This window comes from Corythoichthys intestinalis, chromosome 16, assembly GCF_030265065.1.
Source record: "Corythoichthys intestinalis isolate RoL2023-P3 chromosome 16, ASM3026506v1, whole genome shotgun sequence".
Lineage (NCBI taxonomy): Eukaryota > Metazoa > Chordata > Actinopteri > Syngnathiformes > Syngnathidae > Corythoichthys > Corythoichthys intestinalis.
In genome coordinates, this window is record NC_080410.1 from 2,256,724 (window position 1) to 2,400,902 (window position 144,179).

At 39.4% G+C, this 144,179-nt stretch overlaps 5 protein-coding genes across 7 annotated transcripts; all 5 read left to right on the forward strand.

The window, feature by feature from the left end:
* Positions 1-1,241: 1,241 nt before the first annotated feature.
* Positions 1,242-4,404, forward strand: hoxb6a (homeobox B6a). Its single transcript, XM_057860747.1, has 2 exons — positions 1,242-1,815; positions 3,166-4,404. Exons 1-2 carry the CDS (start codon positions 1,260-1,262, stop codon positions 3,438-3,440), a joined length of 831 nt encoding a protein of 276 aa, XP_057716730.1. The 5' UTR covers positions 1,242-1,259; the 3' UTR covers positions 3,441-4,404.
* A 4,061-nt stretch (positions 4,405-8,465) lies between these two features.
* Positions 8,466-10,966, forward strand: hoxb5a (homeobox B5a). Its single transcript, XM_057860746.1, has 2 exons — positions 8,466-9,191; positions 9,961-10,966. The coding sequence occupies exons 1-2, from the start codon at positions 8,546-8,548 to the stop codon at positions 10,206-10,208; spliced, it is 894 nt and encodes a 297-aa protein (XP_057716729.1). The 5' UTR covers positions 8,466-8,545; the 3' UTR covers positions 10,209-10,966.
* Positions 10,967-20,283: 9,317 nt separating this feature from the next.
* On the forward strand, positions 20,284-114,639 carry hoxb3a (homeobox B3a). Of its 3 annotated transcripts, none has more exons than XM_057860742.1 (4): positions 20,284-20,337; positions 35,800-36,079; positions 88,234-88,928; positions 111,759-114,639. In XM_057860742.1, exons 3-4 carry the CDS (start codon positions 88,355-88,357, stop codon positions 112,634-112,636), a joined length of 1,452 nt encoding a protein of 483 aa, XP_057716725.1. In that variant the 5' UTR covers positions 20,284-20,337; positions 35,800-36,079; positions 88,234-88,354; the 3' UTR covers positions 112,637-114,639. The 3 variants fall into 3 exon arrangements, with proteins under 3 accessions (XP_057716725.1, XP_057716727.1, XP_057716726.1); XM_057860744.1 differs by having other exon boundaries at positions 111,762-114,639; XM_057860743.1 differs by lacking the exon at positions 20,284-20,337 and having other exon boundaries at positions 35,673-36,079.
* Positions 28,725-34,296, forward strand: hoxb4a (homeobox B4a). Its single transcript, XM_057860752.1, has 2 exons — positions 28,725-29,371; positions 31,452-34,296. Exons 1-2 carry the CDS (start codon positions 28,924-28,926, stop codon positions 31,727-31,729), a joined length of 726 nt encoding a protein of 241 aa, XP_057716735.1. The 5' UTR covers positions 28,725-28,923; the 3' UTR covers positions 31,730-34,296.
* A 17,024-nt stretch (positions 114,640-131,663) lies between the features above and the next one.
* hoxb2a (homeobox B2a) lies at positions 131,664-134,599 on the forward strand. The gene is made up of 2 exons (XM_057817047.1): positions 131,664-132,210; positions 133,372-134,599. Exons 1-2 carry the CDS (start codon positions 131,724-131,726, stop codon positions 134,190-134,192), a joined length of 1,308 nt encoding a protein of 435 aa, XP_057673030.1. The 5' UTR covers positions 131,664-131,723; the 3' UTR covers positions 134,193-134,599.
* The last annotated feature ends 9,580 nt before the right edge of the window (positions 134,600-144,179 follow it).

The window sequence follows — 144,179 nt, forward strand, 5'->3', positions numbered from 1 at the left end:
GTTGTTGTTTATGGCAATCGCTGAAGTATATGTATGTTTTTCTGAACCAAATGTTACTTGTTTTTCACATTGTTGCATTTCCTTGCAGACCCTTGTCTGCGGTCTTCTTTGCATCCGTTCGGTGTTACAAATCGACACAATAATTCAAAGTACACATAAATAAAATTGAGCAGCGACATTTCTGTGGTGTGTTCCAAATGAGAGGTTCACGCGACAATGTTTCTTTTTGTGATGTTAAAGAAAACCAAAAGAAGGATGCTTAATTCTTCTTTCTTGGTCGCTACAAGGCGCCAATACTTAAATGTTCATGCTGCATTTTGCATATCACCAACATGCACACAAAGTCACACGCGAACGCTTGCGTGATATATTTTCACTGAAATCATTTTAATGTGCTATATTTGCGGAGTGCAAGGAATATGTTTTATTATTCCCATTTAGTATTCACTCACACACACGCAAGCGCGCACACACACACACACACACACCTCGGGGCGGCAGTTCGCTTTCGCTGTGCATAAGTGGGTTTGTGAGCCGCCGGTTGTTATGGGGCCCACAACAGACGGAGACACTGGGAGAAAGAGAATCAATTTAACGCGCGAAAGACTCCGAGCTGATTGCGCAATGTCACCGGGAACCAGATGACGATTGTAAAAGTAGATTGGAAAAGAATTAGCAAGAGAGGGAAAGGGAGATTGGAAAAGTGGAAATAGGAAAGACACAAACACACACATGCACGCGCGTTGTAGCGCATGCAATCACGACACATACACCGTTCTCTCCTCGTGGTTATGAGGAAAACGGGTGAACGAATGCAGGCAAAACCCCTTCCCATTGGTCAGGGTGTGGTCAGATGGTGCTGCTTGCCTCCACCTCTCCTCACCCACACCGTTTCACATGCACACGCACACATCACGCACAACGCGATGCCCCCTCTCCGTCTCACACCACCCAGACTCCCGTGTCCCCTCTAACCCTCATCAAACTCACTCCTCCTCCCAATCTGCGATAAACTAAGTGATAGCAGCAGCCCGTCGAACTGTCGGCTATAAAACACAACAAATCATAAAGTGCAGGCTGGGGAAGCAGATGAAGGACTGGAGGGAGAAGTGTTAGCAGTTAGCCGATAGCCCCCTTTCTTCTCCTCCTCCTTTTTTTTTTTCTCCAACCGCGTGCACATTGTTGTTGTTTCGCGCCCTCCAGTCCTGCCCTCTGTTCCTTTCCTGTGTTATTATCCACTTTCTTAGCATACTGTCCTCATGAGTTCCTATTTTGTCAACTCCTCTTTTCCCGTTGCACTATCGGGAACGGGCGGAGGCGGTCAGGCAGCGGAGTCGTTCTTAGGTCAAATCCCTCTCTATTCCCCAGGATACGCCTCTGATCACCCGCTCAGACATTACCCGGGAGCCGCGGCCGTCACCGCTGCAGCGGCGGCGGCGGCGGCGGCGGCGTACAGCGCGAACGGCGGTGGCGTTCTGGAGAAAACCTACCCGGCTTCTTCTTATTACCAACACACTACTAACGGAGCGTACGGGGGGCATCGGGCGGCGGCAGGGGTTGGCGTCGGTGCCGCAACCGCAGCAAGTGCGTGCGATTACGCGACGCCCGCGGCGGCGGCAGCCTCGAACTTCTACCGGGATAAGGACTACGCTTGCAGCCTGGAGGAACATCCGCTCGCCCTGCAGGATGGCGTGCGTCACAAGACGGACTGCGCGAGTTTGAGTGGCAAGGGGGTCTTTGGTGACACCATGGATGACAAGCAAACGGGGTCAACCCACATTTATCCGTGGATGCAGCGAATGAACGCGTGCAGCGGTGAGATATACATTTTCTCTATATCCAAAGCATCTTCCTTGCATATTTTATGATCCCTGTCATAAAACTGACGTTTGTTTCCTCTTTAAGTTTCTCTCTTTCCTCTTCTACCCCCGCCTTCTTCTCCTCCTCCTCTTCCTCTCCCACGACTTGTTTTATGATCCCCGTTTGTTGGCCCGTCAGTCACTGCTCACTATTTTACTGTCCATCGTAAAACTGGTATGTTGGGGCTGAAACTGTTAGCGCAGGCTGAAGCTACTACCGAGAAGACAACAAGAAAGAAATCAGAGTGATAAAAGTGGCAGTGCTATTTCTTTAATCGTGCGATAAATGTTCCCTTTTTGTTTTTCTACTACAGTGCTAACAATAATAATAATGATAATAACAATAATAATAACAATGATTATACGTTAGAACAAACATTTAAAAAATAAAGTTTACTAGACTCAATAAACTGTACCTGCGTGCCCCCTTTTAATATACTGACTGTTAATTCAGTGGGTAAACTCGAGTTTTACAGAAGCATGTACATCACCCTCAAAATATACAAAACGTTGTGACATTTGACATGATGCAATAACGCTGAGCTTCTGAGGTCGTCCACAGCACATATCCGTGAGATGTGTGAACGATGGCCAAAAAAAAATTTGGTTTAATAAAATTGACAATTTAAAAAAACAAAAGGACAAAGAAAAACAATAGAAGGTGAATCAGAAATAACGCATCGTGATCTTTGATGTGCGAGGACAGTATGTACCATGGCCCTAAAAGCAATTTGGTTTAAAAAAAAAAACAAAAAAAAGTATTTAAAAAAAGTAAAAAAAAAAAAAAAAAAAAACGACAGGAAAAAAAGAAGAGAAGATGAATCAGAAACAACACACCCTGTAATTCTTTTAAAGCACGCATTTAAAGCAATTCGCCACCTTGACTCATGGCAGAGCATTACAAAAACAATGTTGTATATTTAATTAATCATCTGACGTGCCCTATAGTAAATTTGACCTATTTTTTCATCCTGCCCAAGCAATCAGTGCGTGATCTGCTATTAAAACGTTTTGCAATTGTTTATTTGACACATGCAAAATTGAAATACATAGATCCCACACAGAAAAAAATAACCGGTGGATATACTTCATAAAATCAATGTAACAATTTGCACTTATTTTTATGAAGTACATTTTACTTATTGCAATATTAAGTTCAATTCACAAGCAGTAAAATTTACTTAATTGAAGTAAGTGCAAATTATTACAATGATTTTATCAAGTAAACCCAACAGTTATTCATTTCAGTGCAGGCCAACAATCTTAAGTTCTAATAACCGTTTCTTCATTTCTCCTTCTATCTCAGGGGCATTTGGCAGTCCCGGTAGACGTGGGCGACAAACCTATACCCGCTACCAGACACTCGAACTGGAGAAGGAGTTCCACTTCAATCGCTACCTCACACGCAGGCGGCGGATCGAGATCGCGCACGCGCTTTGCCTCACGGAGCGCCAGATTAAAATCTGGTTTCAGAATCGGAGAATGAAGTGGAAGAAGGAGAACAAACTGATGAGCTCGTCTCCCACCTCTTCTTCGTCCACAGTGAACGGGGTTGATGACGAGGACAAACGGACGGAGTGAGAAAGACAAGAACAAAAGACGTTGATGAACGAGAAGGAAGATGATGGAAAAGACATTAATGAATTCATGCATCTTCGTTCTCAAAACCCATTCATTCCTCCAATGCTCTTGAACTTGAAACCCTGGGATTGCAACCTTTGTTAAATTGTAATGTATTGTTTTAAAATGGAAGAAGAAAGGAGGAGCCCTCATCTTTTTTATCATATAAATACAAGGGAAGATGCCTGAGATGGTACTGTAGTTGTCTACGGGCGTTATTTTCCTGGCATAGCGCGTTTTGATGGTTTAAAAAAATAATAAACACGTAAGCGGATGTGGCGAAAATGTGTTGTTTCAAAAATACATTGTATACAGTATTACATTCCAAGAAATTGTGTGTCATTTTAATTCTGATAGGCACTTGATTTTTAATTATAGAACCTTATTGTTGATTTCTTTATGCCTAGACGTATACTCAAATTTTAGAACCATATACAATGAGGAAACAGAAAATCTAAAAAAAAAAAAAAATGTTGTTTGATGTAAGGTGTGGTGTATATAACAAAAATAAGATGGGTCAAAATCCCAATCCACAATGAGCATAAGCATTCTTTTGTGTAAACTGTCAGGGGGCGTCATGGCAAAACTTCAGTTTTACTTTTTCAAACGGGGGTGCAGAGGTGAGGGCATAACATATTGTTGATATTCCTTAAACTACCTAAAATATTCGGGAATACAGTATGTACATTTAAAAGTTGTACATTTTATTGTCTTTTACTTTATTTGCATATTACAAATGTTTGTCAAGTACTTACTAATACTACCTATATGTCCAATAAAGCGTAAGGGAAGGTAAATCGAGTGTGAAGTGAGGTTGCTTTTGTATAAATACAATCAATGATAATAAAAAGTTATTCATATACCACATATACATACATTAAATATATAGTATATAAATATTCATTTTGAGGCCCTGGGCAGATGACACGTGAGGTGCTATGTTTCTGCTGCTGGTGGTCTGAACTAATTGATGAACTATAGCCGATGGGGGAAAGTTGACCTGGCTTCGAGGCGAGCAGCCAGACACGTCACCCATAAACGCACACTTCACCCAGACAAAGTGGACAATGTCCTTTTGAACCTTTGAACCCTACTTGTCCTCTGCTTGACCGGCGTACGTTACATCCCGAATGAGAGGAGACTGGAGTTTAATCAATGCTCGGCCGCCCTCCGCTTTTTTTTGGTTTTTGGTTTCATGTCAATATTAACGCAACAAAATGAAAATAAAACTTATAACTGAGGATTATAATCAATTTGTAGCCCATCCCAGTCACATTTTAAAGGATATTTTCGTTAGAATTAAGGATTAACAGCAGTATACAAGGTTAAATATTTTCTACCAAAGAACGCGTGTGTAATTTGTGGTGTAACTTGGGCATAAGGATCATTTAAGGCCTCCGCCTATCAAGAATGATGTAGGAATAATTTGCAATACCTGCTAAACATTACAAATTTACAAAGGGAATAACATATGTCTGAATCTAGCACATTAGTCATAAGCGTTTGCAACAACAACCTCCCCCCCAAATAAGATTCAATTTACTCCGGGATTATTTTCGTTTTGATGTAGATTGTGATTGATTGAATCCCAGAATAGATACGATTTGTTGGGTTCATCTGATCAACGGCTCTCGTAATACCCTCCAAAATACCATTTTCAACCGCTGGAAATAATTAAATTCGGTGCAAGTATTTTAGGAGCATATTATAAATTTAACAGGACGTGTGTTCACCGTGCATAAGATTAGAAAGAAAATCGACATTTTCTGGAAACATTTGGTTAAATTTGATTCGACATTTAGTTTTCTTTTCATTGGTTTGGTCTGGGCTGTTGGAATTTTGCTGCTAAGAGAAAGCCGTACGACTTTTGAATTGTCTTTTATTTTAGTTGGCTGTTTCATTACGTAAGTCTGCAACTTTGTCTCTATTTAAAATAGTATATTTCATAGTGAACTTCTAGCATATGTTATTTTTTCTCCATACACACACATTTTGTATATTCATTAAACCTATCAATATTTGTATGGTAGATTTAATGGTCAGGAAACATAAATATGGGTGCAAATAGAGATTTAGTTAAGATATACACCTCATATGTTGGAATTGCCTCGCACATTGGAAATCAATCACATATCAATATATTGCATCCAATGTCGGTGTTGCACATTAAGTTAAACATTCTCTCCTTCCTTCTGACTGAGGGGAGGCATCCGATTAAATTGACTTAAGCGACTCCCAGTAGTAAATAAAAATTGTTGAGTATATAAACATTGAAACAATTAAATATAAGCTAACAATTTCTTTAATCTTTGTGTACACAACGGCAAAACATTATGCTGTCATCGTGTTTTGATTGTGTGTTTGTATATATACATACTATATACACACAAATACTTGTTCTCCCCACTGCATATATAAGTGTATATATATATATGTATACACACACATACATACATACATAAATACATACATACATACATACATACATACATACATACATACATACATACATACAGTATATTACATATATAATAACTACAACTGTACATAACTATACTATAACGATTTTTAAGTCGTTCGTTTTACCCTGGAGACCCCCGTTTACAGACCGCACAACCTCTTTTCAACCCAGCCATAAAAAGAAAGAAGGTAAGTAATTATATTTATTATTCGAAATGTTTTTCATTTTTACCTTAGAATTATTAATTGATGTCTAATATTCTAATATTTAGTAAAACGACGTTATAAAGTTATTCATTCACATATTTTAAACTTTTAAACAAATTAAGTCACAATGAAAAAAATAGTGTCTGTAAATAAGTCACGGATATCTACCTCGTAACTATCGCTTAATTGTATTTTTTTTGTTACTGTCGCATTTTCCCCGATATTTTAAATGATAAATAATCTATCCAAAAAAAGAAATAAAAAATTGGAAAAAAAAAAAAAAAAGTTGAAATGGGTAAATATTTGAAAACGAAAATCTCGAATACTCCTTGATGTCTGTGATTTTTGCATTGCAACCCTTAATATATTACCATGTTTCACCCATAAAATCCCCCCCAAATCCGGCTGTGGCCATTCACAGCTGTCTTGACACTCGGTGATACATGCTATAGACCCTACTCACGTGACGTCACAGCCATGCCCCCGCGCCATGTTGTCCGTATACCCGTCATGTTAATGCATTAGCGCTTCGTAAATTCCTCCTATTATGGCGTGTTTTTCTGCTCGTTAACATTAATAATCAAAATGGTGAAGTCGTGTGTGGCGGCCGGTTGCAAAAACAGAGAAGATAGACGGAGAGACTTGAAGTTTTACCGTATTCCGAGAGACCCGGAGAGGAGACCGAGATTGACTGCTGCAATTCGACGAGAAAACTGGGCTCCAAACGACTACCACAGATTATGTAGTAGTCATTTTATATCTGGTAAGATGCATTTAATATATATTTAGAGGGTTTTGGGCTGACAACCGCAATCAAGATCATTGCTAGGCTTATCGCCGACAACATACACTCAGACGTTGTGAATGAACTACCTGAAAATATATAATTATAAGGGGATAATCAGACAGTTGTCATACAATTAATTTACAATTTCACTATTGAGGTCAAAAGCCAAAAAATAATTTCAACTAGGGACAATCTGGAGTAGTGCTATCGCACTTCATATTTATTACATATTATATATGTATGTAGTGAGAGTGCTATCGCTAAACCATATAAACATTAAAAGCCCTAGCTCCATTGACAAATGACATGAAATACATTAGACTTGACAGTGGATGTTAGCAAGAACAAAAGATTTTGAGTTGAAAATTTCGTAACTCACCTTCCGAGCACAAGATTCCTGCCGAATTTTCGTGTACGAGGACCTGTTTCACCCAACCAGCAACGTAGCATTTATAAGCCTCCAAGCTCTTTAAGTTTTTCGAACTTTCGTGAGAATAGGCTGATTATGTGTGGACAAGATAGTTGTAAATATCAGGGTCAGGCAAAGATGGCGAAGACAACGGGTCGAAAAACATCGATTTAGGCATCAAATACGGATCTGGCGAATAGATAAACTGAAGCTTTTCCATGTAACGCCTTTTATGCAACGCATCCAATGAGTTGACAGCGTCAGATAACACCGGGGCTTCCATGAATTGCTCTATAACTTGCACGACTAATTGAAAACAATGAGAATAGGTCTAAAAAATAGGTAAAATATGGCGGCCGGATACAGCGACTCGTCATTTTGTGACGTAGGTGAGTGGGGTCTATACGGAGTGTTGAGATCGAAACAAGGTAAGTATGCAATAATTTGTCGTTAAAATCATGGCGTCTTTAATTATGCGCTCTCATGCTCTTACCTCGAGTTAGGGTTTAGTTTTTTTTTTTTTTTTTTTAATGCCTTCCTGTTAAATTTTTTTCTTCATCTTGAGATTTTAAGCTTTCCAATGATGTATCACACATGCAAATAGGACAATTTTGAAAATTGGCCAAATTGGGGGTCTCAGAGTCACCTGAGTGTTTTCCGCCGTTTATTTATTCATATACATACATACATAAATACATACATACGGTACATACATACTGTACGTACGTACACACACTAATGATTCCTTTCATTTAATCCCTGCAATATATTGTAATAGCGGTAGGTGGTGCTCCGAGCACATCAGCAGTAGCCTAGATATGTGTGCAAGCGTGTGTGAGACCGGAGAGGGCGAGAGAGCAATCGTCCCCGCCTACGCCTTTATCATTAGAACCCTCACAACATGAATTACCTATCCAAAGTCATCGGCGAGAATTTACGACGGGTCAACAAAACCACGTGACTGCTCCCTTCAGCTCTCTGCCCCCCATCCCGCCCTACCCAACCCACTCTTTCAAACATACACTCACCACCCCACCCCATATTTGGACTCCATGTACATAGCTAAAAAGCAAGTACAGTGCATCGCCATAATTCACCAATACTGTACGTCATAAATCGTTGAAAGTACTCGCGCTGGAATCCAACAAAATTAAGATCCCCTAACATTTAACTACAAGCGTGCAGCTCTCTGAAACAACCAAAATGAGCTCTTACTTCGTGAATTCGTTTTCAAATGACCCCGACTATCAACTAAATTATGGACCGGACAGTGGTACACTGAACGACGCGGCGTATAGGGCTTCTTCCGCGGCCGCGATGCACCACGCGACTGACGCTTACGGCTATGGCTACAATGGTATGGACCTGACAGTCACAAACCGGGGAGAGGGGAAGACCAACAACTCAAGCGACAACGGACACTTCGTAGACGGCTCGGTCGTCGAGGACTCCCGGAGCTTTAGCCCCTTGGACAGTGAGAGGGGTTTCAGGCAGTCGTCTAGCTGTTCTGTCGCCTCTGTGAGAGCCTCCCTCTTGTCAACTAATTGCAGAGGCAGTCAGCAGAGGAGCCGGAGCTCGTCTCCCCACTCGGCACAACCAGGAAGCGTTCTTCTTAGGTCCCTCAACCCGACCTCGCGCACTTCAACGCGCGGAGACACCCAGCGATTCGCGAAGATGAACGAAAACTCAACAGGAGTGGATGAAAAACAACACGATAGCCGGACCGTGGGCGATCACGTCACACTACCGGTGCACGAGAAGCAAGTGGATGGCCAGGCGGGGAGCTCAAACCTGGCTAGTGAGCCTCCACAGATATTTCCCTGGATGAGAAAACTGCACATTAGCCATGGTACAACTTGTCTTTTATTCAAGCAAAACGATTATGGGTACAGCTTGTCTATTTTTCCATGCTGCAAAATTATTTGTGGGTTTAGCTGGACACTTGGGACCTGAGCAGGATTTAGTATTTTATTTAGGGGAAACCTCGCCTTAGATGTATCGAATATTGCTTGTGGAAAAAAAAAATCAAACTGTGGCGTTTTTATCATATTTAGTGGCGCCTTAATTGTTTCTGATTCGAATGGGGCTCGTTTTTTGTTAATTTTTTTTTTTAATTTACAGATACTTAAATCATTACACTAATCCTGAAGTTGTTGTTTTGTGCCTTCGGGAGGCCAACAATGCCCCTTCATTCTGGTTTAGAAAATTCCACGAAAGTGCCATAAATCTGTCAAGGTATCCAGGCGGTAAAACCAATTGAGAAGTGCAGACAAGAAGAAGCCGCGGGTGGACAAAAAGATTCAAGCGAGCAAGTCTTTTGAGGTTTTTGCTTTCAATTGAAAGAGCGTGGGTAATATAGGAAAATGACTCCACCACCACATACACACGCGCAACGAAGTGGGGTGACGTTGAAACACATTACAAAAGGCCTTATCTTTTAATGCAAAGCATATGCAATTCATTATTATGTATAGTTTTAAGTTTCTTAATTGTGTCAATCTATTCAATTGTTTATTTCAATAATATGTATTTATTTATTTATTTATTTATTTATTGCGACACGCACAGCGTGTTGCTTCTCCTACGGCGCTCATGTTTTGTCCGCTCCAAACCCTCAGATATGACGGGCCCGGACGGGAAACGTGCACGGACGGCGTATACCCGCTACCAGACACTCGAGCTGGAGAAGGAGTTTCACTTCAACCGCTATCTCACACGCAGGCGGCGGATTGAGATCGCGCACACGCTTTGCCTCACCGAACGCCAAATTAAGATATGGTTCCAAAATCGAAGGATGAAGTGGAAGAAGGACAACAAACCGAAAAACATAAACATCGTCACTACCAGTGCACCCTTCCAACCTTAAGAATTAGCATTATTATTACAAATCAATTCATCCGCTCATAAAAAGTGAAGATTTTTAAAAAAATATATATATATATATAAACTCCGAATTCAGAGAAGACTAAAGATCCCAAGAGAGCAAGGAGACCAAGGAAGCCCCAAAATCAATACTGTAATCAGAAATACAGTATACTCTAACTGCTGAAGTTTTTTTTTTTTTTTTTGGTCAAACTGAGCTTTCTGCATAATGTTACTCCAACAAATAATCAGAACGGATCAAAAATATTCTCTACCTTATAGTCATCAAACTATCAATATGTTTGCGAAAAAGAAATCTTTCCATTTTTCTGAAAATGCTAAAATATGACTTGTTTTACCCAGTACTGTATACCACGCAGCACTTTAATTTCGTCTACATTGTGTGTTTTTAGTATGTATGTATTCGTGAATGTGGTACGTGCAGTGTTCTTGTGTCTTATAAACGAATTCGTCTTTAAGGGGGGCATAACATAAAAAGGAAAAAGAAACTCATTCTTATATATACGAGTTGCTTGAACTTGCCTAGTGCAAATTTTAAGCATGTTATTTTATTTAATTTTTTTTTTAGCTGTAGCCATAACGAGTGTACTTCCCTAAACTCACATTTGCACGCCTTTGAATTCTGCTCTAGAGTTTTTGTCATTGCAAGCGTGGGTGTACTATGTGCAAGTATGTTTTCATGTAATGTCGTCTGTACCAATTCAAATCTTATGTGTTTCTTATTGTCCTTATTAGCTAAATTGTGGGACCTGTATGTTTGATTAAAATGTATTTTCAATATAGGACTGTTTTACATTATTAGCACGCTATGATTTTTATGTGCACAAACATTAAACATGCAGTTTAGCCAAATTTTTGTAGTGTATAATTGCGCTTCATACTCAGCTGCTTATATTATTTCATTCTTATTATGATGCAGTCTAAAAGAACAAAATTAAACATTTGGGATCTGTCTAGTTTTTTTCCCCATACAATATCGATATAACTGGCAATAGACAAAAATAATTGATGTACAGAAATTGCATTTGATTTCATAGAAGGTTCTTGATTCATCAAGAAGAACATCTGGAAGGCTGAGGATTGTACAAAATCTGTCAGCATCATCTTTGCACCAAAACAGCTGCTATATTTTTGTTTAGCATGATGTAGTTTCACACATTTATATGGTGTGTGCGATAACGGTACCTATTCCCTTCAAGTTACATCACATTTTCCATCCACAAATAACATATAAGGTGATGTGATGATAAGCAGAGTTGCAAATAACACGTGATATTCACTTGTAAAATGGATGCATGGTACAAATTTTGAATTGCTTGACCCCAAAGGCATTTCTTCATAGTAGCTCTAAGCCCATATCAGCATACAAATCCCATCAGCCCGAACAAAATGCATTAGATAAGTTTTTCAAAAATCTTCCATGGCATAACACTGCTAAATTCATCTAATCTGCTGTATGGTAGTAAAAAGTAAAGCCTTAAACTCACCGACTGATGCATTATATTATATTAAGTCTCCTTTTCTTTCGGGTCAGGATTGTTGTACAAACTGGTTGTTACTTTTCACCCCATCCGTACACAACTTCCATTCCTGCCTGCGTTCTATATGCGCTCACGAATAGAGACAATATCTTCTTTAGGTCACCACAAATATGAACGCATACTTTGATATTTACATGGCAAACAGATGAGTGCTTTTTATCTTCCAGTTGCATCGTTAAAGTTCAGGCCTGCGTGGCCTCAGACTGATACCGCTCACTGGCTGTCCTCTAGTCACGTGGGGTCCATAAAGCTAGTTTTATGGTTTTGGGGAGTTGACATTGTACAATATATTTCACATTCTAGAAAACAAGTGACGGTTTAACTGCTTCTCCGGGATCCTAAAGGGGTCAGTAAAGCAGAGACCGAATAGCAGAGGGAGGGACAGCGGAAAGCGAGCACAGCGCAGGATAGCCACTGCTCCTGGTCGAGTCCGCACACAGGTTCAGCGGTTCGCTCACGGTTGCTGTGGATGCTGGGAAAAATCCGAGAGAGATGGCGCAAAGTGAGTACACTGACAATGTGTTAATCGCTTGGCTATATAATACAGAGGTGTCTTATTACAAAGTATCTGTGTTACATGTTGCACATAATCTATATCAGTTGTTGAGACTCCTGCGATCATGTGCCCGCGCGATTTTATGTGGAGCAAATTGACTGCAAATATATGCGTCATATACGTGCAGGTGATGATTAAATTTGAACGAAACGGAGTAATATTGGGCCTGCAGTATGTTTTGTGTGCGTGAGTGAACTTGTACTTACATACAAGGCTATAGTTGACTACAATTGTGTAGCCTGCATGTGCTATGGAGTTGTAAACGCATTCCATGTAACGTTAAGGTAAGTTGAACATGGTAGATCATGTCTCAGAATATTAGAATTTCGCGTGTTCACATTTTGCAGCGAAAAAGACTATTTGTTATACAGTAAAGAAAAAAATAAATGTCAATTATTTGATATATGAAAGACGAAAAAAATACGACAGGAAATTCACCCCCCCCCCACACACACACACACACACACAAAAATCAATGGAAGCAATCATAAAATTGATTTTTATTTTTTTCATTGAATGAAAGTACATTATCTTCCTTAGACTATGTGTAAATTGATTATGTGTTTCAACCAATGTCTGACGACGGAAGACCTCCCTGTCTATACCTGTCGCGTGGCACTGCCACACAGCGTTACCCGAGGCTCGACTATAGTACAGCATGAATTCCCATATAGACAGACATAAAATATAAAGGAGAGCTGCGGTTGTGTCAGGAATTGCAGTCTCAGTCTGACAGGAAATCTCGCTTCGGTAAACAGGATGGTAAAATTCCCCCTTTTCACCTTTCAATTTGTGCAAACTTCCTCTTTTCGATGATGATGACGATGCAGGAAAAATCTACAACAGGTAACCCCCACCCCTCCCAAAAGCCCCACACACATATGCACATGAACCCTTGACACTTTTTGAAGCGAAAATGGCCGTGACATGCATGGGAAACTGTTTGAGCAGCTCTTGGCTCTTTTGTCTTCACTGTGTGCGTGTGTGTTTGTTTCAGTGTATGTACACAGGCAGCTCCACCCAGCAGAGCTGATTTTCCTCATTATGTGTGTTATGTGCATAGCCTGTCTTGCTCCTTTGAGCCTGTCCACACTGCCACAAGGCAACAAACATGGGCTTCACATTGGTGATGACGATTAGGGTGAGTAAAAAATAGAACTTGCCCCCTTTTTTTCTTTGCATTGCAGAGGTGTGTGTTTGTCTGGGAGTTGGACACTGAAAAGCTTTTGTTGAGATTTCAAGAAGTGTATTGTTTCTTTTGAGAGACGTGCATAAATGATCTACAAGGATTCAACGGTTTTAATGTCGGTCGAGTGTTGCAGTTGTTTTTCTTGAGGGTCAGTCATCTTGCATGTTTATGCTGGTGTTTGAAATCCATTGTCACTTTTTTTTTTTTTTTTGCACATTAATTACCTGTAGAACGAATTTTAAGTACGTTAAGTAATATCACGCAATCACACACACTAAGCTTTAAAATATTCCATTCCTTATCCTGGAATTACTTTCATTTTCAACAACGTCTTCTGCATACTGATTACAGCTCATGAATAATGTACCAAGAGAAGTCACTGCGAGGTCATCAGACAGGCTGCAGCCACACTGCTCATGCGCGGGCGTGGGAGGAAAAGCCTATCAACCCCCTCCCGTGTGTTTGTTTGTCACTTATACACGGAGGAAAGAAAATACCCTAACAACTGGCTGCTTTTGTTTGTGCATGAATGTTCCCAATTTCCAGGTCACAGGGAAAGGAAGTTTACCAGACAAACAAATGACGCCCCTTTGCCAGTTGGATACATATCACACAGATTTGATAAACAAAAGGAGGGCACACATTGGACGACAATTGTGAATGGGATATTTTTGACGGGAGTGTGTGTCCGTATTAATTTCTGGTGATAGAACAATAATGCAGTACTTTATATTCTCATTTACAAACCAGATGTATCAATTACAAAAAAAAAAAAAAAAAGTTTCATTGAAAGCTAATGTAAGGAATGACTTTTTTTTAAAAAGCACAACAGGAGATGATTATTACGTTCTGCCATAGAAGAGAACTTACTGTCAATTCACACGTCCACATGTATTGGTAATTAAAATTTTCGGGAAATGAAGAAAAATTGAATCATTGCTCGCAGCACCCCAAATAATCTCTCAGGGCACAATTGTGCCACTTCACATCCTGTTTAGAATCACTGCAGTCATGTGCATTGCAATGAATTGCAAAATCATCATTCACGCTTTGGAGTATATAAAATATTTTATGGGCCCTTGGCAAGGGCATAAGTTTGGTCTCAACATTGGTAGAGGTGATTTAGCATAACCTGCATATATATATATATATATATATATATATATATATATATATATATATATTGGGGGGGCATTAATACAAGGGCGTATAGGTTTGGTCTAAACATTGGTAAGGACGATCTAACAGCATAACCTGCATATGCACTTTTTGTTGGGGACGGGACATTAATAAGACGAAACAGATTGGGTGAACGGGGGTCGGGGCTACATTCCTCACAAATATGAACCTTATTATTTGACAGGCTAAATGATCAATGCAAAAAAAAAAAAAAAAAAAATTGACTTATGCTAACTTTCATATGTATTGGTTCAGATGATACACTGTTCGATTCAAACTTTTATTTTCAAAAACTACTAAAGAAACATTTTTAAAACTTACAGAATAAATGAATGGATTTTATTGGCAAATATAAATTGCAATAATTGAACATAATTTATATCATGAACATACACAATAAATAATAATCTCTTAACTATTCAGGAATGCAAAAACTAATTCCATCGCAGATTTTTTTTCAGTAAAGAAAAATGAATAAAGTAAGTAATTTATTTAAAATGTTTAAGATATATTCATGTATACATGTACAAATCATTGCTTTCCTTTATATATAGCTCTTTTGTATAATAATTATTACATTTGCAGTGCTTAAAAAAACACTTATAAAAATATAGTTTTGGTTGTTCTTGTTTTGGGTTCATAATTATTATTATTTTTTTTAATTATACTTTGGCAAAAGCATGTCTTATATGTATCTCTTTCCCCCCCAAACTAACAAACACCCCCTTTAAAAAAAAAAATGTAAATAAGTTCCGCCTCTACTTCGCAGATTTTTTTTAGTTCCGCGGGGCGTTCCCAATTAACTGCGAAAGACGAGGGATCACTGCACTTTCCATTTTTTGGTTGTCTTTCATCTCTGAGGTGGATCACTGCATTGAGTAATTATGGGGACAAAATCAAAATCGGGATTAATCAAACTTTTTACCTCGATTATGATTCATAACTGAACAAGAAATGTCTGCATAGGCTGCAAATGAAATCATTGGCCAATTAAACATGCGTTTGAGGGGTGTTGGGGGTGGACCAGCACATTCATTCATGACCTATATAACTGAACTCATTATATAATGCAAATAATGTTGCTTAAAAGTTGGTGGGGTCAATTATAGCTGAAAAGATGGTAGTGTTATGGCCCTATACCGTCCCTTCGCAAACCTACGTCTTGAACCTTGGGTTGTAAAAAACTATTTTTTTCTCCATCATATATCTATCATCTACCGCTTAGTATGAAATGAAATTAAATTAAATGAAATGGAATAAATGACAATAGTTATTTTATTATGCGCTGCAAACAATGCAGCTCCCTCTGCCGCCACCAGAGACCGCTTGAGACCGGGAGGACACAATGAGCCAATCCCGAAACCCCGTAAAATAGTATATATTTGGTTTAGTTCTGTTTTCAAATGTGAGGCACGGGGACTCTTGTTTAAATCGACATCAGTCTGCCCGTACCGCGATTGTATTTAATGTAAAACCTTGTGCAAGTAATGATTTCTCTCTGCTTGCCTTCCTGCTCGCGAGGAAAAGAACTATATCAGAGGAGCCTTCTTGGGTGTCAGCTACAACCCACAGCAGAAGGTTCAAGGAGTTGAAGGGTCAAAAGTTTACTGTTGTGCGTGGGTTCCGCCCTCGGCTCGCCTCACACTCTCATCCAAGCCTTATGTCAAACACAAAAATGTGAAGGCGGCAGAGAGCCATGCATGCAGGAGATGAGAGAAATGATGACGGGAGGCAAAGGAGAGGTGAACACATGACCTTCCTTTCCTGTAGCAAAAGCATTGAACTGCTATATGTACAGCCTGTGGGGGTGAGATAAAACAAGAGTGGTAAAATTGATTAGTTGGATGTGGAGAGGTATTGGATTACATGGCGGGGGTTTATTGTTGGAGTTGGAAATTTTGCTGACATCTGCTTTCATCTGAAATACATCCAGTATACTGTAAGCCAAAATATGATAGATTATTATTGTTATTAGTATTATTTTCTTTTAATACTATTAGTATTAGTAGTACTAGTCCATCTTTACTTAGAGTAAGGGTTTTTTTTTCCACAGATGCTGTATATGTTAATGTTTGGGGTGATCTGTCTGGGACTACTTGGCTGGTATCATATCGTATCGTATCATATATCATATCGTATTGTATCATATCATACCTACATATACAATTCCATTCTAAAACATCACGAGCATGAATTGTTTTGATCAAATGTTGCATATTTTAAACTATCAGTATATATGTTTATGTATATGGCTGAAAACACTCAGGTGACTTGAAGTTCTGCTCTGAGACCCCCAATTTGGCCAAATTTCAAAATTGTCCTTGCATGTGTGATACATCATTGGAAAGCTTAAAATCTCAATTTTCTGGGGGAAGAAAAATTTTGAACAGCAGGGCATTAAAAAAATCATTTAAACAGCAAAACCCTAACTGGAGGTGAGACGAGCGAGAGCATAATTAAAGACGCCACGATTTTAACGAGATGTTATCGCGTACTTACCTCTTTTCCATCCAAAAACTCCATGTAGCATGTATCACAGAGTGTCAAGACACAGCTGTGAATGGCCACAGCTGGATTTTAGTGGGATTTTATGAGTGAAACGTGGTAATATAACAAGGGTCGCGATGCAGAAATCGCAGACATCAAAGAGTAATCGAGATTTTCATTTGCATATATTTAACTTTTTAAACTTTTTTTTTTTCTTCCGGGTTTTCTTTGTTTGATTATTTATCATCTAAAATATTGGGGAAAATGCAACAGTAACGAAAAAAATACAAGTAAGCCATAGTTATGAGATAGATATCCGTGACTTTTTTTACAGACGCCAATTAATTTACTGTAACGTCATTTGTTTAAAAGTTTAAAATATGCCAGTGAATAATTTTGTTAAACTTGTTTTTTGTTTTTTTAAACTAAATATTAGACATTAATTAATGATTCTAAGCTAAAACTGACAGACATTTCGAATATTAATATGATTACTTACCTTCTTTTTATGGCTAGGTTGAAACAAAAGAGGTTGCGTGACATCTGTAAACGAGGGTTTCCAGGGTAAAACGGACAAATTAAAAATAGTCCGGGGGCTTCTTGCGCCATGAATCTGCTATGGCCGCATATAGACACATTGTTCTATCAAACACAACAGTTGTTTTGGCTTAAAATACAGCAGTTTATTTTAAAGACGGTTGCAAGTGCAGAAACTGCTTTTTCAGCCTTGTGTGTGTTTTCCGCCATATATATACAGTATCCAATAGGGGGTATTGTCCCCTCAAACCTTATGGTAACAGTGGCTGTGCACTCAAACAAGGTCCAGCTCCGGACAAGAGTTATGTAGAATGAACAGGTGAGTTTATGATGTACATCACCAATCACCATACATGCTATATGGACTGTTTGAAGTTTAAACGTAATTAAAGAGCAAAGAATGTTGGTCAATTGAATTGTTGTCAACTATGTCTTTATTTAAATATTCATAAATAAAAATATCATATTACATATGCGAGATAGTGTAAAGCGCTTTGAGCGCCTTGAAAGGTGGAAAAGCGCTATATAAGTATAACACCATTTACCATTTACCATTATGCTCAATAAAGTACAATTGGACCACAAGTGCATTATCAGTACACCGTTGTAGCCATATATTCAAAGTTGTTAACTACAGGTGTTTATATGCACATTTTTTAAGATTATTGTCACTGTAAAAGAGTTAACACCACCTTCTCAAACTCTCCACCTTCTCTTCAGTAAAATGACTGCAACTTCACGCATCCTCCAGCTATTCAATTTTTATGTTGCAATTTATGGTTGGCAATTTGCATGCAGTAAGTGAAAAAAGATGAATCATGAATACGCTTTTTGTCATTTGCCCACCCGAGCCAGCTTTTCCATTTATATGTTTAAAAATATGCATGTAACTAAAAACTATACTGTACATTACAGATGCATGCATCTTTCCATTTGGTTCATCCTGAGTTCATCACTGATTGGATTTAGCACTCGCCTGACAGTCTGTAACCTAAGTGATTATGCATTTATAATATCCTTCTAAAACATCACAAGCATGCATAATTTTGATCAAATGTTGCATAATTCAAACTATCGGTATACATGTATATACAGTATATATATACACATATACATATACATACATATAAATATATATACATATGTACATACACTGTATTGAGGGCGGGAGTTAATTATGATTATTTAATTACAATAACCAAAACGTGTTTAAAAAACACATTTTTAATGGCAATTTGACTAAGCAATGTGAAACCTTTGCCATTGGTGCAGCTCCTGGCTGCTGGACATCTAAACACTGGCAAGTTTTGTATACAGATACTGTAATACTGTATGAGTGTCATGTATCTCAAACAGTGTGTACTGTATTTTTATTTTATTTTTATTTTTTTGTATGAAAGAAGAAAAATATATTGTGAATGAGTAATATATTCTCGATTAAAAATAAAGTATTTTCAAATGACTAAAAAAAAAAAAAAAAGTTAAATGTGCTAAAGCATTTTTTAAAATGAGCTTTTATTCAAAATATTTATTCGAAGTATTTGTAATAAAAATGCACTGAATCGGGATGGATTTGCAGCCGGCATGTATAAATATCTGAAATATGGTCAGGTGAAAGTGTGAATGAAAGCAAAAAATGTCCTCATATATTAAATTTGTGGTATATTTAATGCGACACATTTTGCAATAAATGTTTACACTCATTGTTATAAAGCGTCATGGTGCGTCATTAATTGTTTCACAGCAAAAGGAAATGACAAATGATATTCGTAGAAAAGAAAAATCTGTTTTAGAGTGCGGTATAAAGACCAACCAACCTCCACCACTGCCATCGGCCATTTTTCTCCAAATTAATTACTCTCATGTCAATTTGCTATGACGGTTAGAGCGAAAATCACAATGCCAGAGCGCGGGATAGAGATGGGATAAATGGCAGAAAGAAAGGCTGCGGAAGAGGGAATGGGGGTGGCTGCAGAGAGGTGGGGCAGTGGAAGGGCTTTTGCTTGGGGTGAACGGGAGGTCAGTTGTCACACTAGGACGTTGAGAACAGGGGACGCGCCTCGTCCGTTTAACAAAGCGTGTACCATACTGCGAGATTAATTTGAAATTTTGAGTCTGCGCGCGCACAAACACACGCGCACGCACAATGACACTCAATGCCTTGGAGAGCACAGTCCTCCCAGCAGCCCTGAGCACCAAACAGCTTGCATTATGGAAATACTGCAAGGGACCTGCCATAATTTTGTCGGGTGTTTAATGGTGATCGCATCGCTGATACAATGGAGAGTGCTGTCGCAATGTTCCAGGATACTTTCAAGGTTGTTTTTACAGCAACAGTCTGCAGTGTCGGCCATACTGAATACCGGTAGTCTTTTTCTTGTGCGTTTGAGGGGCTGAGTCTATGGAAAATTACAACGACTTTCCATCTTCTTTTCTCGTTCATAGACACCTCCAGCGAGATTCCGAATAACCAGTGGCGCCCCAAAACGCGATGAGAATAATGGAATTGCCTTTACGGATCACCAAAACGAAAAGGATGCTGATTTTTAAAGTGCTTCGCATGAAGAAGATGGAAATTGGCAAAAAAAAAGCGGAGCTGGAGGCGGATAATAGCCACATAAGAGTGAGTACAAACAATCTTGTAAGGGAAGGTGGGGAGTGGGGGTATCCCTCCTGTCATCAGCGTGCATGCGCGTGCGTGAAGGGTATCAGGTGCAGGTGGTGAGAAAGGATACCACGTGCTTCATAACCGCATCAACTGTTCCCTTTGTTTTGAATTAATTCGCTCGGTATTCAACCGAGTTAGATGCATGCACAGCGACTATTTTCTTTTTGTAATATGTTAATATAGGTACTATAAACGTGCATATTCGTTTAACTCAGTAGTTGCAGCTACTGTAAATGAGCTGAATATTTCTTTCCCCCTACTACTCCAATTCTTGGTCAGACCTGAGAATTTGTCATTTTTCTTATTAGCCGCGCATTCTGCCGAAGAATAGAACTGGGAATGGCAAAACGGTTTATTTTTCAAACTTTTCACAAAGATGCAAAACTGCATTCCTCTTAGTTGCCCTTCTTTTTCAGCTGGATAATATTTCATGTCACTGTCAAGACGAGACAAATAATAAGACCCATCCACGCGACCTTCTCTGTAATATATTCAGTTAAACTTTTTACTCCGTTTATGACTTGAAAATAAAATAACGTTTTAGATGTTTTTTTAAAAAAAAGGAGGGAGGGCAAAAGCCTTTGTAGCTAAATGCAAATATAATTATATGCAATATATCTAGAACAAAACATGCTCCCACGCTTGTATAAATTAATAATCAGGGCGAGCCCCTACAAAAAACAAAAACAAAAAAAACACGCCCCAAATTTGGAGAGGTGTCATTTCTTGATTTTTTTTTTTTTTTTGTCTGAATAAAAATAACTGCAGCTCAATTTAAAACTAGTTTTAGCTGCTGTCTCTTTTTATTCTTGGGAGAGGGTGGACAAAAAATGACGCTTTGTGGCCTTCTACTTCTACTATTACATATAATAACAATAATACAATAATAAACATAATAATTATAAAATCCCGTTTAAAATGCCAAAATAGTAATACAGGGAAATATTTAATGCTTTTAGTTATACATAATATAGACATATTTTTCAACTTCATAGCATTTATGGAAAACCAAATAAATGAAATTCTAGTCCACCGTACCACACTACTACTTTCATACATTTAAATGACTTAATGATGGTATTGGTATAAGGTGCTTATATACCTTTTCTTTGTTTTCATATAATATTTGGATAGGCAATAGTTCAGCTCGTCAAGTATGCCTCTTTTTACTGACTGCATTGAATCGCAACTTGACCTCCAAGTGAACTACGCAGCCTAAACAAAAGACAACTGCTGACAAACTTGAAATAGGCATGGGAAGTGTCCCACCCACACTCAACACACCTTGATAGATACCTGTGGTGATGGCAGGGCGGTAGGTCAAGGTGAATGCACCCACAGGACAGGACATGGCAGGACAAAACAGATCACAGCAGAACGGAACAGTTTAGAATAGAATAGAATAGAATAGAATAGAATAGAATAGAATAGAATAGAATAGAATAGAATAGAATAGAATAGAATAGAATACAATCAAGGGCGTAGGTTTGGTCTCAACGTTGGTAGCGACGAAATGGCATAACCTGCAGGTACACTTTTTGCTGGGGATGGGACTTTCATAATGATCAATGCAAAATAAATCTGTATTGACTTCTACTAACTTTTATGTGTATTGGTTCAGCCTACACCAGACATGTCCAAAGTCCGGCCCGGGGGCCAAATGCGGCCCTTGGTCGAATTTCATCCGGCCCCCAGCCCAGTCATAAAATCAATAACGTCTGGCCAGCACACAGACTTGCTACATTGGTCAGCAGTACTGCAACCAGCATATGAAGTAGCTTACACACAAAATGCTCTCCTCATTTACCCACTAAAAGGCAGCAGCACTTTAGCCCTCTATCGCCATATGTATCACATTTGATACACCTAAATATTCATGATTTTGAGACTAATTTAGAAGTTTGATTTTTTTTTTTTTTTTGAAAAAAAAAAAAAAAAAAAAAAAGATGGATGCAAGTCAACACATGCATCTGCAGGTTCCATGAGAAAAAAACATGATTTAGCATGGGTTATAGATATTAGAGTACGTATTACACATATTCATTTTGACTTTTCTTTTCACAAATTTGAAAAAAAGGTTTCATTAGGACCTTATTTTTCAAATTTTGGGATTCTCTGAGAATTGCTTCACATTGCAGGTATTTAAGGGGTAAGCAACATTACTCCGTTTTACCCATTACTTCCATTTTCTAAAATGGCGACAATCAACAAAAAAAAGAAAGCTGACTGTGACGGCTGACGTTTCAAGGATAGTTGGAAATTGGACTATTTCTTCACTAAAATACGCAACAACTGTGTCTGCCTCATTTGCAGAGACAGTCGCTGTTTTTAATGATTTCAATGTGAGGCGATATTACCAGACAAGACACGCTGACATGTACGAGAAGATTACAGGGAAGATGCGCAGCAAGAAATTGAAGCAACTTGAAGTTAGTTTAATTTCACATCAGTAGTATTTCGCAAGAGCCCGAGAGTCGAAAGAGAATGCCTCAAAGGCTAGTTGCAAGATTGTTGAAATTATTCATTAAAAAAATTAATGAAGCAGATGTAACACACTGAATGGCTTGCTAAATTTTGCTTAAACATATTGTTCTACATAAAGGACGTCAGCCAAGGTCGGCCCCCCACATTTTTACCGGGCCAAATCTGGCCCCCTTTGCAAAAAGTTTGGACACCCCTGGCCTACACCATTCAATTCAAACCTTTGTTTTCAAAAACTACTAAAGAAACATTTTGAAAACTTCCAGAAAATTTTATGAGCAAATTTAAATTGCATTATTTGAACATAATTTAAATTATACCAACATACACAATGAATATAATAATCTCTTAACTACCCAGGAATAAAAAAAAAAAAAAACATTTGTTTTTAAATTATTCAACATTGTCTAAATATAGAAATTCAATCTAACTGAAAAAAAAAAAAGATCTTTGTCAGGGAATGACAAAAAAAAACTAAAAATGGAGCTGTCCTTCAGGTAAAAACTCAACAAAAATATGAAAGTTCCTTTGTAAGCTGCTTTAAGACCACATAAATTAAAAAACAAAAACAAAAAAAACTCAAATTGGAGAGAAGGGGGAAAACCTCGGTTCACTACAATTTTAACAGTTTAACGTTAACAGTAGAAAACATATACAGGTGGACACTTCTCTCTAAGCAGCTTCCTACTTGAGTTTCGCAGGTTAGCAAGTTCAAACAGTTTAATGTTAAGCTAACACAGATGTAGGTCGGAATTTTAGTAGCAAAATTAGTGCTGTGTTCCCCACTTCCACAACATTGACGTCTTTTTACATTTTTCAAAGAGGCTTCTGCTGGCTGAAAAAAAACTTTTGTTATCCCTAATATCTCTAATATATAATGTGTGTGTGTCTGTAGGGGAGTCATCAGCCAATCAAATGTGTGTTTCGGAGGGGGAAAGAAATGAACCGGCACATTCATCAAGTGAAAAGAGGTACATGTAAGTCTGAACATAATGAAAATAATTCACTTAATAATGGTTGGGTCAATTACAACAATTACAACATATGGGAAGACAGTGCCAATGAACTATATAACTGAAGTCATTATGTAACGCAAATAAGGTTGCTTAAAAGTTGGTAGGGACAATTTGAGCATCCTGAAAAGTTGGAAGTGTTTTATAGTGCATATATTCGTTGCGCTTAGTTAGGTGGATTAGTGGTTGTTCTGTTCTGGGGAAAATTTATCATAATACTGGTAAGCAACTACTTGTAAATAATAAAACTATGCATATACTTTCACCCGAGGATCTGCTTGATAGAGGCTGTCATGGGCAGAATCGATGAAGGTTCTTGACTGTTCAGTACAGTACAAAAAAAAGTGCACACTATAGTGTCGTAAAACTGAACCCATGGGCAATAATTATCGCCTGACGCTGCATAAATCTGAGAGACACTGTCTTCTATATCTACCCTGTAGATCCGGATTTGTGTCAAAATCTTCAAAGCAATCACAAATTCGCTTCTAGGGGAGTATATAGTAGATCTATACACTACGGCACCGATGGACAACACTGTGGGATCTAACTTTTTGGGTTTGAGATGATTCCCCAAAGGAGGCCTTTAGGCACAGATAATTAGGCCTCAAGTGAAAGTAATCAATGTTTGTCCTGGGGGAAAAAAAATTCTCCCATGCCCCCTCCCGTTAGACACCACTTTACTCTATCAAAGGCTATGTACAGTAAAATTGAACACTGTCTCTATAATGACAGTTGGAAAATGATGCAGTCAGTCCACTGTCTGTTCATCTGGGGAATTTGTTGTGTATGTGTGTGTGTGGGGGGGGGGGGGGGGGGGGCGGTGTTGGGTGGGTGTGTGGGGTCGTTATGTTCCAACATAAAATAACATTTGCAGTCATTGGAACAGTTTGCATGCCCTCAATATGTATTAGAATACTTTGTATGCATGTGTTTTTATTAATTACTGATCATTTACTGTACACTCAGATTGGACTCGTTTGTGAAATTGAAGTTATTATAATTAATGAGAGAGCGTGTGTGTGGGTGGGGCATGCGTGTGCGCGTGTGCGTGCGTGCGTTTATGTTAAATTAAACCATCCCTGTATTGTATAGTTCAATATAGAAGGAACGAAGGTCTGCAAATGAAATTAGCAGATTGTGTGGGATTTTGTATGAATCACAAACAGTGTAGATTTTCTTTTTGTCAACTATCATTTTCCCTATGGCTCATTAGAAATTACTAACATAGACTGAATTAATGTGGGAAGAGTTAAAAGAATATTTTGATGCAATGAATAAAAGAATTATCCGTGGCCAACAATTATTCTCTGCTTTCGTCAAGTCATGCTGTGGTGGGAGGTACAGTTCAAGCAAGGGCGTATGTTTGCATATGGATTGTATAGAACACAATTAACTTTTCAAGACGCTCAAATTGTATCCACCAACTTTCCAGCAACATTATTAGCATTACATAATGAGTTCAGTTCTGTAGGTCAAGTAGATTGTCTTTCCATAGGTTGTAAGGATAGAATTGACTCTCCCCTTATAAAGTGAATTATTTTCATTATGTTCAGATCTTACATTTACCCTTTTGCACTTGCTGAATGTGCAGGTCCATTTTCCCCCCTCAAATGCATATTTGATTGGCTGATTACTTGCATTTATTTAAAATTTAATGAATTTAAAATGAAAATGTATTTTCTACATTATTTATTTAAAAATATTATTTCGAGCCTATGCAGACACCCCCCCTAGATAATCATACATTAATTATTGTCAACGTATAAAGTTATCGTTTTTTGTTGTGTTGAGCTGTGCTTGTGGACAAAAGCAGTCGTGTTTTACCGGAAAGTAGGCTATATTTTTCTTTATTTTTGTTATACCCTGAGAAGTTTTTTTTTTTTCAGTTATATATGTTTATTTAGACCGGGGGTCAGAAACCCGCGGCTCTAGAGCCACATGCGGCTCCTTAGCGCTGCCTTAGTGGCTTACTGGAGCGTTGTCAAAAATGTTTGAAAATGGAAAAATATGCGGCAGGGAAATATATCTTTAGTTTTAATAAGGTTAATGTAGAAGGAAAAGTATGACACAAACATTCTTCTAATTCATTAAAATTGTAATGAAGTTAAAATTGAGGCAGCTATACAACAGAGTAGTCACGCAGGGCGTCATTCTCTATAGCACAGGTGTCAAACCGATTCCAGAAAGGGCCTAGTGGGTGCTGGATTTTGTTCCAACCGATAACGCGCAGAGAGTTTAACCATGAACTTCCTGCTGAAACAAGCAGCACCTGACAAAGTTTAACTGATTACACATGTAAAAGATCTAATTGGTGAAAAGGTGTCCTTTTCATTGGTTAGAAAGCAAACCTGCACCCACTAGGCCCTTTCTGGAATCGGTTTGACACCTGTGCTCTATAGGATTCACTGCAGGGAAAAATAAACATTCACCGTATTTTACGCGCGCATCTTCAGTGAATGGTCTATTTTAAATTTGGTTTCATGTGTAGGTCGCACTGTATTATTAGGCGCAGTAGTAGCACTAGTAGTAGTGGTTGGTGTTGAGTTATGCGTCACAAGATGGAGCTGAGCTAAACGCAATGCCGTGCCATGATTAACTAATATTGATCCATATATAAGGTACATTGGGTGAGGTACAGGGGTCGCGTTAACCGGATATTTTCCGTCGTTGACCGGTTTTTTAAAACGGTGACGGAAAAAACTGAAATCCGTCCGTCATTTTGACAGGTTGCAATTCACACCCCAGACCACAGGGTGGCGAGTCAGCATATTAGCTATTGTCTCTCTTAATGCATGACGTCGTTGGCTCTTCTGTCAGAATATTGTAGCGTCACCGGGGTCTGGCAGCGGCACCGTGATTGACACATCAACGCGAGGTTCTTATTGGTGCACCCGGTGTGCCAGCGCGTCATCCAATCACCCAATCACATGACGTCACAACTCCGCCCCCCTGACCGGAGCCGCCATATTGTGTGTCAGCTCGTCATATTTACACATTACCGCTACGTACATGCCTCCTATTACGGCGTGTTTTTCTGCTCGTTAATATTAATAATCAAAATGGTGAAGATGAGAGCGAGATGGACTGCTGTAATTCGACAAGAAGTCTGGGCACCAAACGATCACCACAGACTATGTAGTAGTCTTTTTATATCTGGTAAGATGCATTTAATATATATTTAGAAGATTTTGGGCTGACAACCACAATTAAGATCATTGTGTGACGTTGGTGATTGGGGTCTATATCGTTGCCTCTTTTTCTTTGGGGGCGGAGTTGTTGGTAAGCAGAGTAAAAAGGGAGAAAAATACCACGACTTCCGTGTCTAATTTTTCGCCGCCAAGCAAGTGTTACAATATTAATTAAAAATGAATGAAAACTAAATACTATTGAATATGTCATCATTATCATTTAAAAAATTTAAGTGACGGGTAAAAATAGACTATGACCGGATTTTTATGACCCTGTCAGTCAAAATGACAGACAACGAAAATGTCTAGCGCAACCTCTGGTGAGGTATATAAGGTAAGGCACATTGGCGGATTTTGAGAAAATTAAAGGCTTTCAGGTGCGCCTTATAGTGCGGAAAGCACGGTAATCATGAAGGTTGTATTTGTAGCCAATTTAGTCATTTTGATATTAGGTTAATATAGCTAATATTGATACATACATACATACATGTTGCCTGCATTATAAGTGTAGTGGACCAAACATACACAAGGACACTGCATGGTGTTTCAACTTAGGTGAAATTCCAATTTAATAAAAGTCACAAAAGAAACGGTTTAACAAAATATCTTGGGCTCAACATAACAAAAGGTTTCAACCAAACTGACCTCCAGACACATCTATGTGGCCGCTGAAATCAGGGTGGACTCTACTAATGACCACCTGAAGGACAAATTAACCAAAAATTGTCAACTTAAAACAACAACAGATGGAAAATATACATATATTCAAACAATAATTAACTAATGTGCATTTAAACAAACAGTGAAAACTTTACTCCAAACAATCATAATTAAATCAGCTTAAATAACCCCCCTTCAGAATGGTAGGTGCCAGATCTTACACAGCTGCGGTCGTTACCTCAAATTGGCAAATAAAATCTAATAAGCTTTCAGACAAAATATTAACTAAAGTGTGCCCCCCTAGAAAATACATGTCCAAAAAATATCACATAAATAATTAACTAAATCGTGAAACACTAAATTGTGGTGGTAGTGGTAGCCACCACAATAAGGCTTATATAAGGCTTTCATTTTTTTTGCTGCTCCAGACAAATTTTGTTTTTTTGCTCCAATTTGGCTCTTTCAACACTGTGGGATGCCGACCACTGATTTAGACAGACAATATTGAGTGGTTTTACGACAAATGTTTATTTTTTGCATTCCTGGATAGTTAAGAGATTATCAACAACTGTGTATTTTTGTGTGTATGTTAATAAAATTTATTCATTCTGGAAGTTTTAAAAAAAAAATGTTTCTTTAGCAGTTTTTTTGGGGGGAAAAGTATGAATCGAACAGTTTATCCCCTGAACCAATACACGTAAAAGTTAGTACAAATCAATACAGATTTATTTTGCATTGATCATTTAGCCTATCAATTAATTAGGTTCATATTCGTGAGAAATGGAGCCCCGTCCACCAGATTGGTTTGGTCTTATTAATGTCCCGACCCCAGCAAAAAGTATGCATGCAGGTTATCTTCCCCAAAAAAGTTGAGACCAAACCTATGCCCTTGCAGGGCAAAACGTGAGTGGTGGGAAGCGGGAGGGAGAGATAAAAGTATTTGGAAGACCTGTTTTTGACTTCACAAAACGAGACCTTACAACTGTGCGCTTGCTGTGGCCCGCATGCACTGCATCTCATTTCCTGGTGACGAACGATTGGCTGTTTTGGCTCCCTGTAGTCACGTGGCCACTGAACTTTCTTCAGTTGACAGAAAAGTAGGAGGGTTCTGCTGGACGGGATTGACCGACGAGTAAAGGGATGAGATATAAATTTTAGTCATATATTTGTGCAAATGCACATAAAGTGCGTCATTAATGGTCATGAGCTCCTATTTGATCAACTCCAACTATGTGGACCCCAAATTCCCACCCTGCGAGGAATACTCACACAGCGACTATCTACACAGCAACTCTCCGGAATATCACCGCTCCCAAAAGCATGAGCCTTCCGCATTCCAACTAGACTCTACTACCTACCACCACACGCACCCTAACCAGGAGCGTGCGGAGCCACAGTACACCCAATGTCAGCGGGCTGGGAAGCAAGCCTCGGTGGTGATGCCCCCTCGCGGCCTCGTTATTCCCCAAACAGGAGTAAAAATCGACCAAATCCCGGAGCACGACCGGGACTCAGTGACACCCAGCCCATCTCCGCCTCGGTCGCGCGAGGCGCCGTCTCACGCCCAACACACTTCTCCCCCTACATACACTAAAAAAGGCCCCGCAGTGTATCCGTGGATGAAGAAAGTCCATGTAAACATTGGTAAGTGTTGCATTCAAACTTCCTCCTTGTGCTCTTGTCGAGGTCCGTGCCGTATATAGTCTTAGTGTCTGCGGTCACAATCTACTGCTTCCTCTCGGTTATATTTCGACTACTAGTCCTTCGAGATTTACGAGCGTCTGTTTGCACGGCCAACATAATTACACCCTCCATAAATTTTTATTACACCTCTAGGCCGAGGTGCCTTTTCGATGTCCGATCTCAGGCTCGAGTCTTTGCTTTATGACAACCCAGACTGAACTCATAAGTTAGGTTTTATGCTGTGGTAATTTGATTTTAAGTGGTAGTTTTGTATAAACTGTGCGCTCCACACTGTCGAGCCTTCTTTCCCCACTTCATGTTATAGGGGAGGGGAAGTTTTATGGCAGCTGAAATATTCCTGTTTATGGAGCCCGTCGTAAAACACTAATGCTAACGCAAATACCTCCATCTATTATATCCTTTAGTGTTTCCGTTGCTCGGCTGCCTGTACACGGCCTATCGAAGACCGTTTTATAATGTCGCCACATGGACGATTCCAGGGCAGTCTTTATAATTGTTGAAGTACATATATGCGAATTGTACATGCGTTGATTTAGGTGTTTTGATTTTAAATTGTTCTCGTTTAGCTTTTTGGTCAATCATGATCGCACCCTGCAGACAGGCATCGGAACCTATAGAAATCAATTGTTCCATAAATGAGTAACTAATCGCTTTTTTGTCCTATTGAAATATTAATCATTATGTCTGCGGACATTTTGACAATTCTCAACCTCAAAATATTTGGCCGGATATCAAATTACAACATTTTTAGTCACTGCATGTGTCAGTGAAGATTCTGCTTGCTGGGGAGCATTAAAGAGCAACGTGACCACGTGCGCATTATTAAAAAAAAAAAAAAAAAAAATCTATATATATATATAGGGTGGAAAACAGACGAGGCTGAAAAAGCAGTTTCTGCTCTTGCACCCCTCTATAGAAAAAGCAGTTTCTGCTCTTGCACCCCTCTATAAAGTAAACTGCTGTATTTTAAGCCAAAAGAACTGTTGTGTTTGATAGAACAATATGTCTATATGCTGCCATGGCAGATTCATAGCGCATTAAGCCCCCGAACTATTTTTAATGTGTCCGTTTTACCCTGGAACCCCCCGTTTACAGACATCGTGCAACCACTTTTGTTTCAACCTAGCCATAAAAATAAGGTAAGTAATCGTATTTATAATTGGAAACGTCCGTCATTTTTAGCTTAGAATCATTAACTGATATAATATCTAATATTTTGTTTAAAAAATAAAGAACGGCTTTAAAAAATTATTCGTTTACATATTTTAAACTTTTAAACAAATTACGTCACAATGAAAAAATTGGCGTCTGTAAATAAGTCATAGACATCTACCTAATAACTATCTCTTAATTATATTTTTTTCGTTACTGTTGCATTTTCCCCAATATTTTAGATGATAAATAATCGTTCCAAACAAAGAAAAAATGAAAAAAAAAAGTTTTAAAGGGTAAATATAGGAAAATGAACATCTCCACCACTTCTTGATGTCTGCGATTTCTGCATCGCGACCATTGTTATATTACCATGTTTCACCCATAAAATCCCTCCAAAATTCGGCTGTGGCCATTCACAGTTTTGTCTTGACACTCAATGATTCATGTTAAATTGAGTTTTCGTGTTGAAAAGAGGTACGCGATAATATTTCGTTAAAATCATGGCGTCTTTATATGCTCTCGCGTGCTTTTACCTCCAGTTAGGGTTTTGCAGTTTTTTTTTTTAATGCCCTCCTGCTTAATTTTTTTATTCCCCAAGAAAATTTAGATTTTAAGCTTTCCAATGATGACACATGCATACAGGACAATTTTGAAATCTGGCCAGATTGGGGGTCTCAGAGCGGAACTTCAAGTCACCTGAGTGTTTTCCAAAACTAAAATTGAAACTATATAGTCCTAATTATCAATATAATTGTTGACCTAAATCTCACGTATATCGCACATGTTTGCATGCTTCCCTTCGTTGTTTTTAACCATTTAAATTGTTATTGATTTAACAATATAAACAATACATTGTCCTTCACAGAGAGTTCAGACTACAAAGGCGGAGAGCCAAAGCGCTATCGGACAGCGTACACTTGCCAGCAAGTTCTGGAGCTTGAGAAGGAGTTCCACTACAACCGATACCTGACGCGCAGGCGCAGGGTGGAGATAGCGCACACATTGTGTCTGTCAGAGCGCCAGATCAAAATCTGGTTTCAGAACCGGCGAATGAAATGGAAGAAGGATCATAAATTGCCCAACACCAAGGTCCGGTCTGGGAATCACTCAAACGCCCAATGTTACACTGCAACCTCCACCTGACCAAAAATCGAGCCAACTCCTGCATTTCTGCCTTTCAAAGCAACGACAATGTATAGTTAAAAACGGCATGTGAACTGGTATAACCTTTCCTGACAGTGAAGCCTGTTTAAGTCCACATCGACGGTGGAGCTACACATGAGACATAAAATATAATAAAAACACTGATTTCGATTGGGTTTAAAATACAAAACAATCATGTCCCACATTAAATTCCCAGTTTTTTTATATGCTTATGTTTGAAATCCACAACAGCAAAACAACAAATTTGACTATTATTCCCCTTTTTATAACGCGACAGAAATGTATTTTTGTAAGGCAGCTGGATCAATTGATAAATGGATTGAACAAGGTACTGTTATGTCTGTCATTTTGCCAAACCACTCGCACGGTCCTGTTGCCGAACCGCAACTGAACTGAACTGAATCTTTCCATCAAGCTATGTAAATATATATATAATAAAATATATAAAGAAGCTTTGTCCTTCCTCATTACAAAATACTTGCTGTTCGTAAAACAATCACATGTAGCTCTCTCTTCAGAGGTTTTTGAATGTTCATTTGAATGTTAAATATCTGTAGACTGACTGCAAAATTATGATGCATGCTTTGATACCGAGAATGAGGGAGCACTTTTGCTTATCCTTCACGAATAAATTAAATATCTATTTTCGGTAAAACGATGCTTAAAATCAAAATACTATATCACTCATGCAACAATAAGCACTCCAAATTTAGCTTTTTAAAAAAATTTTTACCTCAGCTGCGCTTTACAAGTTTTATTTATGTCGTTCAATAAAGAGGCACAATTTCATGCATTCTTATTATGTAATGAAAAGCTTTCTTTTGTGATTTTTAAATACACAGTGGTACCTCAACATCCAAATTAAATTCGTTCCAAGACTTGGTTTGTAAATCCAAATGATCGTATTTCGAGCAGGATTTTCCCATAAGAACACATTATAATTTGATTAATTCATTCCACAGCCCAAAAACCTATACTAAATACTGCAGGTACAATGACTAATACCAATTACACATTTCAAAAACAAATGAATTATAAATACAAATCGCAATAATAATAATAAATGGAAATTTTAAAAATCGCATTTATTGTCACCTTTACTTATACAAACTGGCGAACAGAGGTGGGAGGAAACGTGGGTGCATGTGGACTAATTTAACAAATGCAATAAGACACATGTAAAACAAAGAAACTTTGGGGAAAAAAAAAAAAAAACGGTGAGCCGTGTTGTCTCGCCAGTTCACTCACAAGCACACCACGCTCATATTTTTCTAACATTTCCTTCTTAACTTCAAAGTTAAGATTCAGCTTTTTTCTTTTTCACTACATGCACTAACCTTTTTGGGACCAATGTTGATTTCACCCACAAGAAAATCCACCGTGTGTTCGCGTAGCGGGAAAACAATGAACTTGCGACCATGTCATACATCGTCGTATTTCAATAATTTCGTCATATGACGAGACAAATGACAAGTCAGATTTTACGTTGGATGTATAAGGATAGTATGTGTGTTGATCGTATGTCGAGGTACTACTGTAATTTCAACTTGTTTAGTCCTAAAACGTTACAAGAAGACCATTATTGTATGACTGAATAATTTGTTACATGCAGTAAAAATTGCAGCAGGGCTGAGAACCAAAGTGATATTTGCTATGTTGCAAAATGGATTTTGCCATATAGCATTTTTAAGTGGCATTTGCCATGTGGCAGAATGTATTTTACCATGAGACATTTTTTTGCTTTGTGGCAAAATGTATTTTGCCACGTGGCATTTTTTTCCAGGTGGAAAAATGCCATATGGCAAAATAAATGTTGGTATTTTGCCACAGTTTTTTTTTTTTTTTTTTTTTTTTTTGCATGTGGCCAAATGTATTTTAACACGTGGCATTTTTTGTGCAATGTGTCAAAATTGATTTTGCCAAGTGGCAAAATGTATTTTGACATGTGGCATTGATTTTGGTATGTGGCAAAGTGGATTTTGGTTTGTTTGTTTTTCTGCCATTTAAAAAGAACTGAAAATTTGGACGTGCATAGCCGTCAATGGCATGGACGTGCATGGCCTGCAAAAATGCCACATACCCCAAAAACATGCCACACACACAAAAAAATGCCACGGACCAAAATCTCTTTTGTAACATACCAAGAAAATGCCATATGTCAAAATACATTTTACCACATGGCAAAAAAAATGTCACATGGCAAAATCAATTTTAGCACATGGCAAAAATTGCCACATGTCAAAATCAATTTTGCCACATGGCAAAAAAAGTTAGATGGCAAAAAATATGCCACATGGCAAAATCCATTTTGCCACATGGCAAATACCACTTTTTTTCTCGCTGTCTCTCAAAAATCGTACACCCCTTGTTTTTCCTTTTACTTATATTATATGGTTTGTCCAAAAGTGTTATTTTTAATAAACGTTATTTTATTGAAATTCCAAACATATCATTCTATTGTTGATGTTCATAATATTATTATTCATAACAACAATAAAAACAACAACAATAATAAGGGTGAATAGCTCGCGAAAATTTTGCTCATTTTTTATTTGTATCTTGTTGTACCTTGCTATCTTGTAAAAAAAAAAATGCATACAAAATAAATACATTATTGAAACATATTGTTTTCCCAAGACATTTTCTTTTCAGACGTGTATTTGGGTCTTTGCTCCCTGATCATTTCCTTTTCGTTTTAAAATGAACATCTGCCTTTCAGCAAATGTTTTGCTTGAAGATGTGTATATGATGTATTTTCCCGCATGATTTCAGCATTACCAGCAAACACAAAATGCGAGTTGTCTCGAGAAATCAGGGGCTCACAATGATTAATTTGGCCTTGCCGCTAGTGATCTTGGTACATTATGTCCCGTAATCTCGTTTTAAATCACAAACCATATCACTGTTTCACCCCTTTTCCCCCGTTAATTTAACGGCATGCAGTGTCCAACACACGGACACGAGGAATGGGAAAGACCCACTCCTTCAATTTCGCTCAGGATAATAAAAACGGATTTGGTGGTTTTTGAATGCTTTAATGGGGAATTTCTGCATAACAGTTTTTTTTTTTCGTTTACCCACCATACGCGTACGCATGAGTGTTTTACACTCCCCTCCCCTTTTTTCTATAATGTAGAAAAGGAGAGGGTCGGCTCCATAGCTCAAACCCTGACAAGCAAATAGATAATCAACAAGACGAATGACTTCTTTTGTAAGGCTCGGCTCTCGTATTAATTTTCATTTTCTTCTTTAAAGCAGGTATTGAAAAATAAAGAACACGAGAGGGTGTGGGGCGAGAAAATAGCGTTCTCTCGGTGAACTTTAAACTAAAAAAATGTGCCCCCCAAATTGGTCCAGTCGTATTCCTCGGCCCAGAGAAGATTCTCCATTACATGTTGGCTGATTTCTCCCCAGACCCCTTGCCAAAGAGACTTGCGTAACCCATTCATCTATTATCCATTTTTCTTCCATGAAAGCCTATTGCACCGTAAAAAAAAAAAAAAAAAAAAAAAAGGCCAAAATCAAACTACACGCATATGTTCAGAGAGAGAATGTTCAACCAAATTAGGTTGGGGTATGTATACTTGGGGTTCCTCTTGCATCTACACACCTTTGTTATGTGACAACTGGACAATAGTACTTTGCTAAAAGATATTTTTCATGTTGCTTGGCTACAAGCTGCTCAGGGCAGCTTATAATTGTAGTTTTACCTTTTAAAATACATGGTATCCCATATTGTGAAAATATTTTTTCACAATCTTGCCCTATATGCAGTCTTAATATAGATCAGTGTTACGGTTACTATCGCATAATTAAAAGCTTTTAGCTTTTCAATCGACCTCCTATATCAGCCGGACCTTCTGTTGCTTTTTTAAATGAGGCCATATTTGAATGAGGATGCCCTCACCCAGTGAAAAGTTCACCACCTTTATTGTGGAAACGGGAGCAAGGGGACGGCTCCTACAAGAAAAATGTGAGAATTATACAGGAAATAATCATTAATCACTTCTTCTTCTTAAACCCTCTTCTTTTCTATTGTCATCTCGCAGCCTCCAACAGGCCCCTTCTGTCAGGCGATGCAAGTGGCAAAAGAACCGCTGAGGAACAGAAGAAAAAAAGAAAGAAAACGTCTTAGACGACAACCCCCTCCTCCAACACACACTTAAGACTGAAAAAAGAGAACCTTTTCCCAACCACTCATTCCCAGACTATTTTTACACCCTTCGAGAGTATGAGAAAGGAAAACAGTTTTCCTCTACATTTGAAAGTTGACAAAGATAGGAAAGCTTGAAGATGGCCAAGAGTTTTCTGGACAAGGTGCTTTGTGAGGTAAGTCCTGCGGATTCCGTTTTAACACTTCAGCTCTTGCTTTTAACATCTGCTGTTTGCTCAGTGACCGCCCAGAGGTGTTTGATGGCTTTATTGCCCTTTGAGAATTTGGTGGGATCAGAGGAATGGCCAAGGGGGCTTTAGTTTTTCACTAATGGAACTTTTGGTGTGAGGGTGCGCGTGTGTGTGTGTTCGGGTGTGAGTGGTAAATATGACAGCCTGTGATGCCGCTTAATGTATTTCCTTCTGTCTGTCATGTGTCTGCTTCCTTAACTTCTAAATATCTCCTTCTTACTCTCTCTCTCTCTCTGTATATATATTTATTAAGGATGTGAGGAGGATCACGGTACGGTATCAAAATATATATATATTTTTTAAATACAGGTAGTCCACAGGTTATGAACAAGTTCCGTTCCTACGCTGGCGGCGTTGTCCGAATTACCATGTAAATTAGAATTAACCCCATAAGTACCCCTAAATACCACCTAAATCCCAAAATGTCTATTCAAAACCATGAATTATACGTCATTGTACTGTCCTCGCAAAGACCTTGGAGCTAAGTCCTAGCTAGACAGAGTGCTTAAACTGTAATCTTTCTCCTGTTTCTCTCTCAGTCGGGTGTGCAACTTCTTTTTGGGAGCAAATGCGCTCTTCTTCGTGTACGCAAAAAGGTTCTTCTTCGTGGACAGTGGTATGAAAAAGTATCTGAACCATTTAGAATTTCTCACATTTCTGCATAAAGTCACCATCAAATGTGATCTGATCTTTATCAAAATTACACAGATGAAAATACAGTGTCTGCTTTAACTAAAACCACCCAAACATTCATAGGTTTTCATATTTTAATGTGGATAGCATGCAAACTATGACAAGAGGGAGGGGAATAAATAAGTGAACCCTCTGCCCATTGAGACTTAAAGAGCAATTGAAACCAATTTTTACAAACAATTTGAGTCGGGTTTGTGCCCAATCACTGATGAGCGGTTTAAAGCTGCCGTGCCGACTATAAAACACACACCTGGTAAGAATTATCTTGATGTTCATCAACCGACAGTCAGAGAAGTTGTCTACAAATGGAGCGTTTGGCACTGTTGTTTCTCTCCCTTGGAGTGGCCGTCCACCAAAGATGACGTCAAGAGTTTAGCGCAGAATACTCAGAGAAGTAAAAAAAAGAACCCTGGAGTGTCTGCTAAAGACTTGCAGAAATCACTGACACGCTCCAATATTTACATGCCCACATCAACTATATGTAAAACTATGGCCAAGAATGGTGTTCATGGGAGGACTCCACTGAGGAAGCCACTGCTGTCTAAAAAAAAAAAAAAACATTGCTGCTCGTTTAATGTTCGCAAAAAGGCACTTGGACACTCCACAGAAGTTTTGGCAAAATATTTTGTGGACTAATGAAACCAAAGTTCAATTGTTTGGGAGTAACACACAATGTCATGTGTGGAGGAAAAATGGAACAGCTCACCAACATCAACACCTTATCCACACCGTAAAGCATGGTGGAGGGAGCATCATGATTTGGGGCTGTTCAGCAGCCTCAGGGCCTGGACAACTTGCAATCATTAATGGAATAATAAATTCAAACATTTATCAGGATGTTTTGCAGGAAAACCTGAGGCCCTCTGTCAGACAGATGAAGCTAAAAAGAGGATCAATGCTTCATCAAGACAATGATCCAAAACACAGAAGTCAATCAATTTCAGAATAGTTTCAGAAGAATAAAATACACATTCAGGAGTGGCCAAGTCAAAGTCCAGACTTGAACCCCATTGAGATGCTGTGGCATTACCTAAAGACAGAGATTCATGCCAGACATCCTAGGAATCTGACTGAACTACAGTAGTTTTGTTGGGAAGAGGGGGTCAAGATTAGTCCTGATTGATGTGCCAGACTGATCTGCAGCTACAGGAAGCGTCTGGTTGAAGTTATTGCTGCCAAAGGGGGGGGGGGGGGGGGGGCACAAAATATTAAATGTGATGGTTCACATACTTATGTTCCCCCCTTCTTTCATTGTTTGCATACTATCCTCATTAAAATATGAAAACCTATAAATGTTTGGGTGGTTTTAGTAAAAGCAGACACTGCTTCATCTGTGTGAGTGTGACAAAGATCAAATCACATTTGATGGTGATTTTACGCAGAAATGTGAGAATTTCCAAAAGGTTCCGATATATACACGTAAATGTATACTACATTTTTGCATCGGTAGAATTTAGTTTTACATTTTACTTGTAAATTTTCTAGCAAATACTTTTGTACTTTTACTTCAGTAATTTTTTTCTTAGATACTTGTACTTTTACTTAGGTAAGCATTTTTTTTGCACCTGTATCTGTACTTTTACTGAAGTAAAAAAAAAAAAAAAGGAGTACTTCATCCATCACTGCATGGTGGTAGATCAGTAAAGTATCACTTCACCTCCTTTTTTGCATCTGCTGAGGCATTCCTTAACCTCCTGGTATCAGAAGCATCTCTGTCCAGAGAATCGATACTGAACGTTAATTTTGTTATCTATGTAACTTTTTAAAATGACATTACTTATGTTACGTGTTTATAGACAGCACACATACCTTATCAGGAGTGATCAGATTATAGTGTTCCCACATTTCTCTTTCTAGCTTGCTCGTTAATGATCAAACAAAAATAATTTCTCAGCAAGTCAACTGCAAAAACGCACACGAACCACGACGACAACGACCCACAAATTTTACATTTGTGAGTGCAGTTACAAAGTAATGAGATGCTATAATTCAAATCGCTTCAGCCAGTCAGCTGTCAGAATCGAGACAGCCAGTGTCTGTGACCCACCTGATTGGATTATGAACCGATAGGGGCGTTTCATTGAAGAAACGAAATAGTTTCTGTTTCATACGTCACATGTCACACGTCATTTAAATATACGTTCTTTGTTCGGAGCATGTTTGAAGATTCAGTTTCAAGTTGCCATCACTAGTTACTACCCACCTCACCTAATCCTAAATAAGAGTTATCATTTTTGTTCTCATACAAGTGAAAGAAAAGTTGCTTTGTTTATCATTTCATAGGACTGCCATGAAATTACTGTATTTTTCTTTTGACAGTATTAACTAAGAAAAATATGTATGCAATACTTCGATGAGTTTGAGTTTTTATTGATAAATAATAGGGAGGAACCAGCAGCTTAGTCAAGTCGTCAAATACTATAGTTGCAGACTCGCTTTCTGGCAGAACCCGTTAGCAAACAGACCAAAGTTAGCTCGTCAGCTCCATCTGCTTTGCACAGTTGTTGATACTACTGTATAAACAAATTTTTTTGCCTATGATGCCAAAAATGATTTTTTAGAAATAAAAAAAAATTCAGTAAATTAGCATGATCGCCAAGTCAGCTCTACCCTGGTGGTCCTATTTGTTTTCATTTATCTTTTTACTATTGTTTAATTTCTTATTTTTTTAAACACTTTTGTATAATTGTCCTATTTTTTCATTTTTAATTTGTAGTGATGCACAGCCTCTTGTTTAAGCTGCTGTTATTTCTGCAAAATGCCCTTTCATTTTTTATCAGCTGCATATCTGTGCCACTGGATATATATCAATCCATTCGTTTAACTGTGACCTGAATCTGACCCTTCCAAAGGTGATTGGGTTCCACGGCAATTTGTCTCTGACTGCCATGGTTTACAGTGTCCTAAACTCAGCATGTTATGACTAAGGGGCCAGTGGGCTCAGGAGGTCTGGGAATGTCTGAATGAGCTGAGGGTGCAGAACCCTTGCGAGGTCAAGGCGGGTAACATAGGGAGGGGGATCACCACAAGTCAGCCTCTTGCTTTAGAGTCACTCGACCTCATCGGTCAGAAAAACGTGTCCTCTGTTTGAACCCATTCTGGCCGCTGTTCCTACACGGCCATCAATCCACAACTAACAGTGCTGCCTCTGGGTCGGAACTAGGGTTGGGAATGAGGCCGATTCAAAATGCATCTAGATACACGGGTTTCGATTCCATGCTAAAACGATGACTTGAGGTAAATAACAGTTTGGTTATTATTCAGTTTAATTTGGATGCGTCACGATTTGATTCGAAAAAAAGAAAAAGGAAACAAAGCAATAAAATTCAATGCCACAATTCAATGCCACTTTATCAAGACAATTAAAAAAGAAGCCAATAAAAAGACATTCTTAAATATTTTCCTATCAGAGCAATGGTAATCTATTGTTTCTTCATGGTCCTCTAAGAAACATCAGACTCTTAAAAAATAAATAAGGTCATCACTGTCACCCACCCCTCCAAAAACTTGAAAAAGACTGGCCTGCTGTTTTTTTTTAATTTATTTTTTTATTTAATAAATAAAATACAGTACATATGGTCATATTTGGTCGGTATCAAAAGTGCAAAATTTTAACCTATCCTTTGCATGTGTTGGGGGGTTGGGTGGTGGGTATTGGTAACAAATGTGCAATATCGTTAGCCTATACAGCATAATTGCCGAACTCATATTTTTGCCTAATTGACATTTATGTATAATGCTATTCTCCTATCACTGCTGCATCATCCTGCCTCACTGCTTTTCACCAAAGCCAGGGGTCGGCAACCCAAAATGCTGAAAGAGCCGTATTGGAGCAAAAAAAAAAAAAAAAATGTCTGGAGCCTCAAAAAATTAACAGCCTCGTATTAATCTTATAATGAAAGCTACACATGTTTTGTGTATCTATCTCATCTGTATTAGCCTACTATCAAAATGACTACGTTGCCTACCAATACATATTGAGCTTTAATGATTACTGTATTTACCGCACGATAAGGTGCACCTGAAAGCCTTCAATTTTTCTCAAAAGCCGGCAGATCAGATGTGCTTTATATATGGATCAGTATTGGTTAATCATGGAATGACATTCCATTTAGCTCAGCTCCATCTTGTGGATGCATAACACAATGCCAACCACTACTACTACTACTACTGCGCCTTATAATTTAGTGTGCCCTATAAAGGAAAACAGTTATGAAATAGGCCATTCATTGCAGGTGTGCCTTATAGTGCGGAAAATACTGAAAATGTTTATTATCCTTGCAGTGTATCCTATAGAGAATGTGACTACTCTGTTGTAGGATGCCGCCTCAAGTTTAACTTCATTGCAATATTAATGATTTCGAGGGTTTGTGTCATGTTAGTCCTCCAACAAAAACATATTAGAAATAAAAATATACATATTTGCCTCCTGCATCATTTTCCGTTTTCAAACATTTTTCAAAAAGCTCTAGGGAGCCACTAGGGCAGCGCTTAAGAGCCGCATGTGACTCTAGAGCCGTGGGTTGCTGACCCCTGTCCTAAGCCAATCAGAACTTTTCAAAAACACTCTCTGCCTTAGGGGCAAAACACATGGGGGCGACGTCGCTCGCATTCAACACATTCTCAGTGGATCAAGTGTGACGAAATTTTGCATGTATTGAGCATGAGTGAGGTCACCTCCCGTGTGTTTTGCCCCTTAGTCATAAAAATATCAGCGTGTTTGAAAAAAAACCCCAAAAACAAATGCCCCCAGTTTTTTCTGAAAATGTTAAAATTTGATTCAGGCAATTATGCTATTAGGATGAAGGTCTGAATATTGGCTATACAGTGGTACCTCTACTTACGAAAGGAATTGGTTCTGGAAGTAATTTCGTCACGTGATATTTCTGTGTGTAGAAACGCGTTTTCCATTTGAATGCCCTAACCCATTGTAAGCCCACCCAAAATTCAGACATAAATCTTTATTAATGCATAAAAATGCATCGAAACCATATGCGGAGTTTAGCCTACCCGGTGGCCGAAATCTGTCATTACATGTAATTGACTTCCCTATATATGATTTTATATTTAAGAATTTTCAGGTTAAATATCATAAACGTTAGAAAGCAGTAAAACAGAAAAAAAATGAATGAAATGAACAAAAAATTATAGTTTTTATAATGGGTCAAAATTACATTTCAAACAGATCATGTGACTCGCACCTTAGACAGTCATTTGCTTTGCTTAGCCAAAACCACCCCAGGCAAGATGGCATACACGTAATTTTTTTCAAACCTAAGCTTTCAAAAGTGACAACAACTACTGAGCAAGAACTAAGGATTGAAAATGTGGACTGTGAAACGCCAGAGAACACCGCCAAAATGGTGAGCGAAGTTTCAATTTGCCCCACTAAAGATGCTAATTGTTCAACAGAGCCATCAACGGTGTCTTGCCAATGTAGTTACCCCCATCAAAAATGGTATCCCCTCGACGTGGGAGCGCACACACACATATTAGTTATGAGTTATGTCAACTTAAACAATTAACTGAAGCCAGAAAAGAACCATAGTTATATATTTTGGACATTGACATTTATTAAACTGGGGAAACTCCATAGAGGACTTGAATAATAGTAATAACAGTACTAGGACATCCTACAAGTAAAACAGTAAAACACTGCCTTATTTTACGTTAAGTATGCACGTTATGTTATACGACAGACAAAAGAGTTGTTGTTTTTTTTCGAAGGATGGGCCATGTTTTAAAACTTCGTAGATAACTACATCACCAAAACAAAGAAATCAAGCAAATCAGAGAGTGTGCAGTTTCAGCAGCAAGTAAGCATGCTACAGTAACGATCCAAGATACACACTGGCTAGCTGAAAGCTCAGTAATTCATGGGCAAGATGATGCCGTATTTCATAAGGCTTTTATTTTGAAGTTGGTCCAAGACTGGAGTAAGGCCGCTATACTCCCTCCTGGCGAATGCCTGTTTTTTGAGTGGACACATTGTTTTTGAAAATACTATTATGTGTGTTTTAAAAGAGAATAAAACGCAAAGCCTCAGAAACCAATTACAAGACTTGAGATAGCCGATTCACTGCTTTACAATCATCTAGCTCTGCATTTTGCATCGATTGAGGAGCTTGCTATTGATACGCACATATTTCTTGTCTCTTGTCCTAATGAATGGATATCGGTCGAATTGTTTTTTGGCACAATTCTAGTAGGTAATGCAATTTTCCTCTCAGCAATGAAACCAAGTCCTAGCTTCTGTTTCATTGACACAGACCAGAGCTTGTTCTCTTTTCTTTTTATTTGTAGTCGGATTGATTTCTTTCTGGGTCAAGTAGCACCTCAGCTCCATCGATAACAGAGGCTTAAGGAAGGTGGAAAATCGCCTTCAGTCAAATAGATAAATAAATAAATAAATTAGAATAACAATGTAGCATCACTTAATTATGTTTTTTTTTTTTTTCATTTTCACATTGCCCAATGCTTTTCATTTAAAATTCTATTTTAACCACAGATGCTCATGGTCATCAATAACATTTTGGCAGCAGAGAAGCACTTTAAAGGTTATGAAACTGGAAAACATTCTGGGCTTCTTCTGACTGGTCTTGAAAATATAAATTAATCAATTAAAAAAACAATAGCATTTAGCCTATTTAAATAATATTAAACCTCAGTGGAAAAATAACTAGATTAGAATGCAGGCTTGACATATGAATTTCGAATGATGACATGACTCGTAGCCTCCCATTTACTGCAACCTGGACCCAAAGGGGCGCCATTTGTTTGTGCTACATTTGCACAAGTTGTTAGGACACCCTTCTGTTATTGAGAGAGTTGGTATGCTCCATCAGCCGCGACGCAGGGACTGCGATTGACGTCATCATTCGAAATTATTATCTCAATATCTATAAAACGGTGGCAGCAATCACGAAAAATTTCAAAGCACAAACATAGCATAAACAAATGGTAGCAATTGGGGTCGATTTTGCAATAAATGGGGGACTGCTTGACGTCATCACTCGAAATTAATATCTGAATACAGGTAGTCCCCGGATTACGACATACTCGACTTACGCAATCTTGAATTTACGACGCCGGAGTCTTGTCCGCCATTTTGTCTGCATTCTTTTTTTTTCTTCTTCTTCACATAAACAGTACCATATTGTACCTCACAGTATCTTATTTTTAATTTACTTTATTAATATGATGTGTTCTGTCCTCACTAAATGTGAAGTTGTTCAGATTTACAGACATCAAACAAGCCAATTGTGCTATTTTGATGAGGATAGCATGCAAACAATGACAGAAGGAGGAAACATAAGTAAGTGAACCCTCTATTGAAACCAAAATTTACTAAACAATTTAAGTCAGGTGTGTGCCCCATCATTGATGAGTGGTTTAAAGCTGCCGTGCCCACTATAAAACAAACACCTGGTAAGAATTGTCTTGTCTTGTGGGTTCGATTCTCTGCCCTGATGAACTGGCCTAAGTATCCTTGAGCAAGATACTGAACCCCACATTGCTCCTGGTGCTGCGTCACCAGTAGGTGGTGATGTAGTGTAAAGCGCTTTGAGCACCTTGAAAGGTGGAAAAGCGCTATACAAGTATAACACCATTTACCATTAGTCCTGATCGATGTGCCAGACTGATCAGCAACTACAAAAAGCGTCTGGTTGAAGTATTTGCTGCCAAAGGAGGGGCCATAGATTATTAAATGTAATCATTCACTTACTTGCCCCCCCCCTTCTGTCATTGTTTGCATACAATCCTCATTAAAATATGAAAACCCATAAATGTTTGGGTGGTTTTCGTTAAAGCAGACACTGTTTTTTCATCTGTTTGATTTTGACAAAGATCAGATCACATTTCATGGTAATTTTATGCTGAAATATTAGAAATTCCAAAAGGTTAAAATACTTTTTCATACCTTTGTATGTACAATTACGTTCAAAACGACACGCATTTTAACAATAAAACACTTGACAGAAAACAATTGTTGTTCAAACGTCCATCTAATCTGATCAATATGCAAATTTAGTACATTAAATTAACTTAATTTGCCTAAATAAAGTCCACTAGCTTAAATGCTATGAATGCTAACGTATTTACAATTCTCGTAAAAATCGCTCACACATAACTTCACAAACTGTAGCTGTAAACTTTATGATAAATGCATACACAAACATATATTAGCTGAAACAATTTACAGGTTAATGTGGGCCAAACCAGAGCGCAGCTGTACATTATCCATGTAAGACTAGAGTCATATGTCACAAAGCTGCCACCTGAGGGCAATGTATCCTCCATCATTTAACGAAATACAATACTTTTGGACTTTTTGGATGGTTATTCTGGGGTACTTAAAGGGTTAATTCTGATTCATGCGGAAATTCGGTTTACGTCGCCAGCGTAGGACCGGAAGTCGTTCATAACCCGGGGTCTACCTGTATCTAAAAAATGATAGCAGCACAAACGAAAGTGTTTACTGCAGAAACGAAACATACATTTTTGACACCCTTTTCAGCCATTTTTAATCAAAATGGGGTGCTGGCTGACCTCAGATTGAGCTATAAAAAAAAGAATTGTAAATATCTTAAACGGAACCACGGATACAAAGAGATGTAATTCTTAAAAGATAAATGGTAGTACGAGTTATACTAATTTGATATTAAAACCCTCTTAATTTGTAAACTTATTTTAACTCGTAGGTCGCCATTGTTGTTGACGTCGCAAGGCGGTCACGTCACATGGGTGCGCTGCCGGACTTCCACGGGGTCACTCTTTAACTACATAAACATGTTGTCGGTTCTGCACTTTCAATTCGAACCCGAGCGGAATATTAAAGAGAAGTACAGTCCTGTCGATGTTTCACAAAATGAGCAGCAAAAGCAAAATAAACAGGAAAGACGGGATGAGTTGAGTAGCCGACATGTGTCAAGTTCGTTAGTGACAGCAATTACACTCCTGCTCTAGTGACGGAGCAGAAGAGTGATGTCAAAAAATGTTTGCATATCACCACGGTAAATTAGTGTGTGATCCAACTTATCCCAATATTATAATGGAGATAGTTAGCATCCAGAGATGCCGTGTGCTTTACATGTGTTAAGGGTATACAGTGAAACACAGCGGTGTGATTATTTTTTGCATCACACGAAAACATTGATGCAGTTTGTCTCCACTGAGATGTCTAATGACGGCATACCTTATTTTTGTCACGTAAAAGCGCTGTCCACATTGATCATCATCCTGCTGGTGTTTTCAATCTATCAGGTGTTGCTGCCGAAGCTTGCTTCCCGGTGAATAAGCAACACGGAAAACGAATGAACACATTTTTTAAACACAGATTGTAATGACGCCATATTTTGCACAATGAGATATAAGAGGACTGTCGTGTACTGATAGAAGCACAAACGAAACTTTTTACTGCTCAAATGAGCACTAACGTACCACAAACATTTGACATCATTTTTATATAAATTTGCTTGTGATGTGGGGCCAACTTCACGGAGGTTAGAGTGCTTGGTCATCATAGACTAATCTCAAACACACCCTGTACATTGGCCAAGAATTCGGACCACGGTACGCTAATTGGATAATTGCTATAGACAAATCACCAGCACCATTTAGCCCAACAAACCCATTGCCGCTGTGTTGGCCAACACATTTATTCTTATGATGAGGGCTAGGAGCATACAGGGGGTCATGGAAAGTGCTGCAGATGCTGCAGAAGATGGTCATGATCGCTGCTGTTGCTTTTTCTGTTAGGACAGAAGAGCAATTTGGAAAAACAACCACAATTCTTTGATCCATTCAAATGGAAAGTTTAATTGATTTGTTTCTATGCCTGTTATATTATTAGTTATTGAAATTCTATATTCTCCTTGTGCAACAAACTAATCTTTCGATAATCGATTAATTGGTTGATGGTTTCCCCAAATTAATCAAATTTTTTTTTTTTTTTTTAATCCAATACTTTATTTAAAAGTGCTCAAGAACACCCAAGAGCTCTCACAGTGATGAATTGTGATTAGAGTGCCTGTGACAGCATAAAAAAATCTTAAATAGCATTATTGTGAATAGTACATTAGAATCATATTTTTGACGATTCGACTATATACAACAATTTGGCAAAGCGCAGATGACGAGAAATTAGTCTTTCAATCTGCCTGTCTTTATAGCACTCTAGCATCCCCAGCTGGAGGATGACGTCAGCAGCGTCACAATTTCATCTGATTTAGAGTTCAGCCCATTGAAGGGGAATTATTCAGAACGAGAAAAATGTGGAGAGAGCAGCAAAATGTCATTATTTCAGTCTCTCTACTCCAATATTTTAACAGGATATCCTTTTAAGTATTTTTCCCCATTTGCTAAATAAATGGGATGATCATGAAAATAATGATCTTGTGCTAAATGGAATATGAAATATTCAAAATGCATTTATTCACTACGACATGGCAAAATTACTCCATAATGGTCAAAACTGTCAACTTCTGACTCCTCCCGAACGATATTTTATGCCACCAGAGTTAGTCCGGCTTTTGTCATTTCCCTGCCCCGGCTTCAAATAGCATCAACAAACCAGGAGGCATGACAGCTAGCCGACATGTTAACTCGAAACGAGCGGCATTTCAAAGTCTTATTGTATCGCCTTTCTAAGTGAAAAATCATACAAAACTACTCCGGATCATATCACACAGCGGGGTTGTCAATCGTCTTCACCGATCGGCAACCCCTCTGGCGGCGAGCAAGCTACAGCTCGTCGTTCCCCTGCTGCAGGCAGGAGAGCTCGTTTGCAGGGGAAGCAGCTAGAGAATGACCGCCGGAGAAACGGGCCACTTCGGTGGAGCACGTAGCTGGCTGGGCCCAACCCGAGGATAGTGGTGTATTGCCGGGCACATGAAGAGGGCATAGGGGGCTGGAAGTCTGGACGATATGGAGAACCGCACAAGCATCCTGTAAATTGAGTATAGCGCTCTCCCGGCGGACACGCGAAGAGGACCGAGCGGGGTTTGCGACAAGCCGCCGGTCGTCGACCGAGTGGCATTCTTGGTGGACAAGGAGCATTGTCAGCCACAAAATGCAAGCCACCTCTGTACTAAAATGTGTGCCATGATCCCAGTATTTGACTAAATACAAACACGATGTTTACTCACTTCCTCGTAAGTCCAATGGTCCCACAGTTGTCGGAATTGTTTTGGTCAATCTCTGGGTGAACGGGAACTCTTTGAAACCCAAAAAGGCTCACACGCCTCTCCCTGGTGCAGCAACAAAACCCTGCAGCACATTTGGCTGGCGTGATGCAAAAATTGAATGAATTAATCCACAAAATCAGCTGAATCCGCAGTCCATTTGAATGCTATAAAGCAATGCTGTATTGTGAGATGCTGACCAGGGTGACGTCACATTCGCATTCGTACACAATCCGAGACTGGAGCCTAAAGTCACTCAATTTCAAATCATTTTCAAAACATTGAATAAATAAAACGATCACTTCCACACACATCCAAGCGGTCCATTTCACTCAGAAGCATAAAATACAGAGTATTATATTAAATTAACATGCTTTTTGCTGTCACAGGCACTTTATTAATGGCATTGATGTGTTATTTGCATGCATGCACCACATTGCCCCTAGGCCAAAGCGTGCACAGCCAAAACATCATCCTCAACAGGGCACATAGGGATAGCACACGCAGGTGTCTAATGTAAAAATTGCTCAAAACAACAAATTAATTTTGTTGCAGTCCTACTTTATGTTGTAGCCAGTCAAATTACTCCGATGTATTGTTTAACCCTTTTCAAACAAGCGCAGGCAATGCATACATACAATCCCATTCATATGGTGGGAGGAAGTAAAAGAGCGTTGCTGGGTGTTTTGGGTGGTGCTTACTAACTGCAAGAACTACTATTAACTACTACAACTACCCGTTCTTATTTGGGTATGCGAAATGAAAATGCCCCCCCACATCTTAACTGGCCCTAACCCAGCAGACACACATACACTTTTTTTTAGGCATCTTTGCTGCTTTTTTAGTATGTTACTGATAGGGCTGAAACTAACAATTATTTTTATAATCAATTAATCAGACGATCAGTTAAATAACTTATCGTATAAATTAGTGCTGTCAAATTTATCGCGTTAACGGGCGGTAATTAATGTTTTTAAATAATCACGTTAAAATATATAATGACCCGCTCATGCATTGCCTCAAACAGATTAAAATGATGCCGTTTTTTGCACATTGAGAGCTAAGAGGCAGAGAAAGGCGAGTGGACACAGGCATTCATTGGACTACGCAGTTTGTTTGCATAAGCTTCGGCAACTCCTTCACAACAAACATAAGAATCATTTAGGGAAAACACAACAACAATAATATTCCTATCTCTCAAAAAAAAATAATGTTCACAAAAAGAAAAGCGCTTCAATCTGTACTAATGAGGCCCTATTCTCACACAGTTAAACAAGAATGCAAAATATTTTGTCACAATATACAAACAATCAGAGGTCTCCTACGTTGTGAAGCCAGCACTCAAATGACCGTGAAGTACAATGGAATAGATGGACCCAGTAAACGGGGAACTATGGTGTCAGTCGAGGAACAAAACACACTCATTGGCTTAATTTCTAAGTAATTTAAAACTCGCCATTGACACCTTGCGGTGTATTTCAATCACTACCTTACGTAGTTAAAGACACTGTGGAAGAACAGCAGGGAGCCCATGTGACGTCACCGCTCGATGATATCAACAATGGCGAGCTACAAGTTTATTTTTTGTTTGAAAATTTCACAAATTTTATTAAAACGAAAACATTAAGAGGGGTTTTAATATAAAATGACTATAAATTGGATTAACATTTATCTTTTAAGAACTACAAGTCTCTCTATTCCTGGATTCCTTTAACAGAAAGAATGTTAATAATGTTAATGCCATCTTGTGAATTTATTTTTAAAATAAACAAATACTGTACAGTACTTATGTACAGTATATGTTGAATGTATATATCCGTCTTTTGCCTTATCTTTCCATTCCAACAATAATTTACAGAAAAATATGGCATATTTTAGAGATGGTTTGAATTGCAATTAATTACAATTAATTCATTTTTAAGCTGTGATTAACTCGATTAAAAATTTGAATCGTTTGGCAGTCCTAGTATAAATATCACGAGTGCTAATATGTTTCTCCAAAACACAATAAAAACAGACACTTAAGACACAGATTAGCATCATCGCTAAATAGTTTAGCGCTCTGTGCTAAGTCGTAACAAAAGAATACAAACAATACAGTTGGCTTCGTTGGCTTCATTTACTTACCTCTGACAGAGGCACACTGTACCTAACAACACATAAGACAATCTAACTCTCAACACTTCGTAATATTATTGATTCAGCAACCCAACAGTGAATAGTTGCAGTGAACTCTCTCTCTGTTGCTCCAATCACTGGCCGGCGCGCATCCTCACATTACACACAAACATAAAACAAAAATAAAACATAAAAACATAAAAATGAAATTCAAAACAAACAAACAAACAAACAAACAAACCAACAAACAAACGGGGGGGGGGGGGGGTTATTAATTTTGACTGAGACCGGGAGTGATTCCTCATGAGGGCGCACCCTGTCGGCTCGCGTTCATGTGAGGAAAATTCCTGCTCAAAATGTAGTTGCACCACTGGGTGGGGCAATAGTAAATTTAAGTGAAGTGGAGGGTCCACGAATACAAGCATGGTCTATTTGAGAGCAGCAATACTGTGATGTCAGAAAGTGTGTCCAATAAAAGAGAGCCTGAATAGGGAATTCAGGGAATCACTGGCACAGTCCAATATTGCTGTGCACAGATCAACTAGATGTAAAACTATGGCCAAGAATAGTGTTCATGGGAGGAAACGACGGAGCAAGCCACTGCTGTCTAAAAAAAACATTGTTGCTTGTTCAATGTTCGCAATTAGGCACTTGGACACTCCACAGAAGTTTTGGCAAAAATATTTTGTGGACTGATAAAACCTAAGTTGAATTGTTTGGAAGTAACACACAATGTCATGTGTGGAGGAAAAATGGAACAGCTCTCAAAAATCAACACCTCATTGCCGCCGAGAAGCATGGTGGAGGAAGCATCATGATTCGGGGCTGTTTTGCTGCCTCAGGGCCTGAACAACTTGCAATCATTAATGCAAGAATGAATTCAAAAGTTTATCAGGATGTTTTGCAGAAAAACCTGAGGCTGTCTGTCATATAGTTGAAGCTAAAAAGAGGGTGGATGCTGCAACAAGGCAATGATCCAAAACACAGAAGTAAATCAACTTCTCAATGGTTCCAGAGGAACAAAATACACGTTCTGGAGTGGCCAAGTGAAAGTCCACACTTGAACCCCAGTGAGATGCTGTGGCATGACCGAAAGACAACGATTCATGCCAGACATCCCAGCAATCTGACTTAACTACAGCCCTTTTTTAGAGAAGAATGGGGCAAGAACAGTCCTGCTCGATGCGCCAGACTGCTCTATAGCTACAGGAAGCGTTTGGTTGAAGTTATTGCTGACAAAGGGGGGGGGGGGGGGGCACAAAATATTAAATGTGATTGTTCACTTACTTATTTTCGCCCTTCTGTCATTGTTTGCATACTATCCATATTAAAATATTAAAACATATAAATGTGTGGGTGGTTTTAGTTAAAGAAGACACTATTTTTTCATCTGTGTGATTTTGACAAAGATCAGATCACATTTGATTGTGCTTTTATGCAGAAATGTGAGAAATTCCAAAAGGTTCAGATATTTTTTCATACCACTTTATTCATAATGCTTAAGGGAAATGAAGAAAGCCATGTGATAAATACACTATAGTTCGAAAAAGCCATTGTTTTGAGCAGTATAGGCTATGACACATTTTTCAAATGTTTTTATATCGGATTGTTGTTTAGTATATTGTTTCCTTGAGGTGTTACAATGTGACAACAAATTCAGTGTTAAATTGTGTGTTGTGCCTTCTGATGCTTGCAAAAGTGTTCTCCAATTTTTTTCACTATCATTGTTTGTCTGAATGGTTTATGAGTTATATGTGTGTGTGCCACTGGGTAATTATTCTTGGTGGTAATCAAGACCATTTTGACAAAATAAATACACACATAAATAAAATAATGATAACGTTATGATTTGCATTTGTACACAACTAATCAGTTCTTTTTTTTTTTTTTCAAATGAATACAAATAATTGAACAGGCCCAGATGATTCTTAGCATTGCTAATCAAATGGAAATTAATTGCAACTGTAACTGAGGCACTGTATTGAATTAGAGTCTTTATTTGTTGTGATTAGTCATGGTTTTGATCCACATCTTTATGTAGAAATATATTAACAACGAGCTACCATCAGTCATATATGTGCCAATAACTATAACCAGAATACTAGCAGCACAATTTTTAAAAAAGTGTGTGAATTTAAAATATAGTTATTATTTTCTGAATGAAAAAGTGTGATAAAATATTCTCCATTCCTCAGAGTTCTGAAGTTCTCAGTTTGAGTCCCAGATCCAGTCTTCTTATGTTGGAATTATCGATGTTCTTTTTAGATTACAAACAATTTGTGAAGGAAAAGGGAAAAAATGTATGTGCATGGTTAGTTGAAGACTTAAGAGTCCACGTAAAGTGCATAATTGTGTGTATATGTGCCCTGCGATAAAAAGTGACCAGGCGATAGTGTACCTAACCACCAGCTCTAAATCAGAGTTACAACGAGCAGTTTAGAGAAAATAGTGGACTTCATTGCAAGTACTGGGATGAATGCTAAATTCGATGTGAACTGATCAATGTGTGTTCATATTGTAATCCAGTCATCACGGATACTTTAAGTCATTCACAAGGGCCCTATAAAATTTCATTAAATCAGCAGCGATGGAACAATTTGGTTAACAGTTGAATTTGTATTTCATTAGAAAATGAACATTTACATCTGCCTGTTAAAGTGAGCTAAATAATTACAACGTATCGTGACTCTCAATTTGACAACGATCATTGTGGGGAAACAATTGGTCTCTCCCTCATTTTTTCCCATCTTGTTCTTTGCAGTTGCACCATATATAAAAAACTGGCCAGGGGAAGAGCTCATGGGTGGCACTCTGTAATATATAGTTCAGAAAGATGTGATTTAAGTCAGATTTACAGGCGGCAGTTTTAAAAAAAAATCAAGATGTCAGAGTAAATCAATTGTAATTGATTGTAAATCAATCCGCCTGTCTCAGTTAGCACTGTCTCTTGCTTTATGATATATGTCTGTGTATGTAATAATAATAATAATAATAATAATAATAATATATACGCGCGTACTATTGTACGGAATTATGTATTGTTGCGTTCTCTTTCTATTGAAGAGTATATGTACTACAAATACTACTACTGCTACTGCTACTCCTAACAATGACCATGATCATCATCATAATACAACATTGGTTATTTCAATATATATCCAATAAGCGTTTTATGTGACAATTCACTTTATAGTCCTACGTCATTAGAATAAAAAGACATTTTCAGTTTTTCACTATCCTAAAATACAGATTAATGGTTAATGAGAAGGAAGACTGAGCCTGTCCTAATCCTTCACGTAAAGGCCGCATGATTCTGATGGCTTCTATGACTGACGCTTGTTCTTCTTTAGTGGTTAACACGTGACATGTATCAAAACCAAATACATGTTACTCTTATTGTCAACCAACAAAACTCTAATAAAAAACGTGAAAAAGCAACCGACAATATTTTAATATTTTTTAATTGAATACAAAACGAATGAGTATGCATTTGGAAAAGCGACTAAATTAACATTATGTAAAATAACATTATGAATAGACAAAGAACAACGCTATATTGTTACTTTTTGGCATTCTTTAAGAAAATCAGCATGGTTTTAGGAGATTCTGTTTTTTAAGGATTGATGTTGTGTGGTTTCGATTTTTGATTGCGGATGCGTCGCACATTTGCAGAGCTAATTCGTATAAACGTTGTCAGTCCGCCCAGGTTCCTCTTCTGCATTCTTATCTTAGCTGTTTTTCAAGCTCTGAGAGCTGTAATTTATAGCCATAATTACAGACGGCATCATCATCATTGCAAATGTTTGATTTGAATCTTGATGTGGGCAGAGCAGAATAGTGCCACATTGCTTTTTCTACGTATTTTAATTAAATGATCAATATGAAAGATACCTAGATTTTTTTTTTTAACAGCACATTTTATTATAAAATGAATTCAAATATTTCTTCTCCTCAATGAAAATTTGTTCTAACTGTACTCTACACATTTATTATTTAACACTGTGACATTTTTGGTCGCTCTTTTTTGTTTCGTTTATGGTGGGCTCGGTAGCCCCTCTTGTTGGACCTTGACAATTTTCTTCCTTAGTTGCAAGATTTGCTTGTTTTTCCAAGTTCTTTTTTTGCATGCATTAGAACTGTGGAACCAGCCGGACACAAGAGGGCAAACTTATTCCCCCCTCTTTTGTTGCGGCCATGCATGGCCACGCGACGGGATTTTTTTTTTTTTTTTTTTTTAAATCTCCCTGTTGTTTCTTTGTCATTCTCCATTATTTTGTTGAACACCCATTGCCCGTACACTGCTGATTTACGAGTGAAATATACCTGCGTTTGATTGCATCTGAACTGTTAATGGCGTCTTTTATAGCAACTGTGACATACAGTACATACATGCATATATATATATAACAGAAGGGGATTTAAAAAAATAAACAACAAAACCCTAACTGGAGGTGAGAGCATAATAGAGCATAATTAAAGAAGCCATGATTTTAACTAGCTGTTATTTACCATGTTTTGATCCAAGAACTCCATGTAGCATGTATCACTGAGTGCCAAGACACAGCTGTGAATGGCCACAGCAGGATTTTTGGGGGATTTTATGGGTGAACCATGGTAATATAACAAGGGTCGTGATGCAGAAATCGCAGACATCAAGGAGTGGTCGAGATTTTCTATTTCATATTTACCTTTTTAAACTTTATTTATTTTTTATTTTTTTTCCCCTCCAATTTTTCTTTGTTTGGATAGATTATTTATCATCTGAACATATCGGCGAAAATGTGACAGTAAATACAGTTAATCAATAGTTATGAGGTAGATATCCGTGACTTTTTTACAGATACTATGCATTTTTTTCCATTGTGACGTCATGTGTTCAAAAGTTTGAAATATGCTAGTGAATAATTTTTAAAGTCGTTTTTTTAAACGAAATATTAGACATCAATTAATGATTCTAAGCTAAAAATGACAGATATTTTGAATAATGAATATACTTAATTACCATCGTTTTATGGCTGGTTGAAACAAAAGCGGTTGCGCAACGTCTGTAAACGGGGGTTTCCAGGGTAAAACAGACAAATTAGAAATAGTTCGGGGGATTAATGCGCCATGAATCTGCTATGGCAGCATATAGATATATTGTTCTATCAAACACAACAGTTCTTTTGGCTTAAAATACAGCAGTTTCTTTTAAAGAGGAGTGCAAGAGCAGAAACTGCTTTTTCAGTCTTGTCTGTTTTCCGCCATATATACATTTATGTGTGTATATATATATATATATATATATATATATATATATATATATATATATATATATATATATATATATATATATATATATATATATATATATATATATATATATATATATCGGTAAATAGGTTTAAATAATGAATATCGAAAAATATATCGTTTTTTGATACATATATTTTCATAAAACATATTTTCGTTTTACTTAAATGAAAAGACACGTATTTAAATATATATATATATATTCGACATTTCCGCATTAAGCAGTGCTGATGAAAAAGAAATGTTTTGTTACATCACAATGTGTAAAACAGACAAAACTGAACAAAGCAACCTCCAAAACAAATAATATTATACTAAACAGGTATTTTGAAATTGTACTGAAAGCAATTCAAGAATTCCTCTTCCTGACTCATGCGGACTGCAAATGAAAGAATGGTGAAGTAAGAACAAAGCGTGTGGTCATTTTTAAGAGCAGTGAATAAGAGTTACCCCCTTTGGCTGCCCGTTTCTTTGCCCAACGGTGATATAGGATCACAAGTGTTCCCATTATTTCTTGTATATTCATTTTCATGCAAAGTAGCTTAAAAGTATCGACTGGTCGCCAGAAACTCAAGCGTATGCACCTCAACTCCCTTACCCAGTACATTACATTTGGTGAGGTTTTAGAATCTATATTTATCTGTCAGATATAGCACGAGAAAAAGTGTCCCGCAATAATGTCATGGAAAATTAAATATCCTTTGAAACAAAAAAAAAAGGGGGGGAACACCCCCACTCCCACAAGAAAAGATGGGGAGAGCGGGAAAGGAGAGTAGAGAGAGAGAGAGAGAGAGAGAGAGAGAGGGAGAGAGCGAGAGAGAGAGCAAGAGAGAGAGAGAGAGAGAGAGAGAGAGAGAGCTGAGTTGGGGGAAAGATAGAGAAAAGCGAGATGGGGGCTGCAATATAACAAATTTAGACGGGTGTGCGTCTTGCGGGTTGTTGTGGACACAACGTGAGTATTGTGGAAGAAAGAGGACTTGCGTGGGGGAGAAACCACGATCCTTCGACGCTGCATTGCCCTCGCCTGCCTCCAACTCAGTGGCTCTTAGGCTTTTTAAAAACACTTTGGTAAATATCCCCCCATAACAATAGTATGCTGTTTTTTTGTCATCGTGCATGTTACTGTCGTGTTGGTCACATATTTCCCCTCACCCATAATCATCAAATCACAAGCCATTTAATCTTTTAAATTGAGTATGCAATCAATGCTAGCCGATTGCTGTTTATATCTTAAGAAACACTTGAATATTCTTCTTCATCTTCTTCCCTTCACTTCCTGTATACCTCTGCATTCCTCCCTCTGTCAATCCCCCTCTCTCCCTTGCAGCCTATCGCTCTCTCTCTCTTCCTCTGTTTTTTTCTCGCTGTCAGCCAGAAGCCAGCTACTTCTCTTGATTTATAGTGAAGCTGGGTGTCAGCGTGCGGCCGCGCCTGCCATTGTGCGTTTGTGAGGGAGTGATGTTGTTTATGGCATTGCACGCGATACATCGTGAAAAGACGGTGTGGAGGGATATGATGGCAGATGGAGCGATGGTACGCTGGAGACGAGGAGGAGAATGACTCTTCTCTGGGATCACATTCTCCCCCTCGTTGTGCATATACTTTAATTTTCCTCCATGCCTTCAGATACAAACAAACACACACCACACGCATTTCCACAAAATCTCCACCTTTTACCGCAAATGTTTTTTTTTCTTTACCTTAAGAGCAGAAGCTTCTGCTGTTGAATTTCGTCGGTGAGCAATTAACTAAAAAATAGGTTAAATTTGACAAACAGTGGAATCCCCGGATGGCATACATCGCCATGAGTATTTCAGTGGGAGCTGTGAGTGAGTGAGTCAAGGTTACTACACGCTTTGAGTTTTTATAAATCATACACGCATAAAAAATAACGTTAGATTTATTCGAGACATACAGTAGGTAGCGTTGTTTTTAGTCCAAACCCAACACTGGAGTCTTTTATAAGGGTTTTCTTCACGTCCGCTCTTAAATTGTTTACTCTCGGACTGCTTTTTTTTTTTTTTTTTTTTTTTTTTTTTTGTAAAAAAGGCTGCACAGTGATGAGGCTGCATCCATTATTCATGTCGGTATTCAGTGTCTCTGCTTTTGCTCAAGCATTCCACCCTCACTCAAACTCTTCTTAAACGTCCGTAGCAAAACACATGATCGTATTTATTCTTATTAATTCTCCCCATGGCTGCAGAATAAAAAAGACAGCAGGCTGCATCACTTTGTTTTATTATTAGGATTTTACAGCAATTAATGAATGCATAATAATGACAAAATTAATTAGGCACATTAAGCACAAAATACAATAATAATAATGCATTATACACGAACAACAATGCTTTACGAAAGTATATATTGCATTCCGTTCAGCTCCATTAATCAATGGAAAGTTGACCCGCAATTTCCTGTCACATATTGCATATTGATGTAAATGAGGATGTGTTTGCATGCCAATGATCTATTTTTAAGAGAGAAAATTTCGTTCTATATGTTATCCTATATGTAATTTGGCTTAAGGTTGGTTGTTGTGTAATACGAAATTTGAATCAGTTCAAGCAACAAAAACAACCAAAAATATCACAATCATACATTCTAAAAATCAAGCGTGCATGCATGACAAATTTCACTCTGCACATATTTGGCTGCAGCTCTTTTGTCTTATCTTATCCGTAAGCATGTGCCTCCCATTAAGTGTGCTGGTCTGGAAAGATAGCCCCAAATCCACATGAAATAGTTTAAATATTTGAAGAAACTACATCGCGACATGCCTGACACCCATTATAACCAAACAACTAAGGGGTTATCAAATCTCGCACGCCTTATCACCTTTCACAACTCCCCGTATCCACAAATCATTTCTGTAGTTGCTGCTTATTCGTGGCAGGCTGCCGTGAAAATATGAATAACGAAAACGGCATGAGATGAAATCGCAAAATGCTGTGGTTAAATGGTCTGATATTTTGTAATTCTCTAAACCTCATTAAAAAAATGGCCAAACTTACCTTTATACTTATACATTTTGATAGAAAATATTGTATTATTGCACGTCATCTGCCCAAACTATAAAATAATGTGTATTGTTTGTCGGCTCCGTTAAACTGTCTGGAAATTAAAGCATATTTTAACCCTCAAAACACATGATTTTAAATGATATATTGAAATACATAATAACATTATTTAAACAGTAATAATATAAATAATAACAAAATAATGTTCATCTGTTCAATAAAATGCAGCAGGGTGAGGAACAAAAAGTGGTTATCGCCATGTGGCAACTTTTTTTTTGCCATGTGACAAAATGGATTTTGACATGAGTCATTTTTTTCCAGGTGGCAAAATGGATTTTGCTATGTGCCGTTTTTTTTTGCCATGTGGCAAAACTGATTTAGCCAAAATGTGTTTTTCTGCCATTTAAAATGAATGGAAAATGTGGAGGATGATAGCCGTCAATGGCATAGCCTTACTTGGGTGGCAGTTGAATGTCAATGCGCTGTAATGGTAAGTGTATAGTCAAAAATCACAGCCACGCGTTTTTCTGCCATTTAAAATGAATGAAAAATTTGGACGTGCATAGCCTGCAAAAATGCCATCTACCCCCCAAAAAAATGCCACATAAAAAAAAAATGCCACATGGCAAAATCCATTTTGCCCCATGGCAAAAAAATGCCACATGGGAAAATCAATTTTGCCACATGGGAAAAAATGCCACATGGCAAAATTAAATCTGCCACATGGCAAAAAATGTCACATGGCAAAAATCCATTTTGCCACATGGCCAAACAAATGCCACATGGCAAAATCCATTTTGACACATGGCATAAAATGCCACGTGGCAAAATTAATTATGCCACATGGGAAAAATGTCCCATGGCAAAAATAAAGTGCCACATGGCCCAAAAAATGCCACATGGCATAATCAATTTTGCCACATGGCAAATACCACTTAGGCTCTCGCTGTTTCTCTAAATACGAGTCCTGCTGATATAAGCGAAGCTATAACATATGAAAATGGTTGTTGAACATGAAAAAAAATACAATGGTATTAAAGAACGTAATTAAAAGCCATGAGGGAAGGGGGGGGGGCTCTCTTTAAAACAGACATACTAGTAGATAAGTCAGATTACAATAAGGCTTCGTAAATATTCTTTTGAGCGTCAAGTAATCTAACAGTTTGTAATATTTGTTAAAAATTTGTATTATTTGTAGTTTTTTTAGGCGTGTATGTCTGCCTTTGGCTGTGTCTTTTTTTGTTTTTGTTTTTGTTTTTTTGCCACCCTCTCCTTTTTTTCTATAGCCGTCGGGGCGAGTCTGAGCGCGTGGGAAGATAACACGCACACGACATGCAGTGACAGACGACCAACAAAACCAAGCGTATGCATGTTTCCGTTTTGATTTCACCCTTTGTATTTTACCAGTGGATTCAGTCACTGCGCCTGCAGCGTTCAAAATTATACTTTAAAAAACATGAATAGAATAACTCATTCAGGTGTGTAGTTTTCTTTACGGTTGTGTTAAAGTAGTATGTATACGCAAGGTTGTTGTTAACGTTGGGTTGTATAGTTTTATTTAGGAGTCCATGTAAGATTGTTTTTGCCATGAATTTCAGATTGTTTTTTCCTCCCTCTAATATATATATTTTTGCCTCGCCTTAGTTGCATGTTTTTTTGTATAAACTTAATTATTGTTATTTAAGAAACACGTTAAAATAAAAGTGTAGACATCCCTGCTAACTCCCTCTCCACCTCCTTCGCTATACTGATTGCTCACAGTTTGACGCCATGTAATAACCAACATCTGGGCCGGGTGCAGGCGAGATAGACAGGCAGGTCAAAACGAACCTCACTGACCCCCTTGGCCCACCTCAACCAGACTGCCCCATTGGACAGGGACAAGAACCAGAACCCCCTCCCCTCCTTCTTCCTGATTGCTTTGGCATCTCTTGGCTCCTGCAGCAGCTTAGTTCAGGAAAGCTTCACGCAAAGTTTGAACAAAGGTCCAAACCAAGAGAAATGTAAAGGGACAGACGAAGGTTAGTAGGAACTTTATGACATGCAATGGTCAGTAAGATGACGATATTGACAAAAGAACATGTTGCAGACCAGAATTATGGGGTAGTTGCGATCGTGAACTCTTTTTTCCCCCCTGATCGGCCTTGTATATTAGATAAATGTAAGACTATAAGGACGAAGAACGTAAATAATTTTCCTGTTTAAAAATTTATTCAAGTTTTTAAATTACGCTGGATGTAATTGTTTTATTTGGCAGACTCGGGATATATATTGGTGTAAACATTGTTCTAAGAATATTAAAAGCGACGTATAGGCTATATGCTGCAACGCAGTGCAGGAAGATTGCACAGACAGAGCGCCTGCGCTTTTTTTAAGGGAACAGAAAAAGGGGATCAGATTTAGCAGACCACATGTGCCTGTGCAAGATCGAGATTAATAGCAATGCCAGCGATCGTCGTTCACCTTGAAATGCGCACTGACAATCCACCCAAGCTAGAGATCACTTTGCCCCTTTTTCCCAAAACGTGTTTGGGCTTTGATCCCTGGAAATGTTCACCTCACCAAAAGGAGATCCAAAATAAGACAGTGTCGGTAAGTTGTACCGCGCGAGTGCGTATTTGGTCAGTCAATGTTCTGCTCGCATGTGTATTTCCGATGTATCCCAGTCCGTCCTACGCGCTGACAATATATGTGCTGCGCGACAGCGTGCTCTCATCGACGTCCGTGGGGCGTCCCCAGGTCCAAAACTTGGTTCCATCTAAGGACTAGATAGGTAAAGTGCAACCTCGTCGCCATTTCTCTCTCTGTCTCTCTCTCTTTCTCTCTTTCTCTCTCTCTGTCTCTCTGTCTCTGTCTCTCTCTCTGTCTCTCTCTCTCTCTCTCTCTCTCTCTCTCTCTCTCTCTCTCTCTCTCTCTCTCTCTCTCTTGATTCAACAAAAAAAGAGGTTGAGAGAGAGACAAAGCGAGGCGATTGTAAGAGAGAACAACAGAGAGTGCAAAGGAATGGAACATGGTAGCCAGGTAAATAGAAGAGGAAAGATCTATATCATGCACGATTTAGCACCGTGTATAAAAGATTGTTTACTCTCCATTTGCACCTCACTCTTTTTCTCCTTCTCCCCACGCTAAAAAAAGGCGCATGCACTATTTCAAATTTTAAATAGGTGTTTTTCATTGTATATACACATTAATTTTGTGTTTTTACACATTACTGAATCCATCGTTGATTTATATTATGTAAGAGAGTATATTAAAACACTTATGAAAAAGACTTGCCTTACATATATGTAACGTGATTAAATGAAATCAAATTAAATTTTAAATAGTTTTTTACACTGTATATGCATATTAGCTTTGTTTTTACAAATGACTGAACCAATTGTTGTATTTATCATGTAAGAGAGTCAATTAAAACACTTATGAAAAAGCATTGATTAATATATATGTAACGTGACTCCACAAATTATATGATTTTTATCCCTCTGCTGTTGAAGTATACAGCACATAGACTTCATAATGTGTTGACGGGACACAAGGCGTGGAGCCAATAAATAGGGGGCCTACATTGTTGGCAATGCTGTCAAAGCTGACCGAGTGGAATCACAGACAAAGAGCTTTTTTTGTTGAAAATTCTTGTGAATAAATGCTTAAATCCCCGAATTCTTTATAGATATGGGCATAAAACAGTCTCGATTCTTGGTTAAAAGCAAAAAAAAAAAACCTGTGTCGTTAGCATTTATTTTACGTTAATATGTCGAAGCATAATGATAGTCTGTTAGTGAATGTAGCTAGCAGCCGCTTTATGTAAACAGAGCTTTTCCAGTGAAAATTCTTGTGAATAAATGCTTAACCCTTTAACACCGAACGTGTCGGCAGCGACGTGTTTAAGCATGTCGTCTTTGAAGCTTCGTCACGCTGTAATTACGTCACCCATGTGCCACTGGTTGGTCTCATTTGAAAGTGCGGAAGTTGATGTCCACACCAGTTTTTATTTGAAGTCAATCGACCAAGAAAAACGGGACATAATGCCATTTGAGTTTTATAGTTTTATTGCACTCATAAATATGCATTAAAACGCTGCATGGACCATGTATCTATCGCCATATTTCCATCATTTCTTGTCCTTTTTCAAAACCGAAAGCAGCACAAAAGACTACATATCCCAAGAGCCGTTGTGATGTCAAGAAGGGCGAACCGAATGTGGACATTTTAAATAAATTTCCGAGCGAGGCGCCAACTAAGGAAAAGGAGGCATTCGAAGAGAGCAACGGCCGGTTGGTTTGTGCGAGCGACTTTGAAACGTGCAGAATGAATCTAAAATTAAATTTAGCGCAAGCTAATGCATTATTTCATTAACTCAAGGAAGAAGATGAGCCATATTTGTCGTTGTTTTCCTGGGATGAGTCGGCGCCTCGGCGTGTAGACGTGTCAACAGCGCACAAACGGCGAAAGAGTAGGCTGTGTGACGTTGTGTGTGACACAGCTCCGCCTCCGTGACCTGTTCATGCAGAAGCTTTATTGAGTGCGCAAAAAAAAAAAAAAACTTTATTGGGTCGTATGCCAGAAAATTTTGAATTGAACTGAACTTCTTGTCAATATTTTTGATAATACTTTTTTTCATTGTTATATATATTTTTTCTTCACTATAATCTTTTCCATTTTTATAAAGATGAGTGTTCGAGAAGCTTGATTGCATGTACGTATATATTTTAGATAAGGTGATGGGTATAATATCTAACTCCACAAAGAGATATCCTCCATACCCTTTGGTGTTAGATGATATACGGTATATTATTTTTTTTCTCACTATTTTGCACTATATATAACCTGTTTTGACCATAGTATGTGTAAAGGCCAAAAACGCTTCTGACCATACTTGCTGTTTGTGTTGAATTGTCAAACATAAAACTATTCAATCTTATTTTTTTCTATTGAATGTTTATCCTAACAAGTTGTATAAATATTATCTAGCTCCAAAATGGTTGGTCGAGCATGTTTGGTTGTCAATGGCACATCAACATTACAAATTTTGAAAAATTATTTTGGGATTTTATTGTCTTTTTGAGTCCAAAATGTGGATTACAATTGGTCAGTGAATAAAACAACAGTTTGGACATGAAGTTCAAGGTGTCCTTAAAAAAGGGACCCAACTTGGCCATAGTGAACAATTTTTTCTTTTAAATATAAAGGCAACATTAAATGCATGCAAATTCGGCCAAAATAGGCTTGGGTGTTAAAGGGTTAAATTCCTGAATTCTTTAGAGATATGGACGTAAAACAGTCCCAATTATTGGTTAAAAGAAAAAAAAAAAAAAACGTGCAGTTAGCATTTATTTTACGTAAATATTGGAAACTATGATGCCAATGCAGTAACGACTAATTTCTCCCATTGATTTTTTTCATGTTTCAAAATGCATGGGTGGGACGAAAAATATAATAATTACCTTGAATCCTCGAACACATCGCTCCTGAGACAATCCTTCCTGTTTGTATGTGGTACAGCTTTCGTACTTTTTTTTCTTTTTTAATCAGAAATCAGGTGTTTCATCGCTGCTTGCTTGTGTTTGTGAATAACTACTCTTGATGTGGGCAGCCCCCTACTTGAATGCGAGGCACAGTGCATAACCGATCTGATCTGTCAATACCATTATGAAGTCTATGCACAGCAAAATTTGTGGGGTTGATTTTTTGGTGCAAACTACTTTTGAGTCGATGGTGTTGATTTGGGTGTTGTTTTAACAGTAGCGGTGTTGATTGCTTTTGGCACCGTGTCAATTAAGTGAGTTGAACATAGACACCCCTGGCAGACTTAAATGTACATTGTATCACAAAAGTGAGTACACCCCTCACATTTCTGCAGATATTTAAATATATCTTTTCATGGGACAGCACTGACAGAATGACACTCTGACACAATGAAAAGTAGTCTGTGTGCACCTAATATAATAGAGTTAATTTATTTTCCCCTCACTATAACTCAAAATATAGCCATTAATATCTAAACCCCTGGTAACAAACGTGAGTACACCCCTTAGAAACTACTGTACGTACATCCCTAAATGTCCAAATTGAGTACTGCTTGTCATTTTCCCTCCAAAATATCATGTGACATGTGACAGGAGTGCTGTCCGCATTGCTGCAGAGATTGAAGAGGTGGTGGTGGTGGGGGGGGGTGACTTCTGTGCTTATTTAAGGAATGCAAAGTCCGTTTGCTACTTCTCACGAGCGCAACAGTAGGGTACAATTGCCAGTTAATTCTGAACTCCCCGACTCATCCAGAATATTAACAACATCACAATGACTATTTAAAATTAACACTCCTATTGTAAGAAAACAACAGGTGGTTACACATTTTGCATGTACAAGGTTTGAATACGATTTGCTTAACTTGTTAAAGTAGTTTACTAAGTACAGTATTACTTCAATCATTTAGGCATTTTTCATTTAACTACATAACTTAAGAGTTACTTAAAGCAGTTGTGTGAAACCACTTGAAATAAGGCTCTTGCATTAATACTATTTCATTTTTTTTTTAGTGCATCTTCAAATTTCAGCAGTGTGCCTCCACATGTTAAGAGCTCACAGGTTTGACCAAAGTTTGCAAGTGTGACACAGTGTTACAATATACAGTGCCTTACAAAAGTATTCGGCCCCCTTGAATCTTGCAACCTTTCGCCACATTTCAGGCTTCAAACATAAAGATATGAAATTTAATTTTTTTGTCAAGAATCAACAACAAGTGGGACACAATCGTGAAGTGGAACAACATTTACTGGATAATTTAAACTTTTTTAACAAATAAAAAACTGAAAAGTGGGGCGTGCAATATTATTCGGCCCCTTTACTTTCAGTGCAGCAAACTCACTCAAGTTCAGTGAGGATCTCTGAATGATCCAATGTTGTCCTAAATGACTGATGATGATATATAGAATCCACCTGTGTGTAATCAAGTCTCCGTATAAATGCACCTGCTCTGTGATAGTCTCAGGGTTCTGTTTAAAGTGCAGAGAGCATTATGAAAACCAAGGAACACACCAGGCAGGTCCGAGATACTGTTGTGGAGAAGTTTAAAGCTGGATTTGGATACAAAAAGATTTCCCAAGCTTTAAACATCTCAAGGAGCACTGTGCAAGCCATCATATTGAAATGGAAGGAGCATCAGACCACTGCAAATCTACCAAGACCCGGCCGTCCTTCCAAACTTTCTTCTCAAACAAGGAGAAAACTGATCAGAGATGCAGCCAAGAGGCCCATGATCACTCTGGATGAACTGCAGAGATCTACAGCTGAGGTGGGAGAGTCTGTCCATAGGACAACAATCAGTCGTACACTGCACAAATCTGGCCTTTATGGAAGAGTGGCAAGAAGAAAGCCATTTCTCAAAGATATCCATAAAAAGTCTCGTTTAAAGTTTGCCACAAGCCACCTGGGAGACACACCAAACATGTGGAAGAAGGTGCTCTGGTCAGATGAAACCAAAATTTAACTTTTTGGCCACAATGCAAAACGATATGTTTGGCGTAAAAGCAACACATCTCATCACCCTGAACACACCATCCCCACTGTCAAACATGGTGGTGGCAGCATCATGGTTTGGGCCTGCTTTTCTTCAGCAGGGACAGGGAAGATGGTTAAAATTGACGGGAAGATGGATGCAGCCAAATACAGGAACATTCTGGAAGAAAACCTGTTGGTATCTGCACAAGACCTGAGACTGGGACGGAGATTTATCTTCCAACAGGACAATGATCCAAAACATAAAGCCAATTCTACAATGGAATGGTTCAAAAATAAACGTATCCAGGTGTTAGAATGGCCAGGTCAAAGTCCAGACCTGAATCCAATCGAGAATCTGTGGAAAGAGCTGAAGACTGCTGTTCACAAACACTCTCCATCCAACCTCACTGAGCTCGAGCTGTTTTGCAAGGAAGAATGGGCAAGAATGTCAGTCTCTCGATGTGCAAAACTGATAGAAACATACCCCAAGCGACTTGCAGCTGTAATTGGAGCAAAAGGTGGCGCTACAAAGTATTAACGTAAGGGGGCCGAATAATATTGCACGCCCCACTTTTCAGTTTTTTATTTGTTAAAAAAGTTTAAATTATCCAATAAATTTTGTTCCACTTCACGATTGTGTCCCACTTGTTGTTGATTCTTGAAAAAAAATTAAAATTTTATATCTTTATGTTTGAAGCCTGAAATGTGGCGAAAGGTTGCAAGGTTCAAGGGGGCCGAATACTTTTGCAAGGCACTGTACTTTAATTCTGTAGTCGAAGACTTACATTATGTCTACACATTATGATCTATAGTACATACAAGCCAATCTTTCGCCAGCTGTTACTCTCTTGATAGGTGGGTCCATTTTTTTCGTATGTGTGTGTTTGTGACTGTTTGTGTTGTTTTTGTGTGGGTGTATTTTTTTTGTCATATAAGTAATTATATAAATAATTTAGAGCGCTTTTCGAAACGTGTTGAAAATCATATTGTATTAATATTAATTATAGCGAGTGCATGGTAGATGTGTTTCCTCAGAAGAAAGATCAGTGAGTGGGTTGATTTCATTGACATTATATTATACAGCTGTACTTAACAGTGTCCCCCCCCCCCCCCCCCCCCCCACACACACACACACACAATGCATCAAACTATGCGGTAACTCGTTAGTGGTAAGTTTGTGGTATGAAAAAGTATTTGAACCTTTTGGAATTTCTCACATTTCTGCAAAAGAACACCATCAAATGTGATCTGATCTTAGTCAAAATCACAAAGATAAAAAAAAGTGTCTGCTTTAACTAAAACCACTCAAGCATTTATAGGTTTCCATATTTTAATGAGGATAGTATGATGGTTGACTTATTTATTTTCCCCCCTTCTGTCATTGTTTGCATGCTATCCTCATTAAAAAATGAAAACCTATAAATGTTTGAGTGGTTTTCGTCAAAGCAAATGCTGTATTTTCATCTGTGTGATTTTGACAAAGATCAGATCACATTTGATGGTGATTTTTACCGAAATGTGAAAAATTCCAAAAGGTTCAGATACTTTTTCATACCACTGTAGTTGTGTCTGTTGGCATAGCTCTGAAGTGTGCTGAATTTCGAAAGATGTTTTCCACAAACCCTACGTGTTTTTACTTTTTGTAAATTACACAGCATTAATTTTCTCTCACATCTCAATATTGCCAGTCTGTTGGTGGCATGATTTGTGAATCGGACTTAACAAATCCTGGAAGTATGAATGCTATTCAACTCCCACAGCCAACCTTCTTAAATCATCAACACGCACATTCTGTTTCTATCTTTCAACATCTCTTTGCCTCTGTCACCAGTGATGTCAGGGCTTTCTTTGAGTTTGAGGTTAAAGATTAGCATCTCTGATGAAGATTAACTCCCCATCAATGGAAGGCGCTGATGGCATGAATATCCGGCCCAGGGTTGTTGGTGACCAAGGGGTGAGCACTCTGGGGTTGTGTCCTGCCTTAAGGACAAAGAGTTTGACATGGCGGTAAACTGATGGCTTCGTCTAAGTTGTTGTGTAAGATACTTAATAGTGTACCGCAAAACCATTAGGCCTCACTCGAGAGTTGTAGATGTGTTTTACTGAATCCCAAATGAGCCTAAATGATTCAGTATGCATTATATTTGTATTACTGAAAAGTAATAGATATAAAATTCAGAACTTCTGAGTCATAATATGTTGATGACACAGATTAAGTGTTTAGTGTTACAATTGAACATTATATTTGTTGGTGATGAAAACTGAAGGTATTATAACAAAAAAAATCATGTTGGCATCTTCATAATTGTGAGATGTCACGATATTACATTTCTTCAATGGTGGAATGTTACTGTACTTAAGTACAATTTTGTGTGTATCTGTACTTTTTGAGTACAAATATGAAGTGGTACTTTTTACTTTTACTTCACTACATTTTACAGCAGGTATCTGTTTTTTTACTCTACTTCTTTCCAAATTGTCACCTGCGTTACACATTATTTTTCTTAGTTTTCTTTTTTTCACATTGTGAATTGATACTTACATTTTCGTGCCTCCCGCGCAATTGACAAGCCCCGTGCTACCGTAACGGAGCAATAGAGGATGCGACACGAGTACAAGCAAGATTAGGCAGGTGAACAAGATATATACCAATAAAAACCACAACACCCTTGTATAATATGGCAGTATGCACCAAACAGTTGATTGCAATCTGCCATTAAACTAAGTTTTTGAGGTTTTGAGCTTGTTAAGCTTTTGTTTACAGTGCAGTCAATTTTATTGCTTGCTTTTTCCATTCTGCACAGATTTGAATCAAACTGAGCATTTAACAAATTTTGTGGTTCTTTTTTGATATTGACTCAGATCTCTCTAATGGTGTTTTCTCCCAATGCAAAAATGTAATATAAATATAAATATATATATAAAGTGAGAGTGAAAGTGAGTGTAAATGAGACACTTCCGGCCATAGTCTCGGATTGAAGAAGAAGGTGGATATGACATTAACGAGTGAAATCATCTTCACTATACAGCCATACTGTTGTATGAGAAGGACTGCGGATTCATCTGATTTTGCAGATTAATTCTTTTATTTTTCGCTTCACACTAGCCCAATGTGCTGCAGGCTTTTGTTGCTACACCAGGGAGTGGGGTGTGAGCCTTTCTGGGTTTCAGAAAGATCCTGTTCACTGCAAAGAATGGGCAAAACAAGTATGACAATGAAGCTAAAATTGGACGGACGAGAAAGTGAATAAGCTACGTATTTTATATCATTTCAAACACTGGGATGATGGCACGCGTTTTAAATATGGACCAGAATCGCTAAAGAACGCTTCCTCCTCCTTTGGGCTCAAGGGTAAATCCGTTGAAATCACTCTTTTGCTGACATCATCACCCAGATGGAGGCGCCAGAGCGTTATAATGACAGGAGGAGCTAAATGGCAGGTTTAAAGACTCATTTCATGTCATCTGCGCTTTGCCAAATTGTTGTGTATAGTCAAATCATCTCAAAATTTGATTTTAATTTCAATAATAATGCTTTTTTTTTTTTTATTGTGTCACAGGCACTTTAAATACAAACCTGAGTACTTCATCCACCACTGCATGCTATTTAAACATACATGCTTTTAACTGTCGGCGGCGTCTTCAAACTCATGCGCCAGTATTAGTTTCAGTCGTTTATTAGCCTATTTTCGTGTGGGATGTTTATGTCTCATATGACTTGAGAGACCTACTCTAGGGTAGAATATTCGCTGGCATTGTCCACAAGGAAAGGTAGGTGGAGGACGGGGTTGTTGTTGTCTCTCTTTTCTTCTCCATTTTGCCTCTTCGTTTTCTGTTCGTTTTACTCCGAAAACCACGATGCCTTGGTGAATAGTTCCCCTCCATGTTTTGCGGTCCATGGCAGTTTGCTCCCACGACGAGGGGTCGATATTGGTCCATGCCAGGGTTTGCTTCAACTGGTCTTTGTAGCACATCTTTGGGGCTCCTCGTGGCCTAGTGCCATTTTGGAGCTTGCTGTACAGCATTGTTTTGGGAAGCCGGTTTGAATCCATTCTCTGGACGTGACCTGCCCAGCGGAGACGGTGGTAGATAATGGTGGCTTCAACACTGGTTACTGAGGCTTCTTTTAGGACATCTATGTTGGTGGTGTGGCTCTCCCATAGTATTTTTAAAATTTGTCTCACCTTGTACTGCTGGAAGCATTCTAGGCTTTTAATTTCAGTCCTGTAGAGGGTCCACGTTTCACATGTATATAAGAGTGTTGACAGGACTATTGCCTTAAAGACCATCATTTTTGTAGCCACTGTTAGTGCGTGACTGTTAAACACCTGATTACTGAGCCGCCCATAGGCAGAATGGGCTGCCAAGCCCTATTTTCAACATACTTTTTATACGTATGTGGGAGTAGAAGTAAGGATGTTGCCTAGGCATAGACTTCATAATACGTTGACGGGACATGGGGCGTCGGGGAGATTTATTTTGGGCCCATGTCTGTTAAAGCCGACCGAGTGGAAACACAGACAAAGAGCGTTTTACGTTGAAAATTATTGTGAATAAATGCTTGAATCCCTGTTTATTTATAGATATGAATGTAAAACAGTCTCAATTCTTGGTTAAAAGCAAAAAACTGGGCAGTTAGCATTTATTTTACATAAATATGTCGAATGTGACACTAGTCTTTAAGCCAACGTGGCGCCGCCTTATCACAATAAAGGGCTTTTTACGATTACAATTCTTGTGAATAAATGCTTAAATCCCTGAATTCTTTATAGATATGGATGTAAAACAGTCTCAATTCTTGGCTAAAAGCAAAAAAAAAACAAAAAAAAAACAGGCAGTTAGCATTTAGTTTATGTAAATATTGCGAAGTAGGATGTCAATGCTGTAGCGGCTAATTTCTCCCATTGATTTTTTTCACGTTTCAAAATGCATGCATGGTACGAAAAATATACCAATTACCTTATATATTAAATTATACAGTATATTAAATTACCTTTAATATGACTTGGATAAAAGTAAAAGTAGTCATCCAAAAATGTACTCAAGTACAAATGAAAAAGTTTTTTTTTTTTTTTTTTTTTTTTTTTTTAAATTTATTTTCCCTTCAGGCATGACAAATCCAAACAAACATACAGCATTTATATGTGTTTGCAATTAATTCAACCCGAAAAGAAAAGGGCTGACGGGAGAAGCCGAAGCTTGTTGAAACCCGTTCCCAGTATACCATAAAGGACGCAGAAAATATCAAATATCAGTTTTTGACATTAAGATTTCGTAATGATTACAAGTTTTTTTTTTATTATTATTTTTTTTATAATACATGCGTCCTTCGCCTTCGAGTGTCTGTGCTGTTTAGCAGTATCCAGTGAAAAGAATACTCAAGTAATGATTAACATTTTTTTTTAAACAATGGTATTTTTTTTCTCTCAGCACAAACTTATCTATATGAACTGTTGTTATAATGATACTGTACAATAACCCATTACAGAAAAAAAAAAAAAAATTATGAATTCCGGCGAGAAAAACAAAAGACAGAAATTAAGAATTATTCGTCCAAAGACCATGAGTGCCCTCTAGCTGAGAAAATAGTTCCTAGTTTGAATAGTGAATACTTCGTTCAAGTTACTATTATGAAATTAAAAAGACAATATCTCCAGTTTTCTGTGGTTTAATCAGTTCCAAACAAAAACTGGGAGAGAGGTTTAACTTCATGCTTTCGATTCATGTTGAGGGCAGCACTCTATGTCAAAAACTTCATTTTTTATGGTGCTTTAAAGACACCACGTGATTGAACAGGCTGGTGTGATCATAGGATGGCAAGCTTGCATCAGATTGGTGTAATGAAGTCATGTGATTATTGTTACGACGTCTCTGGTGAAATTGGTAGAGCTACTCTTGATATCGCCTAAAAAATATATCTGTAAGACGTAGAATAAAGAGGAAAAATGTTACGACTTTTGTGTAGCCCAAAGTAGCGGAGTAAGAGTAGCGGTTTTTTTCGTCACAACTCCAATCAAGTAAAAGTAAAATGTCTGGCTTAGTAGAACTACTCTTAGAAGTACAATTTTTCAAAAAGTTACTCATGTAAATGTAAACGGGTTACTACCCACCTCACTACATGTTAGCCAATATTGTCCTTCACCACAAGAGTAATACATTGCTTTAATTGGTTTTCTCTTTCATCTTCTTCCTCCTTTTTTCATCTTTAAAGTGCATCAGTGGGTTTAGCAATGATGGAAAAAATATAAATTGGGATTAATTATTTTTTTTACCCCCATTATGATTAATGTATGATTATCTGAAAAAATGTCTTTATAGGCTGCAAATAAAAAGATTTTCAAATAAATAATGTAGAAAATAAATACATTTTAATTAATAAATAAATGCACTAATAGGTAGGCACATTCAGCAAGTGAAAAGGGGTAAATGCAAGTCTGAACATAATAAAGATAATTCATTTAATAATTGTAGGCTCAATTATATCCTTACAACATATGGGAAAAAATCTAAATGACCTATTTAACTGAAGTCATTATATAATGCAAATAAGGTTGCTTAAAATTTGGTAGGGACAATTTGCGCATCCTGGAAAGTTGGCAGTGCTATGTCCTTACCGTCCCTATGCAAACTCTTAATTCACATGACATTTCAAGACAATATTAATACTGTCTATACTATACTCATAGACTTCATAATTGTATTGACGGGTCAGATTCGACCTTCAGTGCGCCACACCTTCAAGTAGAGGGCCCTCCTACACTCTGCTTCTGTTATTCGCAGTCGGTCGCAGTTAGTCAACACATGCAGGGATCCAACGCCGGATTTAGGTTGAAAAAGTAAGAAAGCTGTACCGCATACAAACAGGAAGGATTGTTGGTTTTTTGCTCTTTTAACAAAAAATCTTGACTGTTTTAACGTTCATGTCTATAAAGAATTCAGGGATTTAAGCATTTATTCACAAGAATTTTCACCGGAAAAGCTATGTTTACATATGGCTGCCGCCACATTGACTAACAGACTAGCATCATTCTTCAACATACTGTACTTACGTAAAATAAATGCTAACTGTCCGATTTTTTGGGAATGGGAGAAATGAGCCGCTACAGCATTGGCGTCCTACTTCGCAATATTCACGTAAAATAAATGCTAACTGCCCGGTTTTTTGCTTTTAACCAAGAATCGAGACTGTTTTACGGCCATATCTATAAAGAATTCAGGGATTTAAGCATTTATTCACAAGAATTTTCATCGTAAAAAGCTCTTTATCGTGATATGGCGGTACCCCTTTGGCTAAAAGACCAGCATCACATTCGACATATTCACATAAAATAAATGCTAACTGCCCAGTTTTTTGCTTTTAACCAGGAATCGAGACTGTTTTACGTTCATATCTATGAAGAATTCTGGGATTTAAGCATTTATTCACAAGAATTTTCAACGTAAAAAGCTCTTTGTTGTGATAAGGAGGCAAGGAGGCTGTCACAATGGCTAACAGACTAGCATCATTCTTTGACATATTTACAAAAAAGAAATGCGAACTGCCTGGTTTTTTGCTCTTTTAAGAAAGATTTGAAACTGTTTTACTTTCATATCTATAAAGAGTTTGGGAATTTAAGCATTTATTCACAAGAATTTTCAGCGGAAAAGCTCTGTTTACATATAGCGGCACATTGACTTACAGACTAGCATCGTACTTGGACATATTTACAGAAAATAAATGCTAACTGCATGTTTTTTTTTTTGCTTTTAACCAAGAATCTAGACTGTTTTGCGTACATATCTTTAAAGAATCCAGGGCTTTAAGCATTTATTCACAAAAATTTTCAACGAAAAATGCTCTTTGTCTGTGATTCCACTCGGTCAGTTTTCACGGCCACGCTAACAATGCAGGCCCCCTATTAATCGGCCCCGTGCTCTGTGATCCGTCAATATGATTATGAAGTCTGTGGTTTACAAAAAATAAACAATAACAATGAGTGCCCATCGGCAAATTCACTGAGACAAAATTGTCCACAAAGGTTGATAATAGTCAGGATATCATAAAGTTTTATTTAATCGGGCATGCATGCACTTGGTCAACTATATTGCCTCAATATTGCCTCACCAGCTGTTTTGCAACTATGGAGGCAGCCTCCTTCCTTTGTCTCAATTTACATGCCAGCTTGCTTAGCTAGTAGAGTATTTTCTACACCACCTCTGACTAGTTCACTCACACTGCTTGCTTTGTGGCTCCAAATATGCAGCGAACCTGAGAAGCTAAGTATGTGGACACGCTGTGACGATGAGGATGGATGACAGGCAAACTGTGTTGTGGATGAATGGGCAGAAACAATAAATAATTTAAAGTTGTGTTTGTGACTTGCAGAAGTGGTTGCATAGTGGTGCTGGTATTATGAAGTTCAGGAGAGCCTTACATTTGATTTATGTCTTTTAGGGCAGCTTGAAAGTGTGTAACTACAGACAGAATGGGAACAGCGAATTTTCCCGATCTTTTTTATTTTCAATATCTAATCTCGACGGACAATCAATCTTGGTGGACCATTTTTAAACATGGGGAAGGCATCACTTCAGTTTCATGTAATTAATACAATAGTCAAAATCAATAAATTCCACTTCTGGGTGAAAATGAATCTGCTCAAGTTGTTTTGCTGTGGCCGGAATATGAAAGTCATGGCTAGTCTTTAAGGCCAGAATACTTGTTCATTTGACAACATTGGGTTTCTGTTCTCTATCATGAGTTCGCAAGACTTCATGAGGCCACACACACAGTTTTAACTGGTATAATTTAGTTACTAACACATTTAAATTTTGAACTTGAACAAACCTTTTCTGTTGAATTAGCATGAAGATGCTGTAGCAGTAATTTATACATTCATTCACTGTTAATTGTTCAAAGAAGTACTGAAAAACAACATTGTTCTTAAGAAAAAGAAAAAAAAGAAAACAACACATTTCAAAAGATGTTTGGTGTTTATTTACATTTTAATATAGATAAAGGGATATTGGATAGTACCGACATCAGTGTTTCATTATCAGTTACAGGTCAATATGTATGTTGCCTTCAAAGTGAATGTAGAAGGCTTCTGCCGTTGTATTAATTAGTCTGGTCACAGCTTAGCACAGCAGTTATGCATATTCACCATCTGAAGCCTGCAAGCTAAGATGCTTGGGATTTGTTATGTAAACAGACCATTTGCATTCATGGTGCGAAAATCAAATGAACAATAAATTATTGCAAAATAATGAATTAGAAACTCATTGCATATAACTACTGCATAGCCAGAAATAAATAGTTACTAACAAAATTAGAAAAGTAATAAAATACACAAATATGTGCAAAAGCCCAGAAAAAATGCATCTTTGCATTGGCATATCCACTGATTGCCTGTGTGGCACACAGTTAAATTCAAAATAATTGTTTTAGTGTTTTAGTGTGGTTATGTGGTTCACCTTATATTTGAAGTGTGTCCTTTCTTTTTTATTGAAATGTGTTTCTGTTGATCAAAATATACATACTGTATAGATGTCTCATCCTCAAAGAATGGCGTGATGATGAGTTTCAACCAACAGGGAGCAACGTTCACTGCTTGGCGCACATAGGAAGGGATGCTTCGTATTTAAGAGCGAAGAAGACTCATGAGACGTCTTTGTACTGGCAGCCATGCCAAACGGACGCTGCGCGTAAAATAAGTTATTTTTCTTGTATTTCAGGAAAAAAGAAAGGAACAAAATACAATTTGTAAATGAAATGAATTCCTTTTATTTAATTACAGTATGGACATTTTGGCTAATTTCAATTCATGTTATTTATATGGGACATTTATTTTCTATAACTTCAGTTGACATGGTTCTCCTAGTTTTCACAGAATGTTTATTTTGTTTGGAAAACTGGAAGTTGTTACATTTATCATTACCAAAGCATTCAGTGGGACATCACAATACAATTAGCAACAACAACTTAAGTGCGCGACCACATATATTGGTATCAGATTTTTGGAGTTGGACATATCGGGATATCGATTGAAAAGTCATTAACGGACCAATTAAAATTTTAATGTTCCAAAATCTTTATTTTTTTGTGATAAAAAAGCATGAGAACATCCAGACATCGATATCCTTTCTTTACAAATAAAAGCACTTGACAAAACAAAATGAAAAATGTTATTTTACCACTATCATGTTGTAAATTTTACTGAATTATCCATTTATTGTTCTACTCTTTTTGTACATGTGAAGTAGAGTATTTTGTCAAAGCTATAAAACAAATTTTGGTTCGCTTAACACATTTTTACTGTAAAATAAAGTTATATTCAGTTTTTGTGTAAAAAATATCACAGCCATTTTAACTTGCATATTTTGTTTTCCATTTCACCATGTTTTTCTGTCATCACTTTTTTTTTAGTATTTTTCTGTCACATCTATAACTTTTTTTTATTTTTTTAAATGTTTTTTTTAAAATTCTTTTTACATCGCATATACGTATTCGCTTAGAAAATCAGAAAGTCCTAAAAGTTTGTAGTTTCAATAAGCTGAAAATCTTAATCAGCAAAATTATGATCATGCAGGAATTGCTTAAGATATGTCAGTTTAAATGAAATGTCTCAATAACATAGTTGGTTTCATATTTTATGTGAAATTTCCAATACATACATACATACATACATATATATATATATATATATATATATATATATATATATATATATATATATATATATATATATATATATATATATATATATATATATACATATATACATATATATACACATATATGTATATATACATACATATATACACATATACCAGGCCTGTCAACAATAACGCGTTAACGACAATGATTAATCTGGAAATATTAACGCATTAAAAAAAAAAAAAAAAACACAATTTACCGCTCACACTAAGTTTGGCCACCATTGCCTCCCGTAGCGGCAATGCAGGACAAAATGCAGCCAGCCACGATGAGTGAGGATGATGACCAAATTCCATTTTAAAAACCTGCCTAATGGAAATCTGGATAAAACCAAAGTTGTGTGCGCATACTGATGTAATTAACTGTCCTTCGATCGAAGCTCAACCATCCTAAAGTACCACCTTCGGGCAAAGCATATCTTCGCTAGTGTTAGCAATGACGCTAACACTGCGGGAACAAGCCGCAGTTATCAAGCTACACTGGCAGAGTGCGGACTCGGACGTGCCAACAAAAAGACAACAAGTAGATTGACTTCTGCTATCGCTACATGGGTAGCCAGAGACTGTAGAGTGTAGACCCATCAACAAAGTCGAAGACGGGGGCCTTGAAAATCCATTGACAACAAACAACAACAACCAATGACAAACCACTAGACAGGTACAAGGCAGTGCCAGCATGGACTCATGTCCACTACAGTGGTGGTCTGCACACAATGTTGCCCACAGTAATCTGGCCCACCTTGCAAAAAAAGTATCTGGTCACACCTGCCACAACCGTTCCTTGCCAGAGAGTGCTTTCTTTGACAGGGCACATTGTTTAAAAGAAAAGGTCTGCTCTGTTATCTGAAAACGTCAACAAGCTAGTTTGCCTGAACAGTTGGTTAAAAAAAATAAAGAGTATGGCTAACTTAAGCAGTGTTTCTAAACACCTTTACACAGTTTAGTGTAATGTTTTTCAGTTAAGTGTGTGAAAATTGACAATTTTTTTTTTTTTTTTAATATCTCACACAGCTTTCAGGCCATTTGGTGTAAAACTGCAAATGCTGCATTTATTTGTGTGAAATGTTCAATTTAACAGACAAGTTGTTTATACATTTTGAAACACTAGCTATTGTTACTGTATTGTGCTTGTCAGCTGTTTAAATTTGCAGTTAGTTTTGGGTAATATGCCAAACGGTACTTGAGCCACATTGTTAGTCTGAGGCACTTTAATCTGTTAAAACTCTTTGTTGTCTAATACAGACAATTTATTTTATTTTTTATTTTATACGAGCTGAGTTGTTAAATAAAATTGTAAAACTCTATTTGGTTAAGTATTAATTCATTCACACATCATACATTTCATTTTTAAACAAATTTTAGGTCAATTATAGTATTTTCCTAGATTTTTTTTCCTGAAGAGCAACTTTATTCATCCCGAAGGAAATGTGATTAATCATGATTAATCACACAGTTGACATATGATTAACTAGATTAATTTTTTTAATCGTTTGACAGCACTAGTATATACATACTGTATGTATGTTATATATAATACAGGCCAAAGGTTGCAAAAGTTCGAACACACCTCATTCAATGCCACACAAATGAAGGTCCCAACCCCATTGAAAAGCAATACATTCCACTAATCAACCCTGAAAGGCATACATAAAGACAAAAAACATTTTAGGTGACTCCTGCTAGAAACTCATCCATTAACTGACAAACCCACAAGCATCAATACTTCAGGAATTGGCATCTGAGGTGTCCTGTAATAATTTCGCAGCATTCTTTACACACAAAGTACTAAAGATTAGACAGACTGTGTGCAACTCCAGATTAACAAATGTTACACTAAATGCCTCCCAAAATGTCCCCCACGTCAATCTTAGACAGTTTAGCCTCTTGGACTATGCCACTTTAACAGAAATTGTGTCGAAATTAAAGCCCACAACATGCTGCCTTGACATCCTTCTTTCAAACTTTTTCAAAACTGTTTTTCATTGCATAGCCCCAGACATACTTCAGATTATAAATACTTCTCTCCAAACAGGAGAGTTTCCTCAGACTTTAAAAACTGCAGTAATAAAACCTCTCCTAAAAAAACCTAATCTGGATGCCTCAACCATTAGTAATTACAGGCCAATATCAAATCTGACATTCCTGGGGAAAATTATCGAAAGGGTTGTATTCGAACAGATCCAGAATTATATGATGCAAAACAATCTTTTTAACTCATTTCAGTCTGGATTTCGACCACAACACAGCACCGAGACGGTGCTTATCAAAGTCCTAAATGATATTCGTCGGAATACCGATGCAGGCAAATCATCTGTTCTGCTACTATTGGATCTCAGCGCCGCATTTGACACGGTTGATCACAACATACTACTTAGCAGATTGGAACAGTGGGTAGGGCTTACTGACACTATTCTTCAGTGGTTCACATCCTATTTACATGATAGGGATTTCTTTGTGTCAATCGGAAACCATCAGTCAGAACGAACCAAATTCACATGTGGAGTCCCTCAAGGGTCAATTCTTGGACCACTCTTATTTAACATCTATATGCTTCCGTTAGCTCAGATAATGGAACAGTATGACATCTCCTATCACGCCTATGCAGATGACACACAACTGTACATTTCTGTGTCCCCACATGATTATAGTCCCTTAGTCACCCTGAGCAAATGCATTCATCAAATCAATGAATGGATGTGCCAGAATTGTCTCCAGTTAAATGTGCAGAAGACAGAGGTGATCATTTTTGGGCCAAAAAAGGAAAGGTCAAAGATAAGCAGCCAACTTAGCACAATGTCACTTACAGCTACAAATCAAGTCAGAAACCTTGGCGTAATTATTGACTCAGACCTAAAATTTGATAGCCATCTAAAGTCCGTCACTAAATCCGCTTATTACCACCTAAAAAATATAACCAGAATTAAGGGGCTTCTGACTCAACAAGACATGGAAAAACTTATGCATGCATTCATTTTCAGCAGATTGGACTATTGCAACGGTATATTTACAGGTCTTGATAAAAAATCAGTCAGGAAGTTGCAGCTGGTACAGAATGCTGCAGCCAGAGTCCTCACAAATACAAGGAAGCTGGACCACATTACACCAGTTTTGAAATCGCTACACTGGCTTCCAGTAAGTCAAAGGATAGACTATAAAATACTACTGCTCGTCTACAAAACACTTAATGGCCTTGGACCAAAATACATGCTTGACTTGTTAGAGTCCTATGAGACATCTAGACCCCTAAGGTGGTCTGGAACCGGTCTTCTGCATGTTCCAAGAACAAGAACCAAGCAGGGTGAGGCAGCATTTAGTTATTATGCTCCTCACCTCTGGAACAAGTTACCCGAACGTCTGAAGTATGCTCAAACTGTTAGCTCTTTTAAATCAGGGCTAAAAACGCTTTTGTTTAGCACTGCATATCTATAACTGTCTATATATTTCAATCTACCTGCTTTCTATTCCTCTTGTTTTTATCTCCATTGCTGATTTCAATTATTATTATTAGTAGTAGTTTTTGTTTTGTTTTTATTTTATTTATTTATTTTTATTCTGTGATTAAATGCGATCTTTTGTCTTCGTTTTTACGTTGTGTTGATTTAAATGTGATTTTTATGATCTTCATGTGATGTAAAGCACTTTGAATTGCCTTGTGTTGAATTGTGCTATATCAATAAATTTGCCTTGCCTTGCCTTGCCTTGCCTAAGAGAAGGAGTGTGCAAATAGAACTCAGAGCAAAGGTTGGCTGCTTTAAGATACCGAAATATTATACATATTTTTAGTTATTTTACCTTTTTTGCTTAAGTACATAATTCCGCACATCTTCATTCATAGTTTATTACCTCTAGTGAAAATTTACAATGTAAATAGTCATGCAAATAAATAAATGCACGAATGAGAAGGTGTGTCCAAACCTTACATAAATCATGGTAATCAGCAATAACTAATTCAGAGAGACTTTTTAGCAATGAGATATATACAGCCCCCCCCCCCCCAAAAAAAAAAACACCAAAACATTATTGTGCTAAAAAGTTAAATGTGTGCGGTGTCTTTTAACAATAGTACTCACAAAGGTTTTGCAATACACTAAAGCGTTAGTCAAATTACGATGTGTCGCCTTGTGTGAGGTCCGTGAGAGAAAAAAAATCCTTTTGCCGTCCGTTGGATCGAAGACTCACAAAACATTGTGAATTATCCAAGAAAAAGAAAAATCAAGCGGCATTCTTTTGCGATTAGTGGCGTGCATTTATAACAGCGGTCAAGTAAGTCCACTGTGGGGGCACATCTCTCCCCCGCAAGGTTTCACGGTGTGGATTTTTAAAAATGCTGAATCTAAGTTTGGTTAATGAGTAACGTGGTCTCAGCAAATCCTTCAAATGACACAAAGCTTTCTTGGATGTAAACGTTGCAGACTTGCACATTTTCGACTCCCACCTTCTTCCACCTACACGAGCTCACACGTTGCCTGCATTTAAGCACGTTCCAAAAAAGCGAGGGACAGAGAGAGCCAAAGGAGAGAGAGAGACAGAAAGAGAGAGAGCTCCTAAAGCTCACGCAATTAAAGCGTCCTAAATATTATGGAGGAGTGGAAAAGGGAACTTGCATGCTGACCATTAATTGCATTAATGCATTAAATGCATTCTGAAAAGCTAGAAAAGCAAATTGAAATGTCGAATATTCTTTCCTTTGCTCCTCCAGATATCATATTTTTATGTCTTTATTTGTAGCCGCAAGTTGCTTTTATGTGCAATCAAGGGATATGGCAGGAACGACCTGTCCTCATTAATTAATGTGTGGTTTGCCTGGCTATGCGTGCAGCTGTCGTCACTTGAGTTCCCATTCAGAATGTCAGTGTGAAGCGGTCTTATCTTTACATCCCTTGTGATTATGTTTGCCCCCCCCCCCTTGTTAGCTTATGGCTTCAGATCCCTGCATGTAAACAGTAATAAACATTGGATTGATGGATGAATTGATATAGTTAACACAAATGTAATGAGATGCACTCCTTCCAAAATAGCAAGAGAAAAAGGGTTCTTGTAAACCTAGTTATTTTCTGTTGTTTTAAAACAACGATTGCAAATAAATGATTACAGTGGTACCTCTACATACGAAGTTACTTCATTTCAGGACCTTGTTTGTAAGTCGTTATGGTCGTATGTCAAGCAGGATTTTCCCATAAGAATACATTATAATTCTATTAATTCATTACACAGCCCGAAAACCTACACTAAATCCTTAATAGATGCTGCTGGTACTATTGCAAATAGCAATTACACAGAGTAAAACAAATACATTTTGAATTAAAAATTATTATTATGTAACGAATCCGGTTCTAATGTGGCAGAAGGGTTTTGCGTGGTGTACCTGAACGCACCACTTGGCTCACTTGATAGAGTGAGAGAGGACATTTTGCTTTCACTTTGTTCAGCTACAGCGGCATGTTGTGTTGCACAAGTTCTGAAATAAATTATTAAAAACCTGACAAAGCTGGCGATTTTTTGGCGATGTAACAATAATAATTTTCACCTTAACTTATAAAGACTGGCAAACGCAGGTCGGAGGAGAACCGTTGAGATCGTAGATATTGTACGGCCGTATTCTCGAGCCAGTACATGCATGGCACACCACGCTGATATTCTTCTATCATTTGCATCTTCATTTAAATGGTAGGCCTCACCTTTTTCCTTTTTTCACCACCTGCTCTAATATTCTTGGAACTCATGTTGAGTTCTCTCATAAGAAAATCCGCCATGCGTCCCTCTTGTGGGAAAACAAAGAAACTGCGGCACAGTCATAAATCTTCGTATTTTGAGCATGTCGTCGGATGTAGAGACAAATGGCGAGTCAACTTTTACGTCGGATGTCGAAAAGATCGTGTGTCGAAGTGAATGAATGTCGAGGTACCACTATCAGAACAACTCAACAATAAAAACGCCTGCACTCTGAACGTCTGCATTGGATAAGGGATGGGCTGATGAACTTTAGGCTCAAGAAAATCAGATATATTCTTCGCGGTTCTTAAAAGAAATTTTATTGTACATGCGGACCTTTTCTTTCATTCTTTGACAACACCGCTACACAAGTGCAGGAATGACATATGCAATGTTGTATTGTTATTGTTATATTGTTAATTTAGCTATGGTGGATGGGCAACGGTACGATCGCTTTCCATGCTGCTCCTATTTGGTGGGACAGTTGACTGTATTGTATTCTATTTTGATTCTGTAACCATTATGTGTTGGGAGTGATGGCACTGTAGAACTTTCTATGGCTCTTAGGACGTTTACAATTAGACTTTATGGTTAGTTGTGTTCGATAACTTAGAGTGAACTTTTATTTTATTTTATTTTTTTTATTTTTTAGTTTGGGGAGGGGGGTTGTTCTGTATTTTTGCAAAACCAATAAAAAGACATTTGAAAGAAAGAAAAAAAACGTCTGCACTCCATATCACGTGACTGCTAAACCTAAATACAAATTGCCAATTCCATAATGAGATTAGATTCAATGTACGTAATGCGTTTCTTCTTTTTTTCTTTCCCCCAAATTTATTTCTGTTCATTTACATGCATTTGGATGATTTGTTGCTTTAATTTGGACATTGCGTGTATGGATTTATTATTTGTTATTTTGTCATTTGACATTTTAATCATGCTTTAATGTTGGTCCCATTGTGAAATATTGGTTGAGAGAGAGAGAAAGAGAGAGAGAGAGAGAGAGAGAGAGAGAGAGAGAGAGAGAGAGAGAGAGGGAGAGAGAGAGAGAGAGAGAGAGAGAGAGAGAGAGAGAGAGAGAGAGAGAGAGAGAGAGAGAGAGAGAGAGAGAGAGAGAGAGAGAGAGAGAGAGAGAGAGAGACACACACAGACAGAGAGAGAACAAAAATTACACGTGTGAAGAAAAAAAAGTTTTAGCTATGGTTATGGTTATGCTAAACCACACTGCCTAAACAAAAAGACGGCATGCGTAAGAAAACATTTGAGGGTTACACAAACTAAATTAAAAACTCTTCCCTGCATGCTGTAGTTTTTAGTGGCTTACTCGAAATGCAATTTTATTTTCTCTCGTGTACAACCACCAGAATTCACTTTCCATGACTAACAAAAACGACTGTTACCATTGCGAAGAAGTGCAATTGTTATCCACGCAGTGGCGTAAGCATAACTGCAGCATTAATTGATTATTTTCACGCCTGTTTTTATTGTTATTATTATTATTTAATCACAACGATGGAATCTAAACAATGTAACAGCCAAATAACGGCTGCGACTTGGAAGTTGCATGGACTATACAGTACAACTAATATTTCATTCCTCTGTAGGCCAACAATTTGTAGTTGCCAAAGATATATATATATTTTTAAAAACCGTTAGATTAAAGCCCCTCGTCTGTTTAAGAGCGAACCAACTTTACCACTGAACATTTGTTTATATATATTTAGACAGGCATGCAGTAACTAAAAACATTAGCTGCAAATTGTTTTTGCAGTGGATCCTATAGGTTTTGTATGTTGACGTGGTGTATGGTAACGAGGTCTAGAGTTAACGTGAGGTCTAAATGTGGTAAATGAGTTAATGTTAAACTCGCAACTATAGGGGAATTAACATTATTGAGCGAAGCTGATTTAAATGATGGGTGAGACCACATGCATTGTTTATAACCGGATAATAACCAAGACAATACGTAGAAAACGTAGAAAAGCACCCTCAATCTGATTCAGCTTTTTTTCTGCATGTGTGGGTTAAGGTGCAATTGTTTTCTTGGAAGCGTCGGTGAAGCTGGAACAGATCAGATGTATGCAGTGAGACGTTCAGGATGTCCAGGGACAGAACGGAGAAAGGAAATCCAATGAAAACGAAAAATCATGACAGCTGAATCATGAACGCTCTGGTATTTTGCTTCGGGTGTGTTCCTTTGGAGCTAGCTGACTGTGTTTCTTAGTCTGAGAAAGGGACGACGTTTTTGGCCATTGTTATCCACCAGCAGTGGTGGAAGCAGGCAGGCAGCGCTGGTACTGGAGTGGAGTGGAGAGGGGGGCGGGGGACTCGAGCAGGCAGCAGGCGGGCTCCCGGTAAAGCTTGTTCAGCTTATACGTTAGCTATAGCCTTTCGTTAGATAGGCTATCAGTCCCTGTCCGTAAAACCCGTCTGTGCAGCGACCCCCTTTCCAGCGCCGAAGTCCTGCATTTTTTTTTTTCAAGTCGAGCATCCGCTCACCGTTCATGTCACACGGCGTCCGGCTTGCCGCCCTCCGCGGCCGCTGGCGCCAGGGGATGGTGTTGTGGTGGCGGTGTCGGCGGCTGCAAGGAGAGAAAACATAAGAAAGGATTGCGCATGCAGAAAAAAGGAGAACCGGGAAACGCCAGGATTCTTCATTCATTTCATTATTTCGCATGATTAATGAAATGTCTTACTGATGACTAATCTGTGATGCGATCTTGCTGAGTCTTTTCGGGATTTTACCGGGACTGCCGGTGCTAATAAAGGTAAGCGTGCCCCAACAGCGGGCAGGCCGGACGCCAATGCACAAGCTCTAATAACAAAGCAGAAATATGTTTTTTCGCATAGTCCCGTTTTGGGCTGTCTCGGTTATTTATGCTCCGTATGATGTCGGTTCAACGAGAGTTCACTGTACTGTCTTATGGCTATACGCTCCCCAACCTCCCACCCAATTTTGCATGCTATATATTTCTTTTTCATTATGCACTCGCTCCCGCCCCGTGTGTGGGATTTTTTTTATTCGTTTTTCTTCACATTGATGGGATGGATATAAGATAACACAAAAGAAAAAAAAAGACCCGACCGTATCTATACAATATCTCTCTATGGGTTAGATGCTTCTTCATTTGTTTATTGTTAGTGTTACCCTCCGAAATGTGTATTTTGAATTGTTTAATAACATGCAAATAACTTAAACCACATCACATTATTATCTAGTGCAAGAATTTAACATTTTCGTATCAAATTTACGTGTTATATATTTTTCTCCTAAATAATATATTGGCTTTCTTCCTCCCGGTTTGCATGCTACTTCATGGCAGGCGCCATTTGTAATTTTATATTACAGGATGAAGCAGTCACTGGACACCAAGGCCGACTTCCCTCCCTTTCTCTCTCCCTTGTTTTTGTTTGGGTGCCTGCATGTGTCGCTATACGAGTGTATTATTCAGGGTGACGTCTAAGAACGTGTGTGTTTGTATTAAGCTGAAGCTCATACAAATCAGGGGCAGAGAATATGTGCCCCTTTTTAATGGTGAAACTGCTATGATTTAATAACATAGTCCTCCTACCCTTACTCGCTCCCTTCCTTTTTTCCTCCTCCCTCTGCGCTTGCGACTATTCCTCAGAGTAAATAATTAGGATTCCAGCTTGTCTAGCGGAAGATAAATGGCTGACATGTGTGACGTGCTGAGAGCGAGAGAGAGGCTGGACTGTGTCATCGTCGATGAAAAAAAAAATCTTCGATAAAAAACAAACATTAGGATAATGTAAAATGTATGATACTATTTCTAACGATTAGTTCTCGTGTATCTTTTATCTTTTTCATTTATAAATATTTATCCATAAAACATTACTGTTAATACCTCTATATTTTTCATGAAAAACGCTTAATTTGCAATGTGAAAATATACAGTGATACCTCTACTTACGAAATCAATTGGTTCCGGAAGTAGTTGCGTAACTTGTATGTTCTATAAGTAGAGACGTGTTTTCCATGTAAATGCCCTAATCCGTTCCAAACTCCCCAAAATTCAGACATAATTCTTTTGTAATGCATAAAAATGTGTCAAAGCATGTAACAAATACATCTTACAATGGGATTATTGCACAATAAACATAAAATCAGAGTTGTGTATAATGTAAAAAAAAAAACAACAACAACAACAATAGAGTAAAGAATAAAAGTTAATCAATTCATGTAAAGCTGTCGGAACACAAGGGGCGAATGAAGAGGACACTGCAATACACACATACAAATACAGTAGAGGTCCCTCTTAGCCAACTGGATGACAGGAATGCTAGGCAATAGCCAATGGCAAAGCAGCTATAAGTATGTTTTGTTCAGTAAACTGTTGGAGCCTCGAGTACCAGCCATACTGTATTTTTGCCTTTCGTATCCTGAATTTTCTTTTGTAACAAAAGGGAATATTTTCCAGTTGAGCATTTATTAACCTGAAAATTCTGTATGTAGAGACATTCGTAAGTGAAGGTACCACTGTATATGGTGTTAGAATAGTCTAAACATGTATAGTAGTGATAAAATTGTTTTGGTCAACAATATAAAATAATACACGGTGGTCGCCATGTTTTCTGGTTTTTGCGATGACATATTTAATGTTCTTCCTTGTTGTGTGAAGCTTAATTTGTCTGACAAAACAACAGTATGCGGCTTATAGATTAGGGTGACCAAAAGTCCTCTTTTGCCCGGACATGTCCACTTTTTACATCCTATGCTAGGTCGTCCGGCAAGATTTTTAAAATTCATTAAAATGTCTGTTTAAAAAAAAAAATAGTAGTGTATTTTGTATGTTTAGTAGTGTATTATTCTGTGATGAGGTCCTCATTTAAAAAGTTCAAATCTACCTACCTACCTACCTACCTACCTACCTACCTACCTACCTACCTACCTACCTACCTACCTACCTACCTACCTGCCTACCTACCTGTCTACCTGTTTATCTATCTGCCTATTTACCGTTTTTTCCCCCCCTTCGTGTCAATCTAATAGTCATACTTACGAAACTAGTGTCTTTGTAGTTATCAAGCTATCCATACAAAAATAATAATAATATACCTGTATATATACTGTATATTATAATTGGACGTCCATTACAAATTTAGTTAAAAAATAATTTAATGTGTTAAACATGTTTTGTGAATACATTTATAGTATGTAATGTGAAAATGTGACAATGAAAGCCTTTAAAACCTAGCCTAGGTAAAAACAGAATCAAATACTACACTGACACAAATAGGCTGCCTTAATTAGTCAGGTTAGAACATCGGCTACATAGTGACTAATTTGCCTCTGACATTATACAAAATTTCACAGCCATTATGTAAAACATCAAAAGCTCCTATGATATCTAATAAAATAACAACACGGAACTACTCGAATTAGAGTAATGCAATTAAATAATTCTTTTTAGCAAATAATTAGCTTAATATATGGTGTGACGCTTGATTTATTCATCTATATTTAATACATAATTGTAGAATTTTTGGTTTTCATATTCATGCTAATATTGTTCGTTCAAAGTTATTTCATATGCCCAATTCCTTTCAAGCACTGTTGATGCATTAATGTCAACCTATTTTAACATTTGGTCTCAGCCTAGTATATACAGTATATGTGTTTGTGTGACTTTCTTTTACGTGTGTGTGTGCTCATGCTCTCGCATGTGTGTAAAGAAAGAGGTCTGCCCTCCTTATGCCCCCACCACAAGAGCATCTGCAGCCTGTGCTTGGCTCAGAGGGAGGGGGGGTTGAGGGAAGAAAAGCGCTGGTTTCTATTCATGTCATGGCGCCTTTCAGTGGCAGAAGATGGATTTATCTATCTCATTTCTTGTTTCTGCTTTTCTTAACCTTTTAGGTCAAATTGCAAGGGGCCGTTGGAGAGACACTGTCACGTGACCCCTGGTGCCAAATGGTCTTCCAGCAGTGGTTCTCAACAAGGGCCGGAGCTAAAGAAGACTTTTCCACATTTCCCAGACATGCAGAAGACAACTTACTACGACAATTCAACACTTTTTGGTGGATATGCGTCCTATCAGGTGCAGGGAGCAGCAACTGCCCCTGTCAACGGCTTTGGGGGCTATGAAGTCCCGGGGTCTCATCATCAGCCAACCTTCCAGTCAGCGACCCAACTGGATGTCGACTCTTACCACCGATCTGCCTGCTCTTTGCAGTCATTGGGTGGTAGCAGTGGGCACCAGCCGGAGCAACAGCTAGCCAAAAACAAGGAGCCAAATGGCAGCTGCATGAGGCCCACCCTGCCTCCCGATTGCCACATTGGCTCTCAAGTGTCCCCGCCATTGGCTCCCGATCCAAGCAATGGTAATACTGTAGTTCCGCAGCCAGGGGGCAATGCCGGAGCCTCCTCAACCCCCAAATCAGGCCACAATAGGTCATCAAATTCCTCCTCCTCTACATCATCCTCCTCTTCCTCCACCTCCTCTTCCCTGCCCTCCAATCCAACTTTGGCCAAGCAGATCTTTCCCTGGATGAAAGAGTCTCGCCAGGCAACCAAGCAGAAAAACTCTTCACCTAGCAACAACTCGAGCAACGGTGTGTTTATCCATCTTTTTATCATTTCCTCTCCATCAGAGAAACAACTCAAGAATGAAATACCATCATCTCATTCAGTGTGCCTTTCATCAAACGTTACGATCTTCGAAAAGTATTTAGCTACCAGGAGTTTACTTTGCCTACTGATCTTTACTTCTTTTCACACCTGCACATTTTGTTTCGATAAAGCAATCGTAATTATGATAACAAAACTCTTAATTGTTCCAAAATAGCTACCAAACTAATTACACACTACATTAAATACTTTACTTAATGATATAACTGCTGGCCCCCAATCAAGTGTTTTTTTTTTTTTTTTATGACTTATGAATGTCATTGTTAGAATCTGTCTGATTCAAATACAAAGATACAGTCAACAAGCCAGTCTACTTATTACACGGTATACTGTATATGTCTATATACTGTATATGCCAGACAGGAGGTCTAGAGGACGACCAAAGAGGAGGTTTATGGATGTAGTTAAAGAGGGCATGATGGTTATTGGTGTGAGAGCAAAATATGCAGAGGGCAGGGTTAAACGGAGACACTGATTCACTGTGGTGACCCCTGAAGAGAAAAGCTGAAAGGAAAAGAAGTGTATATATATATCCATACAGTGGTATGAAAAAGTGCCTGAACCTTTTGGAATTTCTCACATTTCTGCATAAAATCCCCATCAAATGTGATCCGATCTTTGTCAAAATCACACAGATGAAAAAACAACAACAATGACAGAAGGGGGAAAATAAGTAATTGAACCCCTGCCTAAGGAGACATAAAGAGCTATTGAAACCAACTTTTAACAAACATTTTAAGTCAGGTGTGTGCCCAATCACTGATGAGTGGTTTAAAGCTGCCCTGCCCACTAAAAAATACACACCTGGTAAGAAATGCGCAGAATACTCAGAGAGGTAAAACGAACCCTAGAGTGTCTGCTAAAGACTTATAGAAATCACTGGCACAGTCCAATATCTCTGTGCACACGTCAACTAAATGTAAAACTATGGCCAAGAATGGTTTTCATGGGAGGACTCCACAGAGGAAGCCACTGCTGTCTTAAAAAAAAAAAAAAAAACATTGTTGCTCATTTAATGTTCACAAAAAGGAACTTGGAACTTGTTTTCGCAAAATACTTTGTGGACTGATGAAAACAAAGTTGAATTGTTTGGGAGTAACACACAACGTCATGTGTGGAGGAAAAAAGGAACAGCTCACCAACATCAACACCTCATCCTCACCGTGAAGCATGGTGTAGGGAGCATCAAGATTTGGGGCTGTTTTACTGCCTCAGGGCATGGACAACTTGCAATCATTAATAGAAGAATGATTAAATTCAATTCAATTCAATTCAATTTTATTTGTATAGCCCACAATCACAACAGAGGTCTCAAAGGGCTTTACAGAGGCAATATGATACACAATTAGAAATGAAGCAACAAAGATGAATAGATACAGTTCAAGTCCTGGGTATCCCCTATCCTAAGACCCTCCATGCCGGCAAGGAAAAACTCCAAAAACTCCAGAGTCAATTGGGAGAAAAATGAGAAACCTTGGGGAGTACCACAGTCAGGAGAGATCCACTCCCAGGACGGATAGACAGGAACCCCAGAACGGCTAATGGGAATTAGCAAGCGAAATTGTAGTCCGTAAAAATACAGTGGAGTAAAGGAGCAAGAAGAGGTCCCTCTGGTCAGATGAGACGGGGGTAGCAGCGAGGACGTCAATCCAGCCAGGGGTCCGGATAGTCAGGAGGCTGCAGCTGAAAAATAGCCCCTCCCCAGAGGGGAGGGGGGAAAGGGGACACCGGGTGACTAGTGATGAAGAGACTAGACAACTAGATATTAACAATGGAAAATAGAAATAAAGTAAGACAAGTAGTAGGTAGAGTAAGAAAAGGAGATAGAACTCAGCGGCTGTACTGCCCCCAGCATTATAGCTTCTAGTGCAGCTTAAACTAAACTGTGAGTCTACTCCGACTTCAACTAGCCTAACCATAAGCTTTGTCGAATAGGAACGTTTTTAATCTAATCTTAAATGTGCAGACTGTCTCGGCTTCTTTAATACTAGCTGGAAGCTGATTCCATAAAACAGGGGCTTGGTGGCTAAAGGCTCTAGCTCCGACAGTACTTTTATAAACCGTGGGAACTACCAGTAGACCTGCATTCTGAGATCGGAGTGTTCTGTTGGGGCGGTATGGGACGAGAGCATCGGTGAGATAAGATGGCCCCAACCCATTAATGGTCTTAAATGTAAGAAGGAGTATTTTAAATTTAATTCTAAACTCGACTGGAAGCCAGTGAAGTGCCTGGAGCACAGGGGTGATGTGCTCTCTTCTATTGGTTCCTGTTAAAAGTCTTGCTGCTGCGTTTTGGACTAGCTGAAGACCTTTTAGAGAGTTTTTAGGACAAGCTGCAAGTAGGGAGTTACAGTAATACAATCTCGATGTAACGAACGCATGAATTAATTTTTCTGCATCACTTTTAGATAAAATATTTCTAATTTTGGCAATGTTGCGCAGGTGAAAGAAAGCCGTTCTACAGGTTTGTTTAATGTGTGCTTTAAACGATAAGTCAGGGTCAAATAAAACTCCTAGGTTTTTAACTGTGGCGCTGGAGGCTACACTTACATTGTCCAGAGTGACTATCTGGGCAGATAAAGAGTCTCTAACACTTTTCGGGCCTATTATAAGGACTTCTGTCTTTTCAGGGTTAAGTAGAAGATAGTTAGTGCTCATCCAGGTATTTATATCTCGGACGCAGGCGCTTAGTTTTTCTACTTGCCTGACCTGCTCAGGTTTAATTGATAAATACAGTTGTGTGTCGTCAGCGTAACAGTGAAAGTTAATGCTATGTTTTCTGATGATATTACCTAGAGGAAGCATATACAGCGTAAACAAGATGGGCCCGAGGACAGATCCTTGCGGCACACCATAACTAACTCTAGAGTACGATGATGATTGCTGGTTTACATTGACGAACTGGTACCTATTAGATAAATATGATTTAAACCAGCATAGGGCTGCTCCTCTAATGCCTATGTCACATTCTAATCTCTGCAATAAGATATTATGGTCGATTGTGTCAAAGGCTGCGCTCAGGTCCAGCAGAACCAGGATCGAGACTAATCCAACGTCAGCGGCAAGTAACAAGTCATTAGTTACTTTAACTAATGCGGTTTCAGTGCTATGATGAGCTCGAAAGCCAGACTGGAACTGTTCAAATAAACTATTGTCCTGTAGGTGCTGACAGAGCTGTTTAATTACCACTCTTTCAAGGACTTTGGAGAGAAATGGTAAGTTAGAAATAGGTCTATAATTGGCCAAAATATCAGGATCAAGAGTAGGTTTTTTCAAGAGCGGTTTAATAACTGCATATTTAAAGGACTGCGGCACGTAGCCAGTAACTAATGAGGTATTTATTATATTTAAGATAGTGTCAATAGTTAGAGGCAGGGTCTCTTTAAAAAGTTTGGTTGGGATTGGGTCGAGGAGGCACGTTGATGGTTTGGAGGACATTATAATTGAAATTAAATCAATTTGGTCTACAGTGGTAAAGTTATTTAATATTTTAGTGGGTTTTATAGGAGATTCCGAATTCTTTGTCTGCACTTTATCAGACCTAATAACTGGAAGTGATTCATTTATTTTATTTCTAATAGTTGCGATTTTATTGTTAAAAAATTTTAGGAAGTCATCACAGCTAAGGGTGGTTGGTATATAAGGTTCTATTGAGGTGTGACTGTTTGTCAGCCTTGCTACAGTGCTGAACAGAAACCTAGGATTATTTTTGTTTTCCTCTATTAAGGATGAGTAATATCTGCTTGTAGCCGTACGCAAGGCCTGCTTATATGTCACTAAGCTGCGTTTCCAGGCAGAGAGGGTGTGCTCTGTGTTGGAACGGCGCCAAAGTCTTTCTAATTTGCGTGTCGATTTTTTAAGAGAGCGTGTTTCAGCATTATACCAGGGAGAGGCTCGTCTCGGCTTGACAAACTTTAATTTGGAGGGAGCGACGACATCGAGGGTGGTACGAAACGTAAACAGAACACGATCAACAAACTCGTCATTAACAGCAAGGCCGGGCATCATTCCTTCATAATTAGATGTCATGGAGGCAAATATAGGCTGAATTATCTGTTTATACTCTGAAACAGAGTGATCACCTAATGTCCTTTTCATCTGAGTTCTGGTCACTAGTGGCGGATTATCTTGAAGCACAAACTGAAAGGTAATTAGAAAATGATCAGACAGTACGGGGTTGTGGGGATGGACACTAAGGTCACTAATCTCTGTACCGTATGTTAAATTCAAGTCCAGGGTGTGCTTGTGACTATGAGTTGGTTTATTTACATTTTGAATGAAGCCAGTCCCATCTAGTAGGTCATTAAAGGCCTTACCAAGGGAGTCACCTTCATCGTCAACATGTATATTAAAATCCCCTACAATTATAATTCTATCCCAGCTTAGCAAAGTACTAGATAAAAAGTCAGAGAAATCTAACAAAAACTGTGAGTAGGGACCAGGGGGACGGTAAACCACTATGAAAAGAATTGGTTTTTGGTTCTTCCAGTTAGCGTCTATAATTGATAGTGCTAGACTTTCAAAGGATTTATAAATGTGATTAGCTTTACTTTTTGGGCTCATACCTAAACAAGAGTGTGATATTACTGCCACCCCCCCTCCACGGCCCGTGCTTCTAGCTGTGTGAAAATTCACGTGACTTGATCTGATTGATTTAAAAAAATATATATCAGGATGTTTTGCAGGAAAACCTGAGGCCCACTGTCAGACAGTTGAAGCTAGAAAGAGGATGGATGCTGCAAGAAGACAATGATCCAAAACGCAGAAATAAATCAACTTCAGAATGGTTTCAGAAGAACAAAACACACGTTCTGGAGTGGCCGAGTCCAGACTTGAACCCCATTGAGATGCTGTGGCATGACCTAAAGACAGTGATTCATGCCAGACATCCCAGGAATCTGACTGAACTACAGCAGTTTGGTAGAGGTGAATGGGCCAAGATTAGTACTGATCGATGTGCCAGACTGAGCTGCAGCTACAGACAGTGTCTGGTTGAAGTTATTGCTGGCAAAGGGAAGGCCACAAAATATTAAATGTGATGGTTCACTTGCTTATTTTCCCCCATTCTGTCATTGTTTGCACATTATCCTCATTAAAACATGAAAACCTATAAATGTTTGGGTGGTTTTAGTTCAAACAGACCCTGTTTTTTCATCTGTGTGATTTTGACAAAGATCAGCTCATATTTGATGGTGATTTTATGCAGAAATATGAGGAATTCCAAAAGGTTCAGATAGGTTTTCATACCACTGTATATAACAAGGATGTAGGTTTGGTCTCAAAATTGGTAGGGACGATATAACAGCATAACCTGCATGTACACTTTTTGCTGGGGACGAGATATTAATAATACCAACACATTGGGTAAACGGGGATCAGGGCTATATTTCTCACAAATATGAACCTAACTAATTGATAGGCTAAATGATCAATGCAAAATAAATCTGTAACTTTAATGTGTATTGGTTCAGGTGATACACCGTTCGATTGAAACCTTATGAAAACTTCCTAAATAAATGTCTGGATTTTATTAGCAAATTTAAATTGCAATATTTGACCATAACTTAAACTATATTAAAATATACATGAGTGCAAAAAATGAACATTTTTCTTAAGACTACTCTGTCTAAATATATAAAGTACATATAAGTAAAACAAAATCTTCTTAAGCAGGGAATAACAAAAATGAATAAAAAATTGAGCCTTCCTTTATGTAAAACACTACTGCTTTTGTCAACAAGCACAGACAAACTCAACAAAAATGAAAGCTCCTTTGGGCTGCTTAAAGACCACATAAATACAATAAAAATGAAAATTTGTGAGAAGGAGGCAAACCTCGGTTCACTACATTTCTCACAGTTTAATTAACGTTAACGGTGGAAAACACATACAGGAGGCCACTTCTCTCTAAGCAGCTCCCTACTCGAGTTTTGCTGGTTAGCATAACATTAAACTGTGTAAACTTGCTAATGCTGATGTAGGTAGGACTTTCAGTAGCAAAATTAGTGGTGTGTTCCCCACCACCACAATATTGGTGTATTTCTACATTACTTACAGTGGCGGCTGATGCTGGCCGGAAAAAAAAAAAAAAAAAAAAAACTAATATCCTGCCTCTTTGGCAGAGGTGGAGGAGGCGGTATGTTGTTGACATGTATTTCTGTCTGGGTTGTGGGAGGGTGGGGTTCAAGTCATCAGCCAATCAAATGTGCGTTTGAGGTGGAAAAAAATGGACCAGCACATTCAGTTAGTAAAAATGGGTAAATAATAAGTCACTTAATAATGGTAGGGTCAATTCTATTCTTACAACATATGGGGAGCAAATCTAAATTACCTACAGTGCCTTGCAAAAGTATTCGGCCCCCTTGAACCTTGCAACCTTTCGCCACATTTCAGGCTTCAAACATAAAGATATAAAATTTTAATTTTTTGTCAAGAATCAACAACAAGTGGGACACAATCGTGAAGTGGAACAAAATTCATTGGATAATTTAAACTTTTTTAACAAATAAAAAACTGAAAAGTGGGGCGTGCAATATTATTCGGCCCCCTTGCGTTAATACTTTGTAGCGCCAAGTTTTGCTCCAATTACAGCTGCAAGTCGCTTGGGGTATGTTTCTATCAGTTTTGCACATCGAGAGACTGACATTCTTGCCCATTCTTCCTTACAAAACAGCTCGAGCTCAGTGAGGTTGGATGGAGAGTGTTTGTGAACAGCAGTCTTCAGCTCTTTCCACAGATTCTCGATTGGATTCAGGTCTGGACTTCGACTTGGCCATTCTAACACCTGGATACGTTTATTTTTGAACCATTCCATTGTATATTTGGCTTTATGTTTTGGATCATTGTCCTGTTGGAAGATAAATCTCCGTCCCAGTCTCAGGTCTTGTGCAGATACCAACAGGTTTTCTTCCAGAATGTTCCTGTATTTGGCTGCATCCATCTTCCCGTCAATTTTAACCATCTTCCCTGTCACTGCTGAAGAAAAGCAGGCCCAAACCATGATGCTGCCACCACCATGTTTGACAGTGGGGATGGTGTGTTCAGGGTGATGAGCTGTGTTGCTTTTACGCCAAACATATCGTTTTGCATTGTGGCCAAAAAGTTCCATTTTGGTTTCATCTGACCAGAGCACCTTCTTCCACATGTTTGGTGTGTCTCCCAGGTGGCTTGTGGCAAACTTTAAACAAGACTTTTTATGGATATCTTTGAGAAATGGCTTTCTTCTTGCCACTCTTCCATAAAGGCCAGATTTGTGCAGTGTACGACTGATTGTTGTCCTATGGACAGACTCTCCCACCTCAGCTGTAGATCTCTGCAGTTCATCCAGAGTGATCATGGGCCTCTTGGCTGCATCTCTGATCAGTTTTCTCCTTGTTTGAGAAGAAAGTTTGGAAGGACGGCCGGGTCTTGGTAGATTTGCAGTGGTCTGATGCTCCTTCCATTTCAATATGATGGCTTGCACAGTGCTCCTTGAGATGTTTAAAGCTTGGGAAATCTTTTTGTATCCAAATCCGGCTTTAAACTTCTCCACAACAGTATCTCGGACCTGCCTGGTGTGTTCCTTGGTTTTCATAATGCTCTCTGCACTTTAAACAGAACCCTGAGACTATCACAGAGCAGGTGCATTTATACGGAGACTTGATTACACACAGGTGGATTCTGTTTATCATCATCGGTCATTTAGGACAACATTGGATCATTCAGAGATCCTCACTGAACTTCTGGAGTGAGTTTGCTGCACTGAAAGTAAAGGGGCCGAATAATATTGCACGCCCCACTTTTCAGTTTTTTATTTGTTAAAAAAGTTTAAATTATCCAATTAATGTTGTTCCACTTCACGATTGTGTCCCACTTGTTGTTGATTCTTGACAAAAAAATTAAATTTCATATCTTTATGTTTGAAGCCTGAAATGTGGCGAAAGGTTGCGAGATTCAAGGGTGCCGAATACTTTTGCAAGGCACTGTATATCACTGAACTCATTATAAAATGCAAACAAGTTTGCCTAAAAGTTGGTGGCGACATTTTAGCATTCTGAAAAATTGGTAGTATTATGTCCCTACTGTACCCATGCAACTCTACGCCCTTTATACATATACAGTAAGTACAGTAGTGCTGTTGGATAACAATGTTAACAATGGCGTTGACGAAAATTCCCTTTCAAGTCGTTAGTGTTTTTAACACGTGATTAATTATGGCCCTTCCAACCCTCCTGTAGTTTGGAACTCCAGGCAATGTGCGCCGCCCTTGTGGCCAACAGATACACACCATTCTTGGCCACGCTTGCCTAGGGATTCGGGGTAAAATCCTGGTTGACAGTCAAAACTTATATATATTTTTTTATTGCCCAAAATAGGACATGTTGAAGCAGGGTGACTAGCATGAACCTGCCTGGTCGCTTGGGTCAACCCATTATGGTCGTTTCCGAGCATGTTTGGATGAAAATATAGCTCTGGACTCTTAGGCACTCTCGTGGCACATTGTTTTCAGGTACAACTGCACAGAGAATCAGGGTGAAATTCCCGTTCTCTGGCGAAACGTAGCTTTGGCTTTATAGTCCAAAATGTGACACTCTACGGTGGATTGACTTGCGCAAATCCCCCGGCGGCGTTGCCAATTGTGGCATTTGTTGTCTTATTGAGCTGAAATGCACAGATGAACTGTACAAACAGTCCTTGAAATCTTCTTGTGGAATGGAAAACTGGATTTTGTGATGAAATAAGTGCTTTGGGAGACAGGCGTTTTGGTGAGTTCAATCATTTTATCTCATCTTTCACATTTAAATTTATATTAGATCCGTGAGGCAGATGTGCTAATCACTCAACCAACATAGCACCCTTATTTTTTTTTATTGGTGGGTGGGTGGGGGTTGATGGTTAATTTATCTTCACAAAAGTATAGTTGCCCATGGTTAATTTATCTTTACAAAAGTATAGTTGCCCATCTATTCTTTCCTTTGAGGCTTAAATTAGAATTAAGTAATGTAAGCACATTTGTCCACTCCTGTCTTAATAGGTGTGGAGGTAGTCCCCGAGTTACGAACGAGTTCCTACGCAGGCGATGTAAACAAATATCCGTGTAAATCGTAATTAAATCTTTAAGTACCCCTAAATACACCCTAAATTTCAAAATAACTATCCAAAAACATGTATTATACATCATTGTAATGTCCTTGCCAAGACGTTGGAGCAAAGTCCTAGCTAGACAGCGAGCTAAGCTGTCATCTTTCCCCTCTCTCTCACTCGGGGTAAACTTCGGGGGGACTTCTTCGTGGGAGCAAATGCGCTCTTCCTCGTGTGTGCGCGTGCACTATTCTTTGTGTGCGCGAATACGTTCTTCTTCGTGTGTACATACGCTCTTCCTCGAGTGTGGAAGTACCACATGCTCTACGCTTCCTGCACCAAATATCTCATATCATCACAAAACAAAAGTCAACATTATAATCAAATACACTTTTTGGACCGTTACTGTAATGTGTAGCATAGGTGTGAGAGTCATTTATCGAGTGTGCCAGGACCTGCGAAACTTTTAAAAAGCCCATTTATCAAGGGTTCGTCAGCCGTGCACTGTGTGTATCCCTCTGCCGAAAAAGCCTGATAGCACAGATATAAGTACGCCTGCCCCTCTGCTATTGGATGCGTTGTTAATGTTAGCGTGGAAGTGCTGTGAAAATAGAAAGAATTTTTATTTTGGGCCTTGCCCCTCTGCAAAAATTAACTTAAGACTCTACGCTCCGTCCATAACGGTCGCAGCTCACTTTCACCGAGAAATCCCCTCCCACATACACAATGAATGGATTGCCGCTGAACCATTCACACTAGGCTGCTGCTCGTGTACAACGGCCTTAACTCTTCGTTAACTGAAACTTTTTATGGTTAAAAAAAAAAAAAATCATTGATTTTTTTTTGGGTCCCGTTATTGTATCAAATTTTAATTCTAGTGTCGTCAAGCGATTAAAAGATGCATGCATTCAGTCCATAGTTAACTCACGATTCGTCACATTTTGTTTTAATTTTTTTTTAATGCAAAAATATTTATACTGTATATTTTAAGTTTTAAATACACCTATTGGCACAGAAGTTGACCAAAGAGCTTATTTTACATCATTCAAATTGAAGCCTCATTAAAAACAAGAGTTGGGCAACTTTAACTTGTAAAGATAAACATTCATTTTCCCCAAATAACTTCAAATAAAAAGCCGGCACGAAGAAAAAAATTCTGAGACCAAGGGTTCAAGTCTTGCGTTTCAATTTCATTTTAGATACTAATATACTATGTACTACTACTACTACTACTACTTATCATAATATACCATCTACATTCATTGACGAAATTATTGACACCCCTGGTATTTTTGCCCAAAATACAACATTTCTCACAGAAATTAATGTAATTACAAATGTTTTTAATATGAATGTGTTTATTTCTTGGATGTGCATTGGAAAAACACAAAACAGCTGATGAAAAAATTCAAAATTGTCACAATTTTAGACAAAAATAGGCTGGACTAAATTTTTGGCACCCTCCCCTCAATATTTAGTTGCACATCATTTGGAAGAAATAGGAGAAAGCAATCACTTCCTATAACCATCAACAAGTTTTGTGCACCCCTCAGATGGAATTTTGGACCACTTTTCTTTTACGAACTGTTCCAGGTCTATCAGATTTGAAGGGTGCCTTCTTGCGACAGCCTTTTTGAGATCTCTCCATAGTGTTCAATGTGATTTAGATCAGGACTCATCGATGGCCACCTCAGAATTCTCCAGCGCTTTGTCTCCAACCATTTCTTTGTGCTATTTGAGTAATGTTTGGGGCCATTGTCCTGTTGGAACACCCATGACCTCTGACGTAGACCCAGTTTTCTGACACTACACCTTACACTCGGGCCAAAAAAATGTTGATGGTCTCCATATTTCATGACTCCTCGCACACTGTCAAGGCACCCAGTGCCAGACGCAGGAAAACAACCCCAAAACATCACTGAACCTCCACCATGTTTGACGATAAGCACTGTGTTCTTTTCTTTGTAGGCCTCATTCTTGTTTCTGGCACTGGGCCCTGGTCACCAACCATTTCTTGGTGATATTTTATGCATATTTTGGGTCAATGTCTTGTTGGAATATTCACAACCTCTGACGCCGACCCAGTTTTCTGACACTACACCTTACATTCCGTCCCAAAACATTTTGATAGTCTCCATATTTCCATATTCAAATCCAAAAAATTAACACATTCATACTAAAAAAACATTTGTAGTTGCGTTAATGTCTGGGAGAAACTGTGTATTTTCTGGAAAAATTCCAAGGGTGACAATTTTTTCGTCCATGAATGTTTTTATTTTACATATCTTTGTTTTACATACTTTATATTTCTGTATAGCTTACATGTAGACGTCAGTGAAATATATCATGCTTGTCTTCCAAAGCATTCATATGGTTCATCTGTGTGTTTTACAAGGGTTTGCGCCAGTCAGTTCACCACAGACCAGGGGTCGCGTTAATTTCAATTTCAATTTTCAATTTCAATTTATTCACACACACATTCATATTTACAAAGTGTACATCATATCTCAGTGCTGAGCCAAGATTATGTGTGAGTCAGGTCTCCTTAAGAAGCTACTAAAAGCTTATAGTCAGGAGCCTGCATACATTAAGACAATCACAAGAAACATTATCAGATCATTATCAGATGAGCAGAAGGGTGAGTTGCAGTTTTTTTACACTGTTCTCATACAAAAATATAATAATGTACAATAACTCGATATATATATATATACACACACACACACACACACACACACGCCCACCCACACACACACACAGAGAAAAAAAAAAAAAAAAAAAAGAAATACTTCCCTAGAAGACAATTCATAACCTAGGTATGTTGGAATTGTTAACCGAATAGTTTCCGTCGTTGACCGGTTTATTAAAACGGTGACGGAAAAAAACTGAAGTCCATCTGTCATTTTGACAGGTTGCAATTCACACACAGACCACAGGGTGGCGAGTGAGCATATTAATTAGATATTGTCTCTCTTGATTCATGACGTCGTTGGCCTTACTCTGAAAAATGTCAAGGCAACTGAGTGTCCGAAGTTTCTTCAAAAAAGTTTCTTCTTGAGACATTTGATTATGCACAAGCGGGCACGCAATTCAAGTCCATGCGCACCAGGAGGAAGGTGTGAGACTGCGTTCAGGCCACAGCAGGTGAACTGTTAATTTCATTGTTCCATATGTAGCCTACATACTGGGGCCACAGTCAGCTGTTTTTGTCACTGCAGAGAAAAAGTTGCATATTCATCTGCTTGATGTGTGATGGCACGGTGTGGATTCTCTGTTAAGCTTGTTCGGACAGAATATTAATTAAAAATAAATGAAAACTAAATACTATTGAATATGTCATTATTATCATTTTAAAAATTTAAGTGACGGGTAAATATAGATTATGACCGGATTTTTATGACCCTGTCAGTCAAAATGACAGACAACGAAAAAGTCTAGTGCAACCTCTGCCACAGACCGCCACATTTTGGGTTAAAACACCAAAGTTACTTTTTGCCTGAGAACTTGGATTTTACCCTAATCCTCAGTGTATTTGTGCCCGAAAATGGTGACGGCGCGAAAAAACGCGGTTCGCCTGGAGCCTTTATGCAGAAGGTTCTTATGGTGCTCGAAAACGTTCACATTCTTTCACTCCAAATGTTAATTAACAGTTTATCTGCACAGTGCCACTAAATAAATGACAATAAATGCCACAAGTGCCTAAGTGTGCCACATTTTGGGCTAAAAAGCCAAAATTATGCTTCATCTGACACGGTGATTTCAGCCCGTTACTCTGTGTGCTTTTGCCCGCATATTGTTCGTCCCGTGCGGCTCGAGAGCTGCACAAGGTGCTAGAAGCTGTATTTTCATCAAACATGCTCAAAAATTATCATAATGGATCATGCCAAGTTGCCAGGTGGTTTCCGGCTCGATACGTCACCTTAACACGCCCCATTTTTGCCATTAAAATCCAAAACTAAGTTTTGTCTGAAAACTAGTACTTCATGTTGGCTCCCTGGCCCAACTCAGACGCCCAATGGGGCGCACGCAATGTCTTGTCCAAAGTCCAAACTACGGACAGTGGACAAGGCCATAATTAATCGCATGTTTAAAAAAAATTGAAGCCGTCAAAGGGGGGTTGTGTTAACGCTGCTATTATTGGATTAACTTGCAGCATTATCATTTACCAAAACTGCAAAGCATACTATAAGTGTGAGTATAAGTGTAAATGTATATGAATTGATAACCCTATCATTATGTCAATCAACATATTCCTAAAATACGTCCCTCTCCAACATTCAGCACGATCATTATATCAGTATTTCTTCTGCCCTCAGCCGAGCGTATGGCTACTCGACTTTGGCAGCGAGCTAAACCGACAAAGAAACTTGGAGGCCCGAACTCCTTCCTCTCATTTATTTCTTTGTGTCAACGTGTGTGCGTGTGTGTGTGTGGTAAAACTGAAACATACATAAAACACCAATGTTATACACAAAATAAAAGGTTCTATACAATAACATGTTTATGTAAATAACAGAAAACTGGCTCCATTATGAGCAAATGAAATGAAGTGGCTACTTTAGCTTAGCACAAAAACGTGTGGGTTCGCGCCACATAAATAACAACAAAATAACAGAATAGACACACCAAAATTACATCTAACCCACTGTTAAAACGTACAAACTTACAGATTTTGTTTTGTCAAGGGTTCCCAACGATGTATGGTGCAGAGGAGGTGTGCAACGTCTTAACACCTCAAGGCCTCTTTTCCAACTGAAATAAAAAGTTCTTTCTGCCTGCTGCTTACAGCAAGTCGCCACTAGGGGAAGCCGAGCGCAAACAGCAATACCAAAGAAAAACTTAAGATTCTGAGTTAGAATAGCGACATCCTGTGGACGGATGAACAATGTACAATCTTAGAAAGAAATTAAACCCAAAAAGTAGTCAACATAAGACCAGAGGACATAACACTCCCCGCCTGACATCTGCAAGATGTCAGCCCTTAACTAATGAACGATACAAAACAACAACTCGTTTTACATGCTATCCTTAGACATCAAAAGCACAACTTCACGAATTGGGCGAATGTAAAACCTATTCTCGCCGTTTCGGCAAATCTTAACCTCAACTTTTCTGACATTACCGTCCTCACTTGGGAAAGATTTTGTGATCAGTCCGAGTGGCCAATTATTCCTATGTTCCAGAGACTCCCTCATTAAAACAACGTCGCCCATTTGAAGGTTCGGCTTTTTTATTTTCCACTTGCGACGAACCTGCAAGCCTGCGATGTATTCTTTCTGCCAACGACTCCAGAAAACATTAGCTAAGTACTGCACGCGCTTCCATTGGGCTTTGAATAGGTCACTGGTCTGAAACTGCCCTGGTGGAATCGGTGGTGTGCCAACCTTTTGCGTGAGTAGCATCGCAGGAGTAAGAATGACTGGGTTTTCGGGATCTGTAGAAACGGCTGTTAGCGGACGGGCATTTACAATTGCGGTAACTTCAGCTAACAATGTTACGAGTACTTCATGTGTGAGCTTCCCATATGGATGTTCAAGGAGCATTGCATTGAGGATTTTTCGGGTGACGCCGATCATGCGTTCCCAGGAACCAGCCATATGGGATGCATGTGGAGGATTAAACTGCCATTTGCACGCACTGTCTTTCAAGAATGTGCCTATTTTGTCATTGTGACAGCCTAGTTTGTCTATTTGGAGCTCTTTGCAGGCACTCACAAAATTTGTCCCACAATCAGATCTCAAGAGTTTGGCACCACCTCGGATGGCAAAGAAACGACGCAGTGCATTAATGAACGACGATGTGTCCATTGACTCAATCACTTCAATATGAATTGCACGTGTACTCATGCAGGTGAATATGACTGCCCATCTTTTAGCATCTGCATTAGCACCACGCGTTTTTCTCACTGTAACGGACCAGGGACCGAACACATCAAGGCCTACATTTGTGAAAGGAGGGTCCGTGGACAGCCTGTCTTCAGGTAGCTCAGCCATGATCTGTTCAGGTTGCCTGCCCCTTAATTTGCGGCATGTGATGCACTTGAAAATCACACTGCTTACTGCTCTTTTTCCTCCCACAATCCAAAAGCCCCCTGCTCTGACTGCTCCCTCCGTGAAATGCCTTCCCTGGTGACATAATTTTTCGTGAAAGTGTCTTATTATGAGCTGAGCAAGATGGTGCTTTCCAGGGATTAGTATGGGATTGGTTTCTTCTGCAGACAACTGTGCTTTCTTTAGTCGGCCTCCAACTTTAAGGAGCCCTTGCGTGTCAACAAATGGATTCAGTTTGCTGAGTGGACTTGAGTTTTTTAAAGCTGTGCCTTTTTCAATGCATCCAATATCTTCTGCGAAGACCTCTCTTTGAACGGTGCGAATGATCGTGGTCTTGGCTAGTTGCAGTGACTTTTCAGTTAAATGTTTGTTGCAGTTGTGCCAGCCACGACAGGAAACCTCAGAGTTGTTCTTGAATGATTGAGCTATATGTTGGAGTTTGGCAATAGCCTTTTGCAGCACCTTCCAACTTGAAAACCTTTCAAATCTGGCACTATTAAACTGGCCTTTTGATAGGGTGGTAGTGCAAGTTGTTACCTCAGGACGCAACTCACAGTCAGTCTCTGGGTCTATGAGATCGAAGGTTTGACTTCGAACTTGACTTTGGTCCAACCTGGAGAGGAAAGCTGGGCCTCTGAGCCAGGTGGAGCTGGAGAGCTGCTCAGCGGGCAACGCTCGTGTGGCATGGTCTGCCGGATTTAAGTGTGTGGGCACGTAATGCCACTGGTGAGTTTGTGCAAAGCGCCTGATGCGTTCGACTCTGTTGTGCACATAAACGTGAAAGCGTCTCTTGGTGTTTGAGATGTACCCAAGCACTACCTTTGAGTCTGTGTAAAGATTCACCTGATCGACTGTGACATCCAGCTCCTCTAGAACCAACTCTGCTACTTCCACGGCCAGGACTGCTGCACAGAGTTCAAGTCGGGGTATGGTGATGTCTGGTTTAGGAGCTAAACGTGCTTTGCCGAGGAGGAATCCCACTTCGCTGTGTCCGTCCTCATTTGTGAGTTTGAGGTATGCTACCGCACCTACGGCTTTTGTGGAAGCATCACAAAAAACGTCAATCTCTATTCTTTGGGCTGCAGACAGCGGTATTGAAGTGTACATTCTGGGAATTTCAAGATGTTGTAGGTGTCCGAGGGAACTTTTCCACTTTTGCCACTGTTCTAATTTGTCTTTTGGCAGTTCAGTGTCCCACTCTGAAACATTTGTGGAAATGTCTCTGAGTATGGTTCTACCCCCTACGATTACTGGAATAGCAAAACCAAGTGGGTCGAACACACTGTTGATAACTGACAGAACTCCCCTTTTTGTGAACGGCCTTTCATTTACTCTTACTTGGAACTTGAATTGGTCAGTCAACAGCTCCCATCCTAAGCCCAAACTGCGCTGCATTGGTGGGGTAGTCTGCCCAATGTCAAGACCTTGCATGCCTACAGCACGATCTTCGGTTGGAAAGGCTCCTGTTATGAGAGGACAATTGGATGAGATTTTGTGCAGGCGTATGTTACACTGAGCCAGCATCTTCTGTGCCCTACTAAGAACATCAATGGCCTGCTCTATGGAAGAGAATGACTTTAGCCCATCATCTACATAGAAGTGCCGTTCAATGAATTCTTTTGCGTCACTGCCAAATTCCATTTCTCCTTCTATGGCTGTTCTTTTCAGTCCAAAGATGGCGACTGATGGGGAAGGACAATTACCAAACACATGGACAGTCATCCTAAATTCTTGCACTTTTCCATCAAGGTCATGATTTTGGAACCACAAGAAACGAAGGTAGTTACGGTGGTCTTCTCGTACTATAAAGTTGTGAAACATATGCTCCACATCTGCCATAACGGCGTATGGGTCGGACCTAAACCGCATCAGAACTCCTACGAGAGTGTTGTTAAGATCTGGTCCCTTGAGGAGCACGTCATTGAGAGAAACATTGTCAAGTTGAGCACTCGAATCAAAGACTACCCTAATTTTTTCTGGCTTTTGCGGGTGGTAAACGCCAAAACTAGGGAGATACCAGCACTCTTGATCTGGCGCCAGTGCGGGCGCTGGTTCGGCATGGCCCTTGCTGAATATTTTCTCCATAAACTCAGCGTAATGCGCTCTCATTTCAGGTTTTCTTCTCAGCGTTTTGCGGAGCGACATTAAACGATTGTAGGCCTGCTCCCGATTGTCAGGTAGGCGCCGCCTAGGTGAGCGGAATGGAAGTGGAGCTACCCAGTTATTCGCCTCATCTTTAGCAAAGTTGTTGTGCATAATGTCTAGGAACAACGCATCTTCTGCCGAAAGTGCAACTTTGTCGTCATTTGTTGTTTGTTGGAAAATATGTTGTCCTAGTTCCGCTTGTGTGTTTAGTGGATCGTTTTTGGTGTATTTCTCTTTGATAACGATTGTGTTTTCGCAAGGACTGAGGAACGTGGGACGTCCACTGTTTAGAACGTTCGTCTTAAATGAGTTCAATGTGGGTTTATGAGCTCCAGAGAGACAGACATCACCTATGACAACCCATCCTAAATCGAGACGCTGGGCATGAGGTGCATTGTTTGGCCCATTTACCTGACCACGAACTTTATGAGCCTGAATGATGTCCCTTCCCAGGAGCAGAAGAATGTCTGCCGATGGGTCGAGAGGAGGAATCTGTGAAGCGATTGATCGCAAATGAGGGTGAGCTGCTGCTACCTCAGGGCTGGGAATTTCGTCTCTATTATCTGGAATCTGATCACATTCTGTTATTGTAGGCAGCATCATGGAGACCTTACCATCTACATCTTCTACAACAAAGCCATCAGCTTTACGACCTTGTGTCTCTGATAAACCTGCACATGTTCTCATGGTGTATGGGAATATGGTACCTTGCACATTAAACATGTCAAAAAACGCAGATCTGGCTAAGGATGAATTGCTCTGATCATCCAACATGGCATATACCCTCTTTTTCTTTTCTGGAGAAGTTCGGCGATATACATTAACTAAACAGATCTTTGAGCATGATTTTCCTTTTACGCCTTGCCCACATACTTCTGTGCAACTGGCTGTGTTCACAGGATTTGGGCCCTCAGACTCCCCGCCGTGACTCTGGGTTGGGGGATTAAAGTCTTGAGGTGTCCATGGAGGTGGACCGACATGCATGGCAGACACATGAGCATCGCTATCACATTCTGAGCATTGGATAATAGCTTTACAGTCTCGAGCCCTGTGATTTGTGGACGCACAACATTTAAAACAAATGGCGTGCTCTTTGAGAATGTTCTTTCTTTCGTCTAGTGTTTTCATTCTAAACCCCCTGCATTTGACGAGTGAATGTGGTTTTTGGTGGATAGGACATTGTTTGTCTGGATCGAGTGCTGTCAATTTAGCCGGACTGATCTCTATTTTATTCACCGCCAATGGAACTCTGTATTTGTCTCGTCTTACTGATGTCTTATCAACCCTTGGATTTATTACGTTTGAACACTGTAACATAAAGCTAGGGTCTGTTCTCATTTCAGCGTAGTCATTTACGAACCGCACAAAATACGAAAAAGGTGGATAGACTGCACCGTTTTCCCTTTTGTATTTGGTACCTTGTGTAACCCATGACTCCTGGAGTCCATATGGGAGTTTTTCAACTATCGGGTTTATGCCCCTTGGTGTGTCGAGAAAGCTAAGACCCGGCAAATAACTTTCACTTTTGGCATACGATAGCTCTAACAGAAGATCAGCAAGCTCCTGCAGTAAGTGAGTGTCTTTGTTGGAGATTCTTGGAAAAGTCTGCAACCGTTGGAAGAGTGAGGATTCAATTACCTCTGGAGAGCCATAAGTCTTGTCTAGCCGCTGCCACAGACGTTGGAGACCTGCCTGTGGATTACTCACGTGGACCGCCCTGATCCTCTGAGCGTGTTGAAGAGACTCCCCGCCGAGCCACTTGGTGAGAAGGTCGAGCTCTTCGCTGGGCTTGAGATTGAGGCCTTCCGTCGCGTTGCAGAACATGGACTTCCAGGACAGGTAGGACTCTGGCCGGTTGTCGAAAACCTTGAACCCCGATGTCAGCAGATCACGCCGTGCTAGATAGGCTGCTAAATTGGACAGTTCACTTTGTGGGGTTGCTGAAGGTGTAGGCTGGTGTGAGATGTCCGTTCTCCCACGATGAGATTGGAGATGCTCTTCGTCAGCGATGTCGATGTGACGCACATGTGGAAAAGCACCAGCTGATTTTGGGCTATTTTCTGGTTGTTGAGAGTCATTGTGCCTAACCAGGTGCTCAGTGTTTGGCGTTTGTGTGCCATCTGCTTGCACACGCTGGTCGTCAAAGTGAGCATGCACATACTCTTGTGCACGCCTGATGGAGGGGGGTGTCTTGGAAAATACCCCTTGCTCGCTGAGGTCGACTTTGGCGCGCTCCTCTTCTTCGAAAGTCGCCTCCCAAACTTTAGCTGCGGCGAGCGCTGCTTCTGCTTCACCTTCCGTCTTCAGAGCGTGTAGTGTTGCCTCGATGCGTGCCTTCTCGACCTCCATGTCGATTTGGCGTTTGGCGTACCGTGCTCTGGCGTAGGCAGCTTCGGCGTCTGCTCGTGCTTGTGCAGCAGCTTGACTCGTTCTGGACCGGCGTGAAGAATGAGAATGACTGGCCTCCGACCTGGTGACCACTTGGCTGATAGGTGGTGAAACTTCTTGTTGAGACATCTTGGGTGCTTGATGTGTTGAAAATCTTTTTACTCTTCTGCCCTCAGCCGAGCGTATGGCTACTCGACTTTGGCAGCGAGCTAAACCGACAAAGAAACTTGGAGGCCCGAACTCCTTCCTCTCATTTATTTCTTTGTGTCAACGTGTGTGCGTGTGTGTGTGTGGTAAAACTGAAACATACATAAAACACCAATGTTATACACAAAATAAAAGGTTCTATACAATAACATGTTTATGTAAATAACAGAAAACTGGCTCCATTATGAGCAAATGAAATGAAGTGGCTACTTTAGCTTAGCACAAAAACGTGTGGGTTCGCGCCACATAAATAACAACAAAATAACAGAATAGACACACCAAAATTACATCTAACCCACTGTTAAAACGTACAAACTTACAGATTTTGTTTTGTCAAGGGTTCCCAACGATGTATGGTGCAGAGGAGGTGTGCAACGTCTTAACACCTCAAGGCCTCTTTTCCAACTGAAATAAAAAGTTCTTTCTGCCTGCTGCTTACAGCAAGTCGCCACTAGGGGAAGCCGAGCGCAAACAGCAATACCAAAGAAAAACTTAAGATTCTGAGTTAGAATAGCGACATCCTGTGGACGGATGAACAATGTACAATCTTAGAAAGAAATTAAACCCAAAAAGTAGTCAACATAAGACCAGAGGACATAACAGTATTGTATTGACAAAATTTGAATTTAATGCTGCCTTTACGTGATTTTTGCTCATATTCTATCAGCTGCAGCTGTTGTTGCTGCAGGGGGTTTGTCTTTATGGCCAAGATGTAATTTAGCTGCCTATGACCAGTAAAAGGCTACTTGTCTCTTAATAACTGCCACTGTTATTAAGTGCTGACAACTAATATCAGGGGATACTAGGCTCTGTCTGCACGGTCTCTTCACCAATGAATGCAGGATTTCAATTTCAGCACACAATATCACTGAAGGTGTACTTGTGCACTCATCTGACTTATGTACAGGAAGAGTAGGTTTGGTTACCACTTAGTCATGGTGTGATTTTTGTCCTGCGACTGACTGAGGTCGTGCCTTTCTGCTGATGTCAATTGGGATATGCTAAAGCAGCCTGCAACCCTGAGCAGGGTAAGCGGTGTTGAAAATGGATCAATGGATATTTCTGCATGTCAGATGCAGAGGTTGGTTGAGCCGCCAAAATGTAAAACCAAGTATGCATATTGTTATCTTGTAATTAAAATGCTAATGTAAAAGTAGAAAGTACTTTAAATGATTAAGTTAGCATTATAATTTGTAACCAAGTAATAGTACTGTGATTTTATAGATTAAAATACTGCACTAAAAGAAAATAGTACTACTAATTTGTTAGTACTGAGTTAAAATACTCAAGTATAGACCTGCAGAACAAAATGGAGTCACAGTGACTTGTTTTTGAAAACTTGAGTTTTTAGAATAATGAAAAAGAGTACAGTCTCAGCTACCCAATGACATATCAATCAATGACTTCCATCTCTGAGAAATTGCAACTTGAAGTGGGGTGTCTTGTGCATCTTGTAATTCCTAAATTCCGGAAAGTGAACGTGCAAAAATCTTTACAGCAACCCTTCACTTGTCTTAAGCAATCAGCAGAGGTAGTTAGAGCAGCCAAAATTCGGACTCAAGTAAGAGTAGCGTTTCTTGAAAATAATATTCCACAAGTAAAAGTAGTAGTAGACATCTCAAAAATTTACTCAAGTACAAGTAAAAAAGGATATTCGGTTAAGAAATTACTCAAGCAATGAGTAACTGCTTACAATATCTGATTGTTATTTTTTTAAACAATTGGCTGGCAACAAGTCAGACCTGATCTCGGTGAGGGTTGTACTCTGCCAGGGCTGCCCTCTGTCACCACTTCTGTTCGTGACTTTTATGGGCAGAATTTCTAGGCGCAGCCGTGTCGTGTAGGAGGTCGAGTTCGGTGGTGGGAGGATTTCGTCTCTGCTTTTTGTAGATGATGTGGTCCTCTTGGCTCCATCGCACAGCGGCCTTCTGTTCTCGCTGGGGTGGTTCACAGCCGAGTGTGAAGCCTCTGGGATGAGGATCAGCACCTCCAAGTATGAGGCCATGGTTCTCAGCCGTAAAAGGGAGGATTGCTCGCTCCAGGTCAGAGGTGACTGCCTGCCCCAGGTGGAGGAGTTCAAGTAGCTCGGGATCTTGTTCACGAGTGAGGGTAGGTCAAAGCGTGAGATCAATAGGCGGATTGGGATGGCTTCTGCAGTATTGCGGCCACTCAGCCGGTCTGTCTTGGTGAAGATGGAGCTGAGCAGGATGGCGAAGCTCTCGATTTACAGGACAATCTACGTTCATACCCTCTCCAATGGCCATGAACTTTGGGTAATGACTGAAAGAACACGATTACGGATACAAGCGGCTGAAATGGGTTTCCTTCGCACAGTGGCCGGGCTCAGCCTTAGAGATAGATTGAGGAGCTCGATCATCCAGGAGGAATTTGGAGTAGAGCCATTGCTCCTCCATGTCGAGGAGCCAATTGAGGTGGTTCAGGCACCTGATCAGGATGTCTGCTGGACGCCTCCATCAGGAGGAATTTTAGGCATGTCCGACTGGGGGAAACCCTAGGTCCGACCCAGGACCGCTGGAGGAATTATATCTCTCGGTCGGCCTGGGAACACCTTGGGATTCTCCAATCGAGCTAGTGGAAGTGGCTGGGGAGAGGACTGTTTGGGCTCCTTTGCTGAGGCTCCTGCCCCGGCAAGCCAAATTCGGATAAGTGGGATATAACGACAGTGACGATCTTCAAACATAATCCAAGCCTTTAGAAAGAAAACATTTTTTTTTAAAAATAAATAAAAAGATTTTACAGAATTAATACCCAACTCAGGTTGGATGACATGTCATATCATCATTAATATGCTCGCATGCTGTTGCTTTTAAAATTCACTAGTTTTTTATTTGGATACCGCTATTATTATCCTATTAAACTTCCTTTGATCACTTCTTCTCTCAGCAGCATCAGGTGGAGGTGAGAGTGGTAGCGGTGGGGAGAAGAGTCCTACTGGTGGGTCATCAGCATCCTCAAAGCGAGCGCGTACAGCCTACACCAGCGGACAACTCGTTGAACTGGAGAAGGAGTTCCACTTCAATCGTTACCTGTGCCGTCCACGACGTGTAGAGATGGCCAATCTGCTCAACCTGTCTGAGCGCCAGATCAAGATCTGGTTCCAGAACCGAAGGATGAAGTACAAAAAGGACCAGAAGTCCAAGGGATTAAGTTCCAGTTCAGGAGGGCCATCCCCGACCAGTTCACCGCCTCTGCCCATGCAATCCTCCGCCACTTATCTCAACTCAATGCACCAAATGGTTGTGGGAGGTGGGGCAGGAGTGTCATCGTATGATGCCCCGTCTCCTCCATCATTTGGGAAATCCCACCAAGGAGTCTCCTATTCCATGTCCACTACCTACTCTACTCTCCCTATGAAGGGCTGTCCCCCACAACAGAAGTATAGTCATCAAGATCAAGACTACAGTGAGCCACATCCTCACCACGGCCTTGTACAGGCCAACAGTACCAGCTTTGGAACTCCCACTAACATGCAGGCTAGTCCAGTATATGTGGGGAGTGGCAGCTATGTCCAGGAACCACTAACTGGTTCTGGGCCCTCCATGTATGGCCTAAATCACCTTGGCCCTACACATTCCCATCACCAAACCATGGAATATACTGGCGCAGGCCCCATGTCAGCCACTAACCAGCACCATGTGAGTGGAACTGTACCTCCTGGCACCTGTGACCCACCTACTCATGCAACATATACAGAGCTCTCAGTGCACCATACTCCGACTCAGGGCAGAATCCAAGATGCACCCAAGCTCACTCACCTGTAGCACTGGGAAGAAAAAGAAGGAAGACCACACAGAGCAAGTAATGTGACTCATTAAACAGGCCTAACTAACACTAAGGGATTCACCTGTAGAAAAAGGGACGGCATTAGATATAGAAAAGAGACAGAGAGAAGCAGTTCAGTCGTTTATGTTTTACTGCCTTCTTGGAGAGGAATCAATTTTTTGGCCGTACAGTTTACCCATTGCTATCTGCAAAATGTCAATGTACATTACACTGAGAAAAGAATATAGTTTCTGCCTCATAATTAGGAGAGCTGTGTAAATCAATTTTAACGTCTTTCTGTGGAGTTTACATGTTTTAATAGTGTGCTCATGAATTTTCTCTGAGTTCTCTGGCCTCCTCCCATATTCAAATAACAAACTTGGTTGGTTAATTGAATAATAATTAATAATTGAAAGTATGAATTTTCGTTCTATGTTCCTGCAAATGATTGCTGACAAATCTTAGGTGTTAGCTAGGCCTTTGCCCAAACTCAGATAGGATTAAGCTCAACTTACTCATGATCCCAAAGATAATGAGTTATCCATGAAATGGGTGAATACAGAAATTAAGAACAAATAAGTATAGTATGTGTTGTATTGGCCAACTTGTGAGACGTTTGGCTTAATTATATAGCTTAGAAAACTTATTATGAAAGCTTTCAAATGACAAAAGTCAGTTTTAAAGTAAACCAATCTCCATCCATTTAAGAAAATTATTGTGAAAAAAGTGTATAATATATAGTTATTCTTTTTAATAACTGAGACTGAGATCCCATTCAAATACAGTAGACCGTCATGATTCGAGCACACCACGACAAAGCTTGAAATGTTCTCGTAACATGAATAGATTTTCTCCATAAAACATAAATGAATTTCCACTTAATGCTTGCGACACTTTGCACGACCCCACATATTACGCCTAAGTACCAATTCAAGGCATCATTTTAAGGCTAACTGATTTGAAAAAATAAACTGAACGTATAAAAAACAATGTTACTAAAATGCAAGCACTTACCACCCACCAAAGTCTTCTAGCAATGTATTGAAAGTGCGAGCCAGCTGAACACGATGAAAGAGAGAAAAAGCAGCCATACATACAGTGGTTTTGGAGAAGGCGTTCGACCGTGTCCCCCGGGGAGTTCTGTGGGAGGTGCTCCGGGAGTATGGGGTATCGGAATCCCTGATATGGGGGTCTGGTCCTTGTATGACCGGTGTCAGAGTTTGATCCGTTGGTTGTTAGTCGGATCCGTTTCTAGTGAGGGTTGGACTCCGCCAAGGCTGCCCTATGTCACAGGTTCTGTTCATAACCTTTATGGACAGAATATCTAGGCACAGCCCTTTTATGGACAGAATATCTAGGCACAGCCGAGGCATTGAGAGGATCTGGTTTGGTGGCCTCAATATTACATCTCTGCTTTTTGCAGATGATGTAGTGTTTTTGGCTTCATCGAGCCGTGACCTTCTACTAACTGGAATGGTTCGCTGTCAAATGTGAAGCGGTCTGGATGAGAATCCGCACCTCCAAATCGAGATCATGGTCCTCAGTTGGGAAAAAGAATACCCTCTCCAGGTCAGGGATGGGGTACTTTCCCAAGTGGAGGAGTTCAAGTATCTCGGGGTCTTGTTCACGAGTGACAGAAAAATGGAACGGGAGATCGACAGGTGGATCGGTGCCGCATCTGCAGTGACACAGACTCTCCACCGATCCGTCGTGGTGAAGAGGGAACTGAGCCAAAAGGCGAAGCTCTCTGTTTACCGGTCAATCTACGTTCCTTCCCTCACCTATGGTCACGAGCTGTGGGTCCTGACCAAAAGAACAAGATCCTAGATACAAGAGGCCGAAATGAGTTTCCTCCATAGGGTGTCCGGGCTCTCCCTTAGAAATAAGGTGAGAAGCTCGGTCATCCAGGAGGGGCTCGGAGTGGAGCCGTTGCTCCTCCGCATCGAGAGGAGCCAGATGAGATGCCTTGGGCATCTGAACTCAGCCTTCCTAGTGAGGTGTTCCAGGCACGTCCCACTGGGAGGAAGCCGCGGGGCCGCCCCAGGACGCGCTGGGGAGACTATGTCTTCCGGCTGGCCTTGGAATGCCTTGCGATCCCCCAAGAAGAGCTGGTTGAAGTGGCTGGGGAGAGGGAAGTGTGGGCTTCCCTGCTGAAGCTGTTGCCTCCGCTACCCGATCTCAGATAAGCGGGAGAAAATGTATGTATGGATGGATGGATGTATTTATGTATGTATGTACATACAGTATACCATAAGATTAAAGGAATTAATAACATAACATGAACAAAACAAAATTTTGGGTGCAAGTATACTGTGGTACATGGTTAATGTTGACTTGTAAGCACAAATGATTCAAAAGCACTTCGATGCAAAATTCTATAACCAGAGAAAATGAGGATGAGTGGCAGGTGGGCAGAAGGGGGATTCCGTTGACATGAGATGCTCGTATGCCACGTAGCGGGACACCGAGGCACCTGGGGAGACGAAGCAAAAGAGAATGCTCGCATGCCTCCTGGCGGGATCCAAGGGCACTTGGACACGCCAAGCGAGAGAAAGGCTTCTCTGGATTGTTTCATATGGTGCAGTGTTTCTCAATTATTTTCTGTCTTAATTGATTTGGCCTCCTGATGTTTGCTGCCAACATTTTTAGACACAGTAAACATACTGGTCTTTCCTCCTATCCCGCTGCATTAAAGTGTAGCCAAACGTTACATGCGCTTCGTCATATTTCCTCATCTTAGCTCTTCATATCTCCTGCTCTTTGCTGCGCATTCTTGTTTGCATGTGCATTTACACTTTATTCTAGTACTACATAAAAGTATGTTCGCCGAGGTCACATGTGCCACCCCCGGGGTCGCTCCGCGCCCTACTATTTGAGGAGCACTGGCAGAGTGAAAATTTGCTCACATAATGAGACTCATTTTCTCTTGTGACATTGCTCATATAGTGAAAAATTGGTAAGGTGAGGTGCTCGGAACATGACGGTCTACTGTATTGGACCCATGTACAAACAGGTCTCCCAGATGAAATAGTGGAACATCTAATAGAGATTTACTGAGGTAATTGCTGATTGTCATTCCGTCAGGCCTGTTATTGTCATTCGGAAGGAGTATGTAGAGCTTTCTAAGAGAAGGCAGAAGAGTTGGAGTTCGCCTCTACAGTAAGTGCATAAAAACACTGATTTGTGATCCTCTGTCTCTTTTCGCCTTCTGCCGTGAATATCTGTGTAGATCCAGATTTAATCACTATCCCATTGTGTTCCATATATTACAACAGCACATGCCTTCCAATGGTGGTAACACTTTTTGTACGATTCTCCTTATATATCTGCAACACAAACTCCACTCCAAAGTTTGAAATGCTCCAAGGCTAACATAGATCCCTTAGAATGACACTGTCACTACCCAATCGTGAGGGGCTACCAGATTGCTACTGCACATGCGCAAATCAGCCATATTCTCTCAAGGGATGACGGGACATATAGATATGTATGTTTTAGATTCAAATATACATTTTCCCTTCTTTTTGGGGGCTGGGGGGTCAGAATGGTCTCTGAAGGGTTTACTTGGGACTAGAGGAGAGGAAGACTGTTGAAACTGCACTGTTTAAATAATGGGTGTCCAAACCTGTCCTCAAGGGCCGCTGTGGGTTTTGTAGGAATTAAATCCAGCACCCACTGCGGCCCTATGTGGAATAGTTTGGGCACCCCTCGTTTAAATTCTTGAAAGACATTAAGTTTATAGATCGTAAAGGTGAAGGCATGGGTGCAACATATTCTTGTAAACTAGATGGCGATATGCACCTGAAAGTTGCTTGCAATCCGCTATTAATCAAAAGAAGTTTTTTTACTTTCCTCAATGTCCCTAGGGTGATTTATACACTGCTGGCCAAAAGTATTGGTACCCCTGCAATTCTGTCAGATAATGCTCAATTTCTCCCATGAAATGATTGCAATTACAAATGGTTTGGGAGGAATATCTTCATTTATTTTGCTTGTAATGAAAAAACATGAAAGAGAATGGGGGGGGAATCATTATCATTTTACACAAAACTCAAAAATGGGACGGACAAAAGTATTGGAACCCTTTGAAAAATCATGTGATGCTTCTCTAATTTGCGTAATTAACAGCAGCTGTTATTTACCTGTGGCACATAACAGGTGGTGGCAATAAGTAAATCACACTTGCAGCCAGTTAAAATGGATTAAAGTTGGCTCAACCTCTGTCCTGTGTCCTTGTGTTTACCACATTGAGCATGTAGAAAAGAAAGAAGACCAAAGAACTGCCTAAGGACGTGAGAAGCAAAATTGTGAGGAAGCATGGGCAATCTCAAGGTTACAAGTCCATCTGCAAAGACCTGAATGTTCCTGTGTCTGCCGTGCGCAGTATGATCAATAAGTGTAAAGCCCATGGCAATGTGGCTAACCTCCCTAGATGTAGACGGAAAAGAAAAAATTGACAAGAGATTTCAACGAAAGATTTTGCGGATGGTGGATGAAGAACCCCGGCCGACATCCAAACAAGTTCAAGCTGTCCTGCAGTCCCAGGGTACAAAAGTGTCAACCCGTACTATCTATCGGCGTCTAAATTAAAGGGACTCTATGGTAGGATACCCAGGAAGACCTCACTTCTGACCCAGAGAGATAAAAAAGCCAGGCTGGAGTTTGCCAAAAAAAAAGAATGTTCTCTGGTCAGATTAGACAAAAGTAGAGCTTTTTGGAAACATTAACATAGAGTTCACAGGAAAAAATCAAGGCCTTTAAAGAAGAGAACACGGTCCCCACAGTCAAACATGGCGGAGGTTCCCTGATGTTTTGGGGTTGCTTCGCTGCCTCAGGCACTGTATGCTTGACCGTGTGCGTGGCATTATGAGGTCTGAAGACTACCAACAAATTTTACAGCATAATGTATGGCCCATTTTGAAAAAGCTGGGTCTGCGTCAGAGGTGATGGGTCTTTCAGCAGGACAATGACCCAAAACACACTTCAAAAAGCACTAGAAAATGGTTTGAGAGAAAGCACTGGAGACTTCTAAAGTGGCCAGCAATGAGTCCAGATCTGGATCTCATAGAACACCTGTGGAGAGATCTGAAAATGGCAGTTTGGAGAAGGCACCCTTCAAATCTCAGAGACCTGGAGCAGTTGGCCAAAGAAGAATGGTCTAAAATTCCAGCAGAGCATTGTAAGAAACTCATTGATGGATACCGGAAGCGGTTGTTTGCAGTTATTTTGTGTAAAAGTTGTGCTATCAAGTATTAGGCTGAAGGTGCCAATACTTTTGCCCGGCCCATTTTTTGGAGTTTTGTGTAAAATGATAACGATTATTATTATTTTTTTTTTCATTCTCTTTTGTGTTTTTTCATTGCAAGCAAAATAAATTAAGATTTTACCACCAAAGCAATTGTAACTGAAATCATTTTCTGGGAGAAATTTGAGAGAATGCTGGGAGAGAGCATTATCTGACAGAATTGGAGGGGTGTCAATACTTTTGGCCAGCAGTTTACAAGGTTTTTCAGATAGCTATAGCCTTTTGAGTCAGTCTTTGATAAGAAACAGCATTATTGTTAAAATGTACCATGGCTTCAGCATGTATTTGTTCCACGTTTTGATGCATTTTTATGCATTGTAAAAGATTTATGTCTAAACTTTGGGGGGCTTGGAATGGATTAGGGCATTTACATGGACAACGCGTCCCTAATTACAGAATATTCAGGTGACGAAACTACTTCCATAACCAATTAATTTTGTAAGTAGAGGTACCACTGTATAGTTTATGTTCTACACAAACGGTTTCAACATTTGAAGGCATTGTGTTTACTTTTATATACGGCATAATCACTGGATGTTTTTTTTTTTTTTTTTTTAATTTATCACCCCCCGCCTCAAAAACATAGCAAGAAGAATGTTTTTTTTGTTTGGTTTTTTTTTTGTTTTTTTGTTTTTGTTTTAATCTACCATGTACGTACAGTACACACTGTATCTATATCTGCCGTCATTACTCGTGCAAAATTGCGTTGGTTTGCGCATGTGCAGTAGCAATCCGTCATGATCCGGTAGCCTGTTACGATCGGGTAAAGACAGACAGACAGACACACACACACACACACACACACACACGCAATGCTGCTAAAAACTCTAGCATGCTATCCTTTCCACACACAGCAATGCTAAGCTACATAAGCTACAGTAGTTTCCTATTATTAAGGAATGTGCCGTCAGGTAACACCAGCTGCTGACATTGTCAAAACATTTGTTTAATACCTTATTTTCGCACATCGTTGATACAGGGTATAGAGTTGAGAATGTTATTTATTTATGTTAGTGCCCCCCCCCCTTTTTAACTAATGGAAAGGTTTGCATAAATAGGTGGGCATCAATTGTTTTATATGTATTTTTGTTGTTGTTGTTGTTGTTTCTTTGCATAGCTCTACTTTTTAAATGGATACAGGGTATACAGCATATTTGAACAAAAATGTTTGTCCCAGAATTGTGTGCACATTTTTTTAAAATATTGGGTTTATTTGTTTGAGGCATCTGTAAAAGGAGTTTGAGAGAATACGCAAAACATTAGGAAACCTTTGTAAAGATAATTAACTCACATTAAGTGTGCCAGGCGCGCTTAAAACTCCTTGATGTTCTAGAAATATTCTCAAATGTTTTTTAAAAGTACGATTTACAAAAATACGTTTTGCATCTGGGCATCATTGTTGCACTTAGAGTTTACATTTTAAAGGCTACAGAGAAAAAAGAAAAAAAAAATCTAATCAAATGTTATTTTCAAGGAAGTGCCCTCAATCAAAGGGTCTTTCCAAATGTGAGTTGAAATGAACATTCATATAAATATTTATTTGTTATAGCCAGTTTGAGGGGAAAAAAACACTCCTTGCGTTATCATTATTTATCTGTCATGTATTTATATTGAGGGGAAATGTAATTTTCTAGCATTTACCTGTTACGAAAGAAAAAACAATGTTTCTTCTTTGTCGATTGTATGGGAGTTTCATTTTTAGTTCTTGTATTTTGATAGGAAATAATTACTTTTTAGATTCCTACAGGAAATGGGCGGGAATTGGTAATCCATCCATGCATACTGTAGAATTTTGACAATGTACTACCTAAGGGGGGAAAAAAACAATACTTTTTGAAAAACAATGACTTCTTTTTTGCTCTTTAGCAACTTTTTATTTGATTGTTTATAGATCTGTCTGTCCTACAATTCCTTAATAAAATGTTACTTTATTTAGAGCTTGAGTGACTGTTTTAACATTCTCTCAGAAGAAAGAAGAGCAAATCACATTAATAAAATCACAAAATTCTATAAAAATGCAGTGAATATCTAGAATCAGGTCAGATATAAACTTTAATGATGAATGCTAGTACCTATGCAGAAGTCATTCAGAGGCAAGAGTTGGTACCAGTTACTGAAATTTCTCCTTGTATAGCATCCAGTCACCTATTAAAAGGCACTCCAAAAATTGCCGAATTATTGATAGTTTTATGACCTTACGAAAAACTGTAACAAATTGGCTCAACATCGCCTCCTAGATTTTTTTATAAAAAGGCCTCTCCTATTATTTATTTCCAATAGAGCGACGAAAATTGGGGAGTCGATATCCTGTGGAAAACCGCACCAAAAAGTCTCTTGCATCCATATCCCAAATCCAACAGTGAAAAAAGTATATGCAATTTTAGTCTATTTACAGGGTGCACATTTGAGACAATGGTGCCTAGGAAGTTACGTAGTTGGATCCTCCTCAAAATTGGTGAGACTGTTCATGACACATATCAGATTAAAGTTATTAAAATGGTGAGTTTTTATTCACAGGCCTTTCCTGGGCAAGGTGCCAATGTCGGCCTTTTTTTTTTGGCAACACGCCAAAATCAGTAAATGACTAATACTGTAACTCCCTGATCCAAGGTTCAGTGTTTTTCATATCAGGCATGTATGAGAGGTATCCCAGCCTGAACAAGACTGCATTGAAATATTATCCATTAGGCATGGCGCCCCCTGCTGGGTATAGGAAACACCCTTTTTACTAGACAGCCTCCTCCTCCAAAGGAAAAAAAATAATTAACCTCAAACCTGCATCAGAGGAGCCTTAAGACACATGTTCAGGTGCCAGAAGAAATATATGGAGGTTTTGTTGAAGCAGAGAGGTCCAAACAGGAAAGTGAAAATGACCGTCACCATTTTGTCTCACCACAAATTTTGAACAGTCATGACTTGGCAGATATACAACATATATGTGCCAAACTTCCCGTGTTTGATGAAAGTCATACCCTGAAAGGTTTTGTAGGGGTCATTTACATCGACCCTACAGCACCAACTAGTGGCAACAGAAAGTTATAAATTTTACTTATGCATGTCCAGCTCCATTCAGGTTGGTCAGTGTAATTACAAGACCATTCCTAATACTATATTTTAAGGCCCATGCCCACATGTCTCTGTCAGTTGCCATGACGACATTTTGTTCGCCATTTAACGGAGGTAGATCTCTTTTGGGACTTAGACATCTTATAGAGCCATGAAATTTGGTACACTTGGTAAAATTGGCCCAATTCGAAGATTCATTTTGGTTTTGAATAATGGCGTGGCTGCACAGCTCAGTAGTCCCTCCTTTTCAACCCACTTCAACAGTTTTTTTTTCACCTAGGTGTGTGAATGTATTTCTCATCTCAGGATATACAAAAACTTCTCAGTCAGTCATGCCCACAACACAAAAGATGTTCCACTAAAAAAAATAAAGGTGAGTTTCGAGCACATGGATTTCTTGTGTAAGATACCAGTGCAAGGGGAGGTTCCCTTGGTTTATTAAAAGTAGGGTTGGGTAGCACCTGGGTTTTATCCACTAACGGTTACAACCCGGTTCTTTTTAAAAGGTTCTGGTGCTTAAACGGTTCTTGAACATTGAACCATTTAATTTAAAGTGCCAAATTTATAAAAAAATTGAGTAAACTACCAGTATGGCCCGGGGTTGCTTGGGTTTGTGTACGCAAAACAACGAATGGCAGATAAGACATACTTTCTTTAGAGATGCAGCTGTAAAGTAGTAATAGTAAAAGGACACCATTAATGGGTTAATGTGCAATCACTTTTCCATCACTGTGTACAGCATTGTGGCGAGTGAAATGAGGAAGAATGAGAGACAGTTTTATGTTTCACACTCTTGCCGCTCTTGTGCCCCAAACACTGCACGGCCCCAAGAGACAGAGCTTTTTATTGAACAGAAAATACCTGAACAAAACAACTACCCATGAACCATTGCGGGCATAACACATAATAAATAAAAGTCGCTACCGTATGAATATCCAGCCAAAATGAATCCCTTAATAATATTCCTGAGAAGTGTACGTTTTTCTTTTTTAATCCATCTTGCTGTGGAGTACTCAAAGACAGAACATATGATTGCAGCACATTTCAATGAAACGGCAAAGTTTGAAAACCAACTGTGACATTGCAATTGCATGAGACGCGTCGTTTGCCCAAAAAACGGCGCTGTCACCTCCACAATCACGGATTTTCTATGCTATTTTTTGGAGTTTCAAATTAATCTTCCATACTAAATGGAGGCCTACAGGGATTAAACCCATCTAAAATCACTCTCGGACACATAAAGTAATTGTGTAAAATTTCGTCCAAATTTGTCTCGCTGTTTTGGAGTTCATTGCATAGGGAACGAACACACACACACAAAAAGACAAATGCTCAATTCATATATAAGTATCGATTTTTCAAACTTATAAAAATTATTGAATGAGCTTTACCGTTGTCTCAATTTGCTTGACAAGAGCACGTAGTTTGTAAAACTGAAATGACATAAACATAACATACGGAAGCTTTAAAATAATGAATGTCACACAAACATAAACTACAAACTGTTAATTTGAAGAGCAGAGCACAACTTGCAATGTAATGCAATGTAAAAATGTAGTTAGGTTGGACTGTAACATTACTGTCATTATAGCAATGCTTTAAAACCTTTCAACCTTCATTAAACACAACTTTTGTGATTATACATATTTGCAAGTTGAATGACACCTCTGCCACAGCCCTAGAGGGTCTATATCACTTCTACTTGCACTAAACAATTTCAAGGAGGATAGTAGGAACCCTGCCACACAAAAAAACACAAAAAGACCAAAAAGTTACCACCGAAAAGTGAGAAGAACCTCCTCTTGTGATGATATCATCAAAACACGGCGAGAAGCAAAACTACTGGCTCACAGCCAAAATGTCAGCAGTTTGGAAGCGTTATGAGGTATCAAAAAAATATAAATTGTTACATGAAGGAAATTAGTTTTCTTCATCGCTACTACACACTCGTTCTGAAGTTGCTTTCCATTGATGTCCCGTGTCACATTGAGTACAGTGCATTTGAGCCAGTGTGTGTGTAGTTTGTAGTTAAATCAAGCGAACAGTATACAAATAGTATTTAAATGCATAAAATGTGCATTTGCTGTGGTTTAGTACATTACTGATACATGACATGACCACTTCCTCTTTTTGTCACATTTTTTCCACGACTTCCACACCCCCTCTGCTAGTTAACGTTTAATCCGGTTGGGAGCGACTTCGCTCGGCTTCGTCGCCGCTAAAGCTTGGCCCACTTGCCTGGCTCTCCCTCAATTCCACTACTTGCACAAGAAAACACAGAGTCTTATTTATATATTTCTAGTTTCTGTGAGAACTAAATCGTTTTCTGTCATTGTTTTGAACTACAGTTCCACACGTTCCAAACGTACAGTGGGGCAAATAAGTATTTAGTCAACCACTAATTGTGCAAGTTCTCCCACTTGATGCAATTCAGTATTCTTTCTCCACCAAACACGAAACCTGTGTTTCTACCAAAAAGTTCTATTTTGGTTTCATGTGACCATAACACATTCTCCCAGTTCTCTTCTGGATCATCCAAATGCTCTCTAGCGAACCGCAGACGGGCCTGGACGTGTACTTTCTTCAGCAGGGGGACACGTCTGGCAGTGCAGGATTTGAGTCCCTGGAAGCGCATTGTGTTACTGATAGTAGCCTTTGCTACTGTGGTCCCAGCTCTCTGTAGGTCATTCACTAGGTCCCCCTGTGTTGTTCTAGGATTTTTGCTCACCGTTCTTATCATTTTGATGCCACGGGGTGATATCTTGCATGGAGCCCCAGATCGAGGGAGATTATCAGTGGTCTTGTTTGTCTTCCATTTTCTAATAATTGCTCCCACAGTTGATTTCTTTACACCAAGTGTTTTACCTATTGCAGATTCAGTCTTCCCAGCCTGGTGCAGGTCTACAATTTTGTCTGTGGTGTCCTTTGACAGCTCTTTGGTCTTGGCCATAGTGGAGTTTGGAGTGTGCTGACTGATATTGTGGACAGGTGTCTTTTATACCGATAATGAGTTAAAACAGGTGCCATTAATACAGGTAACGAGTGGAGCCTCGTTAGACCTCATTAGACCTCGTTAGAAGTTAGACCTCTTTGACAGACAGAAATCTTGCTTGTTTGTAGGTGACCAAATACTTATTTTCAACTCTAATTTGGATTTGGATTTTCTGTTTTTTTTCCCCCCACATTCTGTCTCTCATGGTTGAGGTTTACCCATGTTGGCAATTACAGGCCTCTCTCATCTTTTCAAGTAGGAAAAATTGCACAATTGGTGGTTGACTAAATACTTATTTGCCCCACTGTATATCGAGATCTCATTTAGCTTAGCAGATGGAGGCGTGAGATTCATTTTTCGAGTATCCCCCAAAAAGCGCATTTATATAGGTTTCTTAGGCTGTGACGTGTGTCTACGTCCACCAAACAGAATGCTATGACAACAATAGCACTCACTGCTGCTGGGAACGCACCCTTCCATGGGCACGGCCGGATCTAGAAAAATATTTATGGAGTGGGGCAGGAACTTTTTGCGGGGTGAAAAATATTTCACGTTCCTATAATCAACTCTTTAATACATCTGTCTTGGACACAATCAGTTCCAATTTACATAAAGAAATTTTAAAAAGTACAAAGTAGTTTTTATGCGTATGGTAATTTTGTTGATGAAACATCCGTTTTTTTTCATTAGAGAAAACATTTTTAACAAAACGGAATACTTTAATTAAAATTATTTTGCATTTTGATTGAATTACATTTATTTGTGTTTAACTAATTGATATAGTTTTGATCCACATCAACTAATTGTTACACCCCTTGTGGATCTGCTCCTGCCCATGAGATTTCAGAATTGTCCCCTTTCAACTAAATTTCTCGAGCCTCCGGGGTTGTAGAACTAATGCCAAGGCAAAGGGCATTCATTGGAACATAATAAAACATAATTTTGAAAACATTTTTGAAAATGAAATACAAAATTAATTTTATTCATGTGCATTTTTCGGCCTCTCAGTTTCAGTTTTTCGGCTAGGTGTTTTCCAATATTCGGTTTTTGGTTTCGGCCAAGAATTTTGCTTTCGCTACATCCGTAACATATACAGTGGTATGAAAAAGTATCTGAACCTTTTGGAAATGTTCACATTTCTGCAAAAAATCACCATCAAAAGGTGATCTGATCTTTGTCAAAATCACACAGATGAAAATAAAGTGTCTATTTTAACTAAAACAAGCCAAATATTTATAGGTTTTCATATTTTAATGATGATAGCATGCAAACAATGACAGGAGGGGGGAAAATAAGTCAGTGAACCATCACATTTAATATTTTGTGCCCCCCTGTTTGGCATCAATAACTTCAACCAGACGCTTCCTGTAGCTGCAGATCAGTCTGGCAAATCGATCAGGACTAATATTGGCACCATTCTTCTTCACAAAACTGCTGCAGTTCAGTCATATTCCTGGGATGTCTGGCATGAATCGCTGTCTTTCGGTCATGCCACAGTATCTCAATGGGGTTCAAGTCTGGACTTTGACTTGGCCACTCCAGAACGCGTATTGTGTTTAAGTCAGGGGTCCCCAAACTTTTTCCTGTGAGGGCCACATAACCCTTCTCTTCTCTGATGAGGGGCCGGGGTCAGTTTGTAACAGAAAAAGTGTGACGATTGCAGGAGTGCCTAAATGTAAAAATGTATTGTTTTTCAGAAAGCCACAATCAAATAACCCTTTCTGGATTCTTCACGGAACCAAAGTAAATAAAATAAAAATGATATAATATAATATAGTATGATATAATATAATATAATTAGGGCTGTCAAACGATTAAAATTTTTAAGCGAGTTAATCACAGCTTAAAAATTAATCGTAATTAATCGCAATTCAAACATCTCTAAAATATGCCTTATTTTTCTGTAAATTATTGTTGGAATGGAAAGATAAGACAAAGACGGATATATACCTTCAACATACTGTACATAAGTACTGTATTTGTTTATTATAACAATAAATCAACAAGATGGCATTAACATTAATATTCTGTCAAAGCAATCCCTGGATAGAAAGACTTGTAGTTCTTAAAAGATAGATTTTAGTACAAATTATAGAAATTTTATGTTAAAACCCCTCTTAATGTTTTCGTTTTAATAAAATTGGTAAAATTTTCAATCAAAAAAATTAACTAGTAGCTCACCATTGTTGATGTCAAGAATTACACAATGCTCATGGTGCATAAAATCAGTCGCACCCAAGCGCCAGCAGAGGGAGACAAAAAACACAAGTAACAAGTGGACATGACACTGCTGTCATTTTAATCTGTTTGAGCGGGGCATATGCGTTAATTGCGTCAAATATTTTAACGTGATTAATGAAAAAAATTAATTACCGCCCGTTAACGCGATAACTTTGACAGCCCTTAATATAATATAATATAATATAATATAATATAATATAATATAATATAATATAATATAATATAATATAATATAATATAATATAATATAATATAATATAATATAATATAATAATCAGGGGTGCACATAATTTTTTTGCCCAGGTTCTCAGAGGAGGACCTGGAGATGTGACTTGGTCCTCATTGAGCTTGAGAGCCGACCCACCTGATGCGATAAATTTATGACAAGCTTTACTTAAAGCCAATTAACTTTGATTAATTATATTAACAGTTAATGCTTGATTAACATCAACTGGCACAACAAAATTGCCATTACTTTGAAGTGAAATGTAAAGAAATAAACATAAAAGCACCAATTCAAAATAAAGGGCATTATGCGGCTCCCACATTAACTCCAAGCCTTTTTAAAAGTGGGATGTCCTCCTCATAAGACCTCATTGAACGTGCCTGTTTAGCTTTGTAAAATGCGAGCAAAAACACGTTTGTCAGTGCATGTCGCTGTTCATTACCTTTATTCCGCCCTATTCCGCCACATGTCCATAGGGCGAGTGGGGTCCTGTTTGACATCGATAGTTTGCTTAATTGCCACATGCTCTCTGTTTTTTTCGTGCTTTTCAAAGTTTGGATGGCTGAAATTCTTTGACCCTACATAAAATGCGTTGCTCTAATCGGCGACATTGGGATTCTCACGGCACATTTTGTACCGCATTTCCGTGCGAGCATCATTCGCTTCTAGCCATGGTACCTCCTGTAGCCACTTTTCAGCAAAAGTCCTTTTTTTCGGTAGCTCCGGTGACGTCTCTGTCGTCTGTCTGTCTTTTGACGGGGGTGGGGGAACACGGAAGTAATTACTCAGTGTGGCCTGCCTCATCGACATTTTGAGAAGTTATTTTCTCGTGTCCGCCGCAAATAGAGTAGTCAGCCATCGGTATGCAAAAGCGTATGGAAGCCGTTGAGAGCCAGCGCGTTTGTCTACGTCCAGTACGCATGTGCGGACCACTTATGTGCACCCCTGAATATAATATAATATAATATAATATAATATAATATAATATAATATAATATAATATAATATAATATAATATCATGTAATATAATATAATATAATAATACTGTATTAATTAAACAGATAATAACCAAATAACCATTGCTCAGTTCTTCACAGAAAAAAGCCAGGACATGAATAACTCTATTGAAAAAAAAAATATATATATATATATATATATATATATATATTTTTTTTTTTTTTTTTTTACAATTTTTTTTTTTTTTTTGTTCAGGGGGCCGGACCAAATGTGGCTGCGGGCCGTATCCGGCCCGCGGGCCGTAGTTTGGGGACCCCTGCTCTAGATGGTTCTTTTTTTTCTTCTTACCTCTCTGAGTATTCTGCGCTGAACTTTTGGCTTCAGACAATGCTTTTCATCAAGACAATTCTTACCAGATGTGTGTTTCATAGTGTGCAGGACAGCTTTAAACCACTCATCAGTGATTGGGCACACACCTCACTTAAAATGTTTGGTAAAAATTGCTTTCAATTGCTCTTTAAGTCTCCTTGGGCATAGGGTTCATTTACTGTACTAATGTTTCCTCCTTCTGTCATTGTTTTCATGCTATCCTCATTAAAATATAACAACCTACAAACGTTTGGGTGGTTTTAGTTAAAGCAGACACTGTATTTGCATCTGTGTGATTTTGACAAAGATCAGATCACATTTGATGGTGATTTTATGCAGAAATGTGAGAAATTCCAAAAGGTTCAGATACGTTTTCATACCACTGTATATTAGAGCTGTGACCGAAAATTCGGTGCCGAAAACTTTCTGCTGAAAATAGCTAAAATTGCATTTTCGTTTTTTTAGGTTAAAGGTGGAAAGTGTACCACCGAAAAGTGTGAAGAACCTTAGTCCACTTGTGATGATGTCATCAAAACACTACTGGCTCACAGCCAACATGTCTGCTCTTTGGAAGTATTTTAAGGTATAAAAGAAACTATTATTAAATAATTATTAAAAAAGGAAATAAAACAAATCTGTTTCATCGCCGCTAACACGCTCATTCCGAAGTTGCTTTCCATTGATGGCCCGCGTCATATCAAGTATCAATGCATATCAATGCATTTGAGCCCGTGTGTGAGTATTTTGTAATTTATTTGTATATTATTCGCTTGATTAAAGTAGCGTTTAAAGGAAACCTTGGACTTAAAGACTTGTAAGCTTTATACAGCCACAGTTCTCTTTTGCTAAAATATTTTATTAGCAACACATAGAATATTGCTATTGATTTAAAACTTTAGTATATGTTTTGACCTACAGAGGGCGCCATGTTTTATGCGCACAATGGATGCTCGGGCTGATGACGTACAGTGTGTCACAAAAGTTAGTACACCCCTCGCATTTCTGCAGATATTTAAGTATATCTTTTCATCGGACAACACTGACAAAATGACACTTTGACACAATGAAAAGTAGTGTCTGTGTGCAGTTTATGTAATAGAGTTCATTTATTTTCCCCTCAAAATAACTCAAAATATAGCCATTAATATCTAAACCCCTGGCAACAAAAGTGAGTACATCCCTATGAAAAAACATACATCCTATGTCCAAATTGAGTAATGCTTGTCATTTCCCCTCCAAAATGTCATGTGACTCATTACAGAAGTGCTGTCAGCATTGCTGCAGGGATTGAAGAGTTGGGGGGTCAGCCTGTTAGTGCTCAGACTATACGCTGCACTCAACATCAAATTGGTGTGCATGGCTGTCACCCCAGGAGGAAGCATCTTCTTAAGACGATACACAAGAAAGCCCGCAAACAGTTTTGGATTACTGAAACCATGTCCTATATATATATGGTTTGATGAGACGGGCAGGCTCAATATATATATATTTACACATACATACATATATATATAATTGCATGATATATATATATATATATATATATATATAAAATGATATAAAAACATACATAATCAACATAAAACATGTTGATGACCCCGAAACGCCCCCCCCCCCCCCCCCCCAAAAAAAAAGGCAAACTCCGCCTATGGACAATGCTCTCATGCAATTTCACAAGTATGCCTCCTGTTCTCCGAGCAAATGATTTACTCTAACGGTTTCCTTGAAGCTTTCTCCTGATTCTTAAAAACAGCATGATGTCATCTTGTGGTTTGAAGCTTCACCCCGGTTGAAGTTCTTTCCCTCTCTCTGACTCACCTCCAATTTGTGTGAAACTTCTTGAGACGTAAATCACAACGTCCAATAAATAACGGCCGTACTTCCGATTACATTTTCCTTGGACTAACAGACAATAAAAACACCAATAAGCAGAGATCGGTTGTAAATTTATTGCCTCATAAAAACAGACAGGGAACTTGGCTCCAGCTATGCAGCCATTACTTAAAATGGAGCCAGGCTGAGCCTCTAATGTGCGAACCCGGATAGGTTAGAAACACTGATTGTTTTATTATCGACCAATGTGCCAATAGCTTTTTAATACAAACACAAATAAATCTACTACATATAGTACGTACGGTATACAGTACGTTAAAGTGTGTTATTTAATAACCAAATAACAGTTTCATTATGCAGGTTTTCTCAGATGTGCATTATTCATTTACTTATATTTATTTATAACACGTTGTATGGATAAAAATGTATTCTGCAATACATGTATATTACAGAATAACTGTTGAATTAAACAAAACAAAAAACATATTCCATGTTACAAATACAGCGTTTCAAATAAGAAACTGAACAACGCAACACAAAAAGAGAAACTGAAATGAAAATCTAGTTCTTAAAAAAACATTTCTACGTTGTATCAAAATCCAGCCGGCCTATTCATTGCAGGCTTCGCTCAATTGCCCTCACTCCCACATGCATTTCTGCCCTTTCTTTAAAACCCTCATAAGTGGCGAAGACAACTCTATAGTAGGAGCAAAACCAAATTTGGAGGTGGCCCTCGTGGGTTATAGTTTATGTAATATTACGATATAACCTAAGCACGACAAATTCGCAGTGAATCTTTACAAGAAAATAGGTGGAGTGGATAGGAGCTTTGCATGTTATTAAGGGGGAAACAGGGGCTGCGTCAGACTCCTTGCAGTCAAAAGAAGATTGATCACCGCCACCCACCCGGAGTTCCCTGGGCCCTTCTGAAATATCTCTTGCAAGTTTTTGACTACCTAATTTTTATAAACTGTCACAATTTGCGTCCCAGTGGTTCAATGGCACCACCCTCTTGCAATTAAAGCAAATGCGGATTTTCGCATTAATGTTTTCTTAGACCGAACAGGGTGCATGCACTCTAACTGCAATTGCAAACCGACCTCGCTGTGAACTCTCCCTCTGTAAACACACCAAACATTTTTTACACGCGGCTCACAGTGAGCGAGAGAGAGAGAAGAGAGAGAGCGAAAGAGAGAGACTTTATCTCACTATATGGATTATCTGAAGGATTTGTTGAGCTTTTGATGTTATGCTCTGGAAAAGACGATAAATGATTATAATAACAACATCACAAACAAAATTCTTGACATAAACAATTCCCACCTTTTACACAGATTAAAAACAATTAAGACACACTACTGTTTATGCAGAAATCATATCCATCTCCAATATATCCCCGTGCAGGGTAATTCTATTTCATCCTCTCTTTCTTTCTCAATAATGGTCTGGGTGTTTATGATAGTATTTTTAATGGAGCAATTTTGAAAGCGATGTTGGCGATCGTCAACCGTCATTGGCTACAAGAAAAAAAAAAAATAAATGTTCCAGCGATGTTCTATTGTTTGCACCCAATCCTGAGATCCACCGACACGTCGCCTACACTGTCCACATGGCCACCGGTAGCCTTTAGGCTTTTTCTTGCCACTGAATACACCCCCGGTGTGACAAAACAATGGCAGTGTTTTGTGGTATAGCCCCGTTCACCACATTTATACAAAATAATTATGCAGCTTCCCACAGTCACCGCCGCCGCCAGGCCTAGGCTTTTTATTGGTTCTTTCGGGTCACGTGACCAGGAATTGGCTGCATTTTCACCCCATAGTTCTTCACTTTAGCCTACCCAGGTCCACATACGCTAGTAATATCACCAATATACACAATTATCATATTCCCACACGAATTGACGCTATTGCCGCTGGAGCTTGTGTGCCCGTGCCATTTTTATTTTGATTTAATTTCAAGCTGTTTCACTGCTTTAGGTGCCTGCATGATTGTGTGCGTGCGTGTACGTGTGTGCGCGTGTTTTGCTTTTTATTTTGAGGAAGGGATTTTTCGCAGGGCTCGTCGTTTGACAGTGATATCTGTTTGAAGGAGCTATGAATTTTGAATTCGAACGAGAGATCGGTTTTATTAACAGCCAACCGTCGCTAGCAGAGTGCCTGACGTCCTTCCCTACCGTCCTGGAGTCATTTCAAACTTCATCAATCAAGGAGTCGACAGTAATTCCGCCTCCCTTCGAGAACACCATCCCCAGCCTCAGCCCTTGCACAGCCAACCATCCAAGATCAGCATCAACGAACCAACGGAACCGGGGAACCTCTAATAGCGATGGCCCCCAGACGCACCACCGACTTACCCAGCAGGCTTGCCCGCCTGGCCAGGCCCCCGCCCCAAACGCATCCTCTACCGCAGGACCGCTGGCTCATGAATTCCCCTGGATGAAGGAGAAGAAGTCATCTAAAAAATGCATCAAAACCGGCTGCAGTACTAGCAGTGCTGCTGGTTCCACCATCCCGGCCGCTGCGTCATCTCCGACGCCGACAGCCTCCGGGTACGCTTCGGCGGGCATTGAGTCACCCACAGGTCGGTAGTATTTGCCGGGATGTGTCTGTTTATGTTGGAGCCGTGAAAGATGAGTTCCAAGTGTTAAAACCGATCGCTCACCGTTTATCTCCACATAAACCATTGCATACATGCATGCCACCTAAGATGGCATTGTCTCAAATTCACTGTTGTCTATGTGTGCCTTGTGCAATGCGGTGATGTATCAACAGGGGAGCCATTTTAACCACTGCATTATGCTGTGCACCGCATGCTTTACGCTGTCATACATCGTTCTTAAAATAGCTACATTAAGGGTGAGATGCACTTTACATATATCTATCTATCTATCACACATGCTAACAAATATGGTTTAAATATAACACATGCGTAAGCCTTAATGAGGTTTTCTATATACATCAGTTATTCATATTATTACTCAATTTGCGTAATTAAAATTTTCATTTGTTGTGCTTTCACATAGAATCCATTTGTGCTCAAGGTATAGCTATATTGAATACCTATATTATGGTGACGCATAGCGTCAAAACATGTGGGTGGGGGTTGGGTGCAATTATACACACAAGTGTAAAATTAGAACCGCCTTAAATCGTTTATGTTGTTCGGCTTCAAATTAAATTTCATATAAGAATGTATCCAATTAATATTTGTTTCCTATCGACACGCAGGCACATCGCATGCAAGCGCTCACACTATTTTTTTCTTTTTCTTGAACGATTCCGCGCCTTTGATTTAATGGGTTTGGTCTCTTTTAACAGACGACAATTTTCACTTTTCTTTCCTTACTATTCCCAATGTCTTGATCTAATATTAAGTTTCTCTGATTCCACAAAAAATGCAGTCCCTATACGGGCGCACTTCATGCGGTGAAGCATTTTAAAAATTATAATTTGAAGCGAAGCATTTTAGTGCATAAGTTTCCCCGTTATTTTGGGCTTTCTGTCTCTCTGTCGGAATTTCTGGTTGTTTAATTTAGTGCTTAAAATCAGGGACGCGTTTTACGATATATTTCAGTGTTTTATTTTAAATTGACGAGCCGGAGGTTCACAGCCTTAATTATTTTGAAGCTTGCAAAATGGTCCGTATATTTAAACCTGCAGTATAGCATAAAAAGAATGACAAAATTAATACATTCATCACACATTTTAATAATCCGTGTTCTTTATTAATCGTCTCATTCAGATCCAAATCAGGCGTGCCTGGACGCCGGAGGAGCGGGGTCCCGTCGGCTTCGCACCGCTTACACCAACACGCAGCTGCTGGAGCTGGAGAAGGAGTTTCATTTTAACAAGTATCTTTGCCGACCCAGAAGGGTAGAGATTGCGGCGCTTTTGGATTTGACCGAGCGGCAGGTTAAAGTTTGGTTCCAGAACCGGCGGATGAAACACAAGCGGCAGACAACGCACCACCGAGATGGTGGTGGCGAAGGTGGAGCAGGATGCCAGGAATCCGGCGAGCCGAGTTGTATCGAGCCGCTCGAAGGCGCGGATGCTTCATCACCATACTCAAGCCAGCCGCTCGAGGCATCTGGCACCGGGGAGTTATCGGAAGGCGAGGCGGGGAGCAGTAATCCATCTTCGGCCGCTGATTCCGCCGCCCACGCCCATGACAGCGGGGACAATGCGCATCCCACGCTCGAGGAGGGAGGCCTATCGAGTTACCCGGACCTGCCAACTCTGTCGAATGCTTCTGCTTCCTGTGATTCTGCTGCCAAATACCACTCCCCGGAGCCGTCTACTACTAAAAACTCGAGTGATTGCACGAGCGAGACCAGCACAGTCGTAGTATCTGATCCACCTTTCTGCGAGCAGCCAAACTCGTCTATCCCCTCCTCCTCCTCGGCCACCTCCGAGCTCCCTGACCTGACCTTCTTTGCCGGGGAGGTCTGCATGTCACCCAGCCTTCAGAGTTCTCTGGACAGCCCGGTGGATTTTTCGGAAGAGGACTTCGACTTGTTCACAAGCACACTGTGTACCATGGACCTTCAGCATCTCAACTTTTGAGTTTTAATAATAATTAACATATTTTCCGAGGTCTCTCTGCAGAAATATTGTTGAGGAAAACACAACAATATTCCTGAATGGATTCAGAAAGAAATTGCAGACTTCCAACCTATATTTTCAACCTTTTGCCACGCTGTTTTCGACACGGCACATACTATACGGAGCATATAGGCGAGGGATGACGTTCCCGTTTTCTTTGTTTTAATTCATAAATTACTATTTTTCTCCTGTCCCCGCGTTTCAGGAATGTGAACGAACAATAAAATATTTCGTAGCTATTAGATTTTTTTTTTAATCCGAATTTCTCAGGAACTCACTGGACTGCTTTTTGAAAATCCTAATTATTGAAATGAAATGGAGGGGAAAAAAACATCTCTTGCTGTCACGGCATCAGGAGTGAAGCCGTGTTGTTGATTCACGTTTTAAACCATATTTATTGAAATTCTTTAATAGTGAGATGGAAATTATTTATTGTATATTTTCATAGTGGATTACTAATATGATAATAAAATTTAAATACATATATATTAGCGGCTTTTGATTTTGTTTTTAAAATGATTTCTGAGGTGCTTTTTATTCAAACAGGAGACAATTGTGCAATGCTGGCTAATTTATACAATTTGTAACGCTTAAAAGTGCAATACTTTGACAACTTTCGCATTATTTTTATGAATATGATTATACCACCACTGGTACTATTACGACTACTACCGATAACAATAATTAATTAAATAAATTTAATAATTATCATTATTAATATCACTATTATTTCAATTAATAATAATTGTAAAAGTGCATTTACACTACATGTTTTTGTGTGTGTGTGTGTGTGTGTGTGTGTGTGTGTGTGTGTGTGTGTGTGTGTGTGTGTGTGTGTGTTTGTTTGTTTTCTCACTTCACACGTCGTGGGCTACTTTGCCAATTTTCCAGAGCAGATTAAAGGAAGGACAATCAAAGGCAACGAAACTGTTTGCCCTATTTCTTACACTACATTATGCTGGGTATGATTGGTGCGCCAAATAATTAATTTTTTAATGCAGAACATTCGGAACACGCTACAAATCATGAGAACTTTATGCTTTGCTGGGTTCTTTATTGTTTAATGATATTTAGTAGTAGGACTATTTAAATAGTCATAGAAATAATGATATAGGTTGCATCGAAATTTTAAATGTTTAAATGCGTTGATACCACATGGTGGTAACATTTTGCAGCCTTGAGATTTTAATGTTATGCTAACTTGCCTGCTGCCCCTCCTCCTGCAGAGTTAAAATGGCGCTGCAGACAAAGCAGGATGCAAACAATAAGCCATGGCAGCCATTACAGGACAAGCTGTGTGCGCGTGCGTGCGTATGTGTGTGCACACGGTGAGGAGGAGGAGTGGGGGGTGGAGTAGAGAGAGAGAGAGAAAGAGAGAGAGAGAGAGAGAGAGAGAGAGAGAGAGAGAGAGAGAGAGAGAGAGAGAGAGAGAGAGAGAGAGAGAGAGAGAGAGAGAGAGAGAGAGAGAGAGAGAGAGAGAGAGAGAGAGAGAGAGAGAGCTGAGTTGGGGGAAAGATAGAGAAAGAGGAGAAAATCGCATATTTGTCATTTTTACCAGATTGGCTTAATACAGTGATACAGTGCTTCTCATTATTATTTTTTTAATTCATTATTATTATTATTATTGTTACACCCCCCCCCCCCCCCATGACATAAACATTTCACCCCCCCCCCCACAAATCTTAGCCGCCAGTGTTAAATAGCATCATGTGTCCCTAAAATTAGAAGTTCACCTCTGCATAACATTCTGTTCTTGTTAAGATTGAAGAAAAAAAGTATTATAGATCAACTTACATTAAAGTCTAACTTTATTTTGTTGGTAACAGAAAAGACAAAGTGCATCAATTTATCGCAAATATAAAAAAAAAAAAAAAGCCACATCCAAACTGTAAACATACACAAATGTACACTTTTGGACCATTTGATCCTGATTTTAAAAAATAATAAATAAATAAATAAAAGCAATAGATGATAATAAAATTAAATTGATGAGCAATATTAATTTAGAGTACAACATGCCAAACAATTTGACCGAAAAAACAATTAATTGAACAAAAACGACACTGTAATTGGACAGAGAGACAGTTTTTATTTTTGCTGCAGGCAGTAACAGCTCCTTTACCATGGTTTTGAGTTATCAAGCACTGAACAACTTGATATGCCACCTTATATGATGCTAACTGTGCTCACTGGTTTACTGACGTACCAGTCACAAAGCTGGACGGTAGTTATGAACATTCGACACGTTTTCGCTGAAGAAAATCAAGCGACTTATCAATGTGTTTGGGGTCTAATGTTTTTACGTGACGTCTTAATTGATTAGGCTTCATGCTGTCCGCTGCCAACATTTTTAGACACAGAAAACATACTGGTCTTTCCTCGTCTCCTCCAGTATACAAAGTGAAGCCAAACGCTAAATACATTTCATCATATTTCCTCATCTTTGCTCATCATATCTCCTGCTCTTTGCTGCGTGCTCGTTTGGTTACCTCCAAGGCATCGCTTTGCAACTCCTATGGGGGGTGGGCGGAATGGGCTCATTATTTGAGAAGGAATGGCTTAATACTAGTAAGCTACTACTTCTACCACTCCAACAACATAATTACAATTATTACAGTAGTTTTAAAATATACAGTAGGGTAACTCAATGTTCTAATGAGCATTCTAATGTAACAAATTAATAATTAAAAGAGTAACGCAGCGTTATATAAGTATGGCCAGTTAATTGTAGGCTGATTTATTGATGTATGTTTTGAATAGGAATACATGGCATGAGGAAAACAAGAAAGCACAATAAACAACATTGAGAACTACAAGTGCTATATTGTTTATGCACTTAAGAACAAAAACGGTCTATGTTTAAACACAATGCACAATTAAATTTGCAGAATTTTCCTTCTTCCAACGCCAATACTTATGCCAACATATCTGTGATTGTGCACAATTTACAACAACCCATCTAGCACAAAAGTACTGCATATTTAAATATATTCAATAATTTGGTAACATATAATTTGCATATACTGTACTTACATAAAGGTTTCCAACAATTTCAAATTAAAATAAACAGACGAGCACATATTGTTGCATCTACAAGGACAACGTGACGATAATATACACCCAGCAGGAAATGTATTTATTTATTTATAATTATTTTCAGTTAAACCCATCTAGAAGCCACGAACTGTAAATTTAAACGTTTTCAGGACGTTTTACATCCTCTAGACCAGGGGTGTCCAAACTTTTTGCAAAGGGGGCCAGATTTGGTGTGGCAAAAATGTGGGGGGCCGACCTTGGCTGAGGTTCTTTATGTAAAACAACAATGTATTTGAACAAATTTTAGCAACCCATTCTGTTTCACATTTGCTTTTTTATTATAATTTCAACAGTCTTAAGCATGTGTTTTGATTCATTTGAAACATGTAGTGGAATATTCACTTTTTTTTTTTTTGTTAAACAAACTAGCTTCAAGTTGCTTCAATTTCTCGTAGCGTTCCTTCCCTGCAGTCTTGTCGTACATGCCAGCGTGTCTCGTTTGGTAATGTCGCTTGACATTGAACTCTATAAAAACAGCCACTGTCTCCTGGCAAATGAGGCAGACACGCGTATTTCAGTGAAGAAATAGTCCAATTTCCACCTACCCTTGAAGTGCCGGCCATCACAGTCAACTTTCCTTTTTTTGTTTATTGTCGCCATTTTAGAAAATTGGGGGTAAAGCGTCACACGCAGTGATGTCACTCAGAGTGCTGCTGCCCTCTAGTAGGTACTGTAAATGAGGAACAGAATTTAGTGTAAGCTACTTCATATGCTGCTCAATTTATTAAGTCTGTGCGGGCCAGACGTTATGGATTTTATGACAGAGGTTGCGGGCCGGATGAAATTGTACCACGGGCCGCATTTGGCCCCCGGGCCGGACTTTGGACATGCCTGCTCTAGACTTACAGACCAGAAAAGCCAAGTGGCTCTGCTTTAGACTGGCCAATGTTTTAGATGGAGGATGTTCACTATTCTGAAGCTAATGCGAATGCTACGCTAACGCTAGGATTTACATTTAGCGTCTGACTCAGCACAGACCTTTAAAGGCTATAACAAGATTCCATGTTCTCTCTTGCCAAGATATGAAAACAGATCTCAATGTGTTTCCAAACAAGCAAGATGGAACGCAGCCTAGCTTGAGACACATACTAAACACATAGACGGAGTGGCGCAGCACATCTCACGTGAGTGACACGACCCAAACACTGCCATGATGCAAGCCGACGTACTCCATGTAAATATGAAAATGTCACGCATTGTAAATATATAACAAAAACGATGTTGGATTTTTATCTCGTCGTCGTCTCGTCAGATGAAAACTAGCATCCGTCACGTTTTGTTCTAGTCTCCCAAGCCACGTTTTAGCTCGGCATCGACACGTCATCGTCATGAAAGAAATTGTTCGCCATGAAATATTTTTGTTATCGTCATTGTCGCCGAAAAAAACACTGTACCCACACTTTCAGTTCAAACGCGCTTATTCGCTTTTCTGAGAAGATCCAGAAAGGTTTCTCGGTCAACTAAAAGAAAGATAGTGTCTATCCGGCATGTCCTAAGTCTTCCTTTTTTAAAATACAGTGGAATAGTGATATAAAAAACAGCTGTAAATATATATGAGACCTAATGTTGTGGACCTAAGGTTGTATTGATATGACTACTCTTACCAAGGGGACACCATATGGGGAGGGGATGCCTAGTAACACTGAAGGATCTTGTGAAGAGGGAAGAGGGATCAGATAACTGTGATCAGGTAAGGTCAGTGTGCAAGGCATGTAAGTAATGGGAAGAGAGGAACCCACTATTAGGGCAAGTTACCTGTGAATACTATTTAGTTGACATCCTACTTTTAGCGCTGTGATTCTGGCACCGTCACCAGCAACACAGTTTTATATACTGTACCACTATACTGTATGTCTAGTGGCACCTAGCCCTAGTATGTACGTAAACCCACTTTAACGTGTGTATAAGTCATACGGAGAATGAAACTGTTGCGCTGGAGCCATCGGACGGGCCTGAAGCTGCCTTCCCCATTCTACAAACAATAAGCTCAGAGTGCCCCCTGCCCAGCAGTCATAGCTGATGGAGCACCATCCGTGCCACATGGCAGTCCCCCAGCCCATTCGAGTTGCTCCCAACCAGCCTTTGCGAATAGGACGAGAAAGCGCACGCCCACACTATCACACATCAGCCCGTACACCCCTCCCCCCTCCCACTCTCACTTCTGCACTGGAGCCCCACAGCCCCAAAGGCCCACCATGAGAGTGGGCTTATACTTGAGGATAGCAACAGCCAATTATATCCAGAACACATCTGGAGCAAAGTGACCAGGATGCAAATGAGTCACCTTAGCTGATTCCACTAGATGTGAAGGTGTGAGCTCCTCCCAAGCGGGGAACATTAAGCCACCCTAGATTGAGCCATTGATCCATCCATCCATCCATCCATCCATCCATCCATCCATCCATCCATTTTCTCTCTCGTATTCAAGCTTGGTCGGTGGGGCAGCTGCTTCAGTCGAGGGGCCCAGACTTCCCTCTACCAAACCACTTCATCCAGTTCTTCCGGGAGGATCCCAAGGCCTTCCCTGGCTGGCTGGTCTGGGAAAACCTCCCTAAGTCTACCCAGAGTGTCCTGGGTCGGCCCCCCGGCCTCCTCCCATCTTACCTGGATCCTCTCAATGCGGAGGAGCAGCAGCTATACTCCGCGGCCCTTCTGGATGACAAAGCCTCTCACCCTATCTCTAAGGGCAAGCCCGGACACCCTGCAGAAGAAACTCATTTCAGCCGCTTATATCTGGGATATTGTTCTTTCGGTCACGACCCACAGCTCTAGACCATAGGCAAGTTGAAGGTTGGAACGTAGATCGACTGGTAAATATGGAGCTTCGCCTTTCGGGTCAGCAGACTGAGTCCACATCACTTCAGACGCCGCACCATTACCCCTTTCGATCTCCTGCTCTATTGTTCCCTCACTTGATCATGTTTTCCCGACTCAAGACCATGGTCTTCGATTTGGAGATACATTCAGACCGCTTCACATTCAGTTGCGAAGCGCTCCAGTGAGAGTATAAGATCTTGGCCTAATGATGCCAACAGAACTACATCATCTGCTAAAAGCAGAGATGTAATACTGAGGCCACCAAACCAGACCCCTCTCAATGCTTCTGCTGCGTCTAGATATTCGGTCCATAAAAGTTATGAACAGTATTAATGACATAGGGCAGCCGTGCCGGAGTCTGATCCTTACTGGAAATGGCTGCTTAGACCAAGCTCAGACACAAGTCATAGAGGGACTGGACCCCCTGTATCTGGTGTTCTGGTATCCCACACTCCCAGAGCACTGCCCTACAAGACTTCGCAGAGGGCACAGTTGAACGCCTTCTCTGAAACCACATGCAGACTGGTTGGACAAACTCCTATGAGCCCAAAAAACCCTGCTGAGCGTATAGAGCTTATCCACTGTTCTGCAGCCAGAACGAAAACCATAAAGCTCCTCCTGAATCCGAGATTTGACTATCTGACAGACGCTCCACTCCAGTACCCCTGAAAAGACCTTCCCAGGGAGGCTGAAGAGTGTGATCCCACTATGATTGGAACACACCCTTTACTACACCTTTTACCATTCACCACTCTAGACAAGTATGGTTGGACAGAAGGCTTTTGGGCTGGCATAGAACAAGAAAGGAAATCAGCTACAACATTGTCTCTTACTGAGGTAAATGCAAGATCGTAGTCGTACTGCCAGAGGCGATCGGCCCAGCGGTGGAGTCGTAGCGGCTTGTGTCATATGCCAGGTATGGCTAGCACTTTAGTTAAGGCTTGATGGTCTTCACGTTCGCCAACTGAGTAGCATTGCTCCGTCTCAGAAATAGCACAAGATGTAAAGGCAATTGATCTTTCTTCTCCACCCTGCAGCTGGGAAAGGACAGCAACAACTGTTGCCATAGATGCCTCATAGGTCAGGAGAGTTGGGCTGTTAATATCAGTCAGGAGAGTTGGGCAGTTAATATCAAAATATGCCAAAACCAGAGGGGATGTTAGCCGGTCCTTCAGAGCAGAGAATGCAGCAGAGCATTGTGAAGACCACACCCATGGCTCATTCACACTCAGTAAGTGGCACATGGATGCTGTTGTAGTGGGCTAGAAAACACATGCAAGAAGCGATCATCCCCAGAAATTAAGCAACCTCATACAAAGAACCATTCTAGGACCTCTGGAATACGTTGCACTGCCTAAGCACTGGACAACATGGGCACAATTCAGGCCGCACCTAAGGAAGTCTGTAGCCTCTGCTGCTAACAGGCATTTGTCTGCATTCAGGGTGACATGACATTTCCCCATGGCCTCAAATGGGCATCATGAGTGGCCTGGTCTGCTGTGGGGACCACTATGTCGTCTAAGTAGACTGCCGTTTTTGTAAACCCAGCAATGATGTTTAGAATTTCTAAAAGCAGCTGGGTGTTGAGCTCAAACCAAATGGCATGCGTACTGTATGTATCTGAAGGCCCCCGAGTGTGTCCAAATGTTGACCTGCCACAGATCGAGCTTTGAAAAAACCTTTGAGCCATGACAAAAGGCTGTGAACTCCTCTACTCTGGGCAACGGGTACTTGTCTGGAATAATGGCCTTGTTCACCTGTCATAGGTCTATGGATATCCTGAATCCCGTCTTCTTTTTGAAGCATCAATAGCACAAGTGTCATGAGCCACGACAAAAGGCCGTGAACTCCTGTACTCTGGGCAACGGGTACTTGTCTGGAATGATGGCCTTATTCAACTGTCATAAGTCTATTGGTATCCTGAATCCCATCTTCTTTTTGAAGCATCAATAGCACAAGTGTCAAACTGATTCTACAAAGGGCCAAGTGGGTCCTGGTTTATGTTACTACTGAAAACGCACAGACAGTTTGACCAATGAGGTTTTTGTTAAAATAAGCCACACCTGACTGCAATCAACTGATTACTTGTGTAGGACAATAAAATGGGTCCTCTTCAGTAGTTGGAAGGAAAACCTGTACCCACTAGGCATGTCTGTAGCTCCTGCCTCTCGCTCCTGATTGGCTTGGTCATCAGATGGTAATGAAGTGGTTAGACACTTGAGGTTGGCGAGACAGTACTCTATGATGAATCGGTGAATCAGACAGGACGTATTGCCTCCAAGGCTAACAGGGAGTGACGGAAGGATGGATGGATGGATGGATGGATGGATGGATGGATGGATGGATGGATGGATGGATGGATGGATGGATGGATGGATGGATGGATGGATGGATGGATGGATGGATGGAGGGATGGATGGATGGATGGATGATCCTAAACAGAACAAATTTTAACCTAACTGTTTTTTAAGATGACACAGCAGTCTCCAGTTAAATGCAGCTGTTTGAGGTGCGGTATCCTGGCCAGACAGATAAGAGCCACGAGCGGCTCAACCCACACCGGCTCAACTCGCTGCCTCCAACTCACACACATCATCCACTACAGTGGTGACCCTGATGTCTGCCCCTCCGAAGTCTCCGAGGCTAAGTAAGAACATTGAACGAAATGGCGGACACTGGCTTTCTCGAGTTGTCGACGTTTTGTGAGTCTGATGCAGATTTGTGGTTCACGTGCGTGGAGGCGCTGTTCGGCCTCTGTGGTAATTCCGATGATACCACGCACTTCTACCACGTTGTGTCTGCGCCCGGGTACTCGGCGCCAATCAAGGCTCAACGCATTATTGCTTTTCTGCCAATGGGAACATGTATACAAGGCTCAAGATGACGTCAATCATGTGCCAGCGTCACTGGCCACCACTGACGTCGCTTCTGTGTCGGCGTTTGTGGATGCCTACGCCACTACCGTCGCTCCAGTGCCTGCGACTCCGTGAGTCTCCGGTGTCATTCCTCTGCCTCTGCCTATGAACGTTTTCGACGCGGTCTCTCCAATTTCGCCGCCTCTAGACGACGAGGACATCGCTTCTCCTCTGGTTTCGGCGATTCCTTTGCTCCTGTTCAACTGGTCTGCTTAGTTCGTTCCACCAGTCGCCCTCGTCCCCTGCTTCGGCTGGGCAACTCAGACTGCCACGCCTGTCACCCTCTTCCTCAGCCTCGACTGGGTGGTACTGCACAACGCGCTACTCGTCTTTGTCCTGTATGTCCACTCATTCATTCAGGTCGGTTGTCCCACGCCTGGGCATCCCGGACATCCACCCGATCGTCGTGTTCGGTCATGTTACGCCTGGCGTCCTATGAGGGTGAATTCGGGGGGGCCTGTGTAGCGATCACTAAATCCTATACTAGTACATAATTCACCCACGGAACTAAAGTGGGGGATGTTGTGTTCCTGGGGGGAACGCTTTGACGCTCGGTTTACAGGGCAGACAGAGAAAAGACACTAGCGGCTGACACGTGGCACTCCGGCTGAACTCGCTGCCTCAGACTTACACACATCATCCGCTAAACCTGTTTTTGATTTTAATGGCATCTAAAACAGTTAAGTCCTTTCCTTGGGTCAAAAACAGGACTGACTAAATTCACACCTATGCTAATAAGTATTAGTTGATCTTCTTTTGACCCAGCAATTTGGGTTGAAACCCAAAGTGGATTATTTAAACTAAAAATCTTTGATTGTGTATACATCAAAATCTCACCTGCCAAACATTTCCATGTGTGCATGTGTGAGTGGGGGAGAGAGTGAGCGAGCGATAAATATTCTTTTTAATTTAAAAAGAAAAAAGAGTATATCATCAGTACAATAAGAGTCAATCAATAAGAAACCTTTGGAAACCCTGCAGACACAGAGAGCACGACCGGGGTTGCATGATGGGAAAGACAGTTTCCAGCTATATCACAGCATAAAACCCGCCAAGTTTAATAAAAACCAGCCCAGATTACAACCTTCTGATCAAAATAAGACATTTCCCTTCCACAAGT

What these genes read in the sequence shown, in the direction of transcription:
- hoxb6a (XM_057860747.1), top strand. Translation starts at nt 1,260, where the DNA reads ATGAGTTCCTATTTTGTCAACTCCTCTTTTCCCGTTGCACTATCGGGA. An exon ending in GCGAATGAACGCGTGCAGCG is followed by an intron (nt 1,816 to 3,165) that starts GTGAGATATACA and finishes CTTCTATCTCAG; the next exon opens with GGGCATTTGGCAGTCCCGGT.
- hoxb5a (XM_057860746.1), top strand. Translation starts at nt 8,546, where the DNA reads ATGAGCTCTTACTTCGTGAATTCGTTTTCAAATGACCCCGACTATCAA. An exon ending in AAAACTGCACATTAGCCATG is followed by an intron (nt 9,192 to 9,960) that starts GTACAACTTGTC and finishes CCAAACCCTCAG; the next exon opens with ATATGACGGGCCCGGACGGG.
- hoxb4a (XM_057860752.1), top strand. Translation starts at nt 28,924, where the DNA reads ATGGTCATGAGCTCCTATTTGATCAACTCCAACTATGTGGACCCCAAA. An exon ending in GAAAGTCCATGTAAACATTG is followed by an intron (nt 29,372 to 31,451) that starts GTAAGTGTTGCA and finishes TGTCCTTCACAG; the next exon opens with AGAGTTCAGACTACAAAGGC.
- hoxb3a (XM_057860742.1), top strand. Translation starts at nt 88,355, where the DNA reads ATGCAGAAGACAACTTACTACGACAATTCAACACTTTTTGGTGGATAT. An exon ending in TAGCAACAACTCGAGCAACG is followed by an intron (nt 88,929 to 111,758) that starts GTGTGTTTATCC and finishes TTCTTCTCTCAG; the next exon opens with CAGCATCAGGTGGAGGTGAG.
- hoxb2a (XM_057817047.1), top strand. Translation starts at nt 131,724, where the DNA reads ATGAATTTTGAATTCGAACGAGAGATCGGTTTTATTAACAGCCAACCG. An exon ending in GGGCATTGAGTCACCCACAG is followed by an intron (nt 132,211 to 133,371) that starts GTCGGTAGTATT and finishes CGTCTCATTCAG; the next exon opens with ATCCAAATCAGGCGTGCCTG.